Source organism: Xyrauchen texanus, chromosome 49 (genome assembly GCF_025860055.1).
Source record: "Xyrauchen texanus isolate HMW12.3.18 chromosome 49, RBS_HiC_50CHRs, whole genome shotgun sequence".
Classification (NCBI taxonomy): Eukaryota; Metazoa; Chordata; class Actinopteri; order Cypriniformes; family Catostomidae; genus Xyrauchen; species Xyrauchen texanus.
The window spans coordinates 11,081,619-11,225,797 of NC_068324.1; the positions used below are offsets into that span (position 1 = coordinate 11,081,619).

Sequence of the window (144,179 nt, forward strand, 5' to 3'; positions counted from 1 at the left end):
TTCCTCTGAAATTTCTGACTGAGGGACAAGGAGCGCATTGCTCGCACCTCAGAAGAACTTTTGTCTTGTAGTGAGGTCAGCGATAGCAATGTCTCATTCCCTTCGTCTCAGGGAACCGAGGTTATGTACCTAACCGAGATATTCCCTTACAACTCAGTACACTTGACATTGCATGCTAATGCAAATAGGTAACAGAATCCCATCACATTGCACTACACAACATAACCTTCCAGAGAGGAAACATGACACTGCAGTCCCACTGGACGGCGACCGACATGAGTATGCCGCATGTGAGTGACCCTCATTTTGGGCCAGGAGCGGAGCACTTTGTATTAATATATAAACTATAATCATGTAGTATGAATTAACCCCTTCACAAACACAGTTGGGAAGGAAGTTTATTTATAATGAAAGTGCTTGTGACTTATACAACGGTATACAACGGCCTGTTGCAGGAGGTTGTGTAAAATGATGGGGGAGCCCATTCTTAATAAGTATATGTTTGGCAAATTAAATGTCAAGTGCTGTAAACAGATGATTTATGAAGATAGAGAAGTAATGTCTGGGTTGTAAAACCTTGCAAATGTGTTTTAAGAAGACCATCCTGCTGCAAAACATATATCTTGTAAAGACACTCAATTCGTCCATGCCCATGAGGAGGCCATGCCTCTAGTTTAGTGTGCTTTAACACCAATTGAGCAGATCTTACCCAGGGCAATCACAGCAACAATCCGGTAAGAAAGTCTTTGCTTGGAGACAGACATTCCTTTTGTGCCTCCTCCATAGCACATAAAGAGCTGATCAGACAGTCTGAACTGGTGGGTGCGCTCAACGTATGCGTGTAACGCCCACACAGGGCATAACAAATGCAAGGATTGTTTCTCATCCAAAGTAAATGGAGGAGGGAAGAAAGCTTGAAGATGAACCACCTGCGCTGTGAAGGGTGTGGTTAGAGCCTTAGGCACATAGCCTTTTCTGGGTTTGACTGGATTTTTTAAAGAAAAAGTGGCCAAACTCCAGACATGATTTGTCAATTGATATTGCATGCAAGTCACCGACTTGTTTTACTGAGGCCAGAGCCAGCAGTAGCGCTTTCTTAATGGAGAGCATGCGCAAATCAGTCCAAAGGCTCGAAGGCGGGCATTGTGAGAGCATTTAGGACCAAAGTTAGGTCCCAAGTTGGGACTGTAGCTGGCCAAGGTTGGTTTAGTTGTCTTTCTCCTGTAAGGAACTTTATGATTAAATCATGCTTGCCTATAGTGGCGCTGGCTTCAGGTGCATGATGCGCAAATATAGTTGCCACATAAACTTTGAGGATTGAAGGAGTGGGTCCTGCAATCACTCTTGAAGAAATATGAGATTTTCATTTATAGGGAAGTTTATTGGGTCTTTGTCATGTGAAAGACACCAATCAGTGAACACATTCCATTTTAGCATGTAGAGGCATCTCGTGGACGGTGCTCTGGCCTGTAAAATGGTGTTCATGGCTGAATGCGTCAGTTCTGATGCGCTTAGTGTGCTCCGTTCAGGGGCCACACAGGAGCCACACATCCAGGTTCCACAGCTTGGGCTGGGGATGCCAGATTGTGCCTTGTACCTGAGAGAGGAGATCCCTCAGCTGTATTTCCCATGGCAAGCTGTATAACTTCTCTATCATTTCTGGAAACCATGGCTGATTGGGCCATTTCAGCGCAATTAACAGAACTGTTTCCATGTCCACCCGGATTTTCTTGATGACAGAATGAAGGAGGTGCTCCGGGGGAAGTGCATACTTGCGTTTCGCCGGCCATACGTGGGCCAGCGTGTCATGGCAACATATATACACCACTACTGTTGTGTTGTCTGAACGAATCAGAATGTGGTGATTCACAATATCCGAATGAAAAGCTCTCAAAGCTAGAAAGACAGCCAGTAGCTCTAAGCAGTTGAGATGTTATGGCCGTTTCGCACCCATTTCCAGGTGTCAAATGTCAGGTGTCCATTACACACCAGGCCCCAACCTTTGTTGGATGTATTTGCGGTCAGCACTTTCTTTGTGAAAACTTGACCCAGCAATAAAACTTTGTTGGTAGAAGGCTGGTGCTGTCCATGGTGCTAGAGCAGCCAGACAGTGGCGAGTTACCGCGATGCACAGGAAAATGTAAAGACTTCAGTGGTAATGTTTTTTCAGTTTGAACTGAAACAGACATCAAAGAATGGACTGTGCATGCTTGTTCATGAGGTGCGCATGCATGAATTCCAAAAAGGAGAATTACTGGCTGTGGAAAAGTGTGCTTTTTGCCAGTTGATATTAGACCAGATTTTCCATATGTAAAGCAAGTCTCTGTGTTTGCTCAGTAGTGGCTCTGATTGACTAGTAATAACCAATCGCTGAGGTAATTCAAAACATAGACTGTTAATATTCAATGGGGCGAATCAGAGATAGACTGAAATGAAGGACTTTAAATTGAGACGCAGAACATGATAACGGGCATAACGTTAAGTTAAAATAAGTGTTGCCACATGTCTCTCTCTCTCTCTCTCTCTCTCTCTCTCTCTAACTGGCATCTCCGGGTCCCCTTTATCTCTCTCTCCCTCTGATTATTTGACAGCCGTGCACCCTCACAGCCCGGCCATGCCCTCCTCCTTGTCACTCTGCTTCCCCGCACTTCCAGACGTTCCACCAGCCGATGGTCCACCCCGCCTCCTGGTAACCTGGGGAGAGACAAGGAGAGGGGACAGGGAAAGGGTGAGCGGGAGTAACACAGAGAGAGAAACTTGCTCGTCGGTCCATTTTCTCTTTTTCTCATTTTCTCTTATGTGAACACCAGAATCAAAGTAATTGAAAAGAGTGTAGAGGTTAAAGATAACCGAAAGGTTGTTGGTTTGAATCCTACAAGGGTTGATCTACAAGCTAAAACCATTGTGCTTTTCAGCAAGACACTTTAACTGATAGTTCAATTAAAAAAGTGAAAATTCTGATTACAGATCAAATAATACAGATTTGTACTTTGAGACATTTTAGATAAAAGCATCTGCTTTTGTCTTCAAGGAGAGGAGCCACAAGTCCTACAAGCCGCTCACTATCCTTACATTTTGTCTCAATTACCTATTTAGTGAGCTGAGCTCCTCGTCCTATCACCTCCTCAATGTGCTTCTCCATGCTATGGTGTGTGTCCTCTTCCTCCACTTTTGTCATCTTCTCCTGGACCAACTGAATCAACCTACTTATAGCTTTAAATGCAGAGATAACATGGATCCATGTTATGCTGAGATGGGAGAAAGTGTTTCAACAGCAAATTTAGTTTGATCACTTTTAATGTGTAGATTTAAAACTTTTTTTTAGATACATTTCAGCCTTAAGTGTGCTAAGTTTTTTTTAGATTATACTTAAGAAATGTAAGTGCCTCTTTTAATAAAATGCCACACAGTTCTGGGAGCACTACGTATGTGCGTTCCTCCTTCCTATAAAATTACCGTGCAGATCTATAAGATATTTTTCAAAAACATCAATAAACCTGCTCTTCAGCACAGTTCAAGTTTGTATTTGACTTTTTTTGTTCTGCAAACTCTTTGCAGGCGTTGGATTTTCAGGACACCGTTATTTATATATATATATATATATATATATATATATATATATATATATATATATGTTTTTAATGCACATTTTGGAGATTTTATTTGCATCTTAGCGTTTACATAGAGCAGTTTTCAAGCAATATCCCAAAATGTGCATGAAAATAAGTGTATGGAAACATAGTCGTATTACCTTGGTACAACCTTTCATCATCACTGATTTTAATTTAGAAATTACAACAGGGTACAGCAACAAGTACAACATTGGCCATTAAATATCTTAATGTAGGCTTTATTTTCTTAATGCAAAAAATATATATTATACAGTACAGTGCAAAAGTTTTAGGCACTTGTGAAAGATTTTGTATAGTGAGGATGTCCTCAATAATAATGCCATAAATAGTTTTCATTTATCAATTAACATCATAAAAAGTCCAGTAAACATAAAAAAGCTAAATCCATATTTGGTGTGGCCACCTTTGCTTTTAAAACAGCACCAATTCACAGTTTTCCTTGGTTGTTGGCAGATAGGATGAACTAAGCTTCTTGGCCACAGTTCTTCTATCTATTCTCAATTGCTTCTGTCTCCATGTAATCCCAGACTTACGCAATGTTCAGTGGGGAGCTCTGTGGGGTAAATGCCATCTCTTGCAGGTCTGTAGAGAGAGCGCCTTTAACTCTGCTGATTCAAGGGGCTCGAAGGGAACTCCCCGTAGGCCCCAAAGGACCACGGAGAGGTGCGGCCTGAGGGGGTTTAACCTCCTAGCGCCTCTCAGGAATCTGATGATCAAATAGTGCTTCCCTAAATACTTACTGTTCACTGCATCGTGATGTGCCGATATGGCGGCTACATACACTTTCAAGGTGGAGGGGGACAGCCGTCCCTCCAACTTTTCCTGCAGAAAGGAAAGCATTGATCCTACTGCGCATCTCTGGGGGTCTTCACCTCTGCACCACTGAGCAAACAGATGCCACTTCAGGCCGTAAAGGCGCCTCATTGAGGGGGCCCACGCCTGAGTGATCCTTTCCTGTTTTTACTCTGTGTTATAAAGTTTCCTGTTACTGTTTTCCCGTGAGAGAAAACACTTCAAATGATTTGGTTTTTCAATCAGTGACCTTTTTGGCATGGATTTTGATATAATCAGTGAACCAATCCTGAAGAAAGGACTAGGTATCATTCATAAAGCCAATCAGGTTAGAAGATGTTTTATTGTTTTGTTTTGCACTTCATGTTCACCATACATACTTGCAGTATGTGGCATTTCATTCACACAAAACCAAAGCATTGAACCTAAGCTTACCTAAAACTGTAATACTTTTTTGTCATTGACATGAATGAAGTGTCTTTGCTGTTGCCACCTCATGGTGGCAGTAATAGACAGAGCTTGATGTCCCTGTGTTCATTGCATGCAAACAGTAGAACATTACCATGGAAACTCTTTGAACTGCTTTCATTGCAGTCAATATTTGGTTTGTATTTCTAATGTTGTAATTCCCCTCAAAGCAAGTTATCACTTGTTTGAAGTTAAAAAAGGGCAAAATGCTTGGAGATGGTGAATAAACAAAGACTTTGATTAATGCAAATGTTGTGGTACACTGTGGCAGGGCGGAGGGCGGGGCCGGGTCGTGATCCTACACACCCGGCCCCGTATTAGGCTAATTATGCCCCCGTGAAGGTTAAAGGTCGACTGCAGGGGATTGTGCAGGAGAGAGAGATCATTTACGGACATGTCCGTCATATGTGTGTGTTTGTCTTTTGTTTAAGGTTTATATTAAAAATATTATTTATATTATCAAGCCGGTTCTCGCCTCCTCCTTTCCATTTGATCCCTTTACAGATGTATTGTAAGTTGCTCTGCATAAAAAATGCTGCATTGTTGCACTCCAGCAACAGTTGTTAATGTACATCTGGTCTAATTTAATAACCAGACTGTATTTACATTGGTACTGTACCTTTAGTAAGGCGTCTACTAATATACATTGATTCTTAAATAAAGTATGTAAGATTCAGAAACCCGATATTATTAATGGCACCTGTGGCCGTTAAGTGAACTGCAGCCAGCTACCTGTTGCTCATGAACGTGCACACACTCCATAGGGATGTGAGCATCTACCAAACCAATGACGTAACTGTGGCAGGGCGGAGAGCGGGGCCGGGTCGTGATCATACACACCCGGTCCCTTATCAGGCTAATTAAGCCTCAGAGAGGGATAAAGGCCGATGACATGTCTGTCAACTATCTCTCTCTCGTCGCACTACCGTCTGCCATCAGCCTTTATCCCTTTGAAAGTTACGAAGCAAGGTCACTTGCAATTCGCTAAAATGACACAGATCAATCCTTATGGCACTATATTTAACGTGCTTTGCTGTTATGTAAGCTTACCTGTCCAATAAGAAGAACTGCAATTCAGGCTCTGTTTTGATCCCAAAAACCAAATGAAGGTCCCTCGAGGAATCAAATGCCCTGCCGATGTTCACTCTAGATTTTTCTCGACTACGATCACGTTCCCACTTAGCCAGATGCGATAAAGTAGATACATTTTGTATTTTTTGGCTTACTCTACGTTTGTGTAGGAGTCGGTGTTATGCTGGGAGCTGGACGTTTGCTGGATTCCATCTCTAAGATAATGTTATCTAGTGTTGCAGTTTGTTGTCACAGTTGAATAGCAGAAGAGAAGCTACTGTCTGAGACAAGGCTCTCGGGAGTGCGCATAAACGTCACATCCTTTGGATTTTCCCGGCAAAAGTGACCTGCAGCTGTTCACACATTGGCAAAAATAAATAAATTACATATTGTACCTTTAAATAAATGGTTATGCGTTACCCTGATTTTACCCTGGGAAAATCGTATTGCATTTATTAAATGGTTGCAACAGTTATAAAACACCAATCTTCAATAAACATGAAATATATTATTATTAGGGCTGTCAATCAATAAAAATGTTTCGATAAAAATTGTAATCAAAGTAATTACATGGTGTCCCAATTAATTCATCACGATTAATCGCATATAAAAATATTTGCTGAGAAAGCCCCTCATATAACAATAATTAAATATATAATGATGAATTAACGATGAATTAATTATACATAGTTATCTTTAAATATTTAAAAATAATATATATATATATATATATATATATATATATATATATATATATATATATATATATATATATACTGTATATATATAATAAAAAATATTCAGTTAATTAAAATGCATTACATTATTGTAGCAGAAGAGTTAATCATTGATAAGACAATACATTGTATATAACAGCTTTAGAATACAATGTATTGTTTACTACCATATTATTGATCATAAGTCAATCATTGGCATGCAGTTCACAGCAATCCCAAATCACCAAGTGAATTTGTCAATCAGTTGGAGATTTATTATGAGTGTACAAAATGTATTTGTACCACTGATTGATGAGCATCTTTCAGCTCCATGTTGCATTAACAGATGTGTGTACTGCTTTACTGAATCATAAATTAAGTCAGACATTTCACTTTCAGTGTGGACTCCCATTATTTTAACCGTGTTCCTGGTTGCTGTTGCCACGTTATTCAAGGAGCAGGGATCACTGTCATCGGGATATGCTGTATTTATGAGGTGTTCGTTGCCCAAGTGGTAAGAACCACGTTTATTTATTACCTCATAAATAAAGTATATGTGATTCACACTAAGTCAATAGGGTCTGTTATGGGGTCTTAGAAACAAATCACCAAGTGAATTTGTCAATCAGTTGGAGATTTATTATGAGGGCTTGTTTAAGGACCCGTCAATGGACACCTGCGTCAGACATGCTTGTGTAGCGTCTCGGGTGCGTTGCGTCATAAACATAAAATGTTTAGGTCACTGTTTCAAGTTAAATATAGTTTAATACTCAATCTTTAAACACATCTTGAGATCCCTTAGTTCGCATTTGCGCTACTTCAAGTGTTTTGAACGCAAGAACGTAATGCATGTTTGTGTTGTGCTGCCTGCTGAAGTGTTGTTTTCTTCACTGTATAAACTGTGCGCTGCTCATACAGCTGAAATTTCAATTACTGCCCTCTAGAGTAAACAGGTGGTACTACAAGCTTGCATTCCTCAGGAATCTTCCTTATTACGGTCCAGGGGCATTGCGATTAATTGCGTACATTTTTTGAATTAATAATTTTTTTTTACTGAAATAATTATTATTGTTTTTTTAATCCCCTTTTCTCCCCAATTTGGAATGCCCTATTCCCACTACTTAGTAGGTCCTCGTGGCTGCTTGGTTAAGTCTCAGTCGCCTCCGCTTCTGAGACTGTCAATCTGTGCCTCTTATCACGTGGCTCGTTATGCATGACACGTGGAAACTCCCAGTATGCAGAGGCTCATGCTACACTCCTGTGAACCACTAATCTTGAGCACGAAGAGGTTACCCCATGTGACTCTACCCTCCCAAGCAACCGGGCCAATCTGGTTGCTTAGGAGACCTGGATGGAGTTACTCAGCACACCTTTGATTCGAACACAAAAAAAAATATTATTATTTATTAGAGGAATAAATCATTCTTTAGCAGTAAATGCGGTTGTCAGAAAGTGTTGTCATAGGTGTGTTTATTGTCATTTTGTAACAGCTTTGAATGCTGCCAGTCAGAATTTAGAGTCCGAACTACTCGTTTTACAAAACTAAAAAAAACTCAAATATTACATACAAGCTGCGTCAGAATATGCATACAGTATACATAAAACAGTATGCCAATGGAGTAGTATGTCCAAAGTATGTTCTGTATTCATAAAACAGTAGGCGAGAAATACCCCTACTATTTGCAGCGAGATTTTGACACACTTACAATGGTCCTATCCCATAAATCCTTGAGAGCTGAGGAGATGTCACTTTCAAAATGCTGCATTTAATTTTATAAAACCACAAGTCAGGTGGCTCTTTTCAATTGTAACTGCAAAAAAAAAAATTCTCACTGAGTATTGTCTTATTTTCCATTAAAAATATCGAAACATCTTTAATGCAAGAAAACTTACTTGAGAAGCAGGATGGCATCAGACACTTGGTCTTATTTTCAGAGAAATCTAACAAAATGTTATGGAGTTCATGCTTATAAAAAAACAGCCAATGTGGTAATAAAAAGAAACTTGTTTTCCCATTGAATCAAGCCCCCCCCCCATTGATAAATGGCTTTTTCTTGTTACAAGCTTAAACGTAAAAAAAACTTTGATAGATTTCACTAAAAACAAAGAAAAATATCTTGTCATTTTGCTTCTCTAGTAAATTAATTTTTTAGCATTAAGCTTTACAGTATACACCAAGAAAGTTGTTCCTTGTGTTTAAATTGTGCTTACTTAACAAAACCAGAGTAAATTATTTCCACGGTATTGTTATAACATCATATATTTGGTCACGGGGCAATGCCCACATTCCCATATGATGTTTGTTCAGAATGTATTCATAATACTCACCTGCATACCTAAAGAACATACTGTTTTACCGGCCGAGAAATATGTCCTACATAAAATATTGTGAATACCCTGACAGTACGCAATTTTGGATGCAGTGAAATTTATGTAAACATTTATATATCTTTTTTTGCATATTGAAAGATATAGTCCATGAGAACATTGCTATGCAACAAAAATTATGATCTGCTATTAGTGCTAAGTTTGGCTTATACTGGAGCTGTAACTCACTGAAAAACGTAATTATTTGACTTCCCTCATTTGAATTGAGTAATGGCGTTTCATAAACTTGTGTTTATGAGTTTACTTAACTTGGTGTTCATATAGAATGAACTTAACTATTGAAGTTAAGTTAACTAGATGCAAGTATACTTAACTCAGATTTGCTATATAAATATTGTTATTTCTACTTGATCATTTTTGTTGAATTTTTCTAGATCAATCATTAAATAAATGTAATTATCCACTGAAATACATATATACTTGTACTTCAGTTGTACATGCACAAGGTGAACTGAAATAGAATTAACAAGGTCCAACTTGACCAAAGAGGACACAGATAACTAATGGTGATTTCACACGAAACAACTATTTGCAACAAAACAACATAAATAATACTCCATAAGAGTATAAACATCTATGATTTCTTTATAACACCTATTTAAATGCCCCCATAAATTATTTGTGACCAAGGAAACATAATTCAATAATTCACATGCAGGGGATTATGTGCATTCCCCATAGCCTCAATTTTGTTAACCCTCAGTTTTAGAAATATAATTAAATAACATAATTAATACACAATTATTTACTGCCTGCAATATTATCAGCAAAAGTTCTCACAGGGTGGCACAAGGGAAAAATCATTTCTGCTTCACAATGAAGATTGATTGCTGAAAACCGGTTCCTTTTGCACCTGTCATGATTCTGTGTTACATTTCATGGCATAAAGATCCCCATCCAAACTATGGCTGCTGCATAATCATAAGCTCTGCTGTAGAAACATGCTTTAGACATCAATCAACGTTATCTGACATATTTCTTTTATGCAAATTTGATTGTTTGTCACTTGTTCCACTTGTTTCAAGTGTTGAGAGATGTGCACATCAGGTTGGTGAAAGAAAGGTTTAATCATGCTCTTTCTTTTTGTTCTCAAAGGTGACTGGTGTTGTTGACAGGGCTATCTTCTATATTCCCGATGGCTGCTTTCCTGGCGTACACACATCAAAAGGCATTGATCACTCCATTGGTGAGTGTTGCGATCGCCACAATGTGTACACACATGCACATGGCAACAGGATCACTTCTAGGATGCGGCTTGCAAGCTGCAACTTGAAAACCTCCCATTCGAAAGCACTCCATGCTCCCCACCCAGAAGTCTTAAGTAAATAGATTTACTTTCACAGATCGGAAGTGGCATGTGTAGTTTCTGAGTTGACACACTCGCAACCGCAATTATTGCATTCTCTTATGTCATACTCCCATTGTGATTTTCAAATTTATCTTAACAGATGGCGTGTAAATGATTTGCATCTTGCTAAGCCTTGTGTGACAGGATTCCATAGTCACCCAATGAAGTCGAAACCAAGGTGTCTCCCATGGCACACTAGATTTTCAAAAATGTTTTCCTTAGAGGATGCAACTTCCACTTTCTGTCATCAGAATGACGTTTAAAGATGCTTGAAGAAAATTATTTTGTTACACAGATCAAAATAATTAATTCTTTACAAAAATACAGTGAGGTTCACAAAGTCCACTTGTATGGATAATATAAGACAATATGGTCCTATATTATCAGCATTAAAATATTAGAAAAAGATGCATTGAAAAATTAACATTAATTTCTTAATTTTTTCAAATGTTAAAATCCTGTAAATGTTCTGTTTATTTATTTCCATGTTTAAATTAGATTTTGAATCCCTGATTTTCAGTGTGAACTTTTCTACCCCCCTGTATGTTTAAAATGGTGTATGCATGAGACATAAGGATGCTTTCTCCCTCATGGTGGACATCATGTTGAAGTCACATGACCAGCCGATTATCTGCTACCGGACATTTTCAGCTTTGCACCTTTAAATGTTTTATTTGACAAAATGTATTTGTACCACTGATTGATGAGCATCTTTCAGCTCCATGTTGCATTAACAGATGTGTGTACTGCTTTACTGAATCATAAATTAAGTCAGACATTTCACTTTCAGTGTGGACTCCCATTATTTTAACCGTGTTCCTGATTGCTGTTGCCACGTTATGCAAGGAGCAGGGATTACTGTCATCGGGATATGCTGTATTTATGAGGTGTTTGTTGCCCAAGTGATAAGAACCACGTTTATTTATTACCTCATAAATAAAGTATATGTGATTCACACTAAGTCAATAGGGTCTGTTATGGGGTCTTTGAATCAAAGGCTTATTTGCTAGAAAGTAAAAAAATAAGACTGTATTGCTTTCAGAGGAAGCCATAAAACATGGCTCTCTTTTTGATATTAGACGTCCTATCTTTTTGGCAGAAATACAGGGGGAGGAAGAAACTTTTACCCAGATGGAAAGACTTAACATGTCTTCATGGGATGCAGCCTCACAAGACAGTTGCAGACATATTTGTACACTTTTGTCAGTTGGTTGCACTAGTCTGACAATTTGACAATCAATACAATCATTAACAATATGTCAAAACAAATCCAGAAAAAGATTTTAAAGAAGTCTTATTAAAGTATAATGTAACAGAAAAGGTTCTGAAAGAATTGAACAAATAAGTTTGATGCATCACTGGAAACAATTTCATGTGGCGCAGTTTGGCGCACATTCAATGAATGCTGTAAAAAAAATAAGGCCTGAATTAAATGTCAATAAAAAATGTTTTTTCTTTCTCAACATGGCCAGTGAAAGGAGGTACTTAACATGCAGAAAATGTTGATCGTCATTCGCAGGAGGTAAAAGCTATACAAACCCTTTTTAGGGTTTGGAAAATGGCTATAAAGTTTACTGGGTTTGTGCTGCATGCAAGACCATATCAAAAAATAGTCGTGTTTGCATTTGTTCCAACAGCAAAAGACAAAAAAACAATTTTGAGACAGTTTTATTTATTAGGATAAACCCCTTGAGATGAACCATCTAGTTTTCAAGAAATGTTATTGTTTTGTTTTGTAGTACGTTAGGACCCTGGGGTCCTAACGTACTACAAAACAAGGACCCTGGGGTCCTAACGTACTACAAAACAAAACAATAACATTTCACAGACACCGTACAAAAAAAACAACAATCAATATATATATATATATATGGAAGCGCAGTTCTAGCGGGAAGACTAGCAGCTGTACATTAGCATGTACTGTAAGCCATTGCTTTATAAGTCCGCTCACAATCTATCACATTGCTGGTGCGGTGTGCTAACACCGCAACCTCCACCACCCCACCACCACCAGTTGAGCCCTGTCCTGCACGGGGGTAGGCCTCCTATCTCCGACAGGACATGACGGTTCCGGGTACAACTCCCTCGAACCGCCGGACGGGGCCTACGCCAAAGAGAAAGACATTACTTTCTGGTTTACATCTTTCAAATAAATGGCATCTTAAACTTCACTCAAGCCTGGGTGTCTTCCCGATAGAAATATATATATATATATATATATATATATATATATATATATATATATATATATATATATACCTACACATTCACATGCAAACATATGTACAAACAGAAATACATACACACACACACACACACACACACACACGTGTGAATTCAATTGAAACATGCACAATGTATCTCAAAGTAAGAAGACCAACATTTTTACACATATGTTAACGTATATTAAAAGGTAAGTTATTCCAGTCAGAGGGAGCCTTAAACATGAATGCTCTTTTTCTAATTACAGGAGTGAGAAAGAAGTATTGTGTAGAATGCCTCAGTTGGTATATCGAAGAATATGGTACTAAAAACTGTTGTAATTAATAAGGATATTTGAAGAGTACACATTTGAAAATGAATTATAACCAATTAATTTGTCTTATATTGAGTGGAGGCCAGTTAAGTGAGTTATACAGTGATGAGTATTAAAAGAACATCTACAGAGATTGTTATATGCTCTGTTAAGAGGTAAAAGATTGGTTTTGGTTGCAATTTGATAAACTACTTCTGCATATTCAAAAAATTGAAAGATAATTTGTGAGGCAAGTTTCTTTCGAACATTAAATGTGAAACAGGTTTTAGATTGATATAACACACCAGTTCCATAGTTAAGTTTGCGACAAATGTAATCAATGTGAGGTTTGAAAGTAAGTTCAGCGTCAAGCAATAAACCCAAATATTAAGTTCAACTCTATGCAGATAAGTACTATTATTACACAATAATGTTTTGTTTTAAGTTTTTTTTTGTTCCAAAGATCATAACGTGAGATTTAATTTATTAGACATGAACCAATTTTGTTAAGTATTAAAATCTAATTAAAGATCATTTTGAATCTGCATTAGATAAGGTTTAAAGGTATAATTGACATTGTCATCTGCAAATAGCTGAACAGAAGAATTAGAAAAGACTAAAGGAAGATCATTAATAAAAATGGAGAAAAGAAGTGGACCCAGTGTTGAACCTTGGGGTACACCTCTTTGTTGGACAAATAGAGCTGATCTACTCCCTTGGATGACAAAAAAAGCCCATTATAATTTTTCCACAACTTTCCAAAAGAGAGAAAAAAAGAGGTGGATTGTGCAGTCAGAAGAGAGAAAGACAACATTTATTGTCACTCCCACAGCAGCTGTAAAAATGCGGGAAATTTGTACTTGTTAAATATTATGGTTTTGGTTATTAAACGAGTTAATTCAACAAATTATGTCAAAATGATAATGTTGTATTATTTAAGTTGTTGGATGCAGTTGGAAAAGTCAAGACCACTAAGGTGAGACAGGCTGTTTTAATGGGGGGTGTTCTCACAACAACTAACTTCCCGTGTTTGGAATTTGTTCCTGTAATGCTTTTGAAAAAACACCAAACGGGACACCACGGACACCAAAGTGTACCGTATTCATGGAAGGTTCCAAAACGACTTGCCCACTATGTATCCTAAATAGTTATCTATGGATGTCTTACCTTTCATGAGCAAATTTTCTGATGTCAAAATAAAATATGTTTAAAATCACAAAGGGCATGTCTACATTTGGTTTTTAGAGGTAAATGCATTAACCAAGTTATAACTGACAGCTTATACAGTTTTCTTATTGATATTGCATTCAATACATTCTGCCTGGAGAAAAAAAAAAAATGGGAAGAAGACATAACTACTGTATTTTGTAAGTGACAGTTGTGTACGTAACTTCAGGGCAGCATCTATCATTTCTAATAGCACTGAAACAAAACAGCATAGTCTCATAGTTTTCTTAACCACAAGTCTTACCAGATGTGAAACCACCCTATTCCATTTAGAAACTTCTGCAGAATTATATATATATATATATATATATATATATATATATATACGTTTGGTTACGTATGTAACCTCCGTTCCCCGAGGGAGGGAACGACACGTTGTGTCGGAGAAGCGACACTAGGGGTCTCTCTTGACGCCGATATTCACCTCTGATCTTATTGAAAAGGGCCAATGGGAGTTGGCAGTCGGTATTTGCATACCCGCCCCGGACATACGGGTATTTAAGCGGGGCAAATACGGGAGTTCATTCAGGATTTTTCTGAGGAGCCGAAATGGTCCGGCCACAACAGTGGCTCGGTTCAGCGACATGGCGGAGGAAAGACACAACGTGTCGTTCCCTCCCTCGGGGAACGGAGGTTACATACGTAACCAAACGTTCCCCTTCTGTCGCTCTCTCCACGTTGTGTCGGAGAAGCGACACTAGGGGACCCATTCCAATCTTGCCATGCGCTGAACCTTGTACGTGGACCGCCAATACAGAGGCGGGCAGGGATTTCATCCAGTGCCACGCATCGTCTGTACCTGGCTGCACGTACCCTTCCCCAATGCCCCATAAGAACATCGGAGTCCTTCTAGTTACCCTGGGAGGGGAACAAGGCGATGTTTGCCAACATGGGAATGGGCCAGCCTGGCTGGGCCTCTTTTCTCCCTATGTTTCTCGCATAAAGCAATCACGGCCGGGGCCCTTACACGCATATAGGGAAGGGGGTCTTACCCAGACCCTGCGGAGACCACACCTGCCCTTTTTCTTGGGGAGGAAAAGTGGTAGACACATCACACGGCCGTCTTAGGGCTCGTTTGGAAAGTATGGTGCGGTGGTAGATCCAGCCTCGAAAGGGGGAGTTGCTACAGCACGGCGACCAAGGCAGCTGTAACTGCCTAAGGGAGACACGGGGGTCCGCTCGTAAGGGGACAGAACCGTGAAATTACACACAGGGGGAGTCCGAACAGGAGGCCTTCTTATTTTACCTGTGGAGCCCCTATGCCAGTACGGGGTGGCCATCAGGGTACCCGCAGTGGCTTGAGTCGGCGAGTTCCTCCGCTGAACCGCGGACCCGGAGGGCTGGGGAGGAATCGACCAGGGCCCGACTCGGAGTGGGGCGCCCTGGGAAGAAGGCGCACTACTTTACCTTGACGTCAGGAAAAGGGCGCGGGGTGCAAGCGATCCACCCGGCCGGTCGGTCTACGTGTTACCGAGTTCTACGGGCTCGGACCTGAGAAAACATGAGACGCAACCGACTCAACGCGGAGGTTGTAAAACCTCGCGAAGGTGTTGGGTGTTGCCCAACCCGCGGCTCTACAGATGTCTGCTAGGGAGGTGCCCTTGGCCAGTGCCCACGAGGACGCAACGCCCCTTGTTGAGTGAGCTCGGACCCGTAAGGGTAGGGGCACGGCCTGGGTGTGATAAGCCAGTGTGATGGCATCGACAACCTAGTGGACGAGCCTCTGTTTGGAGACGGCATTCCATTTCTGCCGTCCCCCAAAGCAGACAAAGAGCTGTTCAGAGCGTCTGGTGCTCTGTGTGCGGTTCAGGTAAATGCGCAGGGTGCGCACTGGACACAGCAACGAAAGGGCTGGGTCTGCCTCCAGGCAATTGATGTGCCAACGCAGCGGGGCCCCTTTCCAACGGCCCGCTGCTGTGTGCCCGCTGCACACGGCACCCCACCCTGACCGGGAGGCGTCGGTTGTGACCAGGACGCGTCGGGACACCTGCTGCAGGGGCACTCCTGCCCGTAAAAAGCAGAGGTCTGTCCAGGGTCGGAGTGTTTTGAGGCAGGAGGGGGTGATCCTTACCCGATGTGTGCCGTGGTGCCATGCTTGTCTCGGGACTCGAGTCTGGAGCCAGTGCTGGAGTGGTCTCATATGCATCAACCCCAGCGGCGCGACCGCCAGGAGGACGCTAATATGCCCCAGGAGCCTCTGGAAAAGTTTTAGAGGGACCACTGTGCCTGGCTTGAAGGAAGCGAGGCAGTCCAGCACCGACTGAGCACGCTCGCTCGTGAGACGTGCTGTCATTGAGACTGAGTCTAACTCCAACCCGAGAAAAGAGATGCTCTGAACCGGAGTGAGCTTGCTCTTTTCCCAGTTGACCTGAAGCCCCAAACGGCTGAGGTGCCGGAGCACCTGGTCTCTGTGTGTGCATAGTAACTCTCGAGAGTGTGCTAGGATGAGCCAGTCGTCGAGGTAGTTGAGAATGTGGATGCCGGCTACTCGTTGCGGGGCAAGGGCCGCCTCTGCGACTTTCGTGAAGACACGAGGGGACAGAGACAGGCCGAAGGGGAGGACTTTGTACTGAAACGCCTGGCCGTCGAACGCGAACCGTAGGAAGGGTCGGTGTCGTGGCAGAATTGAGACGTGGAAGTACGCGTCCTTCAGGTCCACTGCTGCGAACCAATCTAGATGCTGAACGCCAGCCAGAATATTTCTCTGCGTAAGCATTTTGAACGGGAGTTTTAACAAGGCGTCCGGTGTACCGGGACTGTTGTGATCTGAAAGCACATTGCCGTGAAAACGGCATTTGCGGGCCAGGTGACCCAGAGGCAAAGGAAATAGCTCTTTTATTGAGAATGTGGGTACCACAGCCCCCGTCAGGGGGTGTGGCAAATGAAAAAACAAAGGATTCTCCTCCCGGCCCTCCACCGGGGGACGGAGCGGTCTTACCACGTCCGGAGCTAACGTCTTCGGCTCTGGGTCGGCTGTCTCAGGAACACTTGGGTGCCTTCCGGGTCCTGGAGGGGGTTCGTGAGACAGGGGGCGTGCGCTGCCTGCGGAGTGCTCGACGTTGGGGCTGAGAGCTGGGCCCGGGTTGAGGCGGAGCAGGAGCTGGTTTCCTCGCAGGGGGACGCCCTCGGCGGGCAGACGGGGCAGGGCCCGTAGCGGCAGGTCTGCGGCGGGGCATGATGTGCGAAATGGCCTCCGTCTGCTTCTTCACCGCGGAGAACTGTTGGGCGAAGTCCTCGACGGTGTCACCGAAAAGGCCTATCTAGGAGACAGGTGCGTCCAGGAAGCGGTTTTTGTCAGCCTCACCCATCTCGACCAGGTTGAGCCAAAGATGGCGTTCCTCTTTAGTCAGAATAAGATGTAATATGAAGAAAAAGTTTATTGCATTACCATTTTTGTCAGCTGGCAGGGCAGAAAAGGGATTTTTGACTGTTCAATTATAGTGCTTGTAGTAATGTTGTGTAGTGTTTGGAGTGAATGGAACTGTTGTTTATATTAAAATGCTCCCTCACCTGACTTTATCAAGCCTGCTTCACAGGTGCACTTCAGTGGTCGTCTTCACTTGGATATGAAATGTTGCACAACCTATAGTGCGTGTTCAAGCCGTATTTAATTTTGGATGACTGTACACACTGTTCAGTGAGTCCAGTTAATTGCCATTTCTTGACACTGCTTCAGTTCCCGCTCCATTTTAAACCAAATAGGTTCTGTCTGGTTGTACACCTCCGACTTTGGAGCTGGCCAATCTTATTTAGCACTTATTTAAAGGCCATTGAAATACGCATATAAATAAAAAAAATTTTTTATCTCTTATACTCTCTACTTTTCAAATAAGCTATAGTTTTTGTAATGCAAAAATAAAACAAAAAATGTTAAAACAAAAAGTTTAATTAGAAACGAAGATCTGTGTCAAAGCCTTCCCCCCCACTTGTATCTATGGAAAGGCCAAATCAAAATTCATCACGGTCCAACTTTTGGGCACCTCTGATTTATGGCATCAGAAGACTTGATATATAGCGCATGAGTGGGGGCTGCTTTAATGGTGTTTTTTGCCATTTTTGGAGCTTGACAGCTCCTGGTCACCATACACATTCATTGCATGGAAAAGAGCACTGTGAACATTCTGCAAAATGTATTCTTTTGTGGGAGAAAAAAATCATGGAGGCTTGAAGCAAAATGAGGTTGAAAAATTATGACAGAATTTTCATTTTTGGCATCCCTTTAATAAAAACTACTCCAAAGTCTCAGTGTGTTTATTTGATGTATTCATTTTGTCAATTAGTGGTCGGATGTACGGCTGTTCCTTTGCTCTTTTGACAGCCTACCATGCCCTTTGCATTATGCAATAAAATTTTACATAATGGACTCTGGCATAATCCTCTTATGTGCACTCGGTCTTGAAAGGGTATGAATATAAGCAGCTGTTGTTTCTGACACAAACCCCGAGGTCTGTGGCTCTTTGCCTTGGACGAATCGTTGCTCAGTTCTCCCAGCTAAGCCTCTAATTCAACCCATATGCATGAGCAGCCAGTGGACTTTGATGTTCCACTGAAATATACGTAACTTAAGTAATTACTCTAAACGGCCTAATTCCTTACACACACACACACACACACACACACACACGCACACACACACACATAGCGTTTAAACGATAATGTATTAAATGTACAGGTGAAACTCGAAAAATTAGAATATCGTGCAAAAGTTCATTAATTTCAGTAATTCAACTTAAAAGGTGAAACTAATATATTATATAGACTCATTACAAGCAAAGTAAGATATTTCAAGCCTTTATTTGATATAATTTTGATGATTATGACTTACAGCTTATGAAAACCCCAAATTCAGAATCTCAGAAAATTAGAATATTGTGAAAAGGTTCAGTATTGTAGGCTCAAAGTGTCACACTCTAATAAGCTAAACACCAGCAAAGGGTTCCTGAGCCTTTAAATGGTCTCTCAGTCTGGTTCAGTTGAATTCACAATCATGGGGAAGACTGCTGACCTGACATTTGTGCAGAAAACCATCATTGACACCCTCCACAAGGAGGGAAAGCCTCAAAAGGTAATTGCAAAAGAAGTTGGATGTTCTCAAAGTGCTGTATCAAAGCACATTAATAGAAAGTTAAGTGGAAGGGAAAAGTGTGGAAGAAAAAGGTGCACAAGCAGCAGGGATGACCGTAGCCTGGAGAGGATTGTCAGGAAAAGGCCATTCAAATGTGTGGGGAGCTTCACAAGGAGTGGACTGAGGCTGGAGTTACTGCATCAAGAGCCACCACACACAGACGGGTCCTGGACATGGGCTTCAAATGTCAAACGTCTTACCTGGGCTAAAGAAAAAAGAACTGGTCTGTTGCTCAGTGGTCCAAAGTCCTCTTTTCTGATGAGAGCAAATTTTGCATCTCATTTGGAAACCAAGGTCCCAGAGTCTAGAGGAAGAATGGAGAGGCACACAATCCAAGATGCTTGAAGTCCAGTGTGAAGTTTCCACAGTCTGTGTTGGTTTGGGGAGCCATGTCATCGGCTGGTGTTGGTCCACTGTGCTTTATTAAGTCCAGAGTCAACGCAGCCGTCTACCGGGACATTTTAGAGCACTTCATGCTTCCTTCAGCAGACAAGCTTTATGGAGATGCTGACTTCATTTTCCAGCAGGACTTGGCACCTGCCCACACTGCCAAAAGTACCAAAACCTGGTTCAATGACCATGGTATTACTGTGCTTGATTGGCCAGCAAACTCGCCTGACCTGAACCCCATAGAGAATCTATGGGGCATTGCCAAGAGAAAGATGAGAGACATGAGACCAAACAATGCAGAAGAGCTGAAGGCCGCTATTGAAGCATCTTGGTCTTCCATAACACCTCAGCAGTGCCACAGGCTGATAGCATCCATGCCACGCCGCATTGAGGCAGTAATTAATGCAAAAGGGGCCCAAACCAAGTACTGAGTACACATGCATGATTACACTTTTCAGAGGGCCGACATTTCTGTATTTAAAATCCTTTTTTTTTTATTGATTTCATGTAATATTCTAATTTTCTGAGATTCTGAATTTGGGGTTTTCATAAGCTGTAAGCCATAATCATCAAAATTATATCAAATAAAGGCTTGAAATATCTTACTTTGCTTGTAATGAGTCTATATAATATATTAGTTTCACCTTTTAAGTTGAATTACTGAAATTAATGAACTTTTGCACGATATTCTAATTTTTCGAGTTTCACCTGTAATGTTGATCTAATGTGTCCGGTGCAGAGCTAATGTGGCATTTGAAAGTATGTAGCGTCCTCTTATGTAGCACTTATCTCCATAAAATATATTTTTGTTGCAACCTGGTGGTTAGCAGATGTCATCCAGACAACTTGAGTCATCGTGCTTTTCATTTGGGAGATGTGGCTTTAGATCTGGTCTGTGCATTGTCCCGATCTTTCCGTCATGTCTTCTCTCTACTTTTGCCATCAATAAAAATTTAAAAATCCTATAAAATGAATATTTCTTTTTTTACATAATTATTAACTGGATTTAAAAACAATTTAAGAAAATTTGAGTGGTGTTAACATGTGGAAAAAGTTGCTGCCACAACACTGGCAGCAACTATACGGTTGCTGGGGTGTTCTGGTGATTTTCAGCATGTTGTTGGAGTGGTCGAGGTGTTCTGTTTGTTTTGAACATGTTCCAATGCAGTTAATGGGTTGTTATGGTGGTTTACAGTATGTTGATGTGTGGTTGTCGAGGTGTTCTGTTTGTTTTTTAACATGTTGCTATGCGGTTAATAGGGTGTTCTGGTGGTTTTCAGTATGTGGATGTGTGGTTGTCGAGGTGTTCTGGTGGTTTTCAGCATGTTGTTATGCGGTATTTGGGGTGTTCTGGTGGTTTTTAACATATTGAAATGCAGTTAATGGGTTGTTCTGGTGGTTTCTGTATGTTGATATGCAGTTGTCTGGGTGTTCTGGTGGTTTTCAGCATGTTGTTGGGGTTTTCCGGGGGTTATCAGCATGCTGTTATGTGGTTGTTGGGGTGTTCTGGTGGTTTTCAGCATGTTGCTGTGCGGCACTTGGGGTGTTCTGGGGTGTTTTCAGCATGTTGTTATGTGGTTGCTAGGGTGTTCTGGGGTTTTTTCGGCATGTTGTTATGTGGTTGCTGGGGTGTTCTGGGGTGTTTTCAGCATGTTGTTATGTGGTTGCTTGGGTGTTTTCAGCATGTTGTTATGTGGTTGTTGGGGTGTTCTATGGGGTTTTCAGCATGTTAAATGGTAAATGGTCTGCACTTATATAGCACCTTTTATTAACCTTAGAGGTTACCAAAATGCTGTACACTGTGTCCCATTCACCCATTCACACACACATTCACACTCATACACCAATGGCGGCAGAGCTGTTTTCAGCATGTTGTTATGCGTTTGTTGGGATGTTCTGCTGGGTTTTCAGCATGTTGTTATGCTGCTGTTAGGTTGTCCTGGTGATTTTCAGCATGTTAATGTGTGGTTTTTGGTGTTCTGGTTGTTTTCCGTATGATATTATGCAGTTGTTAGGGTGTTTTGGGCTGTTTGCAGCTTGTTGCTATGTGTTTATTGGGGTGTTCTGGGTGGTTTTCAGCATGTTGTTATGTGGTTGTTGGGGTATTCTGGTGGTTTTCAGCATGTTGTTATGCAGTTGTTGGGGTATTCTGGTGGTTTTCAGCATGTTGTTATGCGGTTGTTAGGGTGTTCTGTTGGTTTTCATCATGTTGATGTGTGGTCGTTGGGGTGTTCTGGTTGGTTTTCAGCATGTTGTTATGCAGTTGTTAGGGTGTTCTGGTGGTTTTCAGCATGTTGTTTTGCAGTTGTTGGGGTGTTCTGGGGGGTTTTCAGCATGTTGTTATGCAGTTGTTTGGGTGTTCTGGGTGGTTTTCAGCATGTTGATGTGCGATTGTTTGGGTGTTCTGGTGGTTTCAGTATGTTGTTTTGCAAGAGGATGTGTTAGTAACTGGAGCACATTGCTATAATGTAACATTCAGTGAGTGTACTTAACCAGTTCCCCTTCAAAACATACTTTGATTGCAATTTCAAAACATCTTTTATCTTTGCTGTAAACTTCAAGGGCATGATAAAGCACTCATGGTCCTAACAATTAGTCCCTTAGCAAGCTGCCCCACGGGTTTAGTGAAGATGTGAGGGGCTGCTTCAGGCCTGTAAGCAGCTGTAGGAACCCTCCCCAGACCCTGAAGTTCCCCCAGCCCTTAATCCAATCAGCATAACTATATGACTCAGGCTACTTCATTATCATAGAGATAAAAGAAGGTCCACACCATTCTTTTTTGACTCACAAAAGTGTGAACAGAATCTGACAGAGACCTCCACTTAGCAACTCTGTTTAACAGTGTAATACAGCTGATGCTGTTGCTTCTCTAAATGACCAAGTCTGATACACATATAATAAAAAAATATTCTTACATTTATTTTCCCACACAATGCTCTACCAGTTGAACTTGTTTTGACATGAACATATGGAGTAAAAAACACCAAACAAAAACAGTAAAAAACTAGACCATAAACTGTTATCCAACTAACTACAACTGTTAAGTGCCCAACACTACAAATCGGTCTCATCATGCCAGGCATTGAAACAATCCCGCTTAGCCTGAAAGCATAAAGGGAACATCACATACCCGGCAGGTTACGAATGTTTTTTGGTGGCACACTCTGCATTTTCGTCTGCCAGCACTGCTGGTTTGTGTGATGCACTGTGGCTTGTGGCTTGATATGAGTGTCCTCCTGCACTTGAAGAACAGATTGAGCAGAAACCGGTGTCTGATTTCGAGGCATCCAATCGGCATGTTCCTGTATCAGAGTCTCCCAGAATTCCTTCTGACTCAGTGGCTTCTGGTTGTGTTGTGAGGCCAACTGTTGGTGTAGTATGAAGGCATTCACCACTGCAATGTCCAGAATGGTAGAACAGAGACCTGTACCACACTCTGGTCTTTCGGAGAACTGAATAATACCTAACAAGGGCATCGGAAATATGAACTCCTCCCAAGTTTCTGTGTGTAAAGTAATGGGGCATATTAAAATGGACATATTCAAGTAAATAAAATACACATATACACAACTTCTTATACAAAAACATAATTTTACATATACATATTTACATATAATAATACATTTTACTTCCTTGTTGTATTCTATCACTGCAATAGGAATTGGAACAGTCATTTCTGTCCATACCCGGTCTCTGTTCTTGACCCTCCTCTTCACAGTCTGATCGAGTTTGCTGAATGGGAGGAACACATCAACACTTCTCTTGTATCCTTACATTCAACAAATATTAGCTTATCAACTGCATGTTTCCATGGGGTGTGTTTTTGGGCAGCTTATTGACTGTGGTTTGTGGGAATCACACCCTGTTGCTACGAACTGACCCACAGGCAAAGATGTTCTTCTGGAAGGTCTTTGAAAAGTGATGGGCTGATGTAGAAATTATCTACATAAAACTTGTAGCCTGTTCCCAAGACATTTTCATCCACCAGTGCCATGGCAGACTCATAGTTCAGCCCCTTGCTTTGCTGGCTCTCTGCTCTGATTGCGATATTCTGCAGTGGATGAAAGCAAGTCTAGCAAGCACTTCTTGGCTGCTGATAGACTGGCTTCACCTTGCAAAAGGCAGTCATAGTCAGGTGTTCCTTTTTTCTTGACATTCTCAGCGTCAACCTTCAGATCACTGAGATGAATGGCTGGGGAAATTGCCTGAAACTTCCTGCATGACATACTGAGTAATATGGACCCTTTTCAGTAATCTGTGACTTCTGATAACTTTACTAGAACCTCCAAGTGTGAGTGACAGATACGAGTACAAGTCCTTCACAGGCATGTCTTTCCAAAGTTTCCTAGTGCCCTTCCCGCCAGCCTGGTGCTTGGCAGAATATGCATTGGAGTTTTGTATTATTGTATTACACACAGAGGATGAGAAGAACAGCTTAAATAATTAAAGTGGATTGTAGGAATCCACCTCTCCGGGAACCAGCACCTTATCGTGGTGGAGAGGTTTGTGTGCCCTTATGATCCTGAGGGTTGTGTTGTCTGGAGCCATGTGCTCCTGGTAGGGTCTCCCAAGGCAAAGTGGTCTCAGGTGAGGGGCCAGACTAAGAATGGTTCACAATGACTCATGGATAAAACGGCAAGAGGAGGAGTTACCCTGCCCGGAGGAAGCCCGGGGCCCCCATCTGGAGCCAGGCCCAGATGGAGGGCTCGTCGGCGAGCGCCTGGTGGCCGGGCTTGTCACGGAGCCCGGCCGGGTACAGCCCGAAGAAGCGACGTGGAACCCCCCTCTACATCCCTTGGGCCCACCACCCATTGGAGGAACCACAGGAGTCGGGTGCGCTGCCATATGGGCGGCAGTGAAGGCCGTGGGCCTCGACGGACCAGACCCGGGCAGCAAAGGCTTGCTCTGGGGACGTGGAATGTCACCTCACTGGGGGGGAAGGAGCCGGAACTAGTGAGGGAGGTGGAGCGTTACCAGTTGGATCTGGTGGGGCTTACATCGACGCACAGTTTTGGCTCTGGATCCGTACTCCTGGATAGGGGATGGACTCTATTCTTCTCTGGAGTTTCCCAGGGTGTGAGGCGACGGGCGGTGTGGGGATACTCACGAGTCCCCGGCTGAGCGCCACTACGTTGGAGTTTACCCCGGTGGACGAGAGGGTCAGCCTCCCTATGCCTACGGGTTGTGGGGAAAACTCTGACTGTTGTCTGTGCATATGCACCGAACAGCAGTTCAGAGTATTCGGCCTTCTTGGAGACCCTGAATGGAGTCCTGAATAGGGCCCCAGTAGGGGACTCCATAGTGATGCTGGGTGACTTCAACGCACACGTGGGAAATGACAGGGACACCTGGAAAGGTGTGATTGGGAGGAACGGCCTCCCTGATCTGAACTCAAGTGGATGTTTGTTATTAGACTTCTGTGCTAGTCATGGATTATCTATAACAAACACCATGTTCGAACATAAGGATGCTCATAAGTGTACGTGGTACCAGAGCACCCTAGGCCGAAGGTCGATGATCGATTTTGTAATCGTGTCGTCGGATCTGAGGCCATATGTTTTGGACACTCGGGTAAAGAGAGGGGCAGAGCTGTCAACCGATCACCATCTGGTGGTGAGTTGGGTCAGGGGGTGGGGAAAGACTCTGGACAGACCTGGGAAGCCCAAGCGAGTAGTGCGGGTGAACTGGGAACGTTTGGAGGAGGTCCCTGTCCGCGAGATCTTCAACTCACACCTCCGGCGGAGCTTTTCAGGCATCCCTGCGGAGGTTGGGGACATTGAACCGGGGTGGGCAATGTTCAAAGCTTCCATTGCCGAAGCCGCGGTGGAAAGCTGTGGCCTCAAGGTTTTAGGTGCCGCAAGGGGTGGTAACCCTCGAACACCGTGGTGGACACTGGTGGTCAGGGAAGCCGTCCGACTGAAGAAAGAGGCCTTCCGGGATTTGTTGTCCCGGAGGTCTCCGGAGGCATTTGCAAGGTACCGACAGGCCCGAAGGGCTGCGGCCTCGGCCGTGAGGGAGGCAAAGCAGTGGGTGTGGGAAAAGTTCAGAGAAGCCATGGAGAAGGACTTTCGGTCTGCACCAAAGTGCTTCTGGAAAACCGTCCGCCACCTTAGGAGGGGGAAATGGGGACCCATTCAAGCTGTATACAGCAAAGATGGGACGCTGTTGACCTCAACCGAGGAGGTTATTGGGCGGTGGAAGGAACACTTTGAAGAACTCCTAAATCCCAACACACCCTCTATGGTAGAGGCAGAGCCGGAGGATGATGGGGGATCAGGTTCTATTTCCCTGGGGGAGGTCACTGAGGTAGTCAAACAACTCCGCAGTGGCAAAGCCCCGGGGATTGATGAGATCCGACCAGAAATGCTGAAAGCTTTGGATGTGGAGGGGGTGTCATGGATGACACGCCTCTTCAACATTGCATGGAAATCGGGGACAGTGCCTAAGGAGTGGCAGAACGGGGTGGTGGTTCCCCTCTTCAAAAAGGGGGATCAGAGAGTGTGTGCCAACTACAGGGGTATCACACTTCTCAGCCTCCCTGGTAAAGTTTACTCCAAGGTGCTGGAGAGGAGGGTTCGGCCGATTGTCGAACCTCGGATTGAAGAAGAACAATGCGGTTTTCGTCCTGGCCGTGGAACGACGGACCAGATCTTTACTCTCGCAAGGATCCTGGAGGGGGCCTGGGAGTATGCCCATCCGGTCTACATGTGTTTTGTGGATCTGGAGAAGGCGTATGACCGGGTCCTCCGACAGACTGTGGGAGGTGCTGCGGGAGTACGGGGTGGGGGGATCCCTTCTTAGGGCGATCCAATCCCTGTACGTCCAAAGCGAGAGCTGTGTCCGGGTCCTCGGCACGAAGTCGAGTTCATTCCATGTGGGGGTTGGTCTCCGCCAAGGCTGCGCTTTGTCACCAATCCTGTTTGTGATATTCATGGACAGGATATCGAGGCGTAGTCGGGGTGGGGAAGGTGTGCGGTTCGGTGGGCTGGGGATCTCATCGCTGCTTTTTGCAGATGATGTTGTCTTCATGTCATCATCAGTCCGTGACCTTCAGCTCTCACTGGATCACTTGGCAGTCGAGTGTGAAGCAGCTGGGATGAGGATTAGCACCTCTAAATCTGAGGCCATGGTTCTCAGCAGGAAACCGATGGAGTGCGTACTCCAGGTAGGGAATGAGGTGTTGCCCCAAGTGAAGGAGTTCAAGTACCTGGGGGTCTTGTTCACGAGTGAGGGGACAATGGAGCGGGAGGTTGGCCAGAGAATCGGGGCAGCGGGGGCAGTATTGCACTCGCTCTATCGCACCGTTGTCACGGAAAAGAGAGCTGAGCCGAAAGGCAAAGCTCTCGATCTACCGGTCAATTTTTGTTCCTACCCTCACCTATGGTCATGAAGGTTGGGTCATGACCGAAAGAACTAGGTCACGAGTACAAGCGGCCGAAATGGGCTTCCTCAGAAGGGTGGCGGGCTTCTCCCTTAGAGATAGGGTGAGGAGCTCAGTCATCCGTGAGGAGCTCGGAGTAGAGCCGCTGCTCCTTTGCGTTGAAAGGAGTCAGTTGAGGTGGTTTGGGCATCTGGTAAGGATGCCCCCTGGACGCCTCCCTAGGGATGTGTTTCAGGCACGTCCAGCTGGGAGGAGGCCTCGGGGAAGACCCAGGACTAGGTGGAGAGATTACATCTCCACACTGGCCTGGGAATGCCTCGGGGTCCCCCAGTCAGAGTTGGTTAATGTGGCTCGGGATAGGGAAGTTTGGGGCCCCCTGCTGGAGCAGCTGCCCCCGTGACCCGACTTCGGATAAGCGGTTGAAGATGGATGGATGGATGGATGTAGGAATCCACTGTGTTGATATTATTTGTGGGCCAGGTGTTCGAGATGGTTTGAAGACTGGCTAAAGTGGTGGAATGTCTGCTTCATCTGGGGAATGCCATGTCTCTTCATTGACACCAGAGAAAACAGCCAGTAATAATCATGCCTGTCTACCTCTTCCTCTCCCTGTCCCTCTGCTTTCCCCTCTGCCTCTCCCACTGAAACTGTTGAAAGCAGGTGCAGTAGACAACTCCAGTGTTGAAGATGCCAACCATCTGCATCTTTTTGCTGGTTGCTGGCTAGTCCAGTCCTCAACAAAAGGATCATCTGGAGACCTATTGTCACAGTCCTGTTATTCTGGGTTTTTGTCTGACAGGACCATGGCTGATTTCTCTTCCCAGTCCGACCCTGGACAGGACTGTGGAATTATTGTCCCATGTCTGTCTTGTGTTTTGTTGTCTGTCTTTTTGTGGGGGCATGGTTTCAGTTGTATTCCCTGCCGTGCGCTCTTCGGTATGTCTTGTTTCATGTCTTCAGTATGGTGCCTGGGAGCTGACTTCCTGTCTGCTTTTTTATCTGTCAGTGTGAGGATCCGGACACTCATGCTGCATATCTGTCTGTAATTGACGTGGGAGCATCGTGCCTATGTCATCTTAGCGCATGCACTCTTGTCAATAATTTATGTCTGTCTATCACGAACACATTGCCTGCCCGGGTTGCAAGCTGTCTTCATGTTGTGCTGAGGTTTGGTAACTTCGGTCTAAGGTGTCGGGTGTGTGGGGGAACTCTCGCACAGGTGTCCTGTCTTGTTTTTTTCACCTGTTGCATGTATCGCGTGGCGCTTGTCTTGTTCAGGTTTCTTTTAGTGTGAGAATGCTTGATATTGCTTTGCTTGGCATTGCAACACATTCTCTCATCTTGTTTGTCGGTTAGCATGGGTGCATATTGCCTTATTGTCTTGGCGATGTGCGCTCATGCCATTCTGGTGTTTTGTTGTCTTGTGAGAACATGCGGCTTTGTTTTGTTTCTGTATCGCTGTGTGTCTCTCTGTTTTACCTCATGCCCCACCTCCTTGTTTGCCCATTATTAGTTTATTAGCCTCACTTGTCCCCTGTTAACCCGTTTGATTTCTCTCCCTATGTATTCTCCTCATGTTTGCTGTCCAGTGCCAGTTCACAGTCGGTTGTGTGTGTTGATTGGTCAAGTTTGTCAATCCGTTTATTCCCCCATCCCTACCTGATCCAGTCAGTCCTGTCTCCAGTTTCCCTTGCCCCATCCTGGATTATTTACATTGTTAGTTTCCCCCTACAGGGTTGTTTATGTTTGTTTTCCCCCTTGTGGGAGTTTTGGTTATATTAATAAATCCTTTGTTTTTTGAAACTCTGCATTTGGGTCTTGCCTATGCATTCTTTGACATTACAAACTGGTCCTGGACAGCAAACTTAAATAGGGAGAGAAAAAGTGTGGCTGGCCCAAAAGTGTGGCCGTCCTTTTCTGCATATCGCTACCCTCTTCTGCATATCACAGTGCCGTTTTGTGGCCCATTCTGCATAGCGTCATGGTTACTGTTGTAACCTCTGCTCCCCGAGGGAAGGAACGAGACGTTGTGTCGAATTAAGTGACACCAGGCGGTACCGCCAGTTGGCGGCGTTCTCAGGACACAGGTGGATCGCAACCGCCCTATCCACCTGGGGGACCTCCGTGTACCCGTGGACCACCCTGCCATCCAGGGTAGTAAGAGCGGAGTAAAAAGGTGCCCAAAAGGCGCAGCAAAAGGTGCCCTTCACAACCGCGTCAGCTCATCATGCACTTCCAGGACCGTACCGAGGTACCAGACGTCAAGCCGCGAAGGCTGTGGGGAGGACGGAGGGTTCCAGTCCAAGCCCACGCTCACAGCAGCCCTGGCAAGCATGTCGCCTTAGACTGGGTGGGTTGGCCTGAAGGTGGCAGCCCAGTTGAGTCTACCGCGTCAGATACCTGGACACTCTCCAATGCAGAGGCGATGTCATAATCCTAGTCCAGGGGCTCAAGAGAGAATGCCGGCTGGCTATGAGGCAAGCCGCACTCATCCCAAGCTTGGACGGAAGCGAGCAAGCGTGTCGGGGGGCGGATGGTACGTGGGGATTTACCCGGCGAAACCAAGCCTGTCGTTATCCCCATATTACTGTTTAGAAGACTACAAACATGTGTTCAAAAGACTACAAACACGGTGCTGGGTTGTATAACAATGGAAACACAGTAAAAAATTAACATTTGCACATGCATCATAATTCTCGTTGCAGATATGTTACAATAAACATGGATAATCTCATGATATTTCTACAGTGGTGGACAGTAACGAAGTAAATGTAATTCGTTACTGTACTTAAGTAGCTTTTTTGCGTATCTGTACTTTGCTGAAGTATTTACATTTGGGGAGACTTTTACTTTAACTCCACTACATTTCAAAGTCAAATATCTTACTTTTTACTCTACTACATTTTCAAAATCAGTCGTTCCTTTTTATTTATGAGTGGATAAAAACGTAACTGGTCAAACGAGCCACCAATCACAGTACAGCGCGCGCGCGCTTTGTTTTGAACTTGCCTTGGTGGCATCTACTAAGCGCGAACCAGGGGTGCATTTCCCAAAAGCATCGTTAGCCAACTATGGTCGCAAGTTCCGTCGTTATCATCATAATTCAACAAGTCGGTGTTTCCCGAAACCATCGTTCCAACGAACATTCGCAAACAGCATCGCAGAGTTGTGTGGTTGGAACGACAGCTCTCGACCTGTGGTTAGAAGCAGAGTTCCTTGTTAGTATAACATGTGGGCTTAATAAATTATTATCTTGAGCCAAATAAGCAAGATGACATTCAGTACAATCAGTATCTTTTATTTAGAAGACATACAAATGTCCTTTATGTCTTTTAGTTTGTCAATAGATTTAAAGCACCGTTTTTGAAGAGTGCGCATGTGTGAACGTGCTCTAGTGCGTAAGAACGAGCCTATGATTGAATCTGGAAATAAAGCAAATAACTGAGAAAAATATGAGATAGTCCTCAGATGACATGTCCGTAATTTATAGCAAAACATCTAGCATTAATTCGATCGCAAACAGATTCATTAAAAGTAGTTTTTACTCCACCACATGTGTGACATCATTAACCAACGTGGTTGAACAACCAATTTGCGACAATACGGTTTCGGGAAACAGTCGTGACTAGCAAGTTGATTTCTTCAACAGTGCATCGTACTACGGTAGTGGAGCAGCAAGTTACGTCGTTGTACGGGAAACACGCTCCAGAGCCGTTAAATATGAGAGTTGCGAACATAGACGGTTGCGACAGTGATCTCGCCGCCGCGCGGTCACATGATTCGTGTAGCTCTCAATAGTTCCAAACAAATTGCGTTGCCAATGATTTTAAGCGGGGCAGAGAGCAGCAGCTATTATTGCAGCAATTATCGGTAAATATTGACGCATAATGTACACTGCTTATTATGTTGACACTAAAATGACTTGCATTTAATAGCACTTTTTTCCTGGGGAGTAGCAGAAACACTGCATTAATACGTTTTTGTGTTTAATTTTGGAGGGAAATTGGCTGCTCCCATAACATAGAATAGAATATATATATATATATATATATATATATATATATATATATATATATATATATATTCTATGTGTGTGCGCGTGTGTGTATATGTGTAGTGTGTGTGTGTATATATATATATATATATATATATATATATATATATATATATATATTTATTTAATGGCGTTGTGCAGGTTTATGTGAATGTATCATAACATTAGGATGTTAATAATTATGACCATAGACACTCGAGAAAAATATATACAGTAAATACTGTAAATGTATTATACCTTATGGGAACAGTCCCTTCCCTCCAAAATTAAACACACAAAAAATGTATTCAATTCAAATATATATATATATATATATATATATATATATATATATATATATATATATATATATACACCTAACTAATTAATGTCATTTTATTAATAGATTGGTGTGCCAAGAGTGACATTAGTCTTCATGTAGACTGAGTTAATCAAGAGTCTTGTGACAAATTATAATAGGACATTATGGCCATAAAAAATCATAGTACTTGGATACTTAAGTACATTTGAAGGCAAATACTTTTGTACTTTTACTCAAGTGAATGTTTAAAGGCAGCACTTCTACTTTTACTTGAGTAATATTTTACCTTGAGTATCTTTACTTTAACTCAAGTACATGGTATGTGTACTTCGTCCACCACTGTATTTCTATAATATCCTAATAACTCTTTTGGACAAAAGATCTTGATGGATGTGTTGTTATGAACTCTTTAGATAAAAGATAGACCGAGGTTTGCATGATTGGATCTTAAGTCCAATAAATACGCAAAAAAAAAATCGAACTCATAGCAGGAGAACTGACTCCTGCTATGAGTTTGATTTTTTTTCCTGTACTGTCACTAATTAATACATTACTTTAATCAGTGTTCATAGGCAAAACAGTGTTCATATTTTTAAACTAGAGACTTAGAGCTTTCAAGTGATATATAATGTTGATTAGAGTAGGATTTGAAGGTAACATAGTCCAGTAATAATAAAATGGCCCACATGTGGACCAGTGCCAGTTAAGAGGTTGAAATGGTTGATTCATGTTCTATAATTTGATATTAAAAAATGCATCAATAGTGATGGTTAATAATTGTGTAATTTTACAATTATCTCTGAAATATTAATTATTTAATAATATAATTGTATCAATATGTATTTTGATATATTTTGGTTGCTCCTTATTTATTTCTATATTTTTTCTCTCTTTACTTACTGTTCACTCTACCCATGATAATTGACACCATACTTCAGGTGTTGAGAGGGAAAGATAGATTCTTCTATGCTATCCTGCAGACCTTTGTAGCGAATCAGCTCTATGAAATATTAATAATCAATCATAACTAGTTATAATCGATTAGGAATATTTGGATCAGTTAATCGGGTTAACTTGATGTAGCTACATTAACATTACAACCAAATACTCGGTTCATCCCGTGAACACTCAACATTGGTTATTAATTAATTAATTAATAGAAAGGTACATTTCCGGGGCATGGGAAATGTCTTTCTTACTAAGTATTAAGAGCAAGTAGTCAAAATCTATGATTAGTGACTTTAGATATGAGCTTGAGACACAGACAACTTTACATGTGACATGAACAAGACTTTATTAACTAGACTAAACATTTAAACTACTCTAACATACATATACATACATTCATACAGTTTACCAAGGGAAAGAGGGCTGAAGCAGAATACAGGAAGGCAAGAAGTTATAGCATTGTTTGAAGTTCAGCAGATCAACAGCCTGAGCAAACCATCATATTAGTTCTGACACGCCCTTTTTAGAAAGGGGTTAAGGATACTTAATGTATCAAATAATGAGACTAAGTTTGATACTTGCATGTCCCATTTGAATTAAACTGTCCTGATGCAATTTGTTGATGGCTTGAGTTGATCTTTGATGATGTTGTCTTGATGAGAGAGAGAACCAGTGGGAGTCAGAGACAAGGCCGTAGCCTGGCGCACGCTTGGGAGTCCTTGGGGCCTTCTAGGTCAGCATCATTCAGCAAGAGAGTGAGAGAGCACAAGGCTCAGAGGGCAAGAGAGGCAGGAAGCAAGAGGAGCATAAGAGAGCAAAGAGATAAGAGATAAGAGATAAGAGAGGGAACCAAGAGAGGGAGAAGCAATTTATAACCTTAGAAAACATGTCCCACCTCTCATTGGCTCGACCAATAAGAAGGGTTTGAGTTCCAGGCGGGAATTTGGTTTATGGCTCTTTGTTCTAAGAGGGGTGGTAGCCAATGAAGAAACTAGAAAATCTTCTTGTAATACTAATATGTTGTTGTTATCGACATATCATGTACACAGTCATTTCAATCTTCAAAATACCAAGTTATAGAGACCAAATATGCCACACATATGATTTCGGTTAACCATAGTATGCAAAGTCTGAAACATTAACCCATTAGAGTTTGCAAGAAAACATAGATCAACAACACTTAGGAAAATCCTGAGATGGAACATTAGATACATGTTAATATTTTTATCACATGGATATATATAGGATATACAGGATTAAACAGGGTTCATTTCTCTTTCTCAGTAAGAGAATGAAGTGAGGGTCAGCACTTCTCTGAACATTCCTTTGGAGGTCGTAAAAGTCTCCCTTACTCTGGGCATGAGAGAGTTCCTTTGTCAAGGCTCATTTGCATGTTTATGACAGTAAGAGATTTTGGGCTGAATGACTCAAAAGATAGTAAAACATCGCGTAATATCATTCTACAGATATCTTATATTCGAATTCAGCTTGGACAAATCGTAAGGTTTAATTTGATACCAAGAAACGTGTGTTTAGTACACTTAAAAAGGGAATATACACTCTATTAAATATGAGGCCTCAGAGTTTAAAACACACAACGAAACAGTTCTAACGAGTTTGATATACCTCAGAAATACACAACATACAGGGATTACACGTATTTCATTAGCAATATGCAGTTCTGTGTTTAACTGAAAAACACACACACACACACATTGTTGCGTTCAAAGTTTCCCCCTTCCTGTCCACACGATAAGCACGTGGTGAGCATGCGGATGTCACATGCGGTTCTCTGTCAATAGTTCATTGTCTCTTTGTCAATACATTTATTGTGCTTGTGGAGACTGGTTGGCGCTATTTCAGTAATTAGGGGAGTTTTTAACAGTAAGTTCTTGTTTGTTCGTGAATCTGTTAAGGCCACTGATCCTCCGCCATACCTTACACCTTGTTGAAGCTCATTGTCCTGATCATTAGCACACACCTGCTGGTCATCATCAGGGTGCAGGGTGCCAGTGTTCACCAGGTCAGATCACAGTTAAATTTATCCATTGGCTGGATATTGCTCTTGTGTAGGACACGTCACTGGACTTCCTGTTCCTGTTGCTGATGGCACGATGCAAGAGTGTTTGTAGCCTACTTAGCATTGCTTATTCTTATTCTCATACGTTCGTCTTTTTATCCTTTGTCATTTTACTGCCTGTTCGTGTTTTTCCACTTTTCAACTGTTTCTGTGTGTATTTTACCTGTTGCTGCTGGCACCTAGCTCGAGGCTGTGTTTGTAGCCAGCTAGTTTTTTTTATCATAGCTTATATATCTGTTTTCAGCCTTTCATCCTTAACATCTGCCATTTTTCAGTGCACATCGGGTTTCCCCCTGCATTATTCTCTTATCGCTAATCAACTGCATGCATTTTCCACGTGCATCCGCATTCTATTTTTATTGCGATTAAAGTGCGTGCTTTTACAGCGTGCACCTGTTTATCTCCTCTGTGTTACACAGATTACTACATCGATCTCAAAGCTTATCAAGAACAACCAACAACAGCAAACAATTGCGTGAGGGATTCACATAGATCTCAAACCCTAACCTCTCAGGAACAACCAACAACCTCAGACAACTGCGGTAAGCAATTCATGGCATATGCTCATGTTATTTCTTCCTGCATTGCATGTCACAGGTTTACAATAGCCTCTTCCATCAACAGTAAGGGATTCACATGTGATAAATATAAGGAATTAGTCAGGCTGATGGAGAAGATTAATGAGTTATAGATACGCATCTGAATGCTAGTGGAGGTCAGTGAGAAAGCGAAGCCAGTGGATACTGTTTCAGATGCGGGCAGTAGAGAGAGCAGCACACATACTTTGGTTCCGGCTGTAGAGCCCCCGCAGCAGGGAGTTTGGGGGACGTTTCAGTGGCATACTCGTTCAGCAAAGTGACACCACTCTCCCATTCCTGTTAGGGTTTCCAATTGATTCTCCCCACACAGTGATGCACCCACTGAAAATTATGTTGAAAGAGCACTTGTTATTGGTGATTCTATTGTAAGGAACGTGGAAATAGAGACTCCAGCCACTACTGTTAAATGTATTTCAGGTACCAGAGCATCTGACGTCAGATCAAATTTCAAGTGCTTGCTAATGCTAAACGGAGATTTTCTAAAATTGTTATTCATGCCAGCACTAATGATGTCCAGCTTTGCCAGTCAGAAATCACTAGAGATAATTTTAAAGGGGTGTGTGAATTTGCAAAAACTATGTCAGACACTGTAATATATTCTGGCCCCCTCCCTGCTCGTTGTGGTGACGAGGTTTATAGTAGATTAGTGTCACTGAATGGCTGGATGTCTGAGTGGTGTCTGAAGAATAAAATAGGATTTATAGACAATTGGAAGAGTTTTTGGGGTAGACCTGACCTGCTAAAGAGAGATGGACTCCATCCCTCCAGGGAAGATCTGCTCTCCTCTCTAGTAATTTAGCTCATAGTCTTAATAATGATAGTATATGACTAACTGGGTCCCAGGTCAGGAAGCAAACAAACTGGTTAATACAAACTTCTGCTAGCTGCCTTGAGACGTCACAAAGGTCACATAAACTACAACACATAGAGACTGTATCACCTAGATATCTCATAGAGACTGTGTCTGTTCCCCGAACTACCAAACACAAAACCCTCACTAAATCATTTAGAAAAAAATTGATTAAGGTCAAACATGAACAAAACAAACAAATTAAAGATAATCATCATATAAAGATAGGGCTACTAAACATTAGATATCTTTTACCAAAGCACTAATTGTAAATTAAATTATTACAGATCATAGTTTGGATGTGCTCTGTTTGACTGAAACCTTGCTTAAACTGTCCATCCATCCATCCATCCATCTTCAACCGCTTATCCGAAGTCGGGTCGCGGGGGCAGCTGCTCCAGCAGGGGGCCCCAAACTTCCCTATCCCGAGCCACATTAACCAACTCTGACTGGGGGACCCAGAGGCGTTCCCAGTCCAGTGTGGAGATGTAAACTCTCCACCTAATCCTGGGTCTTCCCCGAGGCCTCCTCCCAGCTGGACGTGCCTGAAACACCTCCCTAGGGAGGCGGCCAGGGGGCATCCTTACCAGATGCCCAAACCACCTCAACTGACTCCTTTCGACGCAAAGGAGCAGCGGCTCTACTCCGAGCTCCTCACGGATGACTGAGCTCCTCACCCTATCTCTAAGGGAGAAGCCCGGCACCCTTCTGAGGAAGCCCATTTTGGCCGCTTGTACTCGTGACCTAGTTCTTTCGGTCATGACCGAGCCTTCATGACCATAGGTGAGGGTAGGAACAAAAATTGACCGGTAGATCGAGAGCTTTGCCTTTCGGCTCAGCTCTCTTTTCGTGACAACGGTGCGATAGAGCGAGTGCAATACCGCCCCCGCTGCCCCGATTCTCCGGCCAACCTCCTGCTCCATTGTCCCCTCACTCGTGAATAAGACCCTGAGGTACTTGAACTCCTTCACTTGGGGCAATACCTCCTTCCCTACCTGGAGTACGCACTCCATCGGTTTCCTGCTTAAACTGGATGAATATATTAGTTTAAATGAATCTACTCCCCCAGGTTATTGTTATAAACATGAGCCTCATCTGAAGGGTCGAGGAGGTGTTGCTACAATTTACCGTGAAGTTTTTGGTGTTACTTAGAGGACAGGATACAAATGTAAGTCTTTTGAAATAATAATGCTCAATGTGACACCGTCAGATATAAATAAAATAACTCTGTCATCTTTTACCCTTGCTACAGTATATAGATTACCCTTATTCTAATTTCCTTGGTGAATTTGCTAATTTTTGATCAGATCTTGTAGTTCTATTTGGAAGACATGCAGGCTTGAGTGAGGTTTAAGATGCCATTTATTTGATGAATGTAAAACAGAAAAGTAATATCTCTCTTTGGTGTATGCCCCGTCTGGCGGTCCGAGGGAGTTGTACTCAGGACCATCATATCCTGCCGGAGATAGGAGGCAGGGGCGAGGAGCCTACCCCCCGTGTGGGACGAGGCTCAACTGGTGGTGGAGGTTGCCGGTTAGCACACTGAAACAGCAATGTGATAGATTGTGAGCAGACTTATAAAGCATTGGCTTACGTGCGATTGGCTAGGAGTTACCCAGCTAATGATGTGATGATGTACACCTGCTGGTCTTCCCGCTAGAACTATGCTCCACTTCCATTTACCATAGATAGATCTTTAATTGTTGGTGACTTCAACATTCACATAGATAATGAAAATAACACATTGGGATTAGCATTTATTGATATTCTAAACTCTCTTGGAGTCAGACAAAATGTAACAGGACCAACTCATCGCCATAATCATATGCTAGACTTGATGTTGATTATATAGAATTTCTGCCACAGAGCGATGACATCTCAGATCATTACCTCGTCTCTTGTATGCTGCGATAAGCTAATGCTACTCAATCTACACCACACTATCATTCAGGTAGAACTATTCTTTCGACCACTAAAGATAGCTTCACTAATAATCTTCCAGATCTATCTCATACACTCAGTAAACCCCAAAGCCTAGAAAAACTTGATGAAATAACAGAAAATATGAATAGGTCATGAAGAGCTAACAAAACTTATCGAAACATCAAAAGCCACAACAAAACAACTAAGAAATATTTCTAAATTACGACACATGATTTTTGTTGCTGATGCCAAAAAACTAATTCATGGGTTCATGACCTCAAGACTAGATTATTGTAATGCATTACTGGGAGGATGTCCAGCAAGATCAATAAATAAACTTCAATTGGTTCAAAATGCAGCAGCCAGAGTGCTGACGAGAACCAAGAATTATGATCATATTGGCCACATTTTATCATCGTTACATTGGCTACCTGTTAAATTTCATATTCTTTTTTAAATTCTGTTAAGTACGTACAAAGCTTTGAATGGTCTTGCTCCACAGTACTTAAGTGACATTCTATCATGCTATATTGCATCACGTTAATAACGATCGCAAAGTTCTGGCCTGTTAATAGTTTGACTGATGCCAACTCCAACCATAAGACATGGGATACTTCATATTCCATCTCCTGAACCTTGATTTAGGTTAGACATCACCAAAATGACCGGTCAATGCACCTAACTGATCTCTGCCTTATCTCTGCCTCTGCCAGGTACAGCAACAGCACTGCCTTCAACGCAGTGATGTGGACACTGAGGAGCTTGAAGCGGCTGGCCCTCTCCATAGGTGCTCCATTGATGGTGATGGGCAGTGTTTTCTCTCTTTTCTCCTGAAGTCCTCCACAAGCCCCTTGGTCTTTCTGACATTGAGGGAGATGTTGGAGCATAAATAAACCAGTTCTGCCCTCCACAAAACTATCAGAGCATCCAAACGCCAGTAGAGGGACAAGATTGAAGGACAGTTCAACAGACAGATTTTCTCCTGGATGGGCTTAATACTTTTTATGCTCATTTCGAGGGATATAACACCGCACTTGCGGAGAGAGCTCTCGTGGCCAAAACTACAGAGGTTAGTTCACACTTCGTCTCTGTAGCGGATGTAACCCGATCCTTTCGACGGGTGAATATCGTTTTCAACCTTTCCCTCTCCTTGTCTGTGGTCCCCACATGCTTTAAAACGTCCACCACTGCACTTGTACCAAAACAATCCAAAATCACTTGCTTAAATGACTGGCATCCAGTCACTCTTATCCCCATCATCAGCAAATGCTTTGAGAGACTGCTCTAAATGCTTCTGTCCTGCCTGACTCACTGGACTTACTGCAGTTTGCTTAACGAAACAACCGCTCCACTGATGATGCCATTGCATCTACACTACACACTGCCCTTTCCCACCTGGAAATGAACACATATATGAGAATGCTGTTTGTAGATTACAGCTCAGTATTCAACACCATAGCGCCCTCCAAGATTGATGTGAAACTCCGGGCTCTGGGCTTAAACACCTTACTGTGCAGCTGGATCCTTGTCTTCCTGTCAGGTTGGCGCCAGGAACATCTCCTCATCACTGACCCTCAACACTGGAACCCCACAGGGCTGTGATCTCAGCCCACTCCTGTATTCCCTGTACACACATGAATGTGTGGCAACACACAGCTCCAATGACATCATTAAGTTTGCTGATGATACAACGGTGGTAGGTTTGATCACTGACAGTGATGAAACAAAGAGAGGAGGTGCACACTCTGACACACTTGTGTCAGCGTCAGTAAGACCAAGGAGCTTGTGGTGGACTTCAGGAGAAAAGATAGAGAACACAGCTCCATCACCATCAATGGAGCACTGGTGGAGAGAGTCAGCAGCTTCAAGTTCCTTGGTATCTTCATCACAGAGGAACTCACATGGTCCGTCCACACAGAGGCCATTGTGAAGAAGGCTCACCAGTGCCTCTTCTTCATGAGATGGCTGAGGAAGTTTGGAATGAACCACCACATTCTCACATGGTTCTACACCAGCACTGTAGAGAGCATCCTGACTGGCTGCATCACCGCCAGGTACAGCAACAGCACTGCCTTCAACTGCAAAGACCTGCAAAGGGTGGTGCGAACTGCCAGGCACATCATTGGAGGTGAGCTTCTCTCCTCCCAAGGCACATCTATACCAGGTGGTGTGAAAAAGCTTGGAGGATCTACTTGAGCCACAGGCTGCTCTCAATGCTACCATCAGGCAGGCGGTACCGCAGCATCAGAACCTGCACCAGCCGACTCAATGACAGCTTCTTCCCCCAAGAAATCAGATTTTTGAATCAATCAATATATCATCACTACACTTTATTAAACACTAGACTGTAATAAATTATATTCTCTCTTAACAAGACACTGGCAACTTACTATCAACCAACAGCCTGAATGTCAATACAGCACAATACTACCAACTGTATATTTTATATATACTTTATTTTATTGTATACTGTGCATTCTATATTGTGTATGTGTATTCATATAATTGCATTAATGCAGCCTGCTCTGTAATTGTAATTATAGCTCATTATTTTACATTACAAGCTATTATGATGTAATCTTCCATAAGTTCCTGAGACCGAGCACAATTTATTTAACAATTTCCCTTTTTTAAATGTCAATGTAGTGTTTGATGCATAAAATACATATGACCCAGAATCAGGTCGTCTATGAGTCATTTAGCACCAGGTTCTCTGTAGGAAAAGATCTAAAAAATAAGATAAAAAAAACTCATGTAGGTAGGGCATTAATGACCTCAACAAGCTCCTTCAAGGTTCTCAATTATCTCAGAATCAAGATAATTGTTTTTTGCTCATTTGTCAGTTTAGGGAGTTCTAAAGGTTCCACAACATTTCTAATATCCTCATCAGTAGAGGAAGATGTGGAACTAGAGAGATCAAGATAGAATTCTTTAAAAACATATTAATATCAATGGCTGAGATAAAATTTCACCACCAGCAGATTTCACTGAGGGAATGGTAGAAAAAGGCTCTCCTTTATATATCTAGCCAAAAGCTAGATATTCATTAGAACTTAAATCTGAATCAAAGTTTAACTGTCTTGCCCTGAATAACAAAAACTCCATCTTCTGTGACAAAATAGTATTATATCTGTATTTCAATCGGGTCAATTATCTGAGGCCATCAGACGACATTCGGCGCTTCAGCTATGCCTCGGCACTTTTAATTTTCCCTTCCAACTCCACAAGTTCTCGTGCTTTGGATTTTTGGATGAATGAGGCATACTGTATTATCCGACCCCTAAGAACTGCCTTAAGTGCCTCCCAAGCCATGCCCACAGAGGATAATGAGGACCAGTTGGTCTCCATATGAACATTGATTTCAGCCTTTAACAACATCCCTTCAAGATCTATAAAAAAAAGGCCTGATCATCAGTGTTAGGTGTGTAAATATTAGCCAAAATCAAATTTTGCCTCTGATTTTCTGCTAAAACAATAATCACTCTTCTTAATTTATCTTTAATATGTTTAAAATATTTGAATTGTAGATGTTTACTTATCAATATAATGACTCCCCTGCTCTTACTTGAGCCAGCACTAAAGAAATCATGTCCAGCCCATATCTTCCCAAATTTTTCAGCTTCCTGCAGGGAAAAATGTGTTTCTTGAAGAAACACTATATCATATTTATTAGGCAAGGCAAGGCAATTTTATTTATATAGCACATTTCATATACAATGGTAATTCAAAGTGTTTTACATGGAAGAGATTAAAATAAGAATTTAAAAAAATAATAATAATTGAAACAGTTTAGAATATAAAATAAAATTAAATACAGTACAAACAGTCGGACACACAGTGGCACAGTGCTCATTCAGTAAATGCACAGCTAAACAGATGTGTTTTGAGTCTGGATTTGAATGTGACTACTGTAGGAGCACACCTGATCTCTTCTGGAAGCTGGATCCAGCTGCAGCTGGCATAATAGCTAAAAGCAGACTCTCCTTGCTTAGAGTGAACCCTTGGTATTTCTAGCTGATGTGATCCTACTGATCACAAGAGCTTAAGAAGAGATATATCCTTCCTTCTTTTTATGGGGTGCCCCAACCCATTCACATTCCACGTGGAGAGAGACAGTCCACTCATATTAACATTTGACATTTTGACATATGAGAAAAAATTGTTTGTGTGTCAATAATAAAATTATAAACACCACATTCCAACATTAGAGCAACAGTCAAACCCCAAACTTCCCCCGAACCAAACAAACAGGAAAAAAAAAAAAGAAAAACGTGCACATTAACCTCACCAAAGGAGGTTCCATTGTGTTCCTCTACAAAACAAACTCTAGGTGCTAGGACAAACATAAAGGTGCTTAGCTTCCTCAGACAGTCAAGTGAATGTTCACTGAGTCAAGCTCACTTGGGGGCAATGTGAGAACAAACCATGACTTCCTCAGTCCATCTTGGCCTGTCTCCCTTTGCTGATCTCTGAGCCAGGACTCTTTGATTTCCAGCTTATGACCTGTTATGTTGAGCAGACTCTGGAAGAGCTCATATAGGAATTTTACCATATCTTGGCCTTCCTCATGCTCAGGAATTCCAACAGTTCAGATGTTGTTTTGCTAATTATGATTCTCAAGGTCTTCCAACTTTTCACAAATGCGTTCCAAATCTACTTTGGCCGCTAGCAGATTAGCAGTTAACTCCCTCTCCGATGTCTCCAGATAATTGATCCGTTTCTCAACATCCTCGATTCTTGTGACCAACTCAGAGAATTTCGCCTCCATCAAGTAATCGATTGACGTATTACTGCAAGATCCTCCAAGTCCGCCATGACCTTTGGCAGCATTACAGACATAAAGTCATAAAGCTGAATTTCGACTGCACTGTCCAAACTGAGTCCCTGGTCTGCGGCCCTAACTGGGGTATCAGCTTGAGCATGTACAGTGGGTACGAAAAGTATTCAGACCCCCTTAAATTTTTCACTCTTTGTTATATTGCAGCCATTTGCTAAAATCATTTAAGTTTATTTTTTTTCCTCATTATTGTACACACAGCACCCCATATTGACAGAAAAACACAGAATTGTTGACATTTTTGCACATTTATTAAAAAAGAAAAACTGAAATATCACATGGTCCTAAGTATTCAGACCCTTTGCTGTGACACTAATATATTTAACTCAGGTGCTGTCCATTTCTTCTGATCATCCTTGAGATGGTTCTACACCTTCAATTGAGTCCAGCTGTGTTTGATTATACTGATTGGACTTGATTAGGAAAGCCACACACCTGTCTATATAAGACCTTACAGCTCACAGTGCATGTCAGAGCAAATGAGAATCATGAGGTCAAAGGAACTGCCTGAAGAGCTCAGAGACAGAATTGTGGCAAGGCACAGATCTGGCCAAGGTTACAAAAAAATGTCTGCTGCCCTTAAGGTTCATAAGAGCACAGTGGCCTCCATAATCCTTAAATGGAAGACGTTTGGGACGACCAGAACCCTTCCTAGAGCTGGCCGGCCGGCCAAACTGAGCTATCGGGGGAGAAGAGCCTTGGTGAGAGAGGTAAAGAAGAACCCAAAGATCACTGTGGCTGAGCTCCAGAGATGCAGTCGGGAGATGGGAGAAAGTTGTAGTAAGTCAACCATCACTGCAGCCATCCACCAGTCGGGGCTTTATGGCAGAGTGGCCCGACGGAAGCCTCTCCTCAGTGCAAGACACATGAAAGCCTGCATGGAGTTTGCTAAAAAAACACCTGAAGGACTCCAAGATGGTGATAAATAAGATTCTCTGGTCTGATGAGACCAAGATAGAACTTTTTGGCCTTAATTCTAAGCGGTATGTGTGGAGAAAACCAGGCACTGCTCATCACCTGTCCAATACAGTCTCAACAGTGAAACATGGTGGTGGCAGCATCATGCTGTGGGGGGTTTTTTTCAGCTGCAGGGACAGGACGACTGGTTGCAATCGAGGGAAAGATGAATGCGGCCAAGTACAGGGATATCCTGGACGAAAACCTTCTCCAGAGTGCTCTGGACCTCAGACTGGGCCGAAGGTTCACCTTCCAACAAGACAATGACCCTAAGCACACCGCTAAAATAACGAAGGAGTGGCTTCACAACAACTCCGTGACTGTTCTTGAATGGCCCAGCCAGAGCCCTGACTTAAACCCAATTGAGCATCTCTGGAGAGACCTGAAAATGGCTGTCCACCAACGTTTACCATCCAACCTGACAGAACTGGAGAGGATCTGCAAGGAGGAATGGCAGAGGATACCCAAATCCAGATGTGAAAACTTGTTGTATCTTTCCCAAAAAGACTCATGGCTGTATTAGATCAAAAGGGTGCTTCTACTAAATACTGAACAAAGGGTCTGAATACTTAGGACCATGTGATATTTCAGTTTTTCTTTTTTAATAAATGTGCAAAAATTTCAACAATTCTGTGTTTTTCTGTCAATATGGGGTGCTGTACAATAATGAGGAAAAAAATTAACTTAAATGATTTTAGCAAATGGCTGCAATATAACAAAGTCAAAGTCTTAATATCTCCGGAGCCCGAGGATTTTGAATTCTTTGACATGTTGACTTCTTAGAACAATTCTGTAGCAGGGTGTATCGAATCTCACCAGTTAAAGACACAAAAAGAATGAAAAAGTAGCAAAGTGCACAGACCTCGCAGTTCACACGTCCAGCTGGGCAGAATTATTAATATTTCTACTCTAGTGTCACCATTGCCGTCTGCTGTGATGAATTTTGTCCCACCCAGTCCCCAATGGATCATTTTACTCTTCAATGAACAGTACTTTTTGTTAAGTTTACAATTAAAGGAAAGGAACTGCTTTCCATGAAGTAATAATAAATTCAAACTGAACTTATCATGATTCAGGCTTCGTTCAAAGTTTTGTGAGAGTATAGAATCGTTCAGTACAGTAAAGCAATCCAAATCCTTATGCCCTTTATTATTTCTGTTTCTTAAAAAACAACATTTGAATAAAATACAGGATATTTTGTTATTTATCTGATTAATTGAAGAAATAATTGAAGATTAATCCATTATCAAAATAATCGTTAGTTGCAGCCCTACAAATCCGTATCCAACCAGCAACCAATGCAGTGAAGCTTAAATAAATATGTATCAGTCCATCTGCAGTTGCCCCTAGTACAGGCACTAAAGAGGTTTTTGCATTGTGACCGAATCCACCCACCCTAATACAAAACAAGCAACTATAAAAGTCCAAAAGCTTTGTATAAAAGAGAAGAATTCCTTATGCCTAGACATCCTCCTTTTTGTCTGATCATCACCTTGGAAGTTGATTGGGATCAGTACGAAAAATCCTTTTGGATTTGTCACAAAAGTGATCTCTAATCCCCCAGACATAATCCACAGACTGTCTCCGACCATCTGTAGTAGTGTTATCGCACTGCTCTCTGGAGACATAATATGCTGGATTAACATACTTTCTAAATCCAAAATGTTGGAATTATGTACAGATTTTGCTGTTTCGGAAGGAAATTGGTACTTTAATTCACCAAAGTGGCATTCAACTGATCACAAAGTATTGTGATGTAAAAAACAGCACCATCACTATTTGAAAAAAGAAATTTTTTATCAAATTTAGACAACAGCCATCAATTCAACACCTTATCCTTGGGTAATTGAGTAAATTGCTAATTTAGTACTAGAAAAACACTTGCAATTATATCAAACACTGCTGAAAGGTATTTGGTTAGTTAAATAAAGCTTAACATTGTGTTTGTGTTTGTTTACGAGTTGCCACAGTATGCAAGATACAAATCTTCAAAGACATAGGACAACTTGCTCTAACAAGGACAGAAAAAGATGTGGAAGGCCAGATGTACAACTAAACAAGAGGATAAGTACATCAGAGTCTCTAGTCTCTAGACAGCTTCATTGAATTATACCCGCTCAACACCAATTTCATGTACAAGAGTAAAGAGAAGACTCAGGGGTGCAGGCCTTATGGGAAGAATTGAAAAGAAAAAGCCACTTTTGAAACAGAAAATACAAAAAGAAAAGGTTAGGGTGGGCAAAGAAACACAGACATTGGACAACAGATAATTGGAAAAGAGTGATATAAACCCCATTGAGCTTTTGTGCTATCAGCTAGACTGTAAGGTGCGTGAGAATTGCTCGACAAGACCGCCACATCTATGGCAAGTGCTACAAGAAGCGTGGGGTGAAATGTCACCTGAGTATCTGGACAAACTGACAGCTAGAATGCCAAGGATCTGCAAAGCTGTCATTGCTTCATGAGAACTCTTTGAAGTAGTTTAAGAAGTTCTGAATTTTATTTTCAAATTGTAATAGTAATTTTTCACGTTATTAATGTCCTGACTATACGTTGTGATCAGTTGAATGCAACTTTGGTGAATAAAAGGACTCCAATTTCTTTCCATAAGAGCAAAATCAGTACATTAATTCAAACTTTTGGCAGCCAGTGTATATTTTATCCCTATGTTGTATTTCAGAATGTTGTGATAATGATGGAATGTTCCAGCCAAAACAAAAACATTCTTATTCCTAGCGATTTGATTTATGATAGGGTTGTGCCAAGGGTGTTATTGGGTTTTTAATACTTTAAATAAATATTAGTTTCATGCTCAAAAGAATGTGTTGGGAAGACTGAAAGCTGATGTCAAGGCTGTCTGCAGTTTTACCTTTTGAAGGTTTGTTTAGTTAAAGGATTGAATTTTAGTGATTGGAAAAATAAAAGTCTGTTTCTTTACTGGTGTAGCTGAACTGAGCATTGTGCTAACAACATCAAGCTCATGGGTTAAGTTCCCAGAAAACATGCATACATATTACATGTCTTGAATACGCTTTAAGTCGCTTTCAATAAAGTCCTCTGCCAAATGAATAAATGTATAATAAATTAAATAATAGTACAACTAATGTTTGCCTTCGGGTTTAACTAAATCAGAATGCTTTCTCATTTCCTGTTAAATAATGGGTGTTCACAATCATTACTGTCCAGGGAGTAATGCTATTTAATGTGGTAAAAGCTGCCATCTGCATTAAATTCTTGTGATTCAAGGAAAATAAGTAAAATCAAAACTTTTTTTAATTGTATTCTTTTTTGAGAGACATGAGTCACAGTTAGTGGCCTCTTGCCACAAATCTTTTTTTTCCTAAAACATTCCTAACATCTCCTTTTGTGTTCCATGGAAGTCAAACAGGTTTGGAACATGACTAAATGATAACAGAATTTTCATTTTTGTGGTGAACTAGCCCATTAAATCTGTTAAAAAGATTGTTCATGCTTGGACTCTTTGTACTTTCTCTGTTTGTACATGCAAGTGGAACATGATGCGTTGCAGAATGATGGTCATGGGCTAAATAAGATCAACATAGATGTTGAAAATGTGTGTGGAAATTTTTTTAAATAGCTAGGAAACATCTAAATTTTGCAATTGTTGTCAGCTCATATATAGTCAGAATGCATGCCAAATTCTTTGCAGCAGTTCAGATCACCTTGAATGAACCTGTTCTTGGATGCGTTAAAGTGCTGTCATGGAGCTTGTTCCACATTGCTTTCTATTGAACTTAGACCCTAGAAATTGTTGGTTGAAGTGGCTTACATTTATGATGTTGTTTAATGGTTTACACATTTTGTCAACATTTTGGACACCTCTACCTTTTCTTTAATTTTGTTTTATCCTACATTTTAGAATAATAGTAATTTCATATTGGCATTTTTGAAGGAGGTCCTATGAATGCTGGACACTTGTTTGCTGCTTTTCCTTCACTATTCAGTCCAACTCATCCATTGCAAAATTGTGTAATTTAAATTCTAGCTTTGTAAAGAAATTCATGCATATGCAGAATTTATTTTCGTCTTCAAGTTTTTCAGTCTACAATCTTTTAAGCATATGCCATTAGAACATATGATTTAGAAAAACTAATTCAGACAGTTTCTTGTTTGTCTATTACAGTATATGTCACAATGCAAAATCTTAATTGTCCTAAAAACAGGCTTTGTTTTCTGTATGGAAAATATATTTTTGGAAGTTGGTGTCATGAACTAACTATGAACAATATTTTTGACTGCTTTTATTTATCAATATACAGTTGTTCATCGTCAGTTCATTCATAGTGCATACAATTGTTAACACAGACAACTTTTTAAAAATAAAAAAATGTAGTATATTTTGAAATGAACATTAACCAAGATTAACAAGTACTGTTTTTTTTTTTTTTTTTTTTTTCTACATTTCTATGGTTAGTTCATAGTGCATAAAACTTTCTCTTGTCCCAGCTAAATATGCAGAGACAACTGTAAGTAAGCCATTTGTTGGTTCATTTTCTCAAAAACTGTAAACATTGTGTCTGTGGTACTATAAAAATTCCTGTTTGTTTTGAGTGACCCTTCCAGCCCCACACAACTACGTTAACTCAACCAATGGCATACTATATGTCTATATGTTTGTTAGATCAGCAGAAGACAGGGGCGTATTCAAACTTAAAAAAAAAAAAATTAGCAATTCGGTTTGGTGGAACTAGTAGTGCCAAATTTACACACTTCAGCTTTAAGCTATTCAAAACTCTGACCTCCACATTGTCACTATCTTCTTTATGTAATTTACTCATTTATTCATTCTGACATCTATGAACTTTAATTTATGTTCCCGTAATCTCCAATAAACTCTCAAATGAGTAAAGCAAATGAAACAATTTTTCAGCTATTTGATTAATTGATTTGGTGAAATAGAAAACCAGCCTCTTCTTATCTGGATTTCTCTCATCAATAACCCTGTCCATATGGTCTACTGCTGCTTTTAAGAAATATCTTAATGGTGTATGAACTCATTAATTCTTTCCTATCTCTCATCAGGTTTGATAATCCAGTTGCTTTGAGCTCCACCCCGACCAGGCAGCTGACCTTCAACTACCTCCTGCCAGTAAACACCTGGCTGCGGCTCAGCCCCTCTGAACTGTGTTGTGACTGGACTATGGGTACTCTTCCCCTAGTGGAGTCACTGCTGGACCCTCGCATTCTGGCATCACTGGTATTTTATGGTTTGTTGTGCCTCCTGGTCTATCACAGCCTTTGGTACTCCCACAGCTCTGCCAAGATTGTCACTATGGTAAATTGGTGGGTTGAGCTTATTAGAAATTTGCCTATATCTAAATCAAAGTTTGAATGAAAAGTAAGATCCAAACGGGTTCCATCTTTTCCAAACCTGTGTGGTTTTCTTTATTCTGTGAAATACAAAAGTAGATGATAGGCAGAATGCTAGCATCAGTCACCATTTACTTTCATTGTATGGAAAAAATGATATTGAAAGTGAATGGTGACTGTGGCAAAAATACTTGCTTAACTTCTCAAGTGTTGCAAAGAAGAAAATCTTACATGTTTGGAATTACATGACAACAGATTTTTTATTTTTGGATGAACTATCCATTTAAGCTTTTTTTTGACTGTTTAGTGAATATGCATTTTGCAACCACAAATTGAATGAGATGTTTACATTTTTCCTGTGGTTTTTCATTTTGTTTGTATATATATATAAACTGAGCCTGTCTCGTTGTCTGTTCTTGAATATTCCTAAAAACACAATGGAGAAACATTCAGGAATATGTTCAAAAACTCTTTAAAATAATATGATCCCCCAGGCCTAATTTGCAGACTGTCAGATTTAATATAGGATGGTTTTCATTTATTCTGGATGACCCATCTCAGAAGTTATGTCAAATGAACCATTCTAGGCCTTGGATTCAGTGGCAGATTGGGGACAGGAATTTTCACTGGAAAATAATGGAGCTAAAACAATGGATATGGTAATTAGTGCCAGGAGAGTTGACAGCATCCTCTCTCCTCCTCCTGTAATTTCTGGTCAAGTAATCAGTAGAGTCTCCACCTTTAAATTGCTTGGAGTTCAAATTTCATCTGATCTGTCATGGGACGCCCACATCAAGTATATGATTGCAAAGTCCAAGGATCTACTATCTTAGTGTTGCAAAGAGAGCAGGTCTCTCACCCAATGGTTTAATGAATTTGAATTTTATATGGTCTCTCTAATACGTAAGAGAGAGTTAAAAAACGCTGTTGAATCCCGACTTCTTCTCTCCCATTACTGAGTGAGAGGCTTGATGAGGCCACCATACATACCCTCACTAACATACTCAAGGACAGTTCATCGCCATTGAATAGTTTCCTGCCTGTGGCCCCAACATCCAATTATTCACTTTGTCGACATAGGGAATATGTTGTGCCCAGGAGTAAAACAAAAAGACATTAACTTTCTTTTATTCCTTGTGCTCTAAAACTGTTTTATAAGTGACATATATATGGTACTTGATGACTTGACTGTGAGATGTTTTCAGGTTGTGTTTGCCAATAGAAAGGTTAATTGGTCTTTAAGTAACGGTTTTTGTGCTGCAATATCCTGCCTTGTCAAACTTTAAATAAAAAATAAAAAATAAATAAAAGTAAACCTAGTCCTAAATTAGAAGTGAAGAAGGCACACCAGCGCCTCCTCTTCCTGAGATGGCTGAGGAAGTTTGGAATGAACCACATCCTCACACGGTTCTACACTAGTACTGTAGAGAACATCCTGACTGGCTGCATCACCGCCTACTACGGCAATAGCTCCGCCCACAACAGCAAAGACCTGCAAAGGGTGGTGCGAACTGCCAGAAACATCATCGGAGGTGAGCTTCCCTCCCTCCAGGACATCTATAACAGGCGGTGTGTGAAAAAAGCTCAGAGGATCATCAGAGACTCCAGCCACCCGAGTCATGGGCTGTTCTCATTGCTTCCATCAGGCAGGCGGTATCGCAGCATCAGGACCCGCACCAGCCGACGACATGACAGCTTCTTCCCCCTTTTTTTAATTTTATTGTATGTGCACTCTATATTGTGTGTATTGTTTACTGTACATTGTATACTATTATTGTGTTGTGTAATTATGTGTACATTAGATATGTAAATTGTGTTGTGTAAATATGTTGTTTATTGTAATTGGTATATGTCTCGTCACTGTCATGACTCCTATGTTGCTCGGAACTGCACACAAGAATTTCACACACTGCTGCCCTTGTGCATACGGTCGTGTGACACTAAAAGTGATTTGATTTGACCCCCCAACTGAAATATTAAAACAAAGTTTAAAGAAATCAAAGTTGTACATGTGAGACAGCCACAGGATGTAGCTTGCATCTGCTTGTCAATGCCATGAGGCAAATGACAGGATTAAAGCAAAACTCCCTTTATGGCATGTCAGTTAACTCGGACACCACACTTGCAGTGTCCCAAAAATGTACAACTGAAGTTGACATTTAATTTAATAATTAAATTAAATTAAATGACAAAGAAATGCCAAAATGTTAAACCAAGTGGTATTTAAGTATAAAGAAATATGGCACAAGGACACTTTTTAAGCAGAAGTTTGGTGGCACAAATTCTTCACTTTCAGCCTACTTTTTGCTTTCAAAATAACACCTGATGTAAAAAAAAAAACAAGACCAAGAGATCAGGCTGTGATCTCTTCACAGAACAGCTGCCTTACTTCAAGCACAGATTTATGACACTATCGGTTAGATAGAGGTGTAAGATTTAGGCTAGGGACATCGGTTTTGTTAATTTAAAACTAGAAATTCTGATGAGGTTTTTAAGGATAATGCTCTGTCATCTCATATTTGCTTTTATGACACTATTGGTTATGTTTAGGTTAAAGGTTTAGATTAGAGACAATGGAGGTCGGTTTTGTTTATCTTTTTGGTAGAACATGTAACTTGCTTTTAGAGCCCCTCAGTGGACGTTTCAACTCAAAACTGCAGCGATATTTGTAATAAACCAGGTCAGGTGCTGCGTCAGCACAGTCATTAAAGGGATAGTTCACCCAAAAATTTAAATTCTTTCATAATTTCCTCACTCTCATGCCATCCCAGATGTGTATGACTTTCTTTCTTCAGCAGAACACAAAGATTTTTAAAAGAATATTTCAGTTCTGTGGGTCAATACAATGCAAGTGAATGGAGGCCAGGACTTCAAAGCTTCAGAATGGACATAAAGTCAGCATAAAGGTAATCCATAAGACTCCAGGGGTTTAATCAATGTCTTCTGAAGTGCTCCAGTTGGTTTTGGATGAGAACAGACCAAAATATAAATCCTTTTTCACTGTACACCCTACCGAACAATCATGATTTCAAGTTCGATTACATTTTATGATCGCCAAGGAGAATTTTGTCAAGATGTACAGTGACATGTTTTTAATTATTTTGTTCTATTCTCACCCAAAACCAACTGGATAATTTCAGAAAACATGGATTAATCCACTGGAGTTTGATGCTGACTTGATTTCCTTTTTTGAGCTTCAATGGGGCGGCTGTGGCTCAGGTGGTAGAGTGGGACGGCTGCTAATCGCAGGGTTGGTGGTTGGATTCCCGGTCCACATGACTCCACATGCGAAGTGTCCTTGGGCAAAACACTGAACCCCAAGTTGCTCCCAATAGCAGGCTAGCACCTTGCATGGCAGCTCTGCCGCCATTGGTGTATGAGTGTGAATGGGTGATTGGGACACAGTGTAAAGTGCTTTGGTAACCTCTAAGCTTAAAAAAAGCGCTATATAAGTGCAGACTATTTACCACCAAAGTCCTGGCCACCATTCACTTGCATTGTGAGCACCTACAGAGCTGAAATAATCTTCTGAAAATCTTTGTTTGTGTTCTGTAGAAGAAAGAAATCCATTTGCATCTGCGATGGCATGAGGGTGAGTAAATGATGTGACAATTTTCCTTTCTGGGTGAACTAACCCTTTGACTTTCATTAGAAACATTCATTGGTAACAGAGGTGGGACATTTATTCGCAGTATATTAAGATGTGAAGTTATTTGTTACTTTTGGATAATAAAGCACACTTTCATTTCAAACATGAAAAAGTCTACAAGCTGTACTTGATAATTTGGTTCACACTATTTCATACCCAGAGTTCTGAAGTACAATGCAATTGAAATTTAATAGCTTTTGGAACCTGTTTCAACCTAAAATGAATGATTCATGTCTTCTGTCTCAGCACATATATTTTCCTGTCAGTGAATATGTGTATTTCATGTTTTTAAACGCGTACTCTCTTGCAACATTTCATTTTTCTTCTTAATTTACAGCCAAAAGAGGCATTTTTCCCTTCTTGTCATTAAAGATCTTATCAAACATAGCCTGGCGCTGAAGCTCTTATCTCTACATATGTTTGACCACTGGCTGATTTCCTGCTTGTGAAAGTTCACCGTGTCACAGTTTATATTTCTCGTCTTATGTGTTCAGATCTCTGCTTATTTGTTGTGTAACAGCACAGTGAATTATTCTTCTGTGTCTCTGAGCACTGTCAACAGAGTTTGGTGAACTTCCTCGCTCTATTGGCATAGGCTGTCTTTCGAGACCGGGGGGCCACAAATCATTATTAGTGGACAATGCACAACCACGAAGCGGGGAGGGGTTGGTATTAACATTTTGCTCCAATCTATGTTGTTAGGAGGACAGAGAACAGGTTGCATGAGGATATTAGTCTGTATCTGTTTGATTTGGCCACACTTAGTTATTTTAATGATTCTCTGTGTGCCGACCCTCAACTCTTGTTCTGTGCAAACAGGAAACACTTTTGTTGTAAAGGTTTGGCTAATTTGACTGAGAACAGTTCTTTGTATGGCGCATGTTCCAAAGCAATCAAACAGCACGCGGAGCCGCAGCTCATAATACCCGCGGACAAAGCTCCTATTTGCGCTGTAACTTCTTTCATCCACGTTGATTTTGGCCTGTCAAACAATGAACAAATTGAATAAATATGATGTCCTCTACACTGCTGTTTTCCAGCTCTTTTAAATCTGCAAGCAACGCCTGACGGTTTCATTCTCAATGCACTCTGAAGCCGTTGCCAAAACCAATTCTGCAATTTTATTTTTAAGACCTCATAACGTGAGATGAATGCCCCTGTTTTTGCAATTGTGTGATCAAAAAGCCTCCTCTCTATCACACCCTGAGGTTAACTTCACGATAAACTCATAAATATGAGGAAGCTTTGAAAAGCGACTCTTCTGCTTATAAAAAGCGAGATTAGCCATAGCTTGACAAAACAAAATAGTTGTTCTTCAAAACAGGGTGTCCAAGAGCTTTGCCCTTAAAGGGGTTAAGCGTTTCAAAAAATCCTGATCCATCACCTTGTCATAAGGTGCTTTTCATGAACAAAACATATAAGCCTGGCATGCATTGTGCAAGGCAAACATGTTTGCCTATAGTTGATGTGAAGGACCATGTTTGAGGAGCACTGCAATGACTTGTTCGCATTTGCGTAAAATAAATCATGTTTGCTTGTTCGTTTTTACCATTTAAAGAAATTATCTCTGGCCATCAGGATCAAGTAGCTCAGTAGTTGTGTTACATGCCAAGCATGTATAATTGGGTTTAGTTTGAGATTAATCAAACTCATGGTCTTGGTTTTAGACAAAGCTTCATGAAACCAGCCAAATGTAAGAGTGATTAGTACTCAAACCTGCACAAGCTTGTCTGATCCCAACAATGAGAACATTTAAATCCAAGATTTGAATTCTGGAATTTCATAATTTTCTGGGCTGTTTTGCATTTCATTGGTCACTTAGACAAATCCCTGTCGCGAGAACGATTGGCGTTTGTACTTCCCCCTGTTAGATTTACAAGAGGAAGAAAAGCCCATTTTCACAACAGGTCATTTAATTGTTTCACTTTATTAAAGGAATGCTGTTCTAGACACCAGCTGTATACAGAATGGTACTGTATGCCTTTGCTGTGTACAGAATCAGCTTTTGTCATCTTAATATGAAATGTAACTTCGAATGAACCCCTGGTCATGTGTTCAAACATGCAATGTAATTTACTGTGTTATTGCTGAACATAAAAGGAGGTTGTACAAATAAGCCATGAAAAATGTCACCATAAGATACGTGCTGTAGTTCAGTTTTTTGTTCATGGCTGTTAAAGAATTTAGTTCTGGATGAGGAAAAATGCACAGTATTACTTTCCGTTTTAGATGTGCGTTCACTGATTAATGAACTTCCTTTTAAAGCAGGAAACATTTTTATGCAAATACCTCATTGTTTGACCATCACCCCACAGGAAGAGATTAAGGATCAAAGATTAAGGATTAATTAATGGTACAAAATAGGGCCTGAAATTCTTTTTTTTTGTTTTTTTTTTCAGTACAAGTTTTGCGAAAGGAAATGGTTAACCATAAAACAATGTTGATCATCAAATTTTATGTTATTTGAGTGGTTTTATTTTCTGTTCATTTTACAGTCATCTCTGTGATTCAGTCATGAAATCTTATGACATTGTTAAGCTGGAAAAGACACTTGTATTTGATGTTTAAAATGTGCTAGTTTTCATGCCAAGTTCATTTTAGTTTAGATAACAGTTTTTGTAATTGTGGGAAATATCATAAATGCCTCAATGATTTTGTGTTTTAGTGGCCCATGGATTTATAATTCTTCCCCAAAGAGAGTAAACTTCACCAGAACAAATCCCTATACCTTACACTCTTTGGCTTTGTTCTCACTGCACACAAATCCAGTTTAGTTTTCACATCTACAAACCTGTCATTTTGCAAGTGAGGTAACCGGATCTGTTTGTTCAGACAGTGAAATCAGTATCAAGTATATCTACAGGTGAAACTCGAAAAATTAGAATATCGTGCAAAAGTTCATTAATTTCAGTAATTCAACTTAAAAGGTGAAACTAATATATTATATAGACTCATTACAAGCAAAGTAAGATATTTCTAGCCTTTATTTGATATAATTTTGATGATTATGGCTTACAACTTATGAAAACCCCAAATTCAGAATCTCAGAAAATTTGAATATTGTGAAAAGGTTCAGTATTGTAGGCTCAAAGTGTCACACTCTAATCAGCTAAACACCTGCAAAGGGTTCCTGAGCCTTTAAATGGTCTCTCAGTCTGGTTCAGTTGAATTCACAATCATGGGGAAGACTGCTGACCTGACAGTTGTGCAGAAAACCATCATTGACACCCTCCACAAGGAGGGAAAGCCTCAAAAGGTAATTGCAAAAGAAGTTGTATGTTCTCAAAGTGCTGTATCAAAGCACATTAATAGAAAGTTAAGTGGAAGGGAAAAGTGTGGAAGAAAAAGGTGCACAAGCAGCAGGGATGACCGTAGCCTGGAGAGGATTGTCAGGAAAAGGCCATTCAAATGTGTGGGGAGCTTCACAAGGAGTGGACTGAGGCTGGAGTTACTGCATCAAGAGCCACCACACACAGACGGGTCCTGGACATGGGCTTCAAATGTCAAACGTCTTACCTGGGCTAAAGAAAAAAAGAACTGGTCTGTTGCTCAGTGGTCCAAAGTCCTCTTTTCTGATGAGAGCAAATTTTGCATCTCATTTGGAAACCAAGGTCCCAGAGTCTGGAGGAATAATGGAGAGGCACACAATCCAAGATGCTTGAAGTCCAGTGTGAAGTTTCCACAGTCTGTGTTGGTTTGGGGAGCCATGTCATCGGCTGGTGTTGGTCCACTGTGCTTTATTAAGTCCAGAGTCAACGCAGCCGTCTACCGGGACATTTTAGAGCACTTCATGCTTCCTACAGCAGACAAGCTTTATGGAGATGCTGACTTCATTTTCCAGCAGGACTTGGCACCTGCCCACACTGCCAAAAGGACCAAAACCTGGTTCAATGACCATGGTATTACTGTGCTTGATTGGCCAGCAAACTCGCTTGACCTGAACCCCATAGAGAATCTATGGGGCATTGCCAAGAGAAAGATGAGAGACATGAGACCAAACAATGCAGAAGAGCTGAAGGCAGCTATTGAAGCATCTTGGTCTTCCATAACACCTCAGCAGTGCCACAGGCTGATAGCATCCATGCCACGCCGCATTGAGGCAGTAATTAATGCAAAAGGGGCCCAAACCAAGTACTGAGTACATATGCATGATTATACTTTTCAGAGGGCCAACATTTCTGTATTTAAAATCCTTTTTTTTTTATTGATTTCATGTAATATTCTAATTTTCTGAGATTCTGAATTTGGGGTTTTCATAAGCTGTAAGCCATAATCATCAAAATTATATCAAATAAAGGCTTGAAATATCTTACTTAATATATTAGTTTCACCTTTTAAGTTGAATTACTAAAATTAATGAACTTTTGCACAATATTCTAATTTTTCGATTTTCACCTGTATATAGGTTGCTATAGCAGCAGCACGATGCCAAGAGACTTTCTCATACTACAACTGAAAATAACTGTCAGTGTGGAAAGAATGGTTGAAAAACTGGAAATTTTATATCTGCTCATGTACACAGATCAGCCACAACATTAAAACCACCTGCCTAATATTGTGTAGGTCCCCCTCGTGCCTCCAAAACAGGCCTATGCCATTCTTCTCACCACGATTGAACAGAGCGGTTATCTGAGTTACTGTAGACTTTGTCAGTTCGAACCAGTCTAGACATTCTCTTTTGAACTATGTCATCAACAAGGCATTTCCGTCCACAGAACTGTTGCTCACTGGATGTTTTTGGCAACATTCTCAGTAAATTCTAGAGACTGTTGTGTGTGAAAATCCCTGGAGAACAGCAGTTACAGAAATACTCAAACCATCTGGCAACATCAATCATGCCACAGTCCAAATCACTGAGATCAAACTTTTTCCCCCATTCTGATGGTTGATGTGAATATTAACTGCAGCGCCGGACCTGTACCTGTATGATTTTATGCACTACACTGCTGCCACATGATTGGCTGATTAGATAATCACATTTCTATCGGGAAGATACGCAGGCTTGAGTGAAGTTTAAGATGCCATTTATTTGATAAATGTAAAACAGAAAGTAATGTCTCTCTCTTTGGCGTAGGCCCCATCCGGCGGTCCGAGGGAGTTGTACCCGGAACCGTCATGTCCTGCCGGAGATAGGAGGCAGGGGCGAGGAGCCTACTCCCAAAAAGAGAGAAAGTAGTATACTACCCCCAAAAGAGATGATCCAGTTTGGTACGAACCTGGTCTTGTGTTCATTCTGGAGAAGGAGAAAATAAGGGATGTGAGCATCAGAATTGACATGAAATTGCAATACCTCTGGCATGGTTGTGTGAAGCCTTTGCGATGGGAAAGCAGTTTTTTTTTGTCCTCGAGTTTGATTTAGTCCCTGTGCGTTTCCTCTTTTTGTCCTCGATTGTGATTTTTTCCCTTCATTGAAATACATTTGTTATGAAAACCCTCCGGCAGGGGAAAAGTTGTTTGGGGTATCTTTGCCGAAGGTAGACAACGTATGAAAAGCCATACGATAATGGTGACGTTGTGTGCAGTCCCTTCGTTGAAAGACATCTGATATGAAAACCCTCCGGTGAGGGAAAGTTGTTTGATGGTTATCTTTGCCGAAAGGTGGGCAACATGCGTAAAGCCATACGATTATGGCGACGTTGCATGCAATCCCTTTGTTGAAAGAAAACAACATTTCATATGAAAACCCTCCAGCGAGGGAAAAGTTGTTTGAGGTATCTTTGCCGAAGGGGACAATGTGTGTTGAGCCATACGATAATGGCGACGTTGCGTGCAGTTACTTCGTTGAAAGACATTTGATATAAAAAGCTGTTTGGGGTATCTTTGCCGAAGGTGGACGACGTGTGTAAAGCCATACGATAATGGTGAAGTTGTGTGCAGTCCCTTCGTTGAAAGACATTTGATATGAAAACCCTCCGGCGAGGGAAAAGTTGTTTGATGGTTATCTTTGCCAAATGAACAGCATACATAACGCCATACGATAATGGCAATGTTGTCGTGCAATACCTTGTTGGCAGAAGTTGAGATGAAGTGACGACGTCGTTGGAAAGGGAAGGTGGGCTTCCAGAGATGTTCTGTGCACTGGTTATGCTGTGGCCTGTAGAGGTTGAAACGTGTCTATTTGCCTGTGTTAGCACACTGAAACAGCAATGTGATAGATTGTGAGCAGACTTATCAAGCAATGGCTTACATGCGATTGGCTAGGAATTACCCAGCTAATGATGTGATGTACAGCTGCTAGTCTTCTCACTAGAACTACACTGCGCTTCCATGAATGATAGCTTGTGCCAGATGGGCTGGTTTGAGTATTTCTGCTGATCTCCTGGGATATTCACGAAGAACAGTCTCTAGAATTTACTCAGAATGGTGCCAAAAACAAAAAACATCAAGTGAGCGGCAGTTCTGTGGATGGAATTGCTTTGTTGATGAGAAAGGTCAACAGAGAATGGCCTGACTGGTTTGAACTGACAAAGTCTATTTGACGAGGAGGAGTGCATGGCCGGGCCGAGAGGGTGCATGCCAGGCGCAGAGAGATAAGGAGGAGCCGGAGATGCCAGAGGGAGAGAGAGAGACACACACGGAACTGTCGACGTGCATTTTGTTTATACTGAAAATCAATTTTATATTGTGTTTTGTTGAATTAAAAGTCTTTTTGGTTGATAACACAGTTTATGCTTCCTCCTTTCTGAGAAGCTTTCTGCCACACTGGTGCCAAAACCTGGGATTAAAGGAAGACGCACCATCAGAGAGCCCTCAACGCTGAGGACACATGATCCGGTGGTACTGGAACCGTTCGCCAGGAGGCGGAGGAGCATGCTGCCATTGCGCGGCATTGCGGTGTATCGCTGCATAGTTGTCTGAGGATCTCTCTTCTCTCTCGCTTTGGCTCTCCTGCTCTCTTTCTCTCTCCCCCTCTCCCTCCCCTTGTGATACTCAGGTTTCCAGGAGGCAGGGAAATCATCTAGTGGCGGAACGGCCGAAGGGGCAATTCCTCCACTCCAGGAATGGGGGGTGGGAGGGAGTAGGTAAGGCCGATTGGTTCGGTGGCCTGAATCGGCCGTTTGGGGGTATGTGATGAAGAGGAGGGCATGGCAGGGCCATGAGGATGCATGCCTGGTGCTGAGTTGCCCCAATCATTGGGAGAGAGTGATAACAAGGAGTCGGAGATGCCACAGGGATTTTTGGTTTTTCAGTCTTTTTGGTTGATAACCCCATTCCCGCTTCCTCCTTTCTGATGAACAAGAGGCTTGTCTGCCACAGTCTACGGTAACTCAGAGAACTGCTCTGTACAATTGTTGTGAGAAGGGTTGGCACTGTTTTGGTGGCACGAGGGGGACCTACACAATATTAGGCAAGTGGTTTTAATGTTGTGGCTGATCGGTGTACATTATATCATGACATCTAAATTCATGAGACAAATGAGATAACACAAGTGACAGAGGCATTTTACACATTCTTGCATATGATGCGTCCAAAACGGCTCAATCACTATTTACAACATATGCCACATAAGTATATGATCATTATATGAGGGAATAGTGAATTAAAATGTATTTATTTTTTAAACACAACTCCAGACAATATTGTGTAAAATGTAAGAAGATACTTCGGGTAAGTTGCATCGAGTTCCGAAGAGTTAAACCATACATTGATGTACTCTGGATCGAGTTTAGATTTCACATGTTTTTTGCTGTTCAGACTTCAAAACACTAATCAGATTTGATTCATATACCCCCCAAAAAATTATTTTTGCTGCCTATTTGAACAAAGCTTTTGAGTAACTTGTTTCTTTACAGAGCCTTACGATCAGTGTTTTTTCCATTTGTTTTTCACAGATGCTTAAAGAAAATGTCTTGGTTACTCATGGGAGTTCTTCTCATAACACACATTACAAAGACATTTAACAGAAACTGGGACTGGGAGTCAGAATACACGCTTTTCACATCTGCACTAAAAGTACGAACACTTCCAAACACACATTAGTCATTTATAAATGCACATCTGGCCATTGGCTTGTACATACTATATGCTTGTATTTTAAGATCATTACCATGCATAAATCCAGCTAGCTGCCTTGTAACAAAGAAGGAGGCTTGACATTAACAAGAGTACAATGAAATCGATGTCTGGAAAATATGATTTGTATTGTCAGCCTGGAATGCCTGAAACATTTCAAAATGGTTATCCTCCATGTGATCAGGAACAATGCCAAACTCTGGAATAATGTTGGACATGCTCTTGAGATACTTCCTTCAAGCCACAAGAGTACAACCAGGTAAAGAAGTTACACACTTTTTATAGGTTTTTAAGCATTTATAAAGGGGATACTTCCTCCTATCCAAGCTTAATATGCAGTGACAATCATAAGTAAGCCATTCATAGGTCGATTCCTTCAAAAAGTGTAAACACCGGGGCTCTGAGTCACAATCAAAACATTACTCTGTTGTTTTAAGCATCCTGACCAGCCCAACGCAGCAACACTGACTCAACCAATGGCGTGAGTTTGGGATGGGACTAACTGTTTATCTAGCCAATTGTAGACCAAAAAATAGTCATTATTTATGCATTTTGGTGATGTTAGTTTTGCAGAAATTAGGTGTTTAGAATTTAGCTATTTAGGATTAAGCGCATCAATGCGATACACTATTATATAGTCCATTCCATTTCAAGCACCAGCGATATAAACATAGACAGGACATTCATAAGAATTTGGTTGTGTAAATGGACTGCGTGCAATGAATTAGTAGAATAGAAATATGGATTTAAGTTCTTTTGTATGTTAACTGCATCCTTGTTGAATGTCTGGCATATTGTTAGTGACACGCTCCTTTCATACGCATGGAAAATGTGGTTCTCGTCATGACTTGAATGTAGGCTCTGTTAAATTATAGAAAATTTAAGTCTAAAATTTTTCCAAAACCCCACCCTCCAAAAAATATTTTGAGACCAAAACCATGCAAAAGAGCAGCATTGTTTTTCATGTGGCTGTCAAATTCAACTATGGCACAATAGCGCCCTTAACTGACAAACATTCTGAATCAGCCTCAATGATCCGCTTCAAATACAACACTATGAGAACGAGCAAAATTATTGACAGGTGAAAAGTATTGTCTGCAGTCCGTGAATAAGGTTTTTTTTTTTTGCTGTTTACAAAGTCTACAGCTGTCACAGAGACCGGTATCTCAGGACACTTATTTCATTAATATCTTTAAGGGAGTAGGAAAATGTTTTGCATACTTTTCCATGAAAGAAATCACTTACAGCACATTTAATAGTGATTTTTAATAGCCTTTCAGGTTAGGCTGCGGATTGAGGGATGTTTTTCTTTGTTTTTTTTTTACATTATTCACTTCTACCAGTCGTTTTTGCTTTAAAAATTTAAATATTTTGGAACACCTATATAACCACCTCCCCAAATGCAAACATTTACCCTCTCCAACTTCTTCCCCTTTTGAAGTGACTTAAAAATATCCCATGACAGGTGGGAAAATACCAATACAAATGAGTTCATAAAAACAAATATTAAAGGTGCGGTATGTAAGATTCAGAAACCCGATGTTATTAATGGCACCTGTGGAATTAAGTGAACTGCAGCCAGCTACCTGTTGCTCAGGATCGCACGCACACACTCCATAGGGACATGAGCATCGGCCAAAACAATGACGTAACGTACAAAGAGACAACGTGATTCACTGGTATCTACTTCAATAAGTAGCATTATTAAAATAAGTTATGATAGTTTTACTACATACTTTGAGACTGTATATTATATTTGATTCTCCAGTGCTGGAATAGGGCTAAATCAAAGTGTGGATATATGTCTGTAGTTTGAAGTAATCACTTTTCTTTGCATGATACATAGGCTATCTTATAAATGCAGTCAATGTCAGCATTAGATAGCTTTATCAATAGCTGTTAGCTAAATTTGGTGGATGATGACAGAAACTGTTTATAAAATAAACTGTACATTATAAAAATGTTGACACAATTCAGTATTGATGTGATTCCATCACAACTGTCATTTTGATATATCGAATTGTTTTATAATAATAGATTGTATATATTTTCTGTATAAACAAGTTACGTTGCACTAATGAATGGGTCTTTTTGCATTATCTTGAACTTTGTTTAACATTCAGTTCATGTGTTATTGTAGTTTACCTTGCTGAATATATACAGATTAACATTGTTTATGACTGTGCAGGCAAGATCAAGTTAGCTAAAATGACACAGATCAATACTTATGGCACTATATTTCACATTAGCAGTTATGTAAGCTTACCTGTCCAATAAGAATAAAGCCAATTCAGGGTCGGTTTTGATCCCCAAAACCGAACGAAGGCCCTTCCAGGAGTCAAATGCCCTGCCGATGTTCACTCTAGTTTTCGCTTACGTATGATAACGTTCTCGCTTAGCCAGATGGGATTCAGAAGATACATTTATTAAATTTTTTTGGCTTACTCAGAGTTTGTGTAGGAGTCGTTGTTGTGTTGGGAGCTGGATGTTTGTTGAATTCCATCTCTAAGATAATGTTATCTAGTGTTACAGTTTGTTGTCACAGTTGAATAGCAGAAGAGAAGCTACTGCCTGAGGCAAGGCTCTCAGGAGTGCGCATAAACGTCACATCTTTTGGATTTTCCCGGCAAAAGCGACCTGCTCCCTTCACATGAAAATCAGTCTACAGGCTTTAATAGGCAACCTAGGAGGTCTGGGAAGGGCAAATTTTTTAAGTTGCGTTACAAGCCGTTCACAAATTGGAAAAAAAAGGCAAATATTACATAAAAATGTTTACATATTGCATCCTTAATAAAAAAATAAATAATAATAATAATTATTACAAAAATGAACTGTAACCTCAAGAAAGTTTCAAACAAATCTCATAAATGTGTGTTTCATAAAGTAGCTACAACAGTAATTTTCAGGGACATAATTTTATGGTAAACTATATTTTCAGAGTTTGGACATGAACACTATTACCACCTGCTGGTGGAATCTCCGAATTACAAATGCAGGAACTGATTTTAGACATTGTGTTGAAAATAAAGGTCCTTCTGAAACGTCTTGGCGCAATTACCTATTTCTCTGGAAAATAACAAGTTGCACTTTTTGCCACTTCATTAACGTACAGTACACCCACATATAGCACAAATCCTCCCACCCATGCCCACTTGCGCTTTGTGTCAGCACAAATATTGCCCTTAGAACCTTAGCCCTCTCACGACAATTAGATAAGGTGTTGCACCCATAGACATCATATAGATAGACGCCCTATCGACCGCTACTGCCTACTGGCGCGGACGAGCCGCTGCGCCGCCATCTTAGACCGGTCACCCGCTCCACTCAGTGTAATCTGTATGGCAGGTGAATGAACTGTCAGCGCATTTAATTAATCATACCTCACTGAATACCGAACTGATTTTCACGCTGAGTTTTTTTGCTGCAAAGGTCATTCATGTAGCTATGATACAGGACACATGGTTCGGCATATTTTAATATTCATAGTAGGCTTAACAGTAATATAATATTCTGATATAAGATATAAAGTGACCAGACGTCCAAAATCAAAATATGTGATGTAGGATATAAGGTATTTAATAAATCACACACTATAAATATGATAAAGAATCAGAAACAGATAGTTGCAGTAAAGTAAGATATTTTAATAAGTTGAAGAAACTATTTATAGCTAACAACAAAATACTACGTTACTAGCTAAGCTACAAGTAGTGACTGCCCAACACTGATAATACAGTCTATGACAATTGTGTAAAATAGAGCCGTAAGTGTTTTTGAGGAACTAATTTGTAAATGACAATGCCTTTTGAAATGTTTTTGCACCATATTGCTGCAACAGCAAATACTAAAAAAGCTTTAATTTCCAAAATATTTCCTTTAGTTTTTTATGAAATATTGACAGTGGAAATTAACATTGAAAGTCTGAACTTATTTTAAACAAAACTAGTCAAATACTCTAATTTGTATAAGTTAAATAGTTTGCTTTGAGATGTTTTGCACTGTATAGTTTTTACAGCACAAAAATAAAAAGATTTTTTTAATATATTGGTGGTGGAAATGAACACAGAGTTTGAGCTTATTTGAAACAAATCTCACCATTGAGATGTTGTTTTAGGGAGGTGTGGGAAATTCTGCCTTATTATTGTAAGTTTGAGACATGTTGGTAAGGACAATTTCAAATTGTGGATAAGCTAACAAGTTGTTTATGTAGTATTTCTGGGGACTGTATGAAAACATTGGCTTCGAAAACTATTTTCACACTTTCACGTCTTGAGAATAGGTGGATTTAAGGATTTGAAATGAGAAGATGAGGATTTAGGTTTTGTATTCCCTCTAGCCTACTGTATGTCTGTCATTCGGCTACTTGTGAGGAAGACGCTTGTGCCTGCCAAAGCCATCAGACTCTTGACATTTAAGATTTGTTGGTTTATTGAGCCAACATGACTCCACCCAAGATGTGTTTTTTGGAGATTAACAATGTAAACATGTTAATGGATAAGGAAATCCAGGCCTGCCTATCTTTATGTGCCAGTTTGCTTTTCATAACAAAAACTCAATACCGCTTGAGCGTAGTCAGAGGTTTCTTAGAAAATGCTGGTAGTGTTATCAGTTTCACACATTAAAACATACTGATGCTTATGGTTAGCTCACTGACATTCAGGGTTATGCATTCCACTGGTTGTAAAAAGTTGTAAGGGGGAATGCTTTCTCGGGAGGTGCTTTTCCGCTTGCTTCCCAGTCTTTTCCATCATTCTCTCATCCCAAATTAGTATTAAATTGGTCTGCTGTCTGTAACAGTTATATTTATGTTTTTTTAAGTGTGCTAAAGCGATATGAATCACAGTACAATATCTACTCTGTCTTTGAGATTTGTCTATGATACTTTCTTGATTTATGTTGTGATACTTATTTTCTTCTCTTCTAAGATGTCATCAGGGCCCACATGAACATTGGGAGGACCTAAAAGAACCTGAATAGGTCCAAAGAGGCAGAGGAGGCATATCTCATTGCAAAATTGCTCATGCCACAGGTATGGAATGCAATTATCAAGAAGTTGGGTTGTGTTTACATTTAGATTGCCATCACACTTTTCATAAATCTTCAGACTTCCTCAAGCTTTCATAAGCTTTTAGAGGTAAGTAAATCAAACTCAGCATCAGATTGCCATAAATGCATGCCATATATCGAGCTAGATATCATAAGTGTAATTCCCAACAAAAAGTCAAATCGATTATTATTACGTAAATTACTAGACTGATTTATTCTAATAAATTCAAGTCAAGTCAAGTCAAGTCAAGTGGTTTTTATTGTCGTTTCAACCATATACAGTTAGTACAGTACACAGCAAAACGAGACAACGTTCCTCCAGGACCATGGTGCTACATAAAAACAACAAAGGACCAACATAGGACCACATGAGACTACACAACGAAATAAAATACCTATATAAACTACCTATATATACCTATATAAAGTGCACGTGCAAACATGTGCAAAAAGTACAGGACAGTACAACAAATTACTGACAATGAACAGGACAATAGACAGTGCAGCGCCGACCAGTACTCAGTAGTGCAAAAAGATGACAGTTTCTAAAAATGTAAACATAACATACTATGAGATAATGTTCTATGCACATAGCAGTTATTGAGGTAGCAGACAGTTATAAAGTGACAGTAATTAAAGTGCAACTCAGGACACGTGTGTGTCAAACCAGTCTCTGAGTATTGAGGAGTCTGATGGCTTGGGGAAGAAGCTGTTACACAGTCTGGCCGTGAGGGCCCGAATGCTTCGGTACCTCTTGCCAGACGGGAGGAGGGTAAAGAGTTTGTGTGAGGGGTGTGTGGGGTCGGCCACAATGCTGGTTGCTTTGTGGATACAGTGTTTTTTGTAAATGTCTTTGATGGAGGGAAGAGAGACCCCAATGATCTTCTCAGCTGTCCTCACTATCCTCTGCAGGGCTTTGCGGTCCAAAACGGTGCAAGTCCCAAACCAGGCAGTGATGCAGCTGCTCAGGATGCTCTCAATAGTCCCTCTATAGAATGTAGTGAGGATGGGGGTTGGGAGATGTGCTTTCCTCAGCCTTCGAAGAAAGTAGAGACGCTGCTGGGCTTTCTTGGTGATAGAGCTGGTGTTGAGGGACCAGGTGAGGTTCTCCGCCAAGTGAACACCAAGGAATTTGGTGCTTTTGACGATCTCCACAGAGGAGCCGTCGATGTTCAGCGGAGTGTGTTCACCTTGTGCTCTCCTAAAGTCAACAACCATCTCTTTTGTTTTGTCGACATTCAGGGACAGGTTGTTGGCTCTACACCAGTTCGTCAGCCGCTGCACCTCCTCTCTGTATGCTGACTCGTTGTTCTTGCTGATGAGACCCACCACGGTCGTGTCATCGGCGAACTTGATGATGTGATTCGAGCTGTGCATTGCTGCACAGTCGTGAGTCAGCAGAGTGAACAGCAGTGGACTGAGCACACAGCCCTGGGGGCCCCAGTGCTCAGTGTGGTGGTGGTGGAGATGCTGTTCCCGATCCGGACTGACTGAGGTCTCCCAGTCAGGAAGTCCAGGATCCAGTTGCAGAGGGAGGTGTCCAGGCCCAGCAGGTTCAGCTTTCCAATCAGGTGCTGGGGAATGATTGTGTTGAATGCTGAGCTGAAATCTATGAACAGCATTCGAACGTATGAGTCCTTATTGTCTAGGTGGGTGAGGGCCAGATGGAGGATTGTGGTGATGGCATCGTCCGTTGAACGGTTTGAACGATACGCAAACTGCAGTGGGTCTAGTGAGGGGGGCAGCTGGGTCTTAATCTGCCTCATGACGAGCCTCTCGAAGCACTTCATGATGATGGGTGTAAGTGCGACGGGACGGTAGTCGTTGAGGCAGGACACTGAAGACTTCTTTGGCATGGGAACAACGGCGCTGCTCAGAGAGATGTTGAAGATGTCGGTAAGAACATCTGCTAGCTGGTCTGCACATCCTCTGAGCACTCTGCCAGGAATGTTGTCTGGTCCAGCAGCCTTCCGTGGGTTGACTCTACATAGAGTTTTCCTCACATCTGCCGTGGTAAGACAGAGCACCTGGTCGTTGGAAGGAGGGGTGGACTTCCTCGCCATCACGTCGTTCTGCACTTCAAACCGAGCGTAGAAGTCGTTCAGCGCATCTGGAAGGGAGGCATCTTTGTCACAGGCAACTGATGTTGTCCTGTAGTTGGTGATGGCCTGGATGCCCTGCCACATGCGCCGCGTGTCACCGCTGTCCTGGAAGTGACTGTGGATTCTCTGGGCGTGTGCGCGCTTTGCCTCTCTGATTGCCCGTGACAGTTTGGCCCTAGCTGTTCTTAGGGCTGCCTTATCGCCTGCTCTGAAGGCGGAGTCTCGGGACCTCAGCAGCGTGCGCACCTCCGCAGTCATCCACGGCTTCTGGTTGGAGCGTGTGGTGATGGTCTTGGAGAAAGTGACATCATCAATGCACTTGCTGATGTAGCTGGTCACTGATGCTGTGTATTCCTCCAAGTTGGTAGAATCGCCATATGTTGCAGCCTCCCTGAACATGTGCCAGTCAGTACACTCAAAACAGTCCTGAAGAGCAGAGATGGCTCCTGCTGGCCAGGTTTTCACCTGCTTCTGAAGCGGTTTTGTGCGTCTGACGAGCGGTCTGTATGCTGGAATTAACATAACAGAGATGTGGTCTGAGTAGCCGAGGTGGGGGCGGGGCTCCGCCCGGTACGCGCCTGGGATGTTTGTGTAAACAAGATCAAGCGCGTTCGCCCCTCTCGTTGCAAAGTCCACATACTGATGGAATTTAGGAGCACTGTCTTGAGATTTGCATGGTTGAAATCTCCGGCGACAATAAACAGTCCGTCGGGGTGAGCGTTATGCAGTTCCCTCATAGCCCCATACAGTTCACAGAGCGCTTCCTTAGCGTTAGCGCTGGGGGAATGTAAACTCGGTTATGCAAACAGTGGTGAATTCCGTGGTAGATAAAAAGGTCTGCATCTAACAGTCACAAGCTCCAACAGCGATGAACAGTAACTAGAGACTAGCATAGAGTTCTTGCACCATTCCGTGTTGATGTAAACACACAAGCCACCACCGCGAGTCTTACCGCAGAGAGCTGTATTTCTGTCGGCACGAAACGAGGCGAGCCCGTCTAGCTGAATGGCGGCATCCGGAACTCTGTCGCTGAGCCACATCTCCGTGAAAACAAAGACGCAGCAGTCTCTAAACTCACGCTGCGTAGCCTGCTGGAGTCGGATATAGTCCAGTTTATTGTCCAGGGAGCAAACATTTGAGAGCAGGATAGACGGGAGAGCCGGCCGGCTAGGGTTTGTTTTTAGTGATTATAATGAGTTCTAATCTGTAAGACTGTCATATCAGTCCAGTTGAGATGTTTTTTTAGGTTACGCAAGTAAACCTGCTACAGTTCCTCCTCCTTTCAGTTGTGTGGCAAAAGACTTCTTATCTCAAGATAAACTCTCAAATTTCAACCTAAATAAAAATAAATTTGAGATAGGTATTTAATGGGAAGTAACTATGCTCTGAAATTGTTATGTTTTTCATTGTGAGTCTTGGCTGTGATTTCACATGGATTCTTAAATGATTCTTAAAGAGGTAATGTCATGAAAATGTAGAATTCCCAGTATCTTTTGTTTTGAAATAAGTGTTTGTTGTACTATGCAAACATATTGTAACTTTGAGAACTTAACACTTCCTCGTTGGTCCAAACAATTTTGCATTTAGAAGTGTTCACATGGTCATGGGAAATGTGGAAATATCAGGTTCCCTTTACAAAAGGCTTCACTACAATGTTGCGCTGCTAAGCGCTAGGGGAACAATCTTGCATTGTGAGCAGCTGTGAATTTGTGTGAAACACGTCAATGAAAATTGACCTGAATTTATAGCCTCGGCTGGTGAAGATCATTAGATGCACCTGTGGCCAGGCTATAAAACAGAGGCGTCACCAGCGTGTCGACAGAAATTTTTCATTCAGAGCATACTATGCTGTGTGTCTCACAACCTGCTAGAAAACTTTCTTCTCTCTTTGTTAGGAGTTAGAAATCGTTAGGCAGTGCGCAGAACTTTCTTTCTTTCTCTCTCTACTCTGAAAGAGTATATATATATATATATATATATATATATATATATATATATATATATATATATATATAAAAAAAAAAGAGAAAAGAGAAAATGACGGAGAAACAGAGCAAACGATGCGTGTTTCCTTGTCAACGTCTCATGACGAACAAGGACACGCATGAGTTTTGCTTTGTTTGTTTGGGGGAAGAGCACGCGGCTCTCGCGTTGGGGCGGGGCGGGTGCGCGCATTGTGACCTTCTTTCGGTCGGGATGCTTCGCGCTCGCCTCGCTTACTTCCGAGAGCCAGCACCCGCACTTCATTCGTGGGGCTCTCGTATGGATCTGGCTGAGGAGCGAGAGACGGGTGCGTCCCTTTCGCTCGCTCTCTCCCCAGATCCGGCTGGTCCTTCTCGTGTTCTTGAAGCGCGCTCCGGCGCCTCTTCAGTTCAGGAGGGGGACCTCGATTCCCTTGGGTCTATAGATTTCGAGTTACCCACATCAGAGCACTCAAAGCAGGATACAAAATCCTCTGAGGAGTTACTCGATGTGGTGACTCGTGCTGTGGCCAGACTTCAATTAGACTGGCCACGTGACCAAGAAACCCCCAAACGCTCCAAATTAGAGGATAGATTTCTGTCTGATGGCCAAGGGAAGGGAACACCTCATCAGTCCCTTCCCTTCTTTGATGACCTCCACGATGAGCTTGCTCGTTCGTGGAGGAACCCTTATACCTCGCGCGTTCACGTGCCTTCGACGTCGTTATATTCGACTATCGTGGGTGCTGAGGCGCGAGGGTATTCGAGGATGCCTCCGGTCGAAGAGACACTTGCGGGTTATCTCTCGCCGGGTTCGGCATCGTCCTTGAAAAACCTGCTCTCCCCTCTAAGCCATGCAGGACTACCTCCATGCTAGTGGGGAGGGCTTATCAAGCGGCAGGTCAGGCTGGTGCTGCGCTGCACACCATGGCTGTGTTACAGGCGTACCAGGCTGACCTGCTAAAAGATCTGAGTGCGGGGAAAACTCTCGACGAAGAGGCCTTTTCAGAGCTTCGTCGAGCTACGGATTTGTCTCTCCGCGCGACCAAGCAGTCAGCCCGTGCCATTGGCCGGTCTATGTCCGCTTTAGTCAGCACGGAGAGGCATTTATGGCTTAATCTGTCAGGCATCCGAGATAGGGACAGAGTTTTCCTAATCGACGCCCCGGTTTCGCCTTCTGGTCTCTTCGGAGACGCCATGAATACGGTTATCTCCAGATTCCAGGAGGCGAAAAGCCATGAGGAAGCCTTTGGGCAGTTTCTTCCTCGCCGCACTCAGGGGGCGGGGCCGTCGGCCACCCAGTCTCGCCCCGCCTCTGCTAGGAGAGAGGCTCAAAAACAGAGCGTGGCGAGTCGTGCTCCCCCTCGTAGGGACTGGGGACAGGCTCGTCGCCCTCAGCAGCCGCCCAAGAAGGACCTCAGGGCTGTGATCTCTAAAAGAAAGAAGCCCTGACGTTCTTGTGCCCAACTTTGTGAGGGTAGTTCCCTTCGGGACGGGGCGCGTGTATCATCCACTTCGGCCCTCCCGATACCCTCACGAAACCTCTTCACTCCCGCCGCCTTTGGTGTTTCGGGTGATAGAGGCTTCCAACGAAGAGTTGGGTGTACCGTTGCTTCCTGCCTTAGTCCAGGACACGGAACACTCAACACCCCCTCAACAGGAAGTGTTGAAATTAGTACCCATCTCAGAGAACCTGGCAGCGTGGAAACTTCTGCCAGGTATTTCTATGTGGGTTCTAAAGACAGTAGAAAAAGGCTACAGAATTCAATTCGTTCGCCGCCCTCCGCGTTTCAACGGCGTGGTTCCCACTACCGTAAGACCGGAGCAGGCATGTCTACTGTGGAAAGAACTGCAGAATCTCTTGGCAAAAGGGGCCATAGAACATGTTCCCCCTCCAGAGAAAGAGTCAGGCTATTACAGCAGATACTTCCTGGTTCCCAAGAAGGGTGGGGGGTTGCGTCCGATTCTAGATCTTCGAGGCTTGAACCGCTCAGTCAGGGTGCTCAAGTTCAAGATGCTAACTGTCAAGTCGGTCGTGTCTCAGATCCAACGTTACGATTGGCTGGTCACGATCGATCTCATGGATGCATATTTCCATATTGGAATTCTGCCACAGCACAGGAAGTTCCTGAGGTTCGCTTTCGGGGACGAAGCCTTCCAGTATCAGGTTCTTCCATTCGGCCTAGCCCTATCACCCCGCACATTCACGAAATGCATGGATGCAGCACTGGCTCCTTTGCGACTCCAGGGCATCCGCATTCTGAATTATTTAGACGACTGGCTGATACTAGCACAATCTCAAGAACTGGCAGTACATCACAGGGATATCGTCTTGGCTCATCTAGGTTCTCTGGGTCTGAGGCTCAACGTCCAGAAGAGCGTTCTTGCTCCAACCCAGGAAATTGCCTATCTAGGGATTATATGGAACTCGTTCACGATGCGGGCACGGTTGTCTCCCGCTCGTGTCAGCTCCATCCTGAACTCCCTGAGCAATCTCAGGCTAGGTCAAAGTTGCACTGTTCTTCAGTATCAACGAATACTAGGTCTCATGGCGTCTGCGTCCACGGTTATTCCTTTGGGCCTTCTCCATATGAGACCGTTTCAGCTGTGGCTAAAAGCCAGGGGATTTCATCCAAGGGCCAGTCCCCTAAGGCAAATAAGGGTTACGCGCCGAGCGCTTCGTTCCCTTTCTATGTGGCTCAGACCCCGGTTCCTTACCTTGGGTCCCACTCTCGGTGCGTCATGTCGTCGCAGGATGCTAACGACAGACGCCTCCCTGACGGGTTGGGGTGCGATCTTAAGTGGTCGTCCAGCCCAAGGGGAATGGGAGGGTCATCAGCTCGATTGGCACATCAACTGCCTCGAGCTGATGGCGGTATTTCTGGCCCTGAAATACTTCCTCCAACATCTCAGAGGCTGCCATGTCCTTGTGCGGGTGGACAACACAGCAGCAGTCTCCTACATAAACCGTCAAGGAGGTCTACGCTCTCGCCACCTGAATTTGCTGGCACGTCGGATTCTCCTTTGGGCCCAGGGCAAGCTCCTGTCACTCAGGGCAATTTACATCCCTGGACGCCTAAATGTGGGAGCAGATTTGCTGTCCAGACAGAACATACCGAGGGGCGAGTGGAAACTCCACCCCGAGGTAGTACAACAAATTTGGGAGAGATTTTACAGAGCAGAAGTGGACCTCTTCGCCTCTCAAGAGACTGCGCAATGTCCCCTCTACTTCTCTCTGAGTCACCCAGCCCCCCTGGGTCTGGACGCGATGGCGCATACATGGCCCAGAATGTGTCTGTATGCTTTTCCCCCGGTTTCTCTGCTCCCGGGAGTCTTAGCCAGAGTTCGCCAGCAAGGGTCTTGCCTCTTACTGATAGCGCCTCACTGGCCGAACAGGATTTGGTTCTCAGAAATTATATCTCTCCTCGACGGCTCGCCTTGGGCGATTCCGGACAGGAGGGACCTTCTGTCTCAGGCACAGGGGACGATATTTCATCCCCGGCCCGAATTGTGGAAACTTCATGTTTGGCCCCTGAAGGGTACCAACTGAGGAACACAGGGCTGTCGCCTGAAGTTATCGAGACCATTCTTAGTGCTAGGGCTCCCTCCACCAGAAGAATCTACACCAATAAATGGGGTGTCTTCGAAAGGTGGTGCAGTTTACATGGTGCAGACCCAGTTCACTGCCAAATTGTTTCAGTTCTGGACTTTCTGCAGGAAAAACTGTCAGCAGGCATATGCCCCGCTACTCTCAGGGTTTATGTGGCCGCCATTTCGGCTTGCCACGCCTTGATGGACGGGGCGCCTTTGGGGAGGCACCCTCTTCTCGCTCGCTTCATTCGTGGAGCCAGGCGACTGAGGCCCCCTGTTAGGACCAGAACTCCCTCATGGGACTTAGCAATAGTCCTGGAGGGTCTGGCCGAAACCCCTTTGAACCTCTAGAGTCAGCGTCTGATAGACTTCTGACTCTCAAGCTGGTTTTTCTTGTGGCAATTACCTCTCTTAAGAGAATCGGGGATCTACAGGCTCTGTCTGTTTTGCCGGCCTGTTTAGAGTTTGCCCCAGGTATGGCCAAAGCTATCCTGCATCCTCATCCTGACTACCTTCCTAAGGTGCCTTTTTCGACACTACACCCTGTCACTCTGGAAGCCTTCTGCTCCCCGCCGTTTTTAACGCCGGAGCAGGAAAGTCTTCACGGACTCTGCCCAGTCCGTGCCCTTCAAACTTATGTCCACCGCACTAGCCAGTGGCGTAAGTCTGGGCAATTGTTTGTCTGCTTTGGGGGCCGCAACAGGGGGCAGCCGCTACCAAGCAGACTATGTCACATTGGGTGAGGGATGCTATTGCCCTGGCCTATGAGGCGCGCGGTCAAGCTTCGCCAGTAGGTGTCAGGGCTCACTCCACCAGAGGGGTCGCCGCCTCTAAAGCCTTGGCTAGAGGGGTCCCTCTGCAGCAGGTTTGTGATGCGGCAGGCTGGTCCTCTCCGCACACATTCATCAGATTTTATAGTTTGGATGTTCATGCTACTCCGGGCTCTTACGTCCTTGAGTCGACATCCCAAGCTCATGCCTGAGCGGGTTTGTGACGCGGCAGGCTGGTCCTCTCCGCGCACATCCTTCGGTTTTTATGGCAGGCTCGTGCCTGAACACATTCGTGATGCGGCAGGCTGGTCCTTTCCGCACACGTTCATCAGTCTTCATGGGTTAGATGTTTCTGCTACTCTGGATTCTTACGTCCTTGAGTCGACATCCCAAACTCATGCCTGAACAAGTTTGTGACGCGGCAGGCTGGTCCTCTCCGCGCACATTCTTCAGTTTTTATGACAGGCTCATGCCTGAACAAGTTTGTGATGCGGCAGGCTGGTCCTCTCCGCACACATTCATCAGATTCTATAGTTTGGATGTTCATGCTACTCCGGGCTCCTATGCCCTTGAGTCGACATCTCAGCTCATGACTGAACAAGTTTATGATGTGGCAGGCTGGTCCTCTCCGCTCACATTCATCAGTTTTTATGACAAGTTTGTGTTGCAATAGGGTTCTCTTCGCACACATTCATCGAACTTTATGGGTTAGATGCTTTGCTACTCCGGACTCTTATGTCCTTGAGTCGACATCTCAGCTCATGCCTGAACAAGTTTGTGATGCGGCAGGCTGATCCTCTCCGCACACATTCATCAAAAATGAATGGCTTGGATGTTTATGCGACTCCGGGCCCCTATGCCCTTGAGCCGACATCTCAAGCTCATGTCTGAGACCTCTCGTGTTTTTGTGAGTACGCTGCACAACCGTAGGGGTCCGGACAGCCCCAAGTGCGGCGGCGTGGGTATTGCGTTCCCCTAGCGCTTAGCAGCGCAACATTGTAGTGAAGCCTTTTGTAAAGGAACGTCTCGGGTTACATGTGTAACCCTTGTTCCCTGAAAAGGCGGAACGAGATGTTGCGCTGCTTTGCCGCACTGGGACGTCCCAGGACTGCTCTTCAGAAAAAGGTATCTGTCGACACGCTGGTGACGCCTCTGTTTTATAGCCTGGCCACAGGTGCATCTAATGATCTTCACCAGCCGAGGCTATAAATTCAGGTCAATTTTCATTGACGTGTTTCACACAAATTCACAGCTGCTCACAATGCAAGATTGTTCCCCTAGCGCTTAGCAGCGCAACATCTCGTTCCGCCTTTTTCAGGGAACAAGGGTTACACATGTAACCCGAGACGTTTTCCAGGCCTGAAAAAGTCATGGACATTTCTACAGAATAAACCTAAGCTCTGAACGGTTTCTAGTGATGCCTCTTTAAACCAACTTATGCATTTCGTATAGTAAAAGGACAAAAATATTTGCAATACATTTTAAACGCACCAGAACTAATTATTTATTGTCATGGCCTAAACCAGGCATGTCTTAGTCCTGTTACAAATCTATAGGCAGTGGCCTCTGAACTGCTTATGGGTCCACCTTTCATGTAGGAAGCACATGAGAGGAAAATATTGAAAATATTATTTCTATACATAGAGTCAGAAATGAATGGAAATGCAATGTGGTTACAGCCCTGTTTAATGCATGCACTCACTGATCTCTGTGAAAACACATTGCCAGACCATTCAAGGGAAGAAGTATGCAACCTGCATGGCTCCCAACCATCTGAACGTCTACATTAACCTGACTAACCTGATCCGGGCATATTAATCTCGTCTGGAAGAGGCCGACCAACTCTACAGACAAGCAATCAGCATGAGACCTGACTTCAAGCAGGCCTACATCAGTCGGCAAGTGTCTGTTTGTGCTGACTGTGTCAAGAATTCCTCTGTGTCTGTAGACTTACGTGCTTATTGACGGGCCAAATGAAATTGAAAGGGTAATCAGTTGTATGACACACAGTATTTTGGCTTTGCAGAGGTTATTGAGAGTCATGTATCACATAGACCAAACTATTGCACTGAAAGAAATGTATGTTTGACACTGGAGAATATCCAAGAGAATACCTCTTTTCTAATAAAAAAAAAAAATCTAGCACCCGTATCTTAAATTTGTACACCCTTCCTGAACATTTTTTAACTCTCCGTCAGAAAATATTTAGAATAAATATAAACTGAAATCCAAAGGCATTTGGCCTTTCAGATATACTATTTTGACTATCAGATGTTTGCTGTTTTTGTTAAAATTTGCATCGTGAAAATTTACATTTTTCTCCTTTTGTGATTTCTCTTAACATGTCTTATCCTGTAAATTAAATGTTGATCAGATAAGCTATTGACAGTTGATTTACTGGAATGTCGTGGTTCTCATGAACATCAGGATTCTCTCTAAATCTATGAAGAGAGAGCAAACAAAGCAGACCAAAAAAAATCTAAACCAAAACCATTCATTTGATTTACTCAAACTATTTGCCAAGAAAATATTGCTTAAAGAAACCGATCTTTCTTGTTGTACATGTGTATTGTATTTTCAAGCTGTCCTGGTAGAGGTATTCAAAAAATGTCTTCTGTTTCTCTCAAAACACAGAGGGGAGCTTCTGTTGAAAATGAACAAGACTAGTGAGGCGTAGGACGCCTATCTACGAGCTTTGGAGCTGGACCATACCAATGCAGACCTCTGGTACAATCTGGCTATAGTCAATATTGAGATGAAGGACACCTCGGAAGCTCTGAGAAACTTCAACTGGCCCTAAATCCACACCACAAACTCGGCTCCTTGGTAACTGAAGATATTTTGATACTGTTTAGAAAAAGATTTAACCCATTAAAGGAACAGTGCATCCAAACTTCATCCATTGTGTAATCATTTTCTCTTCCCTCATGTTGTTATAAACCATATGATCATATGCAACACAAAAGGAGATGTTAAGCAGAATGTTAGGGACTGAGAGCCTCAGTCACCATTTACTTTCATTGTATGGAAAAAAAGATGCAATGAAAGTCAATGGGGAATGAAGTTAACATTCTGCCTACCATCTCTATCTGTTTTATCAAGCCACTATTTCCACTCTATTGAATGCTTTACTTGTGTTGGCACAATAAAAATAATTTCTTTGAAATATCTTCTTTTGAGAGCTATTTTTTATTTTATTTGTTAATCAGCATATCATGTAATTTATTGATTAAATAATTGCCCTAGAACTAAGCAATCAAATATTGTTGCACAATTTTGTATTCCCTTATTCTTGATTTATCAAATCTCAGCTTAAAAAATGTTGGCTCCTCGCCCAAAATGAATATTTTGTGGAGCACAATAGGAGATATTAGGCAGAATTTTAGCCTCAGTCACCATTCACTTTTATTGAAAGATAAAATGCAATATCTCCTTTTGTGTTCCATGGAAATAGAAAGTCTTACAGGTTTGAAACTACTAGCGGTAGAGTAAATATTGACGGAATTTTAGAGGGTGAACTAACCCTTTAAAGTGGTCAATGTACTCCAGGAAAGTTAATAATTGATTCAGATGAGGTCAGACACATAGACGTCAGGGGCTTAAGCCAAGTTGTAAACCTATACATTCTTTGCGTGCCACCTCAAGGTAAGGCAGCAAGCTCTCACCTAATTCAGCAATGTTCTCATGCCTGGGAATGTTAGCGTTTCATCCAAAAGCAATAACTTTAAATTGAAGGTGACTCATTGACCCTAACTCTGAATTTTATGTAATTTTTTACCTCTTAACTTTGAATAGCAGGAATAGAAGGATTCGCGAAGTTCGAGCAAGGATTTAGCTAAAGTCCGTTTGTCATTTGCCGGAGATTAACACACCTACACTGCAGCTGCAGTGTAAATAACATGAACACAACAGCTTTATTTGCACTTGGTTTTAGGACCGTTGTTCAGACTGTTTAATCATGTGACTGCGGAAACATGCGATGATCAATTCACAGGCCTGCTTGACACTGTTATTCTTTCATTTGTTTTTGTAGTTGTGCCCATCCATATTCATTTTCACATGAAAGCAAGTTTGCGAGTGTAAATGCTTTCTGCGGTTTCCCCACTTTTGGCCTAAAGTAGTTTTACTGAACAGTTTTCATGGGGTGATGGAAAGCTGACTGATACACCTTACTCTCATTCTAAACTTATCATTGTAACATAGGATGGTAAACATCGTAGATCTTGTTTCAAAGCCAAATAACAGAGCCAAAACACTAGAGATAACAACGCAAGGCATTCTGGCACATTTATCCTAAAAAAGAAAGAAGAAAGCTTAATCAATAATCAATAGTAATAAGCGCATCATATTGTGGGCGATGAGCGATCTATCACGGAGTACACTCTCCAGGGTTTCCACTATCATTGGAGTCCTGGAAATATAAGGGAATTTAATTGTGCTTTCCATCTCTGAAAACATCATGGAGAATACTAAAATCATAAAAGAAAGTTGTGGGGAAAGTTTTGGAAGTTACACTTTTGTTTGTCCACCCAATGAACCCTTTTCACATACCCAGGTTTGCAGACAAGAAGTAGAATCATAGTTGGGTAAACTTGAATGAAGGTGAATAGGAGACCACAACAAATAAAATTTTTGCTCACCCGTTTGCTCGAACAGCAAAAGAAAATATCAATGATTGTGCTTTCACAGCTTTTCAAAGATAGATAAAAGGGACCCGGGGACCCGGGGGAGCCCTTGTGAGTGGGGGAATAATATTTGGCCGGCAAGAGTGCGGGCCAGTGTGTGTGTGTAATACATAAGCACATAGTGGGAAGGGAAAGACAGAGCGGCGGTGCCGGTCTGTGTGGAATGTGTCCCGTCAGTGCAGCTCACCAGGGGAGCTGTAGCGTATTAAACCGCTAGTAGTTTTGCCTGCAGGGCGGGCACTTCCAGATTGTAAAATCTGACAAAGGTGGAGGGGGAAGCCCAGCCCGCTGCCACACATATGTCATGAATGGAAATCCCGCTGGACCATGCCCACGAGGAGGCCATGCCTCTAGTGGAGTGAGCCCTAATGCCTAACGGGCATGGTAGGTCTTTTGACGCCGTACGCGGCAGCAATAGCGTCCACTATCCATCTAGACAGTGTCTGTTTCGAGGCGGCGAAACCTTTGGTGCGCCCTCCGAACGAAACGAAAAGCTGCTCAGAGCGTCTGAAAGAGGTGGAGCGCGCAGTATACAATCTCAGTGCTCTGACTGGGCAAAGGAGATTGGCATCGCGTTCGCTATCGGATGCTGGCAGCGCCGATAGGGAAATGATTTGTGCTCTGAAAGGAGTACCGATCACCTTGGGGACATAGCCGTGTCTAGGCTTTAAAATGACCTTGGAGTCACTTGGTCCAAACTCAAGACACGCAGCGCTGACAGACAGCGCGTGAAGGTCTCCCACACGTTTAACTGATGACAGGGCAGTTAGAAAACGGTTTTGAGTGAAAGGTATTTCAAATCTACGGATTGAAGCGGTTCGAAAGGGGGCTTTCATAGCTTCGAGAACTACAGAAAGATCCCAGATAGGAACCGATGGGGGCGCGGGGGTTCATCCTTCTAGCTCCCCTGAGGAAGCGGATGACCAGCTCGTTTTTCCCAGTGACTGGCCGTGCAGGGGTTCAGCGAACGCCGCGACGGCCGCCACGTACACTTTGAGCGTGGATGGGGATCTGCCCTTATCCAGCAGCTCTTGTAAAAACACGAGCAGCGACGACACCCCACATGTCCGTGGGTCCAGGTCTCTGTTGGTGCACCATTTTGAAAACACAGACCATTTGGACGCATAGAGTCTTCTCGTGGAAGGGGCTCTAGCGTGTATGATAGTGTTTATTACTCCTTCTGGCAAAGCGACGGGTAGTCGTTGATCACCCACGCGTGCAGTGCCCAGCGCTCTGGGTGGGGATGCCAGATCGTGCCGCGAGCTTGAGAGAGGAGATCTGCTCTCACTGGAATGGGCCACGGGGCTGCCAGTGACAGCTGCGTAAGCTCCGGGAACCATGTCTGATTCTCCCAGCGCTGGGCTATGAGGAGCACAGAGTGACGCGTTTCCCTGATCCTCTGATTACCTGTGGCAATAGCGAGACGGGAGGGAAGGCGTAAAGCGGGCGGTTGGGCCAGTCCTGGGCCAGCGCGTCCTCGCTTGCAGTGAGAGTTCTCTTCTGACGCAAAGACGTGTATCTCTGCTCTGCCGAATATGCTCCATAACTTCTGGACTGTTTGAGCGTGCAGGGACCATTCCCCTGGGGAAATATTGTCTCTGGACAGTCTGTCTGGGCTGTCGTTCAGGTGGCCTGGCACGTGCGTAGCCCTCAGCGAGCACAGGTGGCACTGGGACCAACTCAGTATGCGTTTTGTCAGATGGAAGAGGTTCCTGGATCTGACACCGCCCTGACGGTTTAGATAGGATACCACAGATCTGTTGTCCGAACGGACTAGGACGTGGTGACCCTGAATGACCGGGAGGAAGCGCACGAGCGCGTACTTTACCGCTATCATTTCCAGACAATTTATGTGAAGGAGCTTTTCCTGAACTGACCATAGGCCAAAAACCGGAGAGCCCTCGCAGACCGCGCCCCAACCCGTGTTGGACGCGTCTGTCGAGATGACTTTTCGGCAAGATACAGCTCCCATCGTCTGATACCATTCGGCCACTGCCCAGGGCTGCAGAGCTGAGATACAGGTCTGAGTCACTCTGATCGGCTGGCGGCCCATGGCCCAAGCCCGGCGAGACGCGCGGGTGTTTAGCCAATGCTGAAGCGGGCGCATGCACAGTAAACCCAGCTGAAGTACTGCTGCGGCTGAGGCCATGTAACCTAGCATTCTCTGAAATTTTTTCAGAGGCGTGAGGCTGTTCATCTGAAAGGACGCGGCTAGTCGCTGAACACGGTGCGCGCGCTGTATAGATAAGCGAGCCGTCATCGCCATGGAGTCTAGTTCTATTCCAAGGAAGGAAATTGCCTGACTGGGCTGTAGTGAGCTCTTGGTCCAATTGACTGCAAGACCCAAACTGCTCAGATGACTGAGGAGAACTGTCCTGTGAGACAGAAGCTCCGTATGTGACTGTGCCAAAATCAGCCAATCGTCCAAATAGTTCAGAATTCGCAAGCCCTGACTCCGCAGGGGTGCGAGCGCCGCATCCATGCACGTCGTGAAAGTACGGGGTGCTAAAGACAGGCCGAACGTAAGGACGGTGTATTGATAAACCTGGCCGTCGAAGGTGAATCTCAAGAATGGCCTGTGACGGGGATTTATCTGAATCTGATAGACAGGAATCTTTCAGATCGAGAGAAATAAACCAGTCCCCCTGGCGCACATGCGCGAGGAGTTTCCTGATTGTAAGCATTTTGAACGGTCTTTTTGCGAGCACCTTGTTCAAAACCCTGAGATCTAATATTGGTCTGAGGCCGCCGTCTTTCTTGGGGACAAGAAAATAACGGCTGTAAAACCCCGACTCGCTCAGAGAAGGTGGCACTCTCTCTATGGCCCTTTTGCACAGAAGGTTTGCTATTTCTGAACGAAGCATTCAGGCTGCTTCCGTGTTCACAGTAGTTTCGAGCCGCGCTCTGAAGCGGGGAGGGCGGCGATCGAACTGTAGCAAATAGCCCTGTTTTATTGTGCTTAACACCCATTTGGATATCCCTGGGATAGCTTTCCACTCTTTGAAGCGTAACGCTAGAGGGTGAATGGCCAAGTGGCCCTGATTGCCGCACACAGCGAGCTGAACAGAATGTGTGAGCGCGCTTACTGTGCTTATGCATGACTGCTCGCAGACAGCAGGGACAGGCTGTTCTGTGAGTGACTTCCCGATTGAGGTGAATGGGGAAAGAGTCACATCTGTTAAGTGATGCGCGAGCATAGTCACGGGCATGGGACTTACATACAGAGAGGAGTTTGCTGGCCGTGTGACAGAGCGGGCAGAGAAGGGGCACGCGCATGGACTCGTGGGCGCGTTTATTGACTCTAACACTCGAACTGGCTATGCCCGCTTTATGTGAGTGGGCTCTGATAGGGACACGGGAAGTGTAATGCTTGTGTGTAGGGGTGAACACTGGATTGTGGGCACATTTTCTACACATAAGGCATGTTTGCTTTTTACAAGATTTCTTTGGGTCGCCGTGAAAACGGCATTTGAGTGCAGGCAAGCGGGCAGTATCACCGGCTTGTTGGCTGCTGAATCCACCACTGCAGTAGCCTGAGAGAAGGGGACTGACAGGGGGCGAAGCTTTGACGGTGGTCCGGCCGCGGCGGGACTGAGCCGTCGTTTCCTCAACAAAGCTAGGAGGACTTCGGTTGCTCAGGTTTCAGTGCAATCTTAGGCCGAGGCCCGCGGGGGGCGGCGGTCTGCGGCGGCTGTCTGAGCGCGATCTAGGGCGGCCGCGCTGTCGACGCTGAGAAGTCTGGCTTTGCTGAGCTGGGCGCTGTGAAGAGGCTCGTGCAGGCTTCTGGACTTCCGAGAAACGGTCAACAATGCCACTCACCGCGGAACCGAAGAGACCGGACGGAGAGAGCGGCGCGTTGAGGAACGTGAAGCGTTCAGCTTCTCCCATGTCGGCTAGCGTTAGCCATAGGTGTCTCTCGGTCACAGTCAGCGTGGCCATGCACTTCCCTAGGGCTTGAGCTGCAGCTTTGGTGGCGCGAAGGGCAAGATCCGTCGCGCTCCTTAGATCTGAAACAGCCTCTGGGTGCCTGCCTTTCTCATCCCACTCTCGAAGAAGGTCTGCTTGGAGGATCTGTAAGACGGCCATGGAATGCAGAGCGGATGCGGCTTGGCCGGCGGCGGCATAGGCGCAGCCAACACAGGCGGAAGTAGTTCTGCAGGCCTTAGACGGGAGCACTGGCTTAGACCGCCATCTCGCGGAGGGCAGGCAAAGGTGTGCTGCTACCGAATCCTCGACCGGGGGATGGAAGAGTAGCCCCTCTCGGTGGCGCCGTCCACCGAAGCGAGAGAGGTGGAGACATGGGATCGGTTCCTGGCCGAGAGAGGCGCGTTCCACGATTTAGAGAGCTCGGCGTGGAGTTCTGGCAGGAAGGGAGCGACCCCCGGGCCGCGGGCGCCGCGCGGCGACGGCTCTGAAGAAAGCAGCCATCGAGTCTGTTGGGAGCCTGCTCAGAGGGTGGTGACCACTCAAGCCCGAGGCGGTCGACGGCCTGTGTGAGGAGGCGCGTTAGTTCTTCTTCGACTCCGGCGCGGGTCCTGCTGGATTCCTGGGCCGAGGAGGAGGCTTGGGAGCCTGACCACTCCTCGCTGTCCGAAGCCATGATGGAACAGCAGCCCTTATTCTCCGCCTCGTCAACCGAGATGGCAGCAGTGCGGCCGCTCGCCGGCAACTGCGCATCCCGGGGGGGCGGGGAGGGTGAAAGCGAGGCTCGAGGGAGAGGCTCCGGCGAGGTAGTCGCTTCTAACACCGGTTCCGGCAGCCTTTGGGAGCGGCGCTTCTTTCTGCGCGGCGAAACGAAAGGCGGCGCGGCGGCTTCGGTCTTGAGTGCTTCGAGTCGAGCCCGCAGGGTCGACATCGGAAGCTCCTCGCAGAGGTCGCATCCGCCGTCAGCGAGGGCGAGCTCTGCATGTTCCAGTCCCAGGCAGAGAGCGCAGATGAGGTGGCGGTCTCTGGCGCTGAGAGGGGCGCGGCATGAGGCGCAGGTGGTGCGAGGCATCTTTAAAAAGACGCTCGTTGCTCTTTTTGTGAAGTTCGCTGAGGAACTAGCTTGCTCTAAAAAGCTCGCAGGATGGCTGAAGGTGGCGAAGACGGCCGGCTTCTTCGAGCGCTGTCCAAGCTTGCTAGATGCCCCTCGAACGGTGACGCGGCTTCTGCAGTTCAGAGATGCGAAGAGCTTCGCTGAATAGATGAAAATCAGGGTTCCAGCCTACGAACTTACGCTTATATGCACTCTAGCCACGCCCATTCTGGCGGGCTTTGATACAGCACGGGCGCCTCTCATTGGACGCGAGTTCACTCAAGTTCGTCTATAGGCTGCAGCAGTTGCCGCAGAGCAACCAATGAGCTCGCTAGCTAGCCCGCTCAAGGTATGCAGCTGCTGCACTGCGTTGACAATGGATACAAAATTAAGGATAATTTTTTGGCTTCAATATCTCAGTTGTATGACAGATAGTATTTTGGCTTTGCAGAGGTTATTGAGAGTCATGTATCACATAGACCAAACTATTGCACTGAAAGAAATGTATGTTTGACACTGGAGAATATCCAAGAGAATACCTCTTTTCTAATAAAAAAAAAAAATCTAGCACCCGTATCTTAAATTTGTACACCCTTCCTGAACATTTTTTAACTCTCCGTCAGAAAATATTTAGAATAAATATAAACTGAAATCCAAAGGCATTTGGCCTTTCAGATATACTATTATGACTATCAGATGTTTGCTGTTTTTGTTAAAATTTGCATCGTGAAAATTTACATTCTTCTCCTTTTGTGATTTCTCTTAACATGTCTTATCCTGTTAATTAAATGTTGATCAGATAAGCTATTGACAGTTGATTTACTGGAATGTCGTGGTTCTCATGAACATCAGGATTCTCTCTAAATCTATGAAGAGAGAGCAAACAAAGCAGACCAAAAAAAATCTAAACCAAAACCATTCATTTGATTTACTCAAACTATTTGCCAAGAAAATATTGCTTAAAGAAACCGATCTTTCTTGTTGTACATGTGTATTGTATTTTCAAGCTGTCCTGGTAGAGGTATTCAAAAAATGTCTTCTGTTTCTCTCAAAACACAGAGGGGAGCTTCCGTTGAAAATGAACAAGACTAGTGAGGCGAAGGACGCCTACCTACGAGCTTTGGAGCTGGACCATACCAATGCAGACCTCTAGTACAATCTGGCTATAGTCAATATTGAGATGAAGGACACCTCGGAAGCTCTGAGAAACTTCAACTGGCCCTAAATCCACACCACAAACTTGGCTCCTTGGTAACTGAAGATATTTTGATACTGTTTAGAAAAAGATTTAACCCATTAAAGGAACAGTGCATCCAAACTTCATCCATTGTGTAATCATTTTCTCTTCCCTCATGTTGTTATAAACCATATGATCATATGCAACACAAAAGGAGATGTTAAGCAGAATGTTAGGGACTGAGAGCCTCAGTCACCATTTACTTTCATTGTATGGAAAAAAAAGATGCAATGAAAGTCAATGGGGAATGAAGTTAACATTCTGCCTACCATCTCTATCTGTTTTATCAAGCCACTATTTCCACTCTATTGAATGCTTTACTTGTGTTGGCACAATAATGCAACATCTTTGAAATATCTTCTTTTGTGAGCTATTTTTTATTTTATTTGTTAATCAGCATATCATGTAATTTATTGATTAAATAATTGCCCTAGAACTAAGCAATCAAATATTGTTGCACAATTTTGTATTCCCTTATTCTTGATTTATCAAATCTCAGCTTAAAAAATGTTGGCTCCTCGCCCAAAATGAATATTTTGTGGAGCACAATAGGAGATATTAGGCAGAATTTTAGCCTCAGTCACCATTCACTTTTATTGAAAGATAAAATGCAATATCTCCTTTTGTGTTCCATGGAAATAGAAAGTCTTACAGGTTTGAAACTACTAGCGGTAGAGTAAATATTGACGGAATTTTAGAGGGTGAACTAACCCTTTAAAGTGGTCAATGTACTCCAGGAAAGTTAATAATTGATTCAGATAAGGTCAGACACATAGACGTCAGGGGCTTAAGCCAAGTTGTAAACCTATAGATTCTTTGCGCGCCACCTCAAGGTAAGGCAGCAAGCTCTCACCTAATTCAGCAATGTTCTCATGCCTGGGAATGTTAGCGTTTCATCCAAAAGCAATAACTTTAAATTGAAGGTGACTCATTGACCCTAACTCTGAATTTTATGTAATTTTTTACCTCTAACTTTGAATAGCAGGAATAGAAGGATTCGCGAAGTTCGAGCAAGGATTTAGCTAAAGTCTGTTTGTCATTTGCCGGAGATTAACACACCTACACTGCAGCTGCAGTGTAAATAACATGAACACAACAGCTTTATTTGCACTTGGTTTTAGGACCGTTGTTCAGACTGTTTAATCATGTGACTGCGGAAGCATGCAATGATCAATTCATAGGCCTGCTTGACACTGTTATTCTTTCATTTGTTTTTGTAGTTGTGCCCATCCATATTCATTTTCACATGAAAGCAAGTTTGCGAGTGTAAATGCTTTCTGCGGTTTCCCCACTTTTGGCCTAAAGTAGTTTTACTGAACAGTTTTCATGGGGTGATGGAAAGCTGACTGATACACCTTACTCTCATTCTAAACTTATCATTGTAACATAGGATGGTAAACATCGTAGATCTTGTTTCAAAGCCAAATAACAGAGCCAAAACACTAGAGATAACAACGCAAGGCATTCTGGCACATTTATCCTAAAAAAGAAAGAAGAAAGCTTAATCATTTGGAAAAGGCACCGTTTCAATGGAACCACTTAAACATATAAAACCAGTTAATGTGGTTTAACAAACCAAAATATCTCTACTCCATCACCCAGGGCGGCACGGTGGTGGTGGTGCCTCACAGCAAGAAGGTCGTGGGTTCAAACCCTGGTTGCCCCGGCCTTTCTGTGTGGAGTTTGCATGTTCTCCCCGTGTCTGCGTGGGTTCTCTCCGGGTACTCCGGCTTCCTCCCACCATCCAAAAGACATGCAGGCTAGGTTAATTGGTGTCTCCAAAAAAATTGCCCTAGATGTGGAGGTGAGTGTGAGTGTATGTCTGTCTATGTGTGGCCCTGCGATGGACTGGCGACCTGTCCAGGGTGTCCCCTGCCTTTTGCCCAATGTTAGCTGGGATAGGCTCCAGCCCCCCGCGACCCTGTACACAGGATAAGCGGTTGACGATGGATGGATGGATGGATGGAACTCCATCACCCCATGAAAACTGACATGGTCTAGCAATAAGCGCATCATATTGTGGGCGATGAGCGATCTATCACGGAGTACACTCTCCAGGGTTTCCACTATCATTGGAGTCCTGGAAATATAAGGCAATTTTTTAATTGTGCTTTCCATCTCTGAAAACATCATGGAGAATACTAAAATCATAAAAGAAAGTTGTGGGGAAAGTTTTGGAAGTTACACTTTTGTTTGTCCACCCAATGAACCCTTTTCACATACCCAGGTTTGCAGACAAGAAGTAGGATAGTTGGGTAAACTTGAATGAAGGTGAATAGGAGACCACAACAAATAAAATTTTTGCTCACCCGTTTGCTCGAACAGCAAAAGAAAATATCAATGATTGTGCTTTCACAGCTTTTCAAAGATAGATAAAAATATAGAGCTCTGGCTAACAGCAATAAAAAGAGAGATAAAGGTTACATTTTCTGTCATTTCCTCAGCAGCTTTTAGAAGCCTCATAGCAGCCGTGGGAACATGATTTTTAAAACTTACTCCAGGGTAATACAAAGTTCAGTGTTATGAATTTACTCCAAGTATTTAAAAGATTGGAAATATAAAAAAGTTTGCTACATTTACATTGCTAAATTAGGACAAACATTTCATAAGGGTCCATGGAGGTAATTAAATGGTCTCAATTTATTTTCTCTGAATTTGGGCACAGGTGAACCAAATCTGTCAAAGGACAAATCAAATCAAAATAATCAAAGAGAACCGTTTCAAGTCAACTTAATATTGAGCAAATGTGTAGTTGCTGCATTTTGTTTTGCAGGGCAGTGCTTGGCTCTAATACAGTTTCCACAGTCATAGAAAACGAATCGGTTACCCGGAGGAGCCCTTGTGAGTGGGGGAATAATATTTGGATGGCAAGAGTGCGGGCCAGTGTGTGTGTAATACATAAGCACATAGTGGGAAGGGAAAGACAGAGCGGCGGTGCCGGTCTGTGTGGAATGTGTCCCGTCAGTGCAGCTCACCAGGGGAGCTGTAGCGTATTAAACCGCTAGTAGTTTTGCCTGCAGGGCGGGCACTTCCAGATTGTAAAATCTGACAAAGGTGGAGGGGGAAGCCCAGCCCGCTGCCACACATATGTCGTGAATGGAAATCCCGCTGGACCATGCCCACGAGGAGGCCATGCCTCTAGTGGAGTGAGCTCTAATGCCTAACGGGCATGGTAGGTCTTTTGACGCGTACGCGGCAGCAATAGCGTCCACTATCCATCTAGACAGTGTCTGTTTCGAGGCGGCGAAACCTTTGGTGCACCCTCCGAACGAAACGAAAAGCTGCTCAGAGCGTCTGAAAGAGGCGGAGCGCGCAGTATACAATCTCAGTGCTCTGACTGGGCGCCGATAGGGAAATGATTTGTGCTTTGAAAGGAGTACCAATCACCTTGGGGACATAGCCGTGTCTAGGTTTTAAAATGACCTTGGAGTCACTTGGTCCAAACTCAAGACACGCAGCACTGACAGACAGCGCGTGACGGTCTCCCACACGTTTAACTGATGACAGGGCAGTTAGAAAAACGGTTTTGAGTGAAAGGTATTTCAAATCCACGGATTGAAGCGGTTCGAAAGGTGGGGCTTTCATAGCTTCGAGAACTACAGAAAGATCCCAGATAGGAACCGATGGGGGGCGCGGGGGGTTCATCCTTCTAGCTCCCCTGAGGAAGCGGATGACCAGCTCGTTTTTTCCCAGTGACTGGCCGTGCAGGGGTTCAGCGAACGCCGCGACGGCCGCCACGTACACTTTGAGCGTGGATGGGGATCTGCCCTTATCCAGCAGCTCTTGTAAAAGCACGAGCAGCGACGACACCCCACATGTCCGTGGGTCCAGGTCTCTGTCGGTGCACCATTTTGAAAACACAGACCATTTGGACGCATAGAGTCTTCTCGTGGAAGGGGCTATAGCGTGTATGATAGTGTTTATTACTCCTTCTGGCAAAGCGACGGGTAGTCGTTGATCACCCACGCGTGCAGCGCCCAGCGCTCTGGGTGGGGATGCCACATCGTGCCGCGAGCTTGAGAGAGGAGATCTGCTCTCACTGGAATGGGCCACGGGGCTGCCAGTGACAGCTGCGTAAGCTCCGGGAACCATGTCTGATTCTCCCAGCACGGGGCTATGAGGAGCACCGAGTGACGCGTTTCCCTGATCCTCTGCATTACCTGTGGCAATAGCGAGATGGGAGGGACGGCGTAAAGCGGGCAGTTGGGCCAGTCCTGGGCCAGCGCGTCCTTGCTTTTCGAGAAAAATACTGGGCAGTGAGAGTTCTCTTCTGACGCAAAGAGGTCTATCTCTGCTCTGCCGAATATGCTCCATAACTTCTGGACTGTTTGAGCGTGCAGGGACCATTCCCCTGGGGAAATATTGTCTCTGGACAGTCTGTCTGGGCCGTCGTTCAGGTGGCCTGGCACGTGCGTCACCCTCAGCGAGCGCAGGTGGCACTGGGACCAACTCAGTATGGGTTTTGTCAGATGGAAGAGGTTCCTGGATCTGACACCGCCCTGACGGTTTAGATAGGATACCACAGATCTGTTGTCCGAACGGACCAGGACGTGGTGACCCTGAATGACCGGGAGGAAGCGCACGAGCGCGTACTCGACCGCTATCATTTCCAGACAATTTATGTGAAGGAGCTTTTCCTGAACTGACCATAGGCCAAAAACCGGAGAGCCCTCGCAGACCGCGCCCCAACCCGTGTTGGACGCGTCTGTCGAGATGACTTTTTGGCGAGATACAGCTCCCATCGTCACTCCCCGCTGATACCATTCGGCCACTGCCCAGGGCTGCAGAGCTGAGATACAGGTCTGAGTCACTCTGATCGGCTGGCGGCCCGTGGCCCAAGCCCGGCGAGACGCGCGGGTGTTTAGCCAATGCTGAAGCAGGCGCATGCACAGTAAACCCAGCTGAAGTACTGCTGCGGCTGAGGCCATGTAACCTAGCATTCTCTGAAATTTTTTCAGAGGCGTGAGGCTGTTCATCTGAAAGGACGCGGCTAGTCGCTGAACATGGCGCTGCGCTGTGTAGATAAGCGAGCCGTCATCGCCATGGAGTCTAGTTCTATTCCAAGGAAGGAAATTGCCTGACTGGGCTGTAGTGAGCTCTTGGTCCAATTGACTGCAAGACCCAAACTGTTCAGATGACTGAGGAGAACTGTCCTGTGAGACAGAAGCTCCGTATGTGACTGTGCCAAAATCAGCCAATCGTCCAAATAGTTCAGAATTCGCAAGCCCTGACTCCGCAGGGGTGCGAGCGCCGCATCCATGCACTTCGTGAAAGTACGGGGTGCTAAAGACAGGCCGAACGTAACGACGGTGTATTGATAAACCTGGCCGTCGAAGGTGAATCTCAAGAATGGCCTGTGACGGGGATTTATCTGAATCTGAAAGTAGGCATCTTTCAGATCGAGAGAAATAAACCAGTCCCCCTGGCACACATGCGCGAGGCGTTTCCTGATTGTAAGCATTTTGAACGGTCTTTTTGCGAGCACCTTGTTCAAAACCCTGAGATCTAATATTGGTCTGAGGCCGCCGTCTTTCTTGGGGACAAGAAAATAACGGCTGTAAAACCCTGACTCGCTCAGAGAAGGTGGCACTCTCTCTATGGCCCTTTTGCACAGAAGGTTTGCTATTTCTGAACGAAGCATGCAGGCTGCTTCCGTGTTCACAGTAGTTTCGAGCCAGCTCTGAAGCGGGGAGGGCGGCGATCGAACTGTAGCAAATAGCCCTGTTTTATTGTGCTTAACACCCATTTGGATATCCCTGGGATAGCTTTCCACGCTTTGAAGCGTAACGCTAGAGGGTGAATGGCCAAGTGGCCCTGATTGCCGCACACAGCGAGCTGAACAGAATGTGTGAGCGCGCTTACTGTGCTTATGCATGACTGCTCGCAGACAGCAGGGACAGGCTGTTCTGTGAGTGACTTCCCGATTGAGGTGAATGGGGAAAGAGTCACATCTGTTAAGTGATGCACGAGCATAGTCATGGGCATGGGACTTACATACAGAGAGGTGTTTGCTGGCCGTGCGACAGAGCGGGCAGAGAAGGGGCGCGCGCACGGACTCGTGGGCGCGTTTATTGACTCTAACACTCGAGCTGGCTGTGCCCGCTTTATGTGAGTGGGCTCTGATAGGGACACGGGAAGTGTAATGCTTGTGTGTAGGGGTGAACACTGGATTGTGGGCACATTTTCAACACATAAGGCATGTTTGCTTTTTACAAGATTTCTTTGGGTCGCCGTGAAAACGGCATTTGAGTGCAGGCAAACGGGCAGTATCACCGGCTTGTTGGCTGCTGAATCCACCACTGCAGTAGCCTGAGAGAAGGGGACTGACAGGGGGCGAAGCTTTGACGGTGGTCCGGCCGCGGCGGGACTGAGCCGTCGTTTCCTTAACAAAGCTAGGAGGACTTCGGTTGCTCAGGTTTCAGCGCAATCTTAGGCCGAGGCCCGCGGGGCGGCGGTCTGCGGCGGCTGTCTGAGCGTGATCTAGGGCGGCCGCCCTGTCGACGCTGAGAAGTCTGGCTTTGCTGAGCTGGGCGCTGTGAAGAGGCTCGTGCAGGAGGCTGGTCACGTGGGCGGCCTGCAGAGGAGCTAGCGCGACGAGGCAGGAAGAGATTCATGGCTTGGGTGGCTTTCTGGACTTCCGAGAAACGGTCAACAATGCCACTCACCGCGGAACCGAAGAGACCGGACGGAGAGAGCGGCGCGTTGAGGAACGTGGAGCGTTCAGCTTCTCCCATGTCGGCTAGCGTTAGCCATAGGTGTCTCTCGGTCACAGTCAGTGCGGCCATGCACTTCCCTAGGGCTTGAGCTGCAGCTTTGGTGGCGCGAAGGGCAAGATCCGTCGCGCTCCTTAGATCTGAAACAGCCTCTGGGTGCCTGCCTTTCTCATCCCACTCTCGAAGAAGGTCCGCTTGGACGATCTGTAAGACGGCCATGGAATGCAGAGCGGATGCGGCTTGGCCGGCGGCGGCATAGGCGCGGCCAACACAGGCGGAAGTAGTTCTGCAGGCCTTAGACGGGAGCACTGGCTTAGACCGCCATCTCGCGGAGGGCAGGCAAAGGTGTGCTGCTACCGAATCCTCGACCGGGGGGATGGAAGAGTAGCCCCTCTCGGTGGCGCCGTCCATCGAAGCGAGAGAGGTGGAGACATTGGGATCGGTTGCTGGCCGAGAGAGGCGCGTTCCACGATTTAGAGAGCTCGGCGTGGAGTTCCGGCAGGAAGGGAGTGGCCCGGGCCGCGGCCGCCGCGCGGCGATGGCTCGGAAGAAAGCAGCCGTCGAGTCTGTTGGGAGCCTGCTCAGAGGGCGGTGACCACTCGAGCCCGAGGCGGTCGACGGCCTGTGTGAGGAGGCGCGTTAGTTCTTCTTCGACTCCGGCACGGGTCCTGCTGGATTCCTGGGCCGAGGAGGAGGCTTGGGAGCCTGACCACTCCTCGCTGTCCGAAGCCATGATGGAACAGCAGCCCTTATCCTCCGCCTCGTCATCCGAGATGGCAGCAGTCGCGGCCGCTCGGCGGCAACTCGCGGCGTCCGGGGGCGGGAGGGTGAAGCGAGGCTCGAGGGAGAGGCTCCAGCGAGGTAGTCGCTTCTAAGACCGGTTCCGGCAGCCTTTGGGAGCGGCGCTTCTTTCTGCGTGGCGAACGAAAGCGGCGCGGCGGCTTCGGTCTTGAGTGCTTCGAGTCGAGCCCGCAGGGTCGACATCGGAAGCTCCTCGCAGAGGTCGCATCCGCCGTCAGCGAGGGCGAGCTCTGCATGTTCCAGTCCCAGGCAGAGAGCGCAGATGAGGTGGCGGTGTCCGGCGCTGAGAGGGGCGCGGCATGAGGCGCAGGTGGTGCGAGGCATCTGTAAAAGACGCTCGTTGCTCTTTTTGTGAAGTTCGCTGAGGAACTAGCTTGCTCTAAAAGGATACGTCGCCGGATGGCGTAGCTCGCAGGGATGGCTGAATGTGGCGAAGACGGCCGGCTTCTTCGAGCGCTGTCCAAGCTTGCTAGATGCCCCTCGAACGGTGACGCGGCTTCTGCAGTTCAGAGATGCGAAGAGCTTCGCTGAATAGATGAAAATCAGGGTTCCAGCCTACGAACTTACGCTTATATGCACTCTAGCCACGCCCATTCTGGCGGGCTTTGATACAGTGACGGCGCGGGTGCCTCTCATTGGACGCGAGTTCACTCAAGTTCGTCTATAGGCTGCAGCAGTTGCCGCAGAGCAACCAATGAGCTCGCTAGCTAGCTAGCCCGCTCAAGGTATGCAGCTGCTGCACTGCGTTGACAATGGATACAAAATTAAGGATAATTTTTTGGCTTCAATATCTCAGAAAAGATGAATCTTTCCCGTAGCGTAAGCTAGCTTACGCAATACGAGAGAACCTCTCGTAAGAGAACATGAAAATATCAGGCAATTTTGAATTAGTGATTTGCAAGTCTTTAAAATAAGATCTTACACATAAAAGGTCTAGTGGGATATTTCTTTAGTGAGTATACAATTTTCAAGTTATGCTCAGCTGTAAAATATTTTGTTAGCTTGAAATTGCTCTTTGTGAGAGCAGTCTCAAGAAAATTTAATCTGGTACATTTTCCAGTAATCATGATCAGTTGGGAAAAGTCATAGAAATTTATTAGTTGAACAATGTGGAAGCCTTGACTTTCCTACACTTTACACAGTCACATTTCACAAACACAAAATGTGACAAAAAGCCAAAAATAACATTCCCTGTCTGTCGCTCTCTTTGACGTTGTGTCGGAGAAGTGACACTAGGAGTCTCTCGAGCACCAAATATACCTCTGGTCTATGAAAAAAGGCCAATGAGAAGTTGACAGATAGTATTTGCATACCCCGCCCCCGGACATATGGGTATAAAGGCGAGGAAATACTATGAGTTCATTCAGAAATTTTCTTCGGAGCCGATGGTTGTGCATGCTGTTTGTTATGAGTCACACCTGTTCCTGTATTCCTCTGACGCTCTGCATGTTGTTGAATTCTACGGCGCATTACAGCTGCTTTCTCCTTTTCTGCACGGCAGTGCAGTTGCCCTTGGGCGCATCGACAGCGCAGTTAAAAGAGTTATTTTCTAAAAGAGCAAATACACAGCTGGCGTTCCTGCATATTTTTTGGGGCATTGGGGAAGGGTACGTGCAGTCTGACACAGCTGGTCGTCTTGGCATGTAAAATACCTGCCCGATACTGTGTCAGCAGAACACGTACACGGTTCAGCGCATGGCGTGATTTAAATTGGACCCCTAGTGTCGCTTCTCCGACACAACATCGAAGAGAGCGACAGACGGGGAACGTCTAGGTTGTGGATGTAACCTCTGTTCCCTGATGGAGGGAACGAGACATTGTGTCCTCCCGGCCACATCGCTGAGCTGAGCTGCTGTAGTGGCCGGACCATTTCCGAAATCCTGAATGAGCTCATACTAATTCCTCGCCTTTACACCCATATGTCCGGGGGGCGGGGAATGCAAATACTATCTGCCAACTTCTCATTGGCCTTTTTTCATAGATCAGAGGTATATTCGGTGCTCAATAGAGACCCCTAGTGTCGCTTCTCCGACACAACGAGAAAACATAGCTGTGGTAGCATTGCGGTCGTAGCTTTCTTTTGTCATGAGAGAAAGCCACTTCAGCCGCCCCCCGTGCCTCGCCTCTTTCCTACGGGATTGAGGCAGGCGCCGTGGGCGATGGAGGTGATTTGGGGATAATGACGGGCTGCATTCGCCGGGTAAATCCCCGCGAACCACCCACCTCCCCAGCACGCTTGCTTGCTCCCATCTGAGCTTGGGATGAGTTCATCCGTAACCTAGACATTTTTTTTTTTTTTTTAAATAAACACCAATTAATTTCAATCCTATAATTGTATATACATTTTAATATATAAAATATAATATATAAAATTACTTAACAATATTTTTGCATCAGCCTCGATCTATCCTTTAATTTTCTTATTGCTTTTTATTAGGTGAGGCAAAATTTAGTCCAGATGCCAACTGTCGCTTTCTCACCTATGTGAAAGAGGAGCCAAACAATGCTAATGGCTACTTCAACCTATGAATGTGAGCGCTGGATGCGGGAGGCCATTCAACTGCAAACCGGCTTCTGCAGTGCTTTGTTTAACCTGGCGCTGCTCTATTCCTAGTCACAACGTGAACTGGATGCTCTCCCAGTGCTGGATGAACTTCTACAGTACCACCTCGAGCATGTCAAAGGCAACATCCTTATGAATCATTGCAAAGATACACTCTGCGCTAAGGCCTGTTTCAAATGCATTATAAATATGGACCCCAGCAATGTGCAAGCCTAGCACAACCTTTACATTGTGCACTTCGAAGAATGGGAACTGGAGCGTGCCAAGCATTGTCTAATGGAGACGTTAGCCATGGCTCCACACGAAGAGTATATACGCTGCCACTTCACCATTGTATGCAACAAAATGTCCACCATGAGCACCGCAGGACAGCTTATAACACCAACAGGGGGCAGTGTGGCAGAGAAACCACAACAACAACAGGACAAAAAAAGGAGGAGGAGGAATAAGAGGAAGAGGAAGGGCAGGGAATTGCCTTGGGAGCAGGGGAGGGGGCCAGGAAAGAGAAGAATTTGAGGAAATCCTGCCACGCAGAAAGCATCTGCACTCAGGGCTATGGCCAATCAAAGAAGCTGGATGCAAGCCAGTCTGACAAGCAGACTAAAAGCAAATCCACAAAAGAGATTAAAGATATAGAAAAGAACTGCCACCTTGAAGAGACTGGAGGAGATTGAGTGCATATTAAGCAGTGATTAACCTTGTTTATCAACCACCACACTGCGAGACTCTACTTTTCAAATTGAGCCCTTTTTTTTGCATGATTTCTCTGTGCTTTTGTTCGATTGTTTTGTTTTTTTTGTTTGATGTTGTATATTGTGGGTATACCTCATTTTATCTCTGGCTTTAATTATGTAAAGCTGCAAAGATTAAAAAAAGGTGTGCGCTCAAATGTTCAACAAAAAAGCACAACTTTGGGTACTTTTTCTTAACCTCCCTACACAAAAAAACTGCTTCTCATTTTAACCATCAATTTTTTTTACGATGGTCTATCTATGTATTCAATCACTGGATTAGTTTTTGTCACTTTTTTGCATATTGATTGTTACCACTGGGAGTTATGAAATGCATATTGCCCATATTAAAAAAGAAAACAAATGGTATTATACGCTAGCCCATTTTAAAGCAGGGTCTCTGGGTGGGTCGTCAGATGGCTGTTGGGTTTAAGCTCAGAATGCCCCTCCCCCACATCTTTTTTCCCTTTGCATGACATCACACTTCCTCGTATTCTCTGCCGCTGTTTGTTCACATGTGTTATTATTGCTGTTCTTTTTTTTGGTCTCGACACAGATTCATGTCAGTGTTTAATTATATCCCTCTTACATAATCCAAATAAGGGTCACCACCCTCTCCAGCCCTCCTTGTCGATGCTTTTCAGTGTGGCTTCTGTTATTTTAATATTTTGTTATTTACTACTTAATGCATGTTCTTCATGCTGTACCACATGGCTTTTCATGTGGTACAGCATGAAGTCTACTAGACAAAGTCTACAGTAACTCAGATAACCGCTCCATACAATTGTGGTGAGAAGAATATCATCTCAGAATGCTATTCTGAGATGCAGGTTGGTGCTGTTTTCACAGCACGAGGGGGATCTACACAATATTAGGCAGGTGGTTTTACTGTTGTGGCTGATCGGTGTATCTGTACCACACAAAAATGTAGCTTTATAATCAAGCCTTAGGGCCCTTACATAGTCAACGTGAGCTACGCGAGCAAGCAACGCGAGTGACGCGAGCGACGTGCTCCCATTCATAGCCCGCAAGCAGACACACGTGTCACGGGCGATGCGTGAAATGCAATACACCGCTCCCGCAACAGGGGGTAGTAGAGTCTGGTGATATTAGTAGAGTCGGGTCACGTCATATTCAGACCAAAATGGCAACTGAAGACTGGCAACTGACTTTTTGTGCGCCCTAGTAAACTTTTCACGGTGATTTTTCTAGTCCGTTTTCACATTCTCTACGGTCTTTCCCATCGCGGTTGCAACCTCCCTCCAGGCATTTTCCAACGCTATTTTATTGGAGTGTAATTGCGACTGAACTGTCGTATAAATGTGGATGTATGCGTATAAGCTCGCATAATTTTTCCTCTTCGCCCGCCATTGTAATCAAATCTTCTTCTGTAAACATAATATACTTGAATTAATGTACAATACTTGCAATGTCGCCCCCACCGACACCGCGTAGTATTGCGCGCATCTGTGCGTCGCGTATCAAAAACTAGGACGACACATTTGGCTACGCATCGACGCATAATGGCGGCGAAGCGTAGCGAAGCGTAGCGTTTCAGACGCGTACGCGTACCGATGCGTTGACTATGAAAGGGCCCTTAAAAGGCTTGTTTACCCAAAAATGAATTTCTGTCATCATTTACTCAACCTTGAGTCATTCTGTACTTGTATTACTTTCTTTCAACAAAAGTAGATTTTAAGCAGAATGACAGCCTATGTCACTATTCACTTTCATTACATGGAATAAAGATTTAGTGAAAGAGAATGGTGACTGAGGTTAACATTCTGCCAAAAATCTCCTTTTGTTTTTGGAACAGGTTCATTGAAGGTGTAAGGAAGCAGGAGATGGTGAAATCCAACTCAAAAATTTTTACTCAAAAGTTTTATTTTTAAACAAACAAAAAAAACCCTAGCTTTTCAGCAGAATCTCCAAATGGCAACATAAATAGCACAGTCTTAGGGTTAGAGTGGTCGCTCTCTCTCTCCCTCACTGATGTCTGGCTTGCTCTTAAATCCATCTCCAACTCTCACTGCAATGACAAACAGCTGTTAGAGACGTTGATGATCCTTACCGTTCTTATCTCCCGATCTTGCTCTCCATTCACAAGCCATCGCTCCACCACGCCCCCACCACCATAGTGTTCTATGGTGAAAGGAAAATCATACGAGTTTTTGATTAAGTTATTACAGAATCTTACATTTTTCATTTTCACTATCCCTTTAAGCAGAAAAAACCTTTTGAACTAACAGCATCACATAGCTTGACATTTTTGTGGGATCTTTAAGCTTTCGTATTAAGTACTAAATCATGCTCTTTATCCACTGACACATGTTACTTTAATATTTTAATATAATGTTCTGCAGATGATCTGGAAATCGTTATGCTGCTGGTATTGTAGTCGCAGACATGTTAGGCCTATTGATTTCTGTGAAGCAAAATAGCCATACTCTCTTGCTGGAATGCGTGAAGCTTAGTGACAAGCCGCTGTTTTACTGTTGACTTTGAAGGCTGGCCCTGAAATATCTCCTCTGACCTAATAGATCATCTTCACAGGAAAAGGGAACCAAAGAATGTGCCAATCTGTCAGAATATAGAAGTCCACTAAGCATTTAGGGGTTATGCATTTCCATATATTTCATCTACACAACATTGACGCTATTAACACTAATGTGTATTCTTTGCTGGCTGTCTTGGGCACATATGATATACTTGATAACTATGTGTTGCTATTAAACACTATATTTAAAAAGCCACCTGAAGTAGCATTAACCATTGCCTTTATTTTATTGAAGAGATAGTTCACTCAAAAAATACATTCTGTTTACTCAAATTATTTACTATCACGTAAATGACTTTCTTCATACAAAAGGTGAATTTTCTGTGAAAAATAATGAAATCATTAATGAAAGTGACTGGGGCTTTCAAGTTCCAAAATTTCACAAAAAACTAAACAAAAAACCAAACAAACAAAAGTGGTCCATATGACTCGTGCGCTATATTTCAAGTCTTCTGAAGATAGTTCTTCTGATAAGTAGCAAGATAAGACGTGTGAACATAGACACTTTTTATACATTGAGCCAATTTACAAAAGCAATCTGAATGATTTGTTCATGAATCAGGTTCCCGAGCTCAACTCAAAGACTCAATGATCTGGTGACAGTGATTAACAGCTCACTGGATAGGAAGATTATCAGTGAATAACAACATACATTTCTGTTATTCGTCACACAATCGCTATATAGCTTCAGAACACTTAAAATATTGCACACAAGTCATATTGACCACTTTAATTGTGCTTTTTTGTAGTTTTGGAGCTTGATAGTCCCAGTGAATGAAGTGAACCTCATTCACTTTATTATATGGAATCTTTTGTTTTCCACAAGAGAGATGTAGTCATACAGGATTGGCGCTACACAGAGGTGAGTAAATAAGAAGGGAATTGTCAGTTTTATGTGAACTACTCCTTCAAGTAGCGAGGAACCATGTTTTTCCACAGTATTATTGATTATCTCCTCATTTGAGGAGCCTTTTGAGATGTGTTTTCAGTAAAACTAGTTTGTGCAACATCTGTGCATCTGCCTCTTGTTTATTTTATTTTTAGTTTGATGGTTGCTCCTGTATCATATATACACTGTTCAGCAACAACATTAAAACCACCTGCCTAATATTGCGTAGGTCCCCCTATTGCCGCCAAAACAACTTTGTGGACGGAAATGCCCTGTTGATGAGAGAGGTCAACAGAGAATGGCCAGACTGGTTCAAACTGACAAAGTCTACAGTAATTCAGATAACCACTCTGTACAATTGTGGCAAAAATAATATAATCTCAGAATGTTATTCTGAGATGCAGGTTGCCTCTGTTCCCCGTCTGTCACTCTCTTCGACGTTGTGTTGGAGAAGTGACACTAGGGGTCTCTCTTGAGCACCGAATATACCTCTGATCTATGAAAAAAGGCCAATGAGAAATTGGCAGCTAGTATTTGCATACCCCGCCCTTGGACATACGGGTGTAAAGTCGAGGAAATACTAGAGTACATTCAGAAAATTTCTTTGGAGCCGTTGGTTGTGCATGCTGTTCGCATGAGATCACACCAGTTCCAGTATTCCTCTGAAGCTCTGCATGCTGTTGGATTGACAGCGCATTGCAGCGGTAATTTCTCCTTCTTTGCACGGCAGTGCAATTGCCCCTGGGCACTTCGACAGGGCAGAAACCCAAACTCAAAGAGAGTTATTTAAAAGAGTGATTTCTCTAAAAGAGCAATACACAGCGGCGTTGAACGTCCTTTTTAGGATGCGTCTTTATAAAGATGCCCTTCCGCCCCTGTGTAGTTCCTGGATGCGGTAGAGTGCTCTCCGCTTCAGATGGCCACATGCGTTGTCTTGTGTGTCTGGGTAGCGATCACACCGAGGCTGTGTTTGTGGATGGTTCATGCTCTCACTGCGAGGGCATGACCATGGCAACGTTGCAGTCGTGGCTCGCTTTCAACCAAAAGCAAGCCACTCCAGCCGCCCCCCACATTACTCTTCTTCCCACGGGATTGAGGATGGTGCGAGTGGCGCTGGAAGCAATCTGGGGATGGCAGCGGGTGTGGCTCCATCGGGTACCCCCCCCTCGGACCACCCGTCCCCCGGCATGCTCGTTGACTTCCGTCCGTGCTCGAGGCAACAGCGGCTCGCCTCACAGCCAGCCTGCCTATCCTCTGGAGCTCGAAGCAGATGAGCTCATCGCTGCATCGGAGAGCGAAATGTCTGACGCAGATGACTACCTTGGGCTGCCGCCTTCAGGCCAGCACGCCCAAGCTGAGGCTGACGCTCAGATGTCCGACATGCAAGTCTGCTCACCGAGGGCGTCCCCCTGCGAAGAAACAACAAGCTGCTCCGCCTCAACCTGGGCCCAGCTCTCAGCCCACGCGTCAAGTGCTCCGCAGGAAGCAGACGCCTCCCGTCTCACGGACCCCCTCGAGGACCCGGAAGGCTCCCAGGCACTCCTGAGACGGACGACACAGAGCCCAAGACATTAACTCCGGAGATAGTAAGACCACTCCATCCCCCGGTGGAGGGCCGGGAGGAGAATCTTCTTTTGAATTCATTTCATTTGCTGCTCCCCTTAACCAGGGCAGCGGTACCCTAATTCTCAATAAAAAAGCTATTTCCTTTGTCTCTGGGTGATCTGGCCCGCAAATGCTGGCCGGCATGCTGAACGCCCTCACAGAGACCAGGTCCCAGATCCGCCTTCAGCCCCATGACTGTCCCCTGGCCGGCCGGTTCTGACGAGTCCAGAGGACGCCACTACAGGACCTCCTCCTCAGTCACTAACCCACAAATTCCTGCGTGCGGAGATCCTGCGTGTCTTTTGAGCTACTCTTTTACTCAAAGACACGATAGAGCCTGTCCCTCCAACCGAAATGGAGAAGGGTTTCTACAGCCCTAACTTCATTGTACCCAAGAAAGGCGGCGGCTTACGACCGATCTTGGACTTGCGAGTTTTCAACCGGGCCCTGCTCAAACTCCCGTTCAAAATGCTCATGCAAAAGTGTATCTTAACATGCATCCAGCATCTAGATTGGTTCGCAGCGGTAGACCTGAAGGACGCGTACTTCCACGTCTCAATTCTGCCACAACGCCGACCCTTCCTATGGTTCGCGTTCGACGGCCAGGTGTTCCAGCACAAAGCCTGCCCCTTCGGCATGTCTCTGTCCCCTCACGTCTTCACGAAAGTCACAGAGGCAGCTCTTGTCCCGCTCCGCAGAAGCCGGCATCCGCATACTCAATTACCTCGACGACTGACTCATACTGGCCCACTCTCGAGAGTTACTATGCCCTCACAGAGACCAGGTGCTCAAGCACCTCAGCTGATTGGGGCTTCAGGTCAACTGAGGAAAGAGCAAGCTCACCCCAGTTCAGAGCATCTCCTTTCTCGGCATGGAGTTAGACTCAGTCTCAATGTCCGCACGTCTCACCAACGAGCGTTTGCAGTCGGTGCTGAAATGCCATGCCAAATTCAAGCCGGGCACAACGGTCCCTCTAAAACTCTTCCAGAGGCTCCTGGGGTATGTAGCATCCTCCACCGCAGCCACGCCGCTGGGGTTAATGCATATGAGACCACTTCAGCACTGGCTTCAGACTTGAGTCCCGAGACGAGCATGGCGCCACGGCACGCACCGTGTGAAAATCACCCCTGCCTGCCACCAGACGCTCAAACCCTGGACAGACCTCTGCTTTCTACGGGCAGGTGTGCCCCTGCAGCAGGTGTCCCGATGCGTCCTGGTCACTACCGACGCCTGCAGATTGGGTTGGGGCGCCGTGTGCAAAGGGCACGCAGCTGCAGGCCTTTGGAGAGGGGCCAAGCTGCGCTGGCATATCAATTGCCTAGAGTTGATGACTGTTTTCTTTGCCCTGCGGAAGTTTCTCCCGTAAATTCGAGACAAACATGTCCTAGTCAAGTCAGACAGCACCACTACAGTAGCGTACATAAATCGCCAAGGCAGTGTACGCTCCCGCCACATGTCACGACTCGCCCATCATCTCCTCCTTTGGAGCCAGCAGCGACTCAGGTTCGCTGCTGCGTGCCAATCAAATCCCCGGCAAACTCAATGTGATAGCGGACGCGCTGTCACGACAACGCTTGTCCAGTGGAGAGTGGAGACTTCACCCCCAGTCGGTCCAGCTGATTTGGGAATGATTCGGCAAGGCCCAGGTAGATCTGTTTGCCTCCCGAGAGACCTCCCATTGCCCGCTCTGGTATGCCCGAACAGAGGCTCCCCTCGGAGCAGACGCACTGGCACACAGCTGAAGACCCTCAGAGGTGTGCAGTTAGGTCAGTGCTCTTATTCCTGCAAGAGAGGCTGGAGGGGAGGCTGTCCCCTTCCACCCTAAAGGTGTATGTCGCTGCTATCGTGGCCCACCATGACGCAGTAGACGGCAAGTCCTTTGGTAAGCACAACTTAAACATCAGGTTCCTAAGAGGTGCCCGGAGGTTAAATCCCTCCAGGCCAAGCCTGTTCCCCTCCTGGGACCTCTCGGTAGTCCTCACGGGCCTCCAGAGACCTCCCTTCGAGCCGCTAGAATCAGTTGGACTCAGGGCCCTCTCTCTTAAGACAGCCCTGCTGATCGCACTCGCTTCCATCAAGAGGGTCGGGGACCTGCAAGCGACAGTGACACTTGCCTAGAGTTCGGTCCGGCAGACACTCAGGTGATCCTAAAACCGCGACCGGGCTACATGCCCAAGGTTCCTGCCATGCCCTTTAGAGACCAGGTAGTGAACCTGCAAGCGCTGCCCCGGGAGGAGGCAGACCCAGCCCCTTTGTTGCCGTGTTGGGTACGAGCTTTGCGTACCTATCTGGACTGCACGCAGAGCTTTAGACATTCTGAGCAGCTCTTTGTATGCTTTGGGGGACAGCGGAAAGGAAACGCTGTCTCCAAACAGAGGCTTTCCCACTGGGTAGTAGATGCCATTTCATTGGCCTATCACACCCAGGCCGTGCCCCCCTGTGGGTCCGAGCTCACTCAACAAGGAGTGTTGCGTCCTCGTGGGCACTGGCCAGGGGTACCTCCCTGGCAGACATTTGTAGAGCAGCGGGTTGGGCGACACCCAACACCTTTACGAGATATTACAATCTCAGGGTTGAGTCAGTTTCATCCTGTGTTTTCTCAGGTCCGAGCCAGTAGAACTCGGTAACACGCTGATGGGCTGGCTGGGTGAATCGCTTGCATATAGCGCCCTTTCCCTCGGTTGAGGTAAAATTGTGCGTCTTTTCTTCCCAGGAGATTCCACTCCTCGAATCCCTGGTCGATACCTCCCTAGCCCTCATGGGTCCGCAGTTCAGCAGAGGAACTTGCGACCCAATCCACTGCGGGTACTCAATGTACCCTGTACTGGAATAGGTGCTGCACAGGGTGAGGACTCCTACTCGGACTCCCCCTGTGTGTATTCTCCGTGATACGGTCCCCTTACGAAGCGGACCCACGTTTTCCTTAGGCAGTTCCGGCTGCCCTCCGGTCGCCGTGTTGTAGCTGGATCTACCACCGTGCCACTCCTACGTGTCGCCTAAAAACACATGTTATGTATTCACCACTTTACCTCCCCGCCGGGTAGGTGTGGTCTCCGCAGGGTCTTTTCCCCCTGAAAGAATAGGAAATTGGGTAAGACCCCCTTCCCTCGATGCATTTAAGGGCCGTCTATTGCGCTATGCAAGAAACATTTAGAGAAAATTGGCTCAGCCTTTCTTGGCCCGTTCCCAGGTTGGCAAGCGTCGCCTTGTTCCCCTGTCTAGGGTAACCAGAAGGACTCTGACGACTTTTTTGGGGCATCGGGGAAGGGTACGTGCAGTCTGATGCAGCCGGTCGTCTTGGCACGTAAAACAACTGCCCGCTCCTGTGTTAGCAGAACACGTACATGGTTCAGCGCATTTTAAATTGGACCCCTAGTGTCGCTTCTCCGACACAACATCGAAGAGAGCAACAGACGGGGAACGTCTAGGTTACGAATGTATCCTCCGTTCCCTGATGGAGGGAATGAGACATTGTGTCTTCCCGGCCATGTCGCTGAGCCGAGCCGTTGTAGTGGCCGGACCATTTCCGGCTCCTCAGAAAAATCCTGAATAACTCTAGTATTATTTCCTCGCCTTTATACCCGTATGTCCGGGGGGCAGAGTATGCAAATACTAGCTGCCAACTTCCCATTGGCCTTTTTTCATAGATCAGAGGTATATTCGGTGCTCAAGAGAGACCCCTAGTGTCGCTTCTCCAACACAATGTCTCGTTCCCTCCATCAGGGAACGGGGGGTTACATTCGTAACCTAGACGTTTTGGCGGCATGACAGTCCAAGAGTTTGGAATATTGTACAGATTTAGTTGTTTCTGAGGGAACTTGGTACTTTAATTCACCAAAGTGGCATTCAACTGATCAGTATAGTCAGGACATTACTGATGTAAAAAACAGCACAATCACTATTTGAAAAAAGTAAAAAAATTTCAAATATAGACCCCATTTCGAGCAGCCATCACTTCAACACCTTATCCTTGAGTAATCGTGTTAAATTGCTAATTTGGTACTAGAAAATCACTTGCCATTATATTAAACACAGTTAAAGCTATTTGGTTTGTTAAATGAAGCTTAACATTGCCTTTGTGTTTGTTTGTGAGTTGCCACAGCATGCAATAGGATGGCAAGTCTTAAGGTCAATATTAGGTCAAAAATGGCAAAAAAGAAACAGCTTTCTCTAGAAACTCGTCAGTCAATCATTGTTTTGAAGAATGAAGGTTATACAGTGCTTGAAAACTGAAGATTTCATACAAAGGCATACACTACAGTTGTCACGTTCCTCTGTTGTCTGCCCTGTGTCATCATCACTGCCATTTTGTTAAAGAACTACACTTCCCAGTATCCACCTGTCATCATCACTGCCATTTTGTTCATTGTTCTCAACTGTGTCCTATTTAGTCATCACTCCCTGTGTATTTAAGCCCTGCTTCTTGTTTTCTCCTTGTCTGTCGTTGAATGTTGTTGATGTTCGCTCCCATGCCTGTGTTCCCGTGTTCCCAGCTCCAGTGTTTTCATGTTTTGTTTTCATTTTGCCCATCGTGGTAGTTTTGTTTGTTCATGTCTGTTCGTTTCCTTTCGTGTCAATAAAGAGAACTGCTTTTGGATCCGCACCCCCTCGTCTGCCTTCGTTGCCTCATTCGTAACAACAGTCTTCAAAGGACAACAGGATAGAAATAGATGTGGAAGGCCAGATGAACAACTAAACAAGAGGAAAAGCACATTAGATTCTCTAGTTTGTGAAATAGATGCCTTACATGTCCTCAGCTGACAACTTCATTGAATTCTATCAGAATGGGCAAAGAAACAGACATTGGACAACAGATAATTGGAAAATAGTGTTATGGATCTTAACCCCCTTGAGCTTTTGTGGGATCAGTTAGACAGTAAAGGTGCTTGAGAAGTGTCCGACAAGACAGCCACATCCATGGCAAGTGCTACAGGAAGTATGGGGCGAACTGTCACCTGAGTATCTGGACAAACTGACAGCTAGAATGCCATCTAGCTTAGCAAGGATCTGCAAAGCTGTCATTGATGCAAGTGGAGGATTTTTTTTTTAATGAGAACTCTTTGAAGTAGTAAGAAGAAAAAATTCAAATTGTAATAGTAATTTTGCACGTTATTAATGTCTTTACTATACATTGTGATCAGTGGAATGCTACTTTGTTAGTACTTATAAAAGTACCAATTTCTTTCCTTAGGAGCAAAATCTGTCCATTATTCCAAACTTTTGTGTATATAACCAGTGTATGTATTAGAAATGTTTGGGATTGCAAGTAAGGAACATTAGTTTCCACTAAATCATCCAGCTCACTTAGAACTCATTGAACTGCACATGATGTCATATTTCAACTTCCTTTCTCAGCTTGAGTCTTATTGATGCTTCTCAACAAAAATGCCTTCCTCTTTGATTTACAGTATTTACCTTTTACTTCTTGTTTTATGTCTTTTCTGTTTTCGGCTAATATCCTGAGTTATGAGTGGTGGCGGGTCTATGGTTTTCTAGTAAAAATGGATTTCTACAGGACTGTCTCATAAATGCCACTTTTTACACATTCTGGCATCTGCGAGCAGCAGGGTTTGAATAGCCAAGACATGAATATGAGTTTTGATGTGTACACAGAGATACAAACCATAGTCCATACATGCATACTCCAAGGTTAGTCATCCACACACCAGCGACTCGTGTGCTACACAAAGGCTGTAACTGTCATTTTTCCTTGTTGTTGAAGCCTTGGGTTTCAACTCAAGTTTTGTTGCAAAACCGCTCACGGTAATGTGATATGCGGGCCATGAAGCATGCTGCAAACAAGTGGTACTTTGTTGCATTTGTTGGACAATTTGGCATGACATTGATCTTGGTAATTAGCAGTCTTTGTGTAACACATTATCCCTGGCTGCCGGATATTTTGTGGAAATAGACTTATGGGTCTATTACGGGTGGAAGGGCCATAACTAGGATTTGTTGGGAAACGTGATTATGTGCAATATCTGGCAGACCAAGAGTATTAAACTACAGGAACTGACCGTTAAGTAGTCTTCAGAGCTCCTGGTTCAAGAAATGAGATTGTCATCACATTGACATTTGATCACACTAGATGTTTAATATGGTTATGCTTTAAGTCCATGAGAGAGAGAGAGCACAATTTATATTATTAGATTAAAGTTTCAATGACTCTCTTGTAGTGGTAATGCCAAGGTGGTGGAATTCATAAACTGGCTCATGCCCTATGAACAAAAATGTAGCCATTTCAGATGACATACAATGGGAGACTGTCAATGTTGCCAATGCTGCCAATGTTGGCATCTTTGTCAAGACTTGAAGCTTTTAAAGGGACCGCATGCTGTATAATTAACACAGTTTCTTTTATCTCATTATTTCCTGCTGGTTGTAAGTTGATTTCATTTTTGTTTGGTTTGCTTTTTTAATCTTTTACTAATTATTGTGCACTACAACTACTAGAAATGGGCCTTGTTTGCACGACCGGCCCATGGGTCCCCATGGAAAATCATGGTAATGGGCTACACCAGTGTGAATATTCTCATAACTTTAAAATATCCATAGAACCACAGCAAATGTGATAAGTGGAATAATAATAATTTGTTTGTTTTTTAAGAGAAAGTGTTAAAAATAAGCACTCTATAGCATGGTAGATGACAAATGCTATTTGTATATGTTAGGTTAAAATGTACATGAATGTAAAAGTGAAAATTTGTATTTTGTGTGCTGTGACAAGTTTGTTAAGCATTTCTTAACTTTTTCAACTTTTTTGTCATGGAAACTGCAAGTATAATAATTACAGGGTTTCATTTTACTATTTGTTAACATTAATAAATGCATTATGTATCATGAATTAACAATGAACAATATAATTTTACAGCATTTATTAATCTTCTTTAATTTTAATTTATACAAAATACAACTGTTCATTGTTTGTTCATGTTCAATGCATCATACTGTATTAATGAATGTTAACTTGTATGACTTCTAATGTTAAAAATACACTAGTAAATGTAAAAATTTACATTTACCAAGATAAAGTATTGTTCATTGTTAGTTCATGTTAACTAAAGTAGTTAATGTTAACAAAAACAACTGTATTGTAAAGTGTTACACATTACAGTACACAAAATAAGAAAATCCTGTTTAAAATAGTTTTAGATGAAGAAAATTTCACTCCACAGGACACAATTGAATCCTTTCAATTGAAATTTAATGTCAACTACCCTTATAACTATGCATACAAATATTTTTTTACAGTGCTACAAAACTATTGAAAACAAAAGTTGGCAAAAATATGTGCAAAAGTGAATATAATTGGCTATAAAAAGGCACTATATAAATACAACTTATTATTAGTAGTAAACATTTAAACATCAGTAAGAATCAGGTAGCAACAGTAATGTTGGAAAACATTTAAATGACATATTCTAAATAGGGCCTAATAAGACAACACCTCGAAAAATATAAAACAAATTAATGCACCTACACTTGCTTGGCTGTTTTGTGTATGACTGTGTAGTGAAAAAGTTTTATATATGGTGGGGCTGCAGGGGGTGCTCGGCAACTCCCCAGGTTGGTAAGGCGATCGTGTTGCACTTTTGCCTGCAGAATGCCACCACTTGGCGGAGCCGTCCGAGTCTAACGTCCAGGGCTCGTGGGTTTACGACTCATGACTGAGCCTACAGTGCCACTGGACAGGCCGCCTCTGCCCTGCATGCCACGGCTTGGTGCACTTGCAGGAGACCCGTGGCGTGCAGGGCGGAGGCGGCTCAAAGAACTGCACGAGGGTAGCTCTGACCCGAGATTTATGCAGGAGCTGCGCTCAGTGATTGGTCTCGCCCTCCGAGCGATGATGGTCACGGCGTGGTCTCTCGGGCAGGCGATGTCCACCTTAGTGGTCCAGGAGAGCCACCTTTGGCCCAACTTGGTCGAACCAGTTTGGCCTAACAATCCTCTGTGTTTAAAATGTAGACAGGGACCATTCAACACATCCTGCCACGGTGCGACACAATGTCTCACACCCCTGTCTGTTTGTTGCCAAGGGCGTCCCCCTGCGGCAGCAACACTGGCTCTGCCACAGCCCGCCCCAGCATGCTGGCCTCGGCGTCGAGCCACCTGCAGAAAGCAGACGCCACCCGTCTCATGGCCGGTCGCCAAGAACCCAAGAAAGGCTTCAAAGAGCTCCCCGAGACAGGCAGTCCAGGAAGTAGGAGACCCACTGCACAGGAGCTGGTAAGAGCACCACTCCTTTCCCCGGTGGAGGGCCGGGTGGAGGTTATTTATTTTCCTTTTCTTACCTCACCGCATGCCCCAAGGGCCGCGGTACCCACATTCTAAGAAAACAGTAGTCTTCTCATTTCCTGGGTCTCACAGTCAGTGTTCCCGGCCGTCGTTATAACCACCAACAGACAACGTTTCTCTCTCTGGCAGGCATGGCGCCTCGGAAGCAGGCCCCCCACCCCTGGAAGGACCTTCTTCCTCAGGGACGGGACACCATCTGGCACCCTTGACCGGACCTCTGGAATCTCCATGTCAGGCCCTTGGACAGGACGTGGAAAACTTCAGTGGCCTACCACCCGTGGTGGTAGACACGATCACTCAGGCCAGGGCCCACTCAACGAGGCACCCTTATGGCCTGAATTGACGTCTGTTCGCTCAGTGGTGTTCTTCCCAAGGTGAAGACCCCCAGAGATACGCAGTAGGGTCAGTGCTTTCCTTTCAGCAGGAAAAGTTGGAGCGACGGGGCTTCGGCCTCCACCTTGAAAGTGTATGTAGCCGCTATATTGGTGCATCACGATGCAGTGGACGGTAAGTATTAGAGAAGCACGATTTGATCATCAGGTTCCTGAGAGGCGCGAGTAGGTTAAACCCCCCCAGGCCGCACCTCGTTCCCTCGTGGGACCTCTCCGTGGTCCTTGGAGGCATTCGGGGAGCTCCCTTCAAGCCCCTTGAGTCAGCAGAGCTAAAGGCGCTCTCTCTGAAGACCACCCTCCTGACGGCACTCACCTCCATCATGAGGGTAGGGGACCTGCAGGCATTCTCTGTCAGCAAACTGTGCCTAGAGTTCGGTCCAGCTTACTCTTACGTCATCCTGAGACCCCGACCGGCCTATGTGCCCAAGGTTCCCACGACCCCTTTCAGGGATCTGGTGGTGAACTGCCCCAGGAGCAGTTAGCCGTTCCCCTAGGTGCAGGGGACCGCTTTATGCCTGCCAGTGTGTTGGGGTAGTTATGTGATGGCTTGCTGCGCTGGCTATGAGGCACACAGAGGTCTGCCCATCTCGCACCGCCAGTCTGCGTAACTCAGTTCAGCTCGTGCCATTTTTTGCTCTTGTTGGATCCCTATTGTCAACTCATCAACACACCGTCGAGTGAGTGACAGATAGGGAACGTCTCGGTTACTGACGTAACCTCCAGGGAACGAGACGTTGTGTCCCTCCTTCCACAACACTGAGCCAACCGCTGAAATGTGCGATTCCTGATGTGTGTTTGCAGTGTCACTCCTTTTACATAGGAGTAGCATGCAAATTCCACTCGCCAATTTCCATTGACCTTTTCTCAAGATCAGAGATGTCTGGGCTCCGCAGGAGCAACCCCTAGTGTCAGCTCAGTGACACAGCATCTTATTCCCTCCATCAGGGAACAGAGGTTACGTCAGTAACCGAGACATTACACCCGATTATCTCACATTTGCACTCGGTATGGACAAATGTGTCCGGAGTGTTTACTTTAGACATTTATTTAAATTTTGCCTCAAGCATATGGCTGAACCCCAAATTATGTATTCATAAGTACCTTTTTTGCTGGTCAGAGTGGATCATGAGGGGGGTTACTACACTCGGAGACCTATATGAGAGTGGAGTGTTGAGAACCTTTGAAAATTTGGTTCAACATTTTGGAACTCCCAGATCTCAGTTTTATATGTATTTTCAGCTGCGCCACCTGTTCTGTACTGTTGTTGGGAGTAGTTTACACAGCCCTAAAGTGGCAAATACTCTGGGAGTGGTAATTACTGCTTTTGGAAATGGTCATGAGTCATCAGTGTATTACTCCCTTCTAATTCAGAGTCTGGGGGATGGAGTTTTAACTTCTATCAATAGAGTATGGGAGAAAGATATATCTTGGTATTGGAGGAGAGAGTGTAGTCTAGGACTCTAAATACATCAAGTCTGCATCTAGAGATGCAAGGGTGCCCCTTATGCAATTCAAGATTTTAAATAGATTCTATTGGACCCCCTCTAGATTGTATAGGCTTGGTCTTAAAGACACACCCACCTGCTGGCAATGTCAATCAGAAGATGCAGACACATCCCATGTCTTTTGTGGGGGTGATAATATCCAATAGTTTTGGTTGAAGATTCAGAGTTTTATGTGTGAGGTATTGGGCACTCATATTTTATTTAGCCCCAGACTCTGTATTTTAGGTGACTGGGCGGTCATCAATACAGAGAATAAGACTGATAAAAAAACTGGGTCCTAACTAGCGTTGTGATCGCCAGACGGAACGTTTTGAGGGGAAGGAAGTCAGCTGGAGTTCCCCCCTTCAGGAGTGGTACTCAGAGATGTGTGGCAGCTTTGAAGAGGGGTCATCCAGAAGACTGGGGAATTTACACTTGTTTGAGGTGAAATGGTGCAAATATCTGGCATTTTTGGAGGGCTCTCAGGAGGGGCAGTGGAGATAGAGAGCTATAGTGGATATTGTGTGTGATTATTATATATATTTTAAGGTTTGTTTTGTGTTTTTGTTTGTTTGTGTGTCTATAATCATGTGGCCACTGGGGTGTTGTTGGGGGTCAGGGTGGGAATGGGGATTGGGGATTTGTGGGTAATAGTGGGGGTTAAATATTGATTCTGTTTGTATATGTTTAACAGATGTTTAATAGATGAATTAATAAAAAAAATTATATATAATTCCTGTTTAACTTGGAAATCCATAAGGGCTTATGTTCAATGGTTGTTAACACCGCTTCAGGTTTTTCAGCCAAAGATAGTTGTAACCATGGGAAGACAACCACTCAAAAACAAAGTAGTTATATAAAATTTTGTTGAGTTAAACATTCAAAGTGTTGTCATTGGAAACAAACTTGTGACAAAAAAACAACAACTTACACTTTCATTCAAGCAGACTTTCTGTAAGATTGCAACTACCTCCCTAGGTAAAGGCTACACAAAAGAAAGGGGTTCCACCCATTGAAAACTGCCTATTGCAAATCACACCAGAATCTTCAGGTCATGAGAGAACCCTCTGATTTTCCCTCTTTTTAATGTTTTTAACTACACCGTGTAGTAAAAAAAAACCCCATCAAAAATAGCCATATGAATTAACAAAACATTGAAAAAAACCAAAAGAAATACCAAAACTTATACATTGACAATCATAAGCAGCTTGTTTCCCTCTCAGATGGACACAATAGCAGTATTCCAATATTACCCATTCCTTTAAATACTCCTCAATTCCATAGACAACATTACTTAGACAATCACATAAAGCATGACTTATCTGTTAGAGTCCAAAGGTGCCTGGAAGACCTAGGCCAAGTCTCTGATGGAAATGATTAGAAAAGACTGAGTCCAAGCAATAGCAGTAGAGTAAATCCAATCCAAAAAATGGTGCATGAAAAAAATCAGTATCCACTTTCATCCGTAGTCCCTTCAGTCATGTTTGCATGTAGCCACCTTTCTCATTCCTGCAGGCGTTTTATACAGACTCCAAACACAGAGTATATAAATACTCTGTCAGTGTTTAGCAATATGTCAAAACATCATATGTCAAGCATTGAAATACATTCACTTAACATTGTATCCCCTCCCGTAGTGGAGGGCCCCAAACAGTTAAATCACCATCTCCCCATAGCACCTGTCCTCCCTTCTTCTTCTCTCCCTCTTTTAAAGAAACCACGTCTTAGTGACAACATTCTCCCCGGTGACCCCTAGTGGCCGGGAGAAAATTACACCCTGTAATAGTGGAACTGTTACAGGATCATGTCAGTCAATACAAAACTACTTGTTTTTTATCAGAAAGAAAGGCATTGCATGAACATGATTTATCAGCTTATCAGCATGTGGTAACCTTCTTCCCCATGGGCACCGGTGTACTTAAAATTAGGACTGATCCATATTTTGTGGGGCTCGTGACACCAGTCTGATTGCATAACTTGTTCAGTTACAACTTGCTTATGTACTACTGTTTATAATGTCTTTATTGCCATAGTCATCTTGTTCTGTTTCTCACAAATGTCAGTTTGACAATGCGAACAATTGAATCAGAGGTATATTAAATGTGTTTAACACATGCATCAGATCTATGAGTCACTGTTTTTGGATTCAGAATAATTAGATAAGTTTAAGCCCCTTTCCTTTTTTATCCCAATAGGAAGTATGCTGTGTATCAGTCCCCCAGGCACATTGTGTTGTGTTTAGAGCTCTTATAGCATTATTAAGCTTTAACAGAAGATGTGTCATTAGAACAACATACCCTGTCAAAGAGCCAGATGGCTTGAACTGGTTTTTGTTATTTTACTATTAAAGGTTTAAAAAAAAAATAATCATAATGATAATAACTCAGCCTGCACACTTGAAACAATTGTTCAAAGGCCTAATTATGCTTGCTTTGAATTGAACCGGCAGCATGACTCGTTTAGGGCTGTGTAAGGTGAAAATGATTGCCCTTGGCATGCACTGTGTTTTAAGCAAAGTTTTCCACAAAGGTAAAACAAATCAGGGGCAGTACTAGGATGCAAACTTTTCTTTTCTATTTGATCTTAAGGGTAGGGTGGGCAACTTCGTCAGACCAGGGGGTCCCCCTTGGTCATTCTGGTGTTGTTTCAGAGGGGGGATGCATCAACATTTTGTAGGTGGGGCAATTCCCCTCCCTAGCACCCTCTTAAACCAGGCCATGTGGTAAATAGTTATCTACAGGAGTTTTCCATTTGTAAGTATAAATGATTACAAAAGTCTCCGGGGCCAGATTTGTACTATTTTTACTTATAGATTTGCAGATATAGGTAGATTTGTACTTGTTTACGAAAAGATTTAAGAAAAGCTCTGCAGCTTTCTACTGACTTGGGACGCCTGTAATTTAAAAAAGTTTTACACATCCTCGGGCCCCTGCTTTTTCTTTTGTTTTATTTTAGCTAATCTGATTGTGCTTTCAGCTACCAATTAAAGTAAAGTTCTCTCAGTTCCATTTATGACATTTTCTCATTTAATTGCATTCCTCAGAATTCCCCACATTTTCCCCAAAATCAGCATAGATTATGTGAAATGTCTGCAGATTCTATCTGGACTTGGTCATTGATCATTATAAAATGTGGACAGAGGGGGCCAAGCTGGCCTATCCTGGTCTAAAAGCACATTCGATTTCTTTGCCAAAAACTAAGCGAAAAACAAATTACCTCTAATGGCAAAAGCAAAATCGAATTTCAATGAAGTAACCGCTTGCTCTTTCTACATAAGTAATAACACACAACCCTGTAGTTGATTATTTTCCTCAATCTCCTTAAAACATAATAAAAGAAATTTGGGGATGAATGAATGTTTTATGATCATGGTGCTTTTGCATTCTCTTTGAAGACAGAAAGCTCCATTCAGTGCAATTGGTTGGAAAAGGGTGACCACGACATTCTTTAAAATGTCTGCTTTAGTGCTCCACAGAAGAATGAATGTCAGACAGGTTTGAGTAATTGATGACAGAATGGGGTTAAATGTTCTTTTAAATAGCTGCAGATTTTCTGTGCACAACTATGCATCTTGTCTTTACCCGTCACTGCGCCTTACCACCATAGAACCATAGGAACAGAGTAAATGAATGACATACTTGCCATCCCATTTATTGCCTTGGAAAATAACTGCCATTGTTTCCATTTGAAGGCATGTTTTGAAACTGTTTCATTGTAATTTCTATAGGAATGATTTGAACACATTTTTAATCGCATTGCTCGCAATTGTGTGGGAACCTTCAGACTTATCTGTTTTTAATCATGCAATAAAGCTTGATCAAATTATTTTTATCTTGTGACAACAAGTCACAAACAACATAAAATGGCTTAATCTTGAAGCCATTGTCTCGTTCGGTTAGTGTCATGATTTCCTGCATTTGATCTAGAAACCACTATTTTAAGAAGCTACAGTTGCTGGTCCTATCATGTAAACATAGATGCTTAGACTTTAGCCAGAACAATTGTGGGAATTCTCAGGATCTCCGAGTCTTGGCTCATAGCATTCTCCTGCTGGGTTTAACGTCTCAGCTTTATAACAGCTGGAAGTAAGCAATCGGCAACAGGAAGCCGGCTACTGAAACTAAGCTGCTGATGTACTCATGTTGACCCTGACCTTGGATGAAGCCTCAAGTTCCTATGTTTCTTCAGCTCAGAAATACTAAGGAGGTGTTGATTAATCAATGTGGTGATTAATCATATTTTTTTTTTTGCTCTATATATTTTTCCACTTGAAGTTAAAGGGATAGTTCGCCCAAATATGAAAATTCAGTAATTTATTAATTAATTTATTTGTTTTATTATTATTGCTGTCTCTCAATTTCCAAAAAGGACCAAAGTATCCTAGAAGAAGTCCATATGACTTTTGCACTATATGAAGCTAACACGATAGCTTTTTTGTGAGGAACAGAACAAAATGTAATACTTCATTTTATGGTAATCTTTCCTTCTGCCAAAGCTTGCATCTATTGTTTGTCCAGAATTCGAAGTGTCATGTTTAGTTACTACAAAGCTGTTTTAGCGTAAAAGATGACAGCACTGCATTTTTTTAATTCTTACGTGAATATATGTTTTAACTATTTAATGTTAAAGCTATTGTGTACCTTCAAAGAATGAATATAGTGCATAAATTTAACTCTTTTAGGAATATATTTCTTTTCTTTTCTGGCAATGTGGTCACTATGAACTTGACATTGAATGGAAAGAGCTTCAAAAAGATTTGTGAAAAAGAAATTCTGCTTTGTGTTACATGGAAAAAAACAGCATATGGGGTTGGAAAAACATGAGGTTGAGTGAATAATGACAGAACTTTAATTCTGGAGTTAACCATTTTAACTCCATGGCTATCAGATTTAATTATATGCTTACTGTGAAATCATATCTTGCAATGTAATATAGATTGTATAATCTTTAAGATGTACTGTATCAGTCTGGATCATCTACCAGACTGGACATATGTTATGATATTCCCTTAGTGTGACTTATCAAAAATAACTACAGTATGTTTGGAATAATTTGTCACATCTTTTTGGACTAACTCTGTGCCCTGTGTCACTATGTAAGCCTCTCTATTGTTTATGCATCTAGTCAAAATCTACTGATGAAGATATTAGAAACTTTGTGGAACCATTAGAACTCCCAAAACTGACTCTTCTCATGATTCTGAGATAACCTTGGAGGATTTTGTCGAGGTAATTAAATCCTTGCCTACAGGCAAGGATCCAGGGCTGGATGGCTTTGCTTCAGAATTTTTTAGATCTTATGCTACAGAAGATTAGAAGATTATACTGAATCATTAAAGAATGGAAAGCTTCCACCAACCATGAAACAAGCCCGGATTAGTCTGATTCTTAAAAAGGACAAAGATCCACGAGAGTGTAAGTGTTACCATCCAATTTCCCAGATCCAGCTAGATTAGAGCCCGAAGCCATTTGTTTTGAGAATAATGGCTGGCTGATGAAGTTATTGGCTGGCTAGCCGGCTCAGCCAAAACCTAAATGGCTGCTGCAGCCGCCAAACTTTTCATAGCTGCAAATGGCTGAAGCTGCCACTTCATGTCTACAGATGTCTATGTTATACTGATTTACTAGATCTCAATATTTCCAAGCAATGCATGGCTTACTATATTTCTACAAAATGCAATACTGTGATGAGAGGGTGACGGCAGAGATCGCGGAGAAGTATGTTGATTAAGAACGCAAACTTTTGTTGAATTTATGAGAAATCTACAGACGCAGAGTTGTCAAATAAAGACCTAAATGTGTATTTCGGACTTTTTTTCACCACAAGTCTGAAAGAAGACATGTTATTGAAGACAAATATCCAAAAATCTCAAAATTGACCAGTAAAAAAACCCCGATGTTTTTGCCTGCCGTGTCTCGCCTTAATATAAACACACACTGTTATCAGTATTATTTTGGACAAAGTATTGCACATTTCACTTCAATGTACACTGAAGCATGCGTCGTGAATTAGCAATGTGGAAACGGTGGTTTGTTACTGCAGTAATATCACGTTCAGTGCTATAAATCTCTCCGTTCCAGAATATTTGGTTCATAACATCAATCTTTGATTCAGGTGTTTGTGCAACCGTGCCCTGAAGATTTAACAAAAGTCTGGGTAGGCCTAAGTTTTAAAAAAAAGTAAGTAGGAATTAGGAAAGTAAGTGAGAAGTGAGATCAAAATTACCTTGCTTGCTTCTTTCCGCCATTTCACCTCAGTGCGAGAAAAAAATGCATCGCTTCTTCTGTACAGAAAACGAGCAATTTTAATTGGTCGTCAATTCACTGTGAGTCTGTGTATCGTAGCAACGAACACAAGACTGTGCTGTTATGAATCCAGTGGGAAAATAGATCTCGTGTATTGTTTATATATTTCGTGTGTGTATGTCTCTATGTGATAGAATTATTATTTGATGCAAATAATTCTAGCCGGCTCAGCCAAACTTTATCAGATGGCGGCTCAATTTGGCTTAAGAAATTATTGGCTGGCGGCGGCTGAAATTCTAAATAGCGCAAATGGCGGCGGCTTCGGGGTCTAAGCTAGATGTAAAAATGCTGTCAAAAATGTTGGCTAATCGATTGAGTTAAGTTATGACTTGATTCATACATATAGATCAGGTGGTGTTCATTCAGGGCCGTAGCTCTTCTGAGAACATTAGATGTTCCATCAACATCATGTGGTCAGTGGCGAATGATCAGACTCCACTGCCATATCACGCCAAAACGGCATTTGATATGGTATAATAAGATTATCTTTTTAAGATTTTGGAAATGTATGGGTTCGGGAATACTTTTATTGGATGGATTAAGTTACTTTATATACACACGGTAGTGGCGGTCTCCTTGCTGGTTTTTCCGACACATTCAGGATCATTACAGATCATTCAGAGGGCTGACGGCATATTCACTGTTCTCTTACAAAGTCATTCATGTTTTATTGTAGGTCAATGTAATATTTTTACCACCTCAGCTGCAAGCACTCCATAATTAAAACATGCCATAATTAATGCCTTCACAAGACTCTTACAATAATAATTATTAAGTAAAAGTAGTAACTTCTTAAAAATGATTGTTTGACTAGAGTAAAAGTAGTAACTTCTTAAAAATGTTTGTTTGACTGGAGTAAAAGTAGCTGTCCTAAAACTACTAAAGTAAGAGTAAAAGAGAAGCTCATTTAAAAGTACTCATGAGTAATCATGAGTAGTGACTATTGTGTACAGAGTTGTGAATTGTATGCCCCTTTATAATAAAAACTCAATGCTGCAATTTAAAAATGTAGCACACACACCCTAATTTACATTCCCTTTCATGGCTGTTTGCCAGAAAGAATAAAAAATATATAGGTATTTTATAAGTGTTTGTGACTGACAACTTTTAAAATACACCACTTACCAATAATACTGTAAACACTACATGAATCTGATTAAAAAAAAATAAATAAATAAAAGGGCAACATGATTATGGAAATGAAAATTAAAGTGTTTTTCAATATAATAAAGTATGAAACAATTACATTAAAATCAAACATTAGTGCCTGTCAATCAAACAGCATGCAGCGACAGACGTCAGGAAATAAGCAAATCTTTTATATTTTATCTAGATCAAACAACCAGTGGTTGTCTTGCTATCGCGATTGATGTAATGAACACCCCTGTTCTAGATTTAGAACATAGGCTTGGTGTGGAAAATTACTCAAAGTTTTATCATCGATATCGCAGACATCTCTCTTATTTTTTCAGATAAACATCAAGATTGTTTTATCGCCCAGCTCTATTGATAACATTGCCTTAATCTCTCATATTAAACCCAATAATCTCAGTGATAGACAGCTACATTACATGCTACATTATAGACACACAGAATCTATTGAGCAGAAATATGAAATTTACCTTGATAAGTTTCTTCAAATTAGAGGCAGGATTAATGCTGATATCTGGTTTGAGCAAGATAAACTCACATGACATAGTCAGGCATTTGGCCTTTTTCACTGCAAAAATCCCTTTCGGGTGCAGCTGTGATGTTCAGGTGTAACCTGTGCTTGAGGCATCCTCCACATCCATAACGTTGGTGCTGGATCTGCAGCTGCCATTCAAGTTTTTTATGTGTGATTTGATTTGACAGGAGTCACGAGACTCTCTCTAGTCAATCATGTTGATAGATAAAAATAAAATCAGGACAAGGAAGTAGGGAACACAGATGGTGGGAAAATAGAGCAGTAAAAGTACAGTTACAGCACTTAAAATGTACTCAAGTAAATGTAAAAGTATACCACTTTTAAACTACTTAAAGTATAATTCTTGGGGAAAAGCAGTTAATTACAGTAACGTGAGTATTTGTAATGCGTTACTTTACACCCCTGCGTTACAGGGCATGCAAAGCACTGCAAACCTCTTATAATTACACTTAATTTACTTAATTTTCCCCTTAAATGCTTAATTTACCCAAAGAGATGCGAGAAGAGTTGCGAGAAACCACCAGGAGTGGAAAGAGTACTGAAAAATCATACTCAAGTAGAAGTACTGTTACTTCCCAAAACATTTTATGTCTGTAGAGTAAAAGTAGCTGTCCTAAAAACTACTCAAGTAAGAGTAAAATTGTAGCTCATTTAAAAGTACTCATGAGTAGTGATTATTGAGTACTGAGTTGCAAAACCTATGCTCCATTATAATGAACACTGTATGCCAACTTTTAAAATACATCACTAATCTATGATAAAGACTACATGAATCTGATTCCAAAAAATAAAATGGAGACATGATAACAGAAATGAAAAGTTTAAAAAACGTTATTTTCAATACACTGATCACCATTTAAAATCATAATGTATGAAACAATTACATTAAAATCAGTTTATGTGTAGGGTCTAAATTTCCCTTGATGGTGACAGAGCATTATTGTTGTGCATAAAACATGTTCAAACAATGCAAGGAATGCAAAAAATGCTAAATAACAGGATCACTTGGCACGTTACGTCCTGCACAATAGAGGAGGTAAAGCAGGCATGGGAAAAGTTGTTTGGTACAGGGGCCACATCATGCTTAAAAATGAATAATTCACCTAAAAATGGAAATTCTCTCATCATTTACTCACCCTCATGCCATCCTGGATGTGTGTGACTTTCTTTCTTCTGCTGAACACAAATTAAGATTTTTAGAAGTATATCTCAGCTCTTTTGGTCCATAAAATGAAAGTGAATTGGGGCTAAAATATTGAAGCTCCACAAATCACATAAATCAGCATAAAAGTAGTCTAATCCATGTGCCTCCAGTGATTTAATCCATGTCTTCAGAAGTAAAAGTCTACAATTTTTAAACTACTTTAAAAAGTACAATTCCTCTGGAAAACTAGTTAATTACAGTAACGTGAGTATTTGTAATTCGTTACTTTACACTCCTGTAAACACATCAGTCCGGTTAAAAAAGGTATTAATCTTCAGTTCATTTAATGAATTGTTCAAAATTACTCAAACAGTTGTCATTTTGAGTCAGTCTAGCAAATTCTTCACTGAATCCAGTGTTTTAACATGATCTGACTCTGACTTTAAAAAAATGTCCAACTTGAAATGAACAGAAATAAGTATGTGCACTTGAGGTATGTGAGACTTAGTTAAGAAACAGAAACATAGTTAAGAACTGAAATAATTTTGTTGCATTTACAAGCGATGATCACCTGTCACTTGTAACTGCTCTCATTAAGTGCCGAATTAATGCTGTTTTCTAATTTCTTCTCGATAAATAAATATAAATAATATGATAAATGCTTTTCAGAGGGCTGACGTCATATTCACTGTTGTCTTACATGTTCCATGTTACAAGTTATTCATGATAAATTGTAGGTCAATTTAATATTTACTCGACCTCAGCTGGAAGTTTAAAGTTAATCCTAACTGAGATTTAAATGTTAAATCGGTGTTAAATCACTTAGCATGATAAAAATTGACTAAATTAAGATGCACATAATGTTTAACCATTATGTAATCCCTGCAACAATTTAATGACAGACAGACAGTGGTGCATAATGGACTTCTGATTTACAGGGGCTGTGGCAAAATACAGTATGTTAGAATTTCTGTGTAATCAGATATTTAAATTTTTTTTTCTTGTGGCTCCTACTGGTTGACAAATATTAAAACAGCCTGTCAATCTCCATATTTCTAACTGCTTAAAATTGCAGTTGTAAAAATAGCTATTTCTTCTGTTATAGCGCTGCCAAATTTATGAAAATGTTGCATGTTGCCTCAAAATGTTCTTATGTGCATGATTATTAAGTTTTATTAAGTTTAATAATTGTGCTCACAAAATATGGGTCAATTAGTCATAACAGGCCACATAAAAAAAACTATCGGCTAATTGAATCATATGTCTTCTTTCTTCTGTGGAACACAAAAGGAGATGTTAGGCAGAATCTAAGTCTGAGTCTCCATTCACTTTTACCAATGCCTGAATGCTATATTGACATTTGATGCTTGTGGATAGAACAAAAAGGTGGCCAACAGAAATGTTTACTCACTCAAACAACAGTTTCTTTTTTCAGGGTATGCAGAAACCAGAACAGGCTTCTGTTGCCGGGTAAATAGAAGCACTATTTCTGTGGAAATGGTGCATTCCTGAAGTTAGTGAACTAAAAGACATGGGCCTAACACAGACAGTTTATCACAAGCTTGCATTCTCCAAAATAAAATTCCGTCAGGGGTCATCAAAGATTTCAGGGGTTAGGAGCCTGTCTACAACCCCTCTCTGTTAGAAGATTTTAAGAAGGTCCCACAGACAGTTAGGTGATATGAAATCAAAGTGACCTGCTTCGCACTGGGACTCTGAATAACCCTCCGCTAGAAGATAAAAGGGAGGAAAGGGGCAGTGTGGACTGAGTTTTCATAGAGGTTAGAAAAAACAAATACATGTATAGAAATTTAAGTACTCGTTTATTTTTTTGGCCAAAGACAATGGAGGAGCGCTCAAATAAACTTGCAAAAGCAATGCCTACTCTAATGGTTTGTTGCTATGGTAGTATTGAGTTATTCAGGTAGGCCTACTATTAAAAAGTTTACTGTGCTGCCATTTACTTTTATATAGTGACTACATTACAGAAAGACATTTATTGCGAGCAGTGGCAGGCCGTACATTTACAGTCTTGGCCTTGAGTGTGATTCATGCCATTAAGAAAACACATTTTCACAATGAATAAGACACCCTATGCCTTTAGGCATCATACATTATATTGCAGCAAACTAATACAAATACTAAAACTAAAACTAATAAAACATCTACGGACGAAAACCAGAACTTGAAATGACACACCAGAACTTGAAATAATTACAGCATGACTGTTTGTGAAATGAACGTCTCTCGAACAGACATTCAAAAATAGTAATTTTTCATATGAATTTACCAAGGAGTTCAATAACACCTGGAAAAATCTATCTAATAATATTTGCGATTTAAATGTTGCTTGAAATAAATTTAGTTTCATCAGGGTGTACAGTTATGCTGCTTTCCATTCAAATTGGATGTGGAATATTCCTACTTGATATCTCCGACCATTAATGCATTCCATTCCCCAATAATCGGAACTGCAGCACTCCTGTTATCTTAGCAGGGGTTTGACTCTCATTAGTGATGTCCCCTAGCAACCCAACTGATAAACAATGCTGCAGAGCTAGCATCTGTGCTTCAGGTGTACGATTATCAAAAGAGATTATAATGTTTTATACACCTGTTTCTGCAGGTGTTTGTTAAACAAGCTTTAATATGATGTAATGTGGAAACTAACTCATTTATCAATTTTACTTAATAAAGTCAATGTTTATCACTTACTTTGTATATCTTCCTGAGTGTCGACATGTTTGTGTGACATCATGCCCCTGCATCTTGGAGAAATTGGTGTTGAGAATTTCTGCACGAGCCTGCAAGTTGTAATTCTGACGTCAAGATGCATTAAATTGTGCTTTTCCTAGTGGGAAGTTGTAAAAGTTGTTTCTGAGTTGAATGGAACACAGCTCTACTTTTCAAAACTTGATCTGACACTGAATGCTCAAATAGCTTAATTTACACTTAGAAAACTCCTGATGTTGTTCTAAAAATGCAAAAAGCACTTACCAATTTACTTGAAGTGAAAATCAGTCCTCCTTTACTGTTTAATAAATTAAGCAATCACACGGTCATGCAGAACATCTCATGTTTTTAAATCCATCAGGATGTCTTTCTCAATGGCGATAGTGGCAGTTGACAATCTTGTGCTCTTCGCTTTCAAATTACGTCACAACAAGCGTGATTGCGTCACCAGCTAGAAGGCCTCGACTGGGATATATCCTAAAGACCACACCCACCAAGAACAAATAAATCAATCTGATTGGCTGATGAATCTGACAATCTGACTTTAGATGCCTATTCATTTGCACTGTTGATGGATTCTGTGGAAATTCTGAAGGCCTGAGGGGGTGGAGCTCCAACTCACGTTCTGCTTCTGATTTAGGCTTTGGGCATTGTAAGCATCAAGGAATAATGAGCTGGATGCTGCCCCAGCCTGAGTCGTATTCCACATTCCACAGATCTGCCCCGTTCTTCCCGGAAGTTCATAACACATTGACAAAATCAATTTCAGGTCGCTCGAACAGTGATTCTACTCTCCTCACTAAAGTGGACCATGGGGAACACAAAGGTTATGCCCAACTACCCCTTGTGCAAGAGGAGGTAGTGGCACATGTCTGCCTGGTGAGCCATGGCCCAAATTAAGGCAGCCAAAACAGTGCAAACCCCAAAAGCCTAATGCTCCTAATGGGCACACTCCTATGAGGCTGAATGCAGAGCTTGCCGTTCCCGAAGAAGGCTCGATTGGAGACAAGCATGCTGTTCCCCTTTTCCCCACTGCTGTTTGTTGGGAAAGGAATATTGTTTTTCAAAATGTTGTTGAATAGGTTGTTTCTGCATCTCACATTCAATCACATGCAATAAAGAATGCAAAAAAGAGAACAGCGTTAGTTTTACATGCACGAGACGCTCACACTTTTTCAATAAAGAGCTCTTTCCCTTTTCAAAGCCCACACATTATGGACAAGCACTTCCAAATGGTGAGCGGCACATTATATCATACAATGAACAAATCAAATTGCCCTCTGTCCCATACATGGACACTTGGCGAACCCTTATGGCCCTTCCCGACTGGGTGCTAAAAATGATCAAACATGGTTATACGATACCATTTGCAAGTTGGCTGCCCCGTTTCAACTGTGTTCTTTCTTCCATGGTTCCATCCAAAGATGCGCTGGTGTTGCGAACCGAAATATACAATCTTTTCGCAAAGAATGTTGTTTCAGATGAATTAATAAGCCTTCTGTCCAACTGCGCAAATGTGTGGCAAGCCCTCACGGCATGTCAGACTGGGGGTTTAAAACGATCGAGCACGGTCAAACGATTCAGTTTGTACGCCGGCCAACATGCTACACCAGCACTTTGGAATCTGTGGACCGACCACATGATGTGCCAGAGCTGTGCGCAGAGGTTCACAGTCTCCTCGTAAAAACGCAACAGAGACTGCCCCAGACTATGACACACACAGCTGGAATTACAGCCATTATTTCCTCGTTTTGGAAATTCATGGCAGGCTTTAGCCCATTCTAGTTCTGAGATGTTTGAATCGCGCGCTCTTGACGCACCCATTAAAAATGTTAACTCAGAAACAGATCTTATTGCACATCTGTCCTCAGGACTGGTTTGTGTCAGGAGATCTGAATGATGCGTACTTCATGTACTAATTTCACTGCGTTACAGGCAGCTTTTTAGATTCGTGTTCAAGGGAACTGCATATCAATATAAAGTCCTGTCTCTGGCTCCCAGCACTTTCATGAAATGCATCGATGCGGCACTCGCCCCATTGAAAATAAATGGTGTGCGTGTTTTGAATTACCTTGGTGATTGGTTATTACAAGCCAATCAGATGCACTACTGAGTGAGCACAGAGACTTACTGCTTTGCCATATGAAAGATATGGTCTAATGTCAACTGGGAACACTTTTCCCCAGCCAGTAAATCTTTTTTTAGGAGCTTGTCTCGTCTCCACACCTCACGAGCGAGTGCACACAGACCATTCTTCAGTGTCTGTCTCAGTTCAAAATGGAAAAACATTACTACTGAAGTCATTTCAGAGAATGCTGGGTTTTATGGCTGCAGCATCCGCCATCATACCATTAGGTCTGTTACACATGTGTCCTCCCCAGTACTGGTTCAAGAGATGTTCCACATTGTGCCTGGAGCCTTGGGCACATGTGCATCATGGTGACTCATTGCTGTCTTGCTGCTCTTGCACCATGGACAGCGCTGGCCTTCTACCAACAGCGTGTTATACTGGGTCAAACTTTCAGAAGGAAAGGACCTAAATGGTCCTTTTCACATGGCAAAGTAAACTGCCCCATACCTGAAATTCGTACATAGCGATTGGACGCAGGGCTCACTGGGTCAATGCTCACTGTTTATGTGGCAACTATATCTGCGTATCACACACCTGAAGCCAGCACCTCTGTAGGCGAACATGATTTAATCATAAAATGTCTTAATGGGGTGGGGCGGGGCGGCTTAATCCCCCTTGCCTGGCTACAGTACCGACTTGGGACCTAACTTTGGTCCTAAAAGCGCTCACAAGGCCCCTCTTCGAGCTTCTGGACTATGTTGAATTGCGTGTGCTTTCTCTTAAGACCATATTACTGCTGGATTTGGCCTCTTAGTATATCTAAGTAAAACTGGTCGATGATTTGCAAGCACTGTCAATTGACAATTCATGTCTGGAGTTTGGTCCGGGTCTTTCAAAAACCACTGTCAAACCAAGGATAGGCTAGACCAGTGGTTCCCAAACTTTTTACAGTGGCGTACCCCTTCAAACATTCAACATCCTTTTGCATACCCCCTCTCTAACGCATAGATAAAATTCACACAAGGTTATTTGAAAATATGTCTGTTTAACTCAATTATCTTCGTAAAACAACTCCCTTATATTAAACATGTTATATTTGTACATGTTTTGTACATGTTACATTAATCATATACGTATACTGAATAAATGGCTTACCGATTGAGATGGGAATGCTATATGTGAAATAACTGCAGAATTGAAAACTCCCCCCTCATCGCGTATGCAAGAGTAGTGTTAGGTTCTCATTGCAGGTACGATTGCCGGCCAGATTCGAGCATTGAGGTAAGTATCATCTCAATGTGGTTTTTATGTCACATTTGACAATGTTAGAAAGGTTGAGCTTGTTTGCTGAAAAAACATCATGCAACAATCTAAAAACAGGTCTCTACCTTGTGAGCAAATGTGATTGAAAATTACTGCGTGCGAATATGGAAAATTATTTGGTGCTACCTAAACTAAAATCACGGACGACTGACATGTGCGAGTCTGGTAAAACAGTGCTGTATATTACTTGCTATCACTTAGCTACGTCACCTAGCCATGGGCTGGGCTGACGAAAAAAGAAACTTGTGTGATGCACAATGCATGAGTAAATGCATTTTTTTAACCGCAAAATATCGGCTTATTTCATTGCATATTTTTCTGACCTTTATGACACAACCATTTAGGTGTTTCTACACTAGAGGGCACATAAAATAAATTTTGCCAGTGAAAAATACATGAAATGGGTTTGAATGTTATTTTAGACTGTGGTGATATTGAAAGGACGATAAATCTCAGAATGTCATTCGCATACCCCCATTGTCATCTCACGTACCCCAGTTTGGGAAACACTGGGCTAGACTAAGGTTCTAACAACACCCTTCAGAGCGCAGGTGGTTCACCTTCAAGCATTTTCCCCTCCTTTATTTAATTCAGATGAGGAACACTCTTTGCATTTGTTATGCCCTTTGCAAGTGCTGCAAACATACCATTTCAGACTGTCTGACCTGCTGTTTGTGTGGATTGTGGAAGTACGAAAGGAATGTCTATCTCCAAGCAAAGACTTTCTCACTGGATCGTTGATGCGATCGCCCGGGCTTATGAGTCGCAGGGTGCGAATTACCCAATTGGTGTTGAAGTACACTCATCTAGAAGCATGGTCTCTTCATGAGCATGAACAAACGGTGTGTCCTTATAAGACATATATTTTGCAGCAGGATGGCCTTCTCAAAACACATTTGTAAGGTTTTACAACCAAACATATACTTATGGCCCTTTTTTTAAGTACAGGCTCTATCTTTTTACACAACAGCCTGCATTTAGACTGTTGTATTTCCCAAAAGTTACTGGCACTTTAATTACAAATAAACTTCCTTTGGTTCGTGAAGAGGTTCATTCATACATATATATATTTATTAGGGCTGTCAATCGATTAAACTTTTTTATCATATGAGTTACATGGTGTCCCGATTAATTAATCGTGATTAATCACATTTAATCGCATATACAAATATTTGCTGAGAAAGCCCCTCATATAACAATAATTCAATATATAATGATGAAATAATTATACATAGTTATCTTTAAATATTTAAAAATTATATATATATATATATATATATATATATATATATATATATATATATATATATATATTAAATAAAAAATATTCAGATAATTAAAATGCATTGCATTCTTGTGGCAGAAGAGTTAATAATTGATAAGAATTACACATTAATAAGCTTTAGAATACAATGTATTGTTTATTACAATATTATTGATCATAAGTCAATCATTGGCATGCAGTTCACAGCAATCCATTTCCCAAGTTAATTTGTCAATCAGAGATTTATTATAAGGGCTTGTTTAAGGACCCATCAATGTACACCTGTGTCAGACATGCTTGTGTAGCGTCTTGGGTGTGTTGCGTCATAAACATAAAATGTTTAGGTCACTGTGTCAAGTTAAATATAGTTTAATACTTAGAACACATCTTGAGATCCCTTAGTTCGCATTTGCGTGCCTTCAAGTGTTTTGAACGCAAGAACGTAATGTATGTTTGTGTTGTTCTGCCTACTGAAGTGTTGTTTTCTTCACTGTATAAACTGCCCTCTGGAGTACTCGTGTCATGTTTCCTAGAAAATGTTGTCATATAGTGTGCCTTGATGGGAATTTGTTCCCCATAGCATCAGCTTAGTGATGCAATGTCAAGTGTACTGAATCATAAGGAAACATCTAGGTTACGTAAGCAACTTCGGTTCTCTGAGATGAAGGGTACGAGACATTGTGTAAGCTGGCCGCACTACGGACTCAGGGTTTTTTGAGGTGTGAGCAATGCGCTCTTTGTCCCTTAGTCACAAAATTCTGAGGAATGGTATTTGCATGCCCACTTTTATACCGGACAGCTTTGTGCCTAAAATTGAGGGGCTTAAACACAGTAGCCAATTCCGGGGTAGTTGTACAAATGTTTCAAATAGGTTGTGTAGAAGGACAATTCCCATAGCATTAGCTTTGTGACACAATGTCTTGTTCCCTTCATCTCAGGGAACCAAGGTTTCATACATAACCGAGACGTTTTTAGGTCATCTCAGGAATCTCTATAGTGCATTGTCAAACACAATACAGATGTGGCATGACTTCAGCGGGTAACCTTTTCAGTGTTGGGCAAGTTACTCAAAAAAAAGGTAATCTACTGCAAAATAGTAACTGCTTCTATAAAAAAAATATTCAGAGTACTTCACTGATTATTTTATGGAAAAGTAATTAAATTACTTCTTTTAAGTTACTTTCTAAAAACTTTTGACAAAAAAATAAAAATGAGGTTCTTACAATGGGTTCAGAATAAAGTATATTTCCTACTTGTTCATTGTTGTACCCAGCATTTCATAGACCTTACGTTTCTTCCTTACTCATTATGCGTTACTCACTCTTCAGCTGTAACAGAAACACAAACAAGCTTACATTTGAACAAAATGTATGTTTTAAATGTGCAATACGTCAATAATTGTATTTGTGTGAAACTCAAGTAATGTGCTTAAAAGTAATTAACTTCATTGAAGGTCAGTAACTGTAATTTGATTACAAAGATTTTAAATGCAATGCATTCAAATTCAATTACAGTTATTAGTATCTTAGTAATCAGATTTCACCCAACACTAAAACTTCTTGAGATTTTCTTACAAATTTTGGTGGATCTAGTCTTAGCTCATCTCTATCAAATACACGTTCCATAAAGTACAGGAGATTGTATTACCATGGAGGATATGACCAAGATTTAGCTTAGCTAGAAGGAACACTAATCCTCATGATGGTGACGTCAAATGAAACACCATAATTTAACATAAACAGCATGGGTTACAATAAACAGAACTGGATACACCACTACAACTCATCAATTACCAACAACAACTATTAGCAGTAGCAATTTTTACTGAAAGCTAAATGTATGTATTTTTTTCAGGGTACACTGGAGAACACTGAGTATCGCCGAGTACACATCTGTTGGGTAAGCTAGCGATCTTTAAAGCTGTTGTTCAAGAATTTTATAAGGGCTTTTAATAATGGACTTGAGAAAGGAAACAATGGTTACAATATGCCTCATATTAGCATGTTTTGCCCTAAACTACAAAAATGCCACATCTGCAGTGTAATCTTTTCCTTTCCAGGAGGATTTAATGTTGTTACACTAAACAGAACTGGAAACACAAATACAACTCTTACTAATTACCATCAACAACTATTTACCATCCATAAAAGCCGTTATACCTTACTCAGTGCTACATCATAAAAAATGTGGGTGCTAAAGCCTATTGCCTCTCCCTCTTATATAAATTCATTAAACCACATGAATAAATAAGAGGGAAACTTAATTAAAATGAATTAAAAGATCAAGAGCAATTTTGACTGAAAGATAAAAAAAAAAAAAATTCTGGATACATTCTACAGGACTGAGTCATCAAAACATACTGGCCCATTATTTTAAGTATTGCCCGGGACACATCTGTTAGTTCTGTTGAGTAAGCTAACAATCTTTGAAGCTGTTGTTCAAGAATTTTATTAGGGCTTTTATTAAATGTCTTTAAAAATGGAAACAATGGTTACCATACGCCCCATTTTAGTATGTTTAGATGGAAAGAATGGCGCATCTGCAGTACAATCTTTTCCTCTCTGGCAGCATTGAAAGCTGTCCCTTAAAGCATTGAACACGTACAGTATTCAGTCCTTCACATTTTAAAATAAAACACCAAATTTGCCTGGAGGCCATCTTCTGAACCTCACTGTTTTGACAGTCTTGTTATTTACTTGGTGATATTCCCTAGTGTGAGGATGGTATTATTCCTGCCATGCTGAGTTAATAATGATGGTTAAAACAATCAAATAATTCTAAATGTGTACTTTGAAGATCAGTATTCATCAGTGAGGGCCTTGAATGAAACAAATAATATAGAATATAACAAGAGAGAATATGAAATAGATTCCACTGTTTCAGTGAGGAATTTTTCTTGCTCAGAAGTTGCTCTGTCATAGCTCAGAAGACTTGATGGATTTCACCATTACGTTTCATTTAAGTATCAACTTTGTTTTTGATCATTTTGTATTCTCCTAAAATGCCTTAAAGTGAAAGTTCACCCAAAAATTACAATTCTGTCATCATTTACTAACCTTCATGCCATCCTATTTGTGTAAGTCTTTTTTTCTTCTGTTGAACACAAGCAAAGATATTTTGAAAAATATTTCAGCTCTACTGGTCCATACAATGCAAGTGAATGGGTACCAAAATTTGAAGCTCCAAAAGCACATAAAGGAATCATAATCCATATGAATCCAGTATTTAAATCCATATCTTGAGAAGATGTGGGTAAGAAACAGATTCATATTTATTCCTATTTTACTCTAAAATCTCCTCCCTGACAGGTAGATGGCTATATGCACCAAGAATATTAATCGCCAAACACAAACAAAGAGGAAAGTGAAGGTTGATAGTAAAAAAGGACTTCAATATTGATCACACACACCTATCATTTCACTTCAGAAAATATAGACTTAACTACTGGAGTTGTATGGATTACTTTTATGCTGCCTTTATGTGCTTTTGGAGCTTTAACATTTTTGTCACCATTCACTTGCATTGTATAGACCTACAAAGCTGAGATATTCTTCTAAAAATCTTCATTTGTTTTCAGCAGAAGAAAGAAAGTCATAAACATCTGGGATGACATGAGGGTGAGTAAATGAGAGAATTTTCTTTTTTGGGTGATCTGTCCATTTAAGAGGAATAAAAAATGTTGACATACAATAAGAGTATTATAGAGCTATTCATTTAATGATGCTAGCATAGCTAAAATAATTGAATTTGGATTATTTTGATGAAAAATGTTTGAGTTCATATTTAAATCTCAGACTTTTGATGGTTGCAGACTAAATGTGACTTGGTCAAATTGTATATTATGTTTAAGCCTGTTTGTTTTGCAACCCGAGATCATCAAGATTGGCCTTTTAGATAACAACATTTCTGAGGCACATATTCTCGATTTTTCACACAGTTGTTTTCTTATTGAAGTGACCACTTCCAGTGGGACAAAGATCCCCAAGCCAAATTTGTCAAAAAGTTAGTTCAATGTCCTCGTGTGTTTGTTTTTGTTTACTCCATTGTTCTGCCTTACAAGCACAAATTCTACATTAAGTCTTACTAGTGTTAACTCAAGGGCTTTCCACTGCCGTCGCTATTATGTGGGTAAACATTGCTTAATATCAAACAGGAGAAACATCTGTTATGTGGATGCATGTAGAGTTCAGCTCTGTTAAAATTCTGAAGGGTGACTGGCCTGACGCTTCAGCTCCCACATATTGTGTCACATCTCGGGCATTTCAGCGCTGTTTCAAAACTTCTAATATTGGAAACAAAGTCAATCAAGTCATATCTGATCATTATCTCAGCTATCAAAAAGGCTCAGCATGATAGACCGTAAAAGTGTTATTGGCCTTGGCGTAAGTCAGCCACAAAATCTTTGGAGAATCCTCTCTTACATTTAACAGAGCTTATAAGCCAGAGTGAAACTCTTAGATATGATTACATTTGTGAAAAATGTTTATTGCTGAAGTGCTGAAACGAATTCCATTTCAGTTATTCTTTTGCACTGATATTAAACCCAATTATAGAAATATATTTACGCTAATCTAATGCTTTATCATTGCAAAGAAGCAGTAGTCCATAACTTTTCAAGATTTATAATGCTTCAACACACAATTAAAACGTTTTTGAAACGTATGATTTCATATTTAATATTTCTTCCTCTTTCCTCTTCATAGTGTGGGAGAGATTTAGCTATTTTAAATGGCATTGTGTGTTTTGTGTAGAGCTAAGACATATTTTAGAGTCAAGTGTTCTCATGTACACAAGGATTTTTTGGTGATAGCAGAAACAAGTGGACACAGAACATTACAGTGAGACACAGAATATAAAAAAGGTTTGCATAGACATATAATAGGACATATAACAGAATGACGTATGTACATGTGTAAATGGTAATGTATATGCAAGGTAGGGGTATATAGAATTAAATATGTGAATTTACATATGGACATGAGACATTTATATAGATATGTATTACATAGAGTCCTGAGGCAGTTTAATTGTTCATGTTGAAAATGGCCTGAGGGTAAAAACTGTTCTTGTGCCTGGATGTGGCTAAAGCACATAGCTGTTAATCAGAAGGTCGCTGGTTCGATCCCCACTGCCACCACCATTGTGTCCTTGATCAAGGCCTTAAATCCAGGTTGCTCTGGGGGGATTGTCCCTGTAATAAGTGTAAAAAGCATAAATGTAAATGCGCTCTGTAGCTGGCCAGAGGGCAACAGCTCAAAGAGGGAGTGGGCAAGGTATGTGGGGTGACATTTCCTCACTTTTGAGATGTATAGGTCTTGGAGGGTGAGGGAACCAATAATCCTCTCAGCAGTCCTGACTGTCTGTTGTAGCTTCCTTCTGTCTGATTTGGTGGCTGAACCAAAGTTATATATGTACACAGTACAGACTCAATGATGACTGTACTGAGTCAGCAGCTCCAGTGGCAGGTTGAACTTCCCCATTTGGTGGAAGGAAGTACAACCTCTGCTGACCCTTCTTCACAATGGTGTCTATGTGGGTGTGTCACCTCAGGTCCTGAGAGATGGTAGAGCCCAGGAACCTGAATGACTCCACTGCTGCCACAGTGCTGTTCAGGATGGGGAATGGGGATGGGGGATTGCCAGGAGAAATCCACTATCATCTCCACTATTTTTAATGTGTTCAGTTCAAGGTTGTTGTGACCGCACCAGACAATAACCTGTTCAAACTCCCATCTGTATGCAGACTCGTCACCATCGCAGATGAGTCTGATGACCTTGGTTTTGTCTGAAAACTTCAGGAGCTTGACAGTGGGGTCCTTTGCAGTGCAGTCATTTGTGTACTTAGAGAATAGCAGTGGAGAGAGAATGCATCCCTGAGGAGCAACAGTGCTAATAATGAGGGTCCCGGATGTGAGTTTCCTAGTCTCACTAGCTGCTGCCTCTGTCACATTCAGTTCATCAGCCATTAGTTGACTCTCTACAGAGCGAGGGGGAGGTGTCTTGTACTTGGTGATGCTTTTCAGGCCTTTCCAACAGATGGAGGATCGCTGGCTGAAATCTTTTTTTTCAGCTTTTCAGAGTAGCTTCTTTTAGCCACTCTGATCTCCTTAGTAAGTGTGTTCCTGGTCTGGTTGTACAATATTTTATCCCCACTTCTGTAAGCATCCTCTTTGGCATGACAAAGCTGTCTGTATTTTCCTGTAAACCATGGTTTATCATTATTGAATGATAAAAATGTCCTAGTAGGGATGCACATATCCTCACAGAAACTGATAATGGATGTCACAGTATTTGTGAGATTATCCAGGTCTGTGGCTGCAGCTTCAAAAACATGAAAAACGGGAGAAGATGAACTAGACAGTGAGGGACAGAGTAATATGCATCCTTTACAGTGGTGTAGCAGTGGTCAAGTATATTTCTGTCTCTGGTGGGGCATTTTATGTGTTGTTTGTATTTTGAAACGCACTGTCCGGGAAACGCACTGTCCGGGATAGCTTCATTCAGTCAGGTTTCCGTGAAACACAGAGCAGAGTTAGAGATATCCTTATTTGTTTGAGTGAGCAGAAGCAGTTCATCTGTTTTGTTGCCAGATGAATACTCGACAGTGGAGTACTAAAGCCGCTTCCCTCGCATGCGTCTTTTGGATCGTTTGTAAAGCACTGTTGTGCCTCCGACTAAGGTGTCTAAAAAAATGTCTGAATAATCAAACACTGGCAAAAAATTATCAGGTATGCTCTGACGAATATTCAGCAGTTCATTGTTGGTGAAATGGATCAGGGAAGAGTGACAAAAAAACATGACAAACAAACAAAAGAAACAAAAACGCTAGAAAGTTCCTCACCGATGCAGACATCTGTGGTGCCAGATTTACCTGTATAAACTGTATTTCTATAAATTATGGAAACACTAGAATTTGTTCACTTTGATTTGTGTTTGTAACCATTGTTGGATGCTTAAATTAATATCCCAGATTCAATATAAATTAAGCTCAATTGAAAGCATTTGTGGCATAATGCTGATTACCTCGTTTAGGCTATTAAAAAAAGAAGAAGCATAAACTGTGATAACCGTAAGGCACTTAACGTAGAAGTGAATGGGGCTTCTACGATGTAAACAGTACAGTGTTAACATGATTTTAGTGTGATTAACGGGTTTACCCACGTTACATCATCATGACAACAAAGTTGTAATATTGGATACAACTTTCCACAGATGAGGTTAGTAAGTGATTTATATCACAATAAAATCATATTAATGCATATTGTAAAATGTTTCAATCTTGTGGCTATTCTTTTGAAGCAATGTGCATTTTAATGTTAACAGAATATGGACTGGTTCCATTCAATTCCATTGTAAGTGGCTTACTGTTTTACTCAATGCTATCCATTGAGCTTAATTTGTGTTGAACCCAGAACGTTGCTTTAAGTTCATTGTACACTTACTGACATGCTTTGTATTCTATTTTTTATTATTCTTTTTTTCATGGGCATAAATTCAGTTGGAATAATTGTGAAGTGTCAGCTGTGTCATTTATTGCCACACGTCATGATAACTTTCCTGTCTTGGAAAAAAAAATCAAAGATTAGATTAAAATGATTATGTCTGAATTTTGTTGTGATCATCTTATCACTGAGATGATTTCCTTATAACTATGGAAAACACAGCTTTTTGATGTAGGTTTCTTAACCAGGCTATCAATCATTTTACACTGTAAGGACTTAACATGTGGAAACATATGGAAGCTCAGGTGTGCCATTTACAAAAAATGAAGGAATAAATGATCAATCTATTAATTTGAATATAAAAATGTAAATAAATAAACCAATTTGGTCCAATGGACAATAAATAGACACATTTAAATGTGTTTATTTAATTAAGGCTTAAAAACGTCATTATATTTAACAATAAAATTGTGCAATAATAAATCATATTTATATGATTTAAATTGTCATTAAATGTAGCAATAAATTAGTACATTAATGATTCTTTTAAATTAACTTTTTAATGCACTTTAAAAAGCACCTTTTAAATTGCATTTTAAAAAGGCATTTATTTCTTTATTCATTTGCCAATGGCTTTTCTTTTTCCTTTTTTTTCTTTAATTGAGAATCGAGTTTAAAAAATGCCATTGGACTGTTGACTCTTGGGAGCAACCGAGGAACTTTCCACTCAGTTATAAGACACACCTCCTCTCCCACGTGCCACTTGAAGAGGATGTAAATCCCGTGCATAAGAAATGGATGCGAAGCAAATCAGAAGTTAATGGTAGCTCGTTCACTGTAGCTGTGCTGAATGCTGCCCTAAATGAGCATGCACAGTGATATGTGTCCAGGATGGGACCTGGTAATCTTGATGCTGTCAACAGAACCAGCCTCCTGATCCGTGCCCCGAACTGAAACACGTGATGGAGGTAAGCAAGGGCAACAGCTTGGGTCGCTGGAAAAAGCCGATTGACTTTCCAGAACTTATACTGAACAAAACGCACATCCCCTTTCAGTTATATCACATTCATTTTAAAAACACTGTATTATCATCTTTAAATATTTAATTTTTAGTAAAATGACTGCCTCTGTATGATGGAGAAAAGGCAGACTCTCAAACACAAGCAAGCACACTTTTGTGGAACAAATGTTAGTGTTTAAACTAATGTTGTGTATTACTTATTTGTATTACGAAAGTGTTTCCACAATGTACACATACTTTTTGTCACAGTGTGTTTCCGTCGTGTTTCCAACAACTCTTATTTTGAAGTGGTTTTTGTCCTCTGTCTTCTGTTTCCCCCTGACTACATTTCCCATAATGCACTGCCTTCATCACTGCCATCTGTTCCCCATTGTTCTCACCTGTTCTCTATTCCCTCATTAGCCCTTGTGTGTATAAATACCCTCTAGTTTTGCTCCCTCTTTATCAGTTCTAGTTTGTTGCTACTTGCGTTCACATTTGTTTGTGTCACTATCATCTTCATTAAAAGCCTGCAATGTAGCATGACCATTGTGTAGTTTTATTAAATATGATTGTAATTTGTGTATAAAAATTAAATGATTAAAAGCAATTGTATTTAGAATCCCTGTGAGCAAGCTGAAGGTGACTGTTGCAAGGAACACAAAACTCCATAAGATGTTGGTTAATGGAGAAAAATAACCTTGGGAGAAACCAGGATCACTGTGGGGGCCAGTTCCCCTCTGGCTAAACAACATGAATATAATGCTAATATTAGTTATTTGTGTCATGGTTTAAAAATTTGTATTAATTAAGCGTTAAGGTCCATTGTTTAAAAAAATATTTTTATGGACTTTAAGATTAATAATTCAAAGACTAATGTCTTTGAAGTCCATCCTGGATTATCTGCAGATGTTAACATAGATGCATTGTTCTTTATTAGTTGGCTGATGAAGGCTTTTGTTGGCAGTTAAATGATAGTTAATGTATTTCACTTCAAGAGTGTAGTCCATCAATAGACAAAAGGTCATGTAGGCAGAGATCAATGATGTGCATCACAGTTCAACCTGCAGGTCATTTCGGTGAGGGTCGGTGGGGTCCATACTAAGTCCAAGGTTCAGGCAGTAAAATATGAAGTATCCCATATCTTACAGTTGGAGTTGGCATCAGTTCATCCTCTGAAGTTAAAATACTGAAGTGATGTCTAGCACTGGCTGTAGTTTGTCGTCATCACTCAGTGACACGTAGCAGTGGAGTCCGACACCAAGCAGGAGCAGAGCTGGATCTGGCCAGCTCTGGTAACCTTGGGATATGAATGAGGTTGAGACATGGAAATAAATAAAATAATATTAGTGTAGATGCCATTCAGTATTATGTAGATTTATAGATCATGATAGATGTTTCTGATTTTGGCAGACCTAGCTTAAGCAGCCTAATTGTGAGTTGGATAAATTAGGTGCATGCCTGGCTAAATAGATGAGTCTTTAGTCTATAATTACATTTAGCAAGTGTGTCTGTGAACAAATTGAAGTTCATGTATTGAACTTGCTGGACATCCTCCAAATTATACATTACAATAATCTAGTCTTGAGGTCATGAACACATTAATTTCTTTTTTCAGTAACATAGAGCATGTGTTGTAATTTAGCAATATTTCTGAGATGGAAGAATGCTGTTCTACAAACACTGGAATTTTGATTTTCAAAGGACAGATTGGTATCAAATATAAAACCTAAGTTCTTTGCTGTAGAAGATGACGTAACAGTACATCCAACGAGAGTTTTTTGGTCCAATATTTAGTATCTCTGTTTTGTTGGAATGGAGTAGAAATACATTTCTGGCCATCAAATCTTTGATTTCATTGATACACTGCTAATTTGGAGAATTGTGAATTTTCGTTGGGTTTAGAAAAATATAAAAGTTGGATATTGTCAGTGTAGCGGGACCTTAAGAGGAAAACTACCTCTACATATGCCAGACTACGCCACCCTGTTTGACCAGGGAAATATTAATACTGGTGAATTTAACCACCTACAAAAGGACACACAGGAACGTGGGTTTTTGAAAGGAGGGCCGGAGATGTGGATACAAAATAATACAAAAGCTTTATTTAAGTAATCAACGACAATCTTAAAAACAACATTAAGAAACTAGGTCAACATTCATCCTTCAACATTCACGACTTTTAAAGGAACCAAAAAGAAGACCGAGGCTTAACAATGGCAGGTACTCTATTTTAGGGAGCACAAGGCTCCGATAATCACTCTTACCACCCTGTGCACAGATGTCAACACACGCACTTCAATAAGGTCAAACATGAACGCACAGCACTCCGTGACAAAACCTCCACCACCGCACGTGAGGGCCTATTATAGGAGCCTGAAGCCTCGGCTCCTATAAAGAAAGCAAAGTTACCACACTGGTCTCAACATTGGACACTTAATAATTACAAAAAACAATAATAAACATTTAAATTAATAAACCAGAAATCAAGAAACAATAATACACTAATGGGGTTCACAATTGGTACCGAAGCTGGGTATATGTTCACCTCACTGTCCCTCTAACAACACCCGTAAAGCAAAACAGAGATAAAGCAAAAAACTCACTACAAGAAAACAAGCCAAATAAAAAACAACAGTCATAAAAAAGGAATACACTGAAAATTAAAGGAAAATAAATATACCAAAAGCAATTAAAGTAAATCACAAACAAATTGAAGGACTAGTTGAAGAACCCATCGATCACAAGCACAAATGCTGGCGGGCAGGCGTCACACAGAACGCATATATCGACCCCATACGTGTTGACGAGAAAGTTTGTCACAGGAGAGAGTATATACAAAACACAAAACAGCAGCGTCAACAGTGTTGCCCCGCAGGCCTCGCAGAACAGTCTATTTCACCTAAAATGTAAACATAAAACATATAATTGCGGTATAAAAATGAGCGCTGCACAATAGCGGTAGTTTCATGTACCTTCATTTCATACCCAGGTGCACATCCACATTACGCGCACACACAGAAGGTTACCACATCACAGAAGGTTACCACATCAAAACACGGGACTGCGCGAGAGGCATGAAAGGGGGAAATAGCAGCCACCAACAGCCCACAGCAGCGAACTATTCTCACAACTACAAACCAAATAATTATTACAAAAGATCACGCATCTGTGTTTTAACTAGTTAGCCAAACAACACATACCTCAGAGCGGAAACAGATGAGAAATCCAGAAGGGGCGGTCCCCGGGCAATGACGCACCACACAGATGGCAATCACACAAACGGCAATCACACACATAGGACTAGAGTCCCCTTTTATACAGTAGCGCACAGTTCATAATTGGATCCTCGATGACCCAAGCGCATTAATATAATTAGAGACGCAACAGTACATACCAACAGTACGTATATCACCACATCAGCATAACAGAGAAACTTATTCCATGATTCCTGATAATATCTCCCAGGGGAAGCATGTATAAGTAAAAAAGAAGAGGCCCTAAATCTGATCCCTGTGGCACTCCATACTTAACTTTTGTTTGAATTGACAATTCCCCATTTACACATACAAAGTGGTGGCAGTCTGATAAATAGGACCTAAACCATGCGAGTCCACTAATGCCAACATAATTCTCCATCTTATTAAAGAGAATGTCGTGATCTGTCATATCAAGGGCAGCACTAAGATATAAAAGCACTAGAAGTGAAATGCAGCCGCTATCAGATGACAAGAGCAAGTAATTTGTAACTCTGATAAGTGCAGTCTCTGTACTGTGATGGGGCCTAAATCCTAAATACAATTTCTCTGTCAAAATGAACATAGTTGGGAGGAGATTACCTTTTCTAGTATTTTTGACATAAATGGTAGATTTGAAATTGGTCTGTAATTAGCCAATTCTCCAGGATCAAGCTGTGGCTTCTTAATAAGTGGTTTGATAACTGCCCTTTTAAAGTTTCTTGGGACATGTCCTAAGGATAGCGAGGAGTTAATAATGTTAACAAGAGGTTCTGAAATTACAGGGAATTCCTCTTTTAAGAGCTTAGTTGGTATTGAATCTAACATACATGTTGTGGCTTGTGATGTTTTGATTAGTTTTGTTTGCTCTTCATGACATATGACAGCAAAGGTTTGAAGTTGCTCGTGAGGAAAATTATGAGACACTGTTTTCTGAGGTACTGTGACAGTTGATTGCATAGTTCCAATTTTATTTCAGATTATTTTAATTTTATCAGTAAAAAAATGTATGAAGTCATTACTATTGTGCTGTGATGGAATTCAGTCGATGCTTTATTCCTAACCAAATTAGCCACAGTACAGAATAAACATCAAGGATTGTTGTAGATATTTTCTATTAGTTTGCTAAAATATGCTGACCTGGCAGCTTTAACTTTAACTTTTTGTAACTACAGTCACTAACCTTCCATGCACCACAGAATACATCTAATTTTGTATTCTTCCACTTGCTCTCCATTTTCTGAGCTTCTCTCTTGGGAGTATGAGTGTGATCATTGCACGATGGTGTGTTTTTTTTTCTGGAATGTTTTTTAATTGAAGGGGGCGACACTATCAAGAGTGCTTGAGAAGACTGTATTTATATATTCTGTTATTACATCAAGTTTTTCTAGACTTCTTGGCTTACTGAGTATGTGAGACAATTCTGGAAGATTATTAGTGGAGCTATCTTTAGTGGTCGAAAGAATAATTCTACCTGAATGAAAGTGTGGTGTAGATTGAGTGACATTAGCTGATCACAGCAAACAAGAGATGAGGTAATGATCAGAGATGTCATCACTCTGCAGGTAGAATTTCTATAGTATCAACATCGATTCCATATGAAAGAATTCAATCTAGCATATGATTATGACGATTTGTTGGTCCTGTCACATTTTGTCTGACTCAAAGAGTTGAGAATATCTAAAAATGATAATCCCAATGTGTCATTTTCATTATATATGTGAATGTTCAAGTCACCAACAATTAAAGCTCTGTCTACATAAACTACTAGATCTGATAGAAAATTTGCAAATTCACCAAGGAAACCAGAGTATGGCCTGGGTGACCTATACACTGTAACAAGGGCAAAAGACGACAGATATTTTTTATTTAAAGTACTGTGAAAATGTTTTAAGCACTTAACTTTTTCTTAAGATGGTTATTTATATCTTAATCTTTAGTGTGTCAATAGGAAAAATAAATGTTAGACTCCCAAACATTACGTTTGCAAATAGAAATGCTTAGAATAGGAGAACAGGGCGCTCTGCAAGAGATGGCATTTCCCCCACAGAGCTCCCCACTGAACATCGAGTTAGTCTGGGATTACATGAAGAGACAGAAGCCATTGAGACAGCCGAAATAGATAGAGGAACTATGGTGAATTCTCCAAGAAGCTTGGTACATCCTATCTGCCAACAACCAAGGAAAACTGTGTCCAGGTGTTAGTAGGAGAATTGGAACTGTTTTAAAGGCAAAGGTGGTCACACCAAATATTGATATAGCTTTTTTATGTTTTCTGGACTTTGTATGATGTTAATTGATAAGCTAAAGAGGCAGTGGTGCCTCAGTGGTTGAGGCTCAGGGTTACTGACCAGAAGGTCGGGGGTTCAAGCCCCAGCACCACCAAGATGCCACTGTTGGGCCCTTGAGCAAGGCACTTAACTCCAAGTTGCTCCGGTTTGTCCCTATAATAAGTGCACTGTAAGTCGCTTTGGATAAAAGCGTCTGCCAAATGCATAAATGTAAATGTCTAAAAACTATTTATGGCATTCATTTTAAAGCATCCTCACTATGCAACATTTTTCACAAGTACCTAAAACTTTTGCACAGTACTGTATTTCTGACGGTGTCACATTAAGTATTAGTTCAAAAGACTTAAACTTATATTCTGTCCTCTGAGTAACACCATAAACTTCACTGTAAACTTCACCTCCTCCTCAACCCTTCAGAGGAGGCTCATGTTTGTAACAATAACCTGGGGGAGTAGATTCATTTAAACTAATATATTAAAACGATTTAAGCCAGGTTTCAGTCAAACAAAGCAGATCCAAACTATGATCTGTAATAATCTCATTAATAATTAATGTTTTGGTAGAAAGAGATCTAATATTTAGTAGCCCTACCTTTTATATGATGTTTAATGTATCTTACATTTTTTGTTTTTTTCAAGTTTGTCCATAATCACATTTTTTCTAATAGATTTTTGTGTAGTGGTAGTTCTGGGAACAGACACAGTCTCTATATGATATCTAGGTGATATAGTACATGTGTTGTAGTTTATGTGACCTATGCGACTTAGCAAGGCTGCTAGCAGACATTCAGATTAACCAGTTTGTCTGCTTCCTGACCTGGGCCCCAGTTAATCAAATACTATCACTATTAAGACTATGAGCCAAATTACTAGAGACGAGATCGGTACCTTCCCTGGATGGATAGAGTCTGTCTCTCTACAGCAGGTCAGGTCTACCCCAAAAACTCTTGCAATTGTCTATAAATCCTATGCTATTTCCCAACCACCACTCAGACATCCAACTATTCAGTAACACTAATCTACTATAAACCACATCACCACGATGAGAAGGTTGGTGGCCAGAGTTTATTACAGTGTCTGACATAGTTTTACAAGTTCACACACCTCTTTAACAGTATCTTTTGTGATCTTCGACTGGCGAAGACGGACATCGCCGATATGAATAACAGTTTTAGAAAATGTACGTTTAGCATTAGCCAGCACTTGTAAATTTTATCTGATGTCAGATGCATGAGTCTCTATTCCCATGTTCCTTATAGTAGAATCACCATTTATTAAAGCTCTTTCAACATGATTCTCAGTTGGTGCATCACTGATTGGGGAGAATTGATTGGAAACCCTAACAGGAATGGGAGAGTGGTGTTGCTTTGCAGAGCGAGTATGCTGCTGAGATGTCATCCAAATGTCCTGCTGCGGGGGCTCTACAGCCGGAACCAAGTGTTTGTGTTTCTCTACTTAAAGACTTTTCTAAATTTGGCTAATTCATATGATATTGTACGACTGCACTCTGATTTCAATATGAATTCAAACGACTTTCACTACAGCCAATGACATGACTGGACATTATTTCCATCTAATACACGACAATTACTTGCTTTTGTCACACACAACTGCTTCCTATCATGTTTACACACTCGACTGATTGGTTAGGTTTAGATAAGGGATAAGGGCATAATATTAATAAGCATGTCCTTATTGCCTCGTGCGCGAAACTGACGCTTACTTCTAGGGCTTAGACATCAGGGCATTTGCGCATGATGAAATCATACAAATTTATACGAACAAACAAAAAAGTAAAATAATAAACCAAGATAAATATTAAAATGATGTGTCTAAAGGACAAGTGTGTTGAGCTCCACAAGTCTTCAACAGAAAACCAGAGAAAGCCATCGTGCAGCTATGAGGCAGATTCCACCTATCTGTGTACTTTCACCCTAGACAGTCCACTCGGTAAATATGTACAGTTTCTATATGTTTCCTCCTTTGCCTATGTTCGTATGAACAGAATAGAAAGTATGTTAAAATTTACTGTGTGCAGGCCGAGCAAAATCACACTCAATCTTCTTTCAGTTTCAGTGCAAAAATCGAATATGGCAAACCCTGATTGGATTAGAAGCTTGATGTACAGTGATGGCCAAAAATATTGGCACCCATGTTAAATGTTAAAAAGAAGGCTGTGAAAAAAAAATCTGCAAGCTCTTTGCCAAATAACATAGTCTGCTCTTATAATGCATAATGAGGTTGGAGAACACCTGGCAAGGTATTTGAGACCATTCCTCCATACAAAATCTCTATTGATCTCTCAAAATCAGAGGTCCATTTTTGGTGGATTCTCCTCTTCAGTTAAACCCACAAATGTTCTATGGGGAGAACCTTGATTTTGTGGTTAGTGAATCATTTTTGTGTTGATTATGATGTTTGTTTTGGATCATTGTACTGCTGGAAGATCCAACCAGGGCCCATTGTAAGCTTTCTGGCAGAGGCAGTCAAGTTTTTATTTTTTATCTGTTGGTATTTGATAGAGTCTGTGATGCCATGTGTCCGAACAAGATGCCCAGGACCTCTGGCAGAAAAACAGCCCCACATCATTAAAGATCCAGAACCACATTAAACCACAGGCGCTGGGTACTTCTTCTTCCTTGTGTGCGCCA

General features: G+C 42.5%; 1 pseudogene; it reads left to right on the plus strand.

The window, feature by feature from the left end:
* Positions 1–242: 242 nt before the first annotated feature.
* On the plus strand, positions 243–95,777 carry LOC127640267 (protein O-mannosyl-transferase TMTC3-like; annotated as a pseudogene).
* Positions 95,778–144,179: the final 48,402 nt, after the last annotated feature.